Source organism: Canis aureus, chromosome X (genome assembly GCF_053574225.1).
Source record: "Canis aureus isolate CA01 chromosome X, VMU_Caureus_v.1.0, whole genome shotgun sequence".
NCBI lineage: Eukaryota > Metazoa > Chordata > Mammalia > Carnivora > Canidae > Canis > Canis aureus.
In genome coordinates, this window is record NC_135649.1 from 49,147,426 (window position 1) to 49,291,604 (window position 144,179).

At 40.7% G+C, this 144,179-nt stretch overlaps 3 protein-coding genes, 1 long non-coding RNA gene, 1 other non-coding gene and 1 pseudogene across 6 annotated transcripts in view; 3 read left to right on the forward strand and 3 right to left on the reverse strand.

The window, feature by feature from the left end:
• Window positions 1-1,323: 1,323 nt before the first annotated feature.
• LOC144307517 (uncharacterized) lies at window positions 1,324-117,278 on the forward strand. 2 transcript variants are annotated; one of them, XR_013374364.1, is made up of 4 exons: window positions 1,324-1,617; window positions 64,072-64,206; window positions 72,652-72,721; window positions 117,062-117,278. It is a non-coding gene; the product is annotated as an uncharacterized LOC144307517 (long non-coding RNA). The 2 variants fall into 2 exon arrangements; XR_013374363.1 differs by lacking the exon at window positions 1,324-1,617 and adding an exon at window positions 55,980-56,092.
• On the forward strand, window positions 1,729-53,193 carry TRMT2B (tRNA methyltransferase 2B). The gene is given in 16 exon segments (XM_077888569.1): window positions 1,729-1,795; window positions 10,624-10,882; window positions 11,605-11,659; window positions 13,928-14,061; window positions 14,862-14,966; window positions 16,724-16,790; window positions 40,709-40,855; window positions 40,919-40,999; window positions 41,059-41,135; window positions 43,407-43,496; window positions 43,824-43,988; window positions 43,990-44,033; window positions 44,167-44,268; window positions 45,257-45,384; window positions 45,800-45,891; window positions 53,016-53,193. Coding segments are annotated over 16 exon segments (1,791 nt in total).
• Window positions 25,693-25,796, reverse strand: LOC144309287 (U6 spliceosomal RNA). The gene has a single exon (XR_013375339.1). It is a non-coding gene; the product is annotated as a U6 spliceosomal RNA (small nuclear RNA).
• Window positions 76,073-88,627, reverse strand: ARL13A (ARF like GTPase 13A). Its single transcript, XM_077888570.1, is given in 10 exon segments — window positions 76,073-76,237; window positions 78,598-78,652; window positions 78,697-78,735; window positions 79,378-79,537; window positions 79,569-79,596; window positions 80,330-80,430; window positions 81,666-81,752; window positions 81,755-81,964; window positions 88,121-88,191; window positions 88,569-88,627. Coding segments are annotated over 10 exon segments (975 nt in total).
• Window positions 87,134-87,411, reverse strand: LOC144308494 (small nuclear ribonucleoprotein E pseudogene; annotated as a pseudogene).
• A 10,533-nt stretch (window positions 117,279-127,811) lies between the features above and the next one.
• Window positions 127,812-144,179, forward strand: part of XKRX (XK related X-linked) — an 18,169-nt gene continuing 1,801 nt past the window's right edge. The window contains exons 1-3 of the mRNA XM_077887650.1: window positions 127,812-129,090; window positions 133,217-133,485; window positions 140,555-144,179. The exon at window positions 140,555-144,179 is cut by the window's right edge and continues 1,801 nt beyond it. Of these exons, the coding sequence (XP_077743776.1) occupies window positions 128,756-129,090; window positions 133,217-133,485; window positions 140,555-141,300 (1,350 nt within the window). The 5' untranslated portion in view covers window positions 127,812-128,755 and the 3' untranslated portion in view covers window positions 141,301-144,179. The remainder of the gene's footprint in view (window positions 129,091-133,216; window positions 133,486-140,554) is intronic.

Below are 144,179 nucleotides of genomic sequence, written 5' to 3' on the forward strand. Positions count from 1 at the left end.
AACCTATGGTCTGGCTCTGCTGTTTTTTTTTTTTTTTTTTTAATCTCTCCGCCGTTCATTTTGGAAAAAACCTAACACTATGCAAGGAGCCCGATGTGGGACTTGATCCTGGAAATTCGGGATCTGGCCCTGAGTCCAAGGCAGACGCTCAACCGCTTTGCCACCCGGGCGTCCCTACTTCAACGTTCTCTTACTCATTTGGTTGGGTTCCTGAACCCTCTGAAAATTAAAGGAATCGCTGAATCTCTTCCAGGAGTTAGTAAATGAATTAATGGTATCTGATATATTTTTGGAGTAGTGTTGGTGTGTTCGTGGGGTCCGAAGTCCAGGGCCGAGAAAGAATTCTTGAGATGTCTTCAGTAGAAAAAGGTGATTTTATTAAAGCATGGGGACAGGACCGGTGGGCAGTAAGAGCTGCTGCCCCCACTGGGATTGTGAGGAGCAGCTAATTATATACTTTGGGACTGGGGGAAGTAAAAGATAAGAGAAGTTGCACAGGATTTTCATATGCTAAAGAAGACTCACAGGATACTGGAGGCCTTGCTACTGTCAAACTGAGGTTGTTTTTCCCTCTATCAAGGCATAACACAGTTGGGGGCTTCCTGGAGAAAGGTTATACTCTCTGCCTGCCTCAAGTATTTTTTTTTAAAGATTTTATTTATTTATTCGTGAGAGACACAGGGAGGGCATTGACACAGGCGACGGGGGAAGCAGGCTCCATGCAGGGAGCCCGATGTGGGACTCGATCCCAGGACTCCAGGATCATGCCCTGAGCCAAAGGCCGACGCTCAACCACTGAGCCACCCAGGCGTCCCCCTCAAGTATTTGTTAATGGACTGCAGGTTACAAGGACATTTAATTTTATGTACGTTTCATTCTGCCTTTGTTTCCCACATCAGTTATCTAGCCTCCTTCTGTCTTTTGAAGTTGAAAAACAATTCTTGCCCTGAGGACTTAGTAGCCCTGCGTGGGATCCACTTAAGGAACTAGCTTTACCTTGCAAGAACAGAACACTTTTTTGAAGCAATATAAAATAGAGGGGAGAACGAATGCCTGGAAAACCCTAGGGCCCCAAATAAGGCCGACTAAAAGGTTTGAAGAAACCACCCCACCCTTCACCTCCTAATCTTTCAACCCATCAGGGATCTGAGCTTATAGTTTTGGTTGAGTAGAATTGCAAGCCCCCCCACCCCCGCCCCGAGATGGGTAGCACTCTTAACCTGCGGTTCAAATTCCTTTGTGATGTTTGAGGCTTGTCCAGACCCACCAATGGGACGGGGAGAAGAGCAAGCGGTGGGCGGGGGCGCTGGCAGGGGAGGAGAGGGAGCCTTGGGGAGAAACCTGGGGGAGGCAGGGGTGAGGGCATAGGGCGTTGAGTGATTTTTGAGGAAAGGCTCTAGAGAAGCGCCGCGTTAAAGTAGGGAGGAGGGCCCCCCGAAACTGGCTGCCCCGGGGCAGGGCCGGTTGACCCGCGCCTGGGAGGAGCCCCGCGTCCCGTCGCGCCGACCCTGGGCTGGCTGCGTGTGCGTCGGGAGTCGAGCCGCCGTACGCACCAGGAAGTGACTCCCAGCGGCAGAGATCCAGGCTGTCCGCTGGCTTTTTCGTTTGCCGCCTCAGGTTTGTAGGAGGATTTGTTGGTTACAAAGGTATGGGGGTTACGTGGAGAGCCTGATGGAAAGCCTGATGGAACCCTAACTGTAGAAAAGCGCTTCGTGAGCCAATCTGCCCATGGGGCGGGGAATTGAGAGGCGGGCGGAGGTGGGGACGCAGACGGGACCTATGCTGGCTGTTCAAGGTTGCGGCCAGCCCCGCGGCCGCCTGTTCTGTGACCTTAGCCCTCCCTTGGCCCAAACTCCGTGATAGTCTTTCCTACAGACACGGTGGGTGGAACTTGCCCGAAGAAGAGGGGTGTGGAGGGGCTGGTGAAGGGGTCTGGTGGGGGAAGGACCGGATTGAACGTGCATTGCTGGAAGGACGCAGCAATACACCCCTATGTCCATCTCGTTTAGCTGAGAACCGTGTGTGGGGCCAGCCTAACTGAAGGAAATGTAAACAGAGTGTAAGCAGGACCCTTGTCTGTGGGTAAGTTTTTTCCTCCAAGAAGCTTCTTGGCCCCACCCGGATCAGACCTACCAAATAAGTCTGAGATTGGAACCTCTGAGCATTTCACGCAGGTTAGCTATTCCATCCTAGAGACTTAGTCTACCCTCCTATCTGGCAGCTCTGGACTCTTGAGTCCCCTTCTGATTAATTCCTGAGGCAAAAACTGAGCAGATGTCACACTTTTTTTTTTTATCCTGAGCATTTATTTAAAATAGGAACACCTGGGATCCCTGCCCTGGGTGGCTCAGCGGTTTAGCGCCCGCCTTTGGCCCAGGGCGCGATCCTGGAGACCCGGGATCGAATCCCACGTCGGGCTCCCGGTGCATGGAGCCTGCTTCTCCCTCTGCCTGTGTCTCTGTCTCTCTCTCTGTGACTATCATAAATAAAAAATAAAATAGGAACACCTTTGAAAAGAAACTAGTCTTTTCTGTGGGCAGATGCCCCCTCTGACATCAAGAAACAAACATAATTCACTTTGGTATTGTTATGCTGCCTTGAAAAATATATTTTACTACAGAAATTACTAAATATGATGAAAGAGTCTTTACCAGGAGAGATGACTGGTTGCAATAGTACAGTGCTACTTTATTTATTTTTAAATTTATTTTTTTAAAAATACATATATTTTTACTTATTCATGACAGACAGAGAGGCAGAGACACAGGCAGAGGGAGAAGCAGACTCCATGCAGGGAGCCCGACATGGGACTGGATCCCAGGTCTCCAGGATCACACCCCGGGGCAAAGGTGGCGCTAAACCGCTGAGCCACCCAGGCGTCCCCTTTTTAAAGATTTTATTCCTTCATGAGAGACACAGAGAGAGAGGCAGAGGGAGAAGCAGGCTGCCCATGGGGAGCCTGATGCAGGACTTGATCCCAGCACCTGAGCCAAAGGCAGACACTCAACCACTAAGCCACACAGGTGCCCAGTACAGCCCTATTTTAGATGATATCTGATAATTTAGAGGAAGAAACCTAGATGCACAAGAGCCCACTGCTGGGGTACAGGGCAAGTGGAGCATAGTCGTGGTGGTATTCATCAGTGAGAGGACCTACACACTCAAATCTGAATGTTATGGGGTATGGTTAGCTGTCTTCAATCCTCAGTTCCCCTGTCCCTCCTCTGCCACTCCTAATTGGGCCTGCAGCTTCCTTAATCCTCTGTCACCTGGAGGGACTGGGCTTTTCTGGACCAGAAGGACTCCCTCCCCCTGCAGCCTACCCCCACTCTACCCTTTCCTTATTCTTTGTCTCCTACCTCTTCACTCATTTCCTCTCTCTAGCTTTGGCTTTTCTTCATATCAAATACATACTTTTAATTCACTTTAGGAAAATGTTTATCACAGATCACACACTTTTTTAAAAAAATATTTTATTCATGAGAGACAGGCAGAGACACACGCAGAGGGAGAAGCAGGCTCCATGCACGGAGCCCGAGGCAGGACTTGATCCCGCGACTCCAGGATCACGACTCCAGGATCACGCCCCTGGCCGAAGGCAGGCGCTAAACTGCTGAGCCACCCAGGTATCCCCACACACTTTTAATAATATTAATAGGGTCCAGGCAGGCCTTAAGCTCACCGCAGCCTAGCAGGCACTAATGCAGAATGTTATGAAAGTTCTTTTGTTTGTATTTTTTTAAGTTTCCTTAAAAAATACTTGACAGCACATAATTTTACTTAACATCACTCACATGCTTTATTACATCCCACCAGTTTTGCAGGTCAGACATGTTGAGGCATGAAGAAATCAAGTATGGGGCAGCCCGGGTGACTCAGCGGTTTAGTGCCGCCTTTGGCCTGGGGTGTGATCCTGGAGACCTGGGATCGAGTCCCATGACCGGCTCCCTGCATGGAGCCTGCTTCTCCCTCTGCCTGTGTCTCTGCCTCTCTCTCTGTGTCTCTCATGAATAAATAAATAAAATATTAAAAAAAGAAATCAAGTGATATACTTTGAATTAGAGCCTAAGGCAGGGCAGTGAAACATGTCCATTGCCTGCTGTGTTAGGTACCATCCTGAGCACTTCGAATATATGAGCTTCTTTAATTCTTAGCACAACCCTGAAAGGTAGGTGTTCCTAGTCCTGATTTTATAGATGATGACACATTTGCTTAAGTAACTTGCTCACAGTCATAGCTAGTGAGCAGCAGAGCTGAGATCAAAATATGACTCCAAAGCCCATGTTCTTAATAATTTGCCTTTTCCTGGGAGTTGTGTGGAGGGTGCTATCAATATAAACACCTGAACTTTGGGACAGCTTAAATCTGTTTTGTTAGAAATTTGAAGTTCCCCTGAAATGCTTCCATGTTGTGACAGCTGCTTTCTTTGGTACTTTTTTTTTAAGATTTTATTTATTCCTTCATGAGAGACACAGAGAGAGAGAGGCAGAGACACAGGCAGAGGGAGAAGGAAGCTCCATGCAGGGAGCCTGATGCGGGACTCCAGCCTGGAACTCCAGGATCACGCCCTGGGCCAAAGGCAGATGCCTAACTGCTGAGCCACCCAGGTGTCCCTTCTTTGGTACTTTGTAAACACACAAAATGGTATGTGACATTACAGCACCCATGTCAGCATCCTTTAAGTTACCTAGTGGTCATAGCATACTAATTTCGCAGTAATAAGAGAAAGCCGGGGAGGAATCTTTGTTAACAAATCTGTTACATACATTGGAGACACGTGTGTATGTGTGTTTTGAATTAAGGTATGACTTAACATTGGAATGTAATCCAAGGTAGGGGACAAGGGTTAAAAGGTAATTTCACAGCTCATCATTAAGGTGTCCAGCCAAGTCCATTCACATGTCCTTGGTACTCAAACAAGTTACATAGCAATGATCAGGCACCGTGAAGTAAATAGACAACACTGAGTCCTGTGTTGGAGGCAAAGGGATTCCTTCCTTCTCCCAAAGTGAGCCCTTCACCTGTCCTAACTCTTGCAGCTTTTGCCTTATAGTTACTCCTACCTTTCCTTCCCCCTGCTCCCCTCCTTCAATATTGCCATCCCCTCCCAGTCCTGTACTGTCCTTAAACATCGCAGCAGTTAAAATGAACACATACTGAGTTTTTGCCTGGTACTGGGTGCTGTGCGCAGAGCTTTACAAACATCATCTCTACTTGATCTTCTGCTGAGTACTTTTTATTAATTATACTTTATTTGACTCTTAAAGCTGCTCTATGAGGTGGGTGCTATTGCTATCTCCATTTTATGAATGAAAAAAAAGGAAAGTCATGGGGAATGATTAACTTGCCAGAGGCCACTTAACTAATAAGTGGTGGAGCCAGGGGACCACCCAGGTCTGCCTGACTCTAGGGTCTACTCACCTATGATCTCGAACCTTCATTTGTCTCTCCTGTCTGCCACTTACTGCTGCCTTATTTCCCTTCTTTCTTTGGCCTTGGACTTACTGGATATATCAGTGCTTTACCTAAAGGCATCTTCCTTGGTCTCTAAGTTCCACGTTCTCCTGGGTCACCAGCATCTCTTCTTTTTCTCCAAGTAGCACCTTTTTCTCAGGTGAAGTCATTTGACCTTTTACTCTTTCCTGAAAGCTCTCTTTTTTTCTAAATCTTACACCTTGTACCTAGACACTTGACCAAATCTCTAACCCTGACTTCTCTTATGACTTGTAGTACTGCTTCTTTACTTACTTGTTAGACATTTCCATTTAGATATTTTCCTTACCATTGCAAACACAGGCCTCATACATGAATTTGCTTTTTTAAAAAAGATTTATTTGAGAGAGAGAGCGAGAGTACCTGTGAGCAGGAGAGGGGCAGAGAGACAGAATCTTCAAGCAGTCCCTCTGCTGAGCATGGAGCCCAACGCAGGACCTGACCCTATAACCCATGAGATCATGACCTGAGCCAAAACCAAGAGTCAGGTGCCTGACTGAGCAAGCAACCCAGGTATCCCTGAACTTGCTTTTATTCTCTATTTTTTAAATTAAATGCTTGATTTAGAGTTGATTTAGAATTAGATTAATTCTATTAATCTAATTAAATTCTTGATTTGAATTCTTTACATGTTCAAATTATTTAACATATATTATTAGTTTCAGGGGTAGAATTTAGTGTTCATCATTACCTATCATACCCAGTGCTTAATGCCAATCACCTAATTATCCCTTTTCCCCACCCACCTACCCTCCAGCCACCCTCTATTTATTTCCTAGAGTTAAGAGTCTCTAATGATTGGCCTTGCTCTCTATTTTTTTTTTTTGCTCTCTATTTTCATCTTATTTTTCCTCACCTTTCCCTATGTACTCTGTTTTTTTTTCTTTAAGATTCATTTATTTACTCAGGAGAGACAGAAAGAGGCAGAGACACAGGCAGAGGGAGAAGCAGGCTCCCTGCAGGGAGCCTGATGCGGGATTGGGTCCCAGGATACCTGAATCATTCCCTGAGCCAAAGGCAGACTGGGTGATGGGCACTGAGGGGAACACTTGACTGGGTGATGAACACTGGGTATTATGCTATATGTTGGCAAATCGAACTCCAATAAAAAAATATACGGAAAAAAAGGCAGGCCCTCAACCGCTGAGCCACTCAGGCATCTCTGTTTTGTTTCTTAAATTCCACATATGAGTGAAATCATACGGTATTTGTCTTTCTTTGACTTATTTCGCTTAGCAGAATACCCTCTAGTTCCATCCACATCGTTGCAAATGTCAGGATTTCATTCTTTTTGATGGCTAAGTGATATTCTTTTTTTAAAGATTTATTTATTTATTCATGAGAGAGACAGGCAGAGGGAGAGGCAGGCTCCTTGAGGGAAGCCAGATGTGGGACTTGATCCCAGGACTCTGGGACCACGCCTTGAGCCAAAGTCAGATGCTCAACCACTAAGCCATCCAGGAGTCCCCAAATTGCATTTCCACCAACAGTGGAAGAGGGTTCCCCTTTTTCCACATCCTCGCCAACATCTGTTGTTTTCTGACTTGTTAATTTTAGCCATTGTGACCCATGTGAGGTGGTATCTTGTGGCTTTGGTTTGTATTTCCCTCATCAAATGATGTGGATCATTTTTTCACATGTCTGTGGCCATTTGGATGTCTTTTTTGGAGAAATGTCCGTGTCTTCTGCCCATGCTTGACTAGATTTTTTGGGTGTTTTGGAGGTGTTTGAGTTTGATAAGTTCTTTGTAGGTTTTGGATACTAGCCCTTTATCTGGTAACACATTTGCAAATATCTTCCTATTCCATAAGTTGTCTTTTAGTTTTGTTGACTGTTTGCTGTACAAAAGCTTTTTATCTTGATGTAGTCCCAATAGTTCATTTTGCTTTTGTTTCTCTTGCCTTTGGAGACTTGTCTAGCAAGAAGTCACTGTGCTGAGGTCAAGGGGGTTGCTGCCTGTGTTCTCCTCTAGAATGTTTTTTTAAAGATTTTATTTATTTATTTGATGCAGAGAGGGAGCACAAAGGGCAGCCAGAGCAGGAGCAACAGGCTCCCTGCGGGGAGCCCAATGCTTGGGGGCCCAATCCCAGGATCCTGGGATCATGACCCAAGCCAAAGGCAGACTGAGCCACCCAGACGCCCCTCTTATAGGATTCTGATGGATTCCTGTCTCACATTTAGGTCTTTTTTTTAAGATTTTATTTTTTTATTCATGAGAGAAACACAGAGAGAGGCAGAGACATAGGCAGAGGGATAAGTAGGCTTTTCGCAGGGAGCCAGATGCAGGACTCATCCTAGGACCCTGGGATCACTCCCTGACCCAAAGGCAGAGGCTCAACCACAGAGCCACCCAGGTGGCCCCCACATTTAGGTCTTTAATCCATTTTGAGTCTGTTTGTGTGTATGGTATAAGAAGGTGGTCCAGTTTTCCCAATATCACTTGAAGAAAATGTCTTTTTTGTTTTATATATTTTATTTTTAAAATTTATTCATTTGAGAGAGAGAGTGCACGCTAGAGCATGAGCAAGTCAGAAGGTCAGAAGGAGAGGGAGAAGCAGACTCCCCATTGAGTAGGGAACAGGGAACGCTATGTGGGGCTCAATGCCAGGACTCCAGGATCACAACCTGAGCCAAAGATGGATGCTTAGCTAAGCCACCCAGGTGCCCCAAGACTCTTTTTTTTAAATTGAATATTCTTTCCTGCTTTGTCAGAGATTAGTTGACCCTAGAGTTGAGTTGAGGGTCCATTTCTGGATTCTCTATTCTGTTCCATTGACCTATGTGTCTGTTTGTTTTTTTTTAATTTTAATTTTAATTTTTTTATTTTTTATTTTATTTATTTTTTATTTATTTATTTTTTTATGTGTCTGTTTTTGTGCTAGTACCACACTGTCTTGATGACCACAGCTTTGTAATCTAGCTTGAAGCCTGGAATTGTGATGCCTCTAGCTTTGGTTTTCTTTTTCTTTTTCTTTAAGATTATTTATTTATTTATTTATAGAGACAGAGAGAGAGAGAGAGAGAGAGAGAGGGAGAGGGAGAGAGAGAGGAAGGCAGAGACATAGGCAGAGGGAGAAGCAGGCTCCATGCTGGGAGCCCGACCTGGGACTCCATCCCAGGTCTCTAGGATCACATCCCCAGCTGCAGGCAGCACTAAACCGCTGCGCCACGGGGGCTGCCCTGGTTTTCTTTTTCAACATTCCTTTGCCTGTTCAGGGTCTTTTCTGTTTCTATACAAATTTTAGGATTGTTTTTTCCAACTCTGAAAAGTGCTGATGGTATTATTGCATTGCATGTGCAGATTGCTTTAGGTAGCATAGACATTTTAACAATATTTATTCTTTCAATCCATAAGCATGGAGTGTTTTTCCATTGCTTTGTGTCTTCCTCAATTTCTTTCATGAGTGGTCTATAGTTTTCTGAGTACAAATCTTTTGCCTCTTTGGTTAGGTTTATTCCTAGGTATCTTGTGGTTTTGGTGCAATTGTAAGTGGGATCGATTACTTGATTTCTCTTTCTTCTGTCTCTTTGTTAGTATATAGAAATGCAACTGACTTCTGTGCATTGACCATTGATTTTATACCTTGCAAATTTGCTGGATTCCTGTATTGGTTCTTGCAATTTTTTTGTAGATTTTTTTGGGTTTTCTTCATAAAGTATCATGTTGTCTGTGAAGAGTGAGATTTTGACTTCTTTGCTGATTTGGATGCCTTTTATTTCTTTTTGTTGTCTGATTGCTGAGGGTAAGACTTCCAGTACTTTGTTGAATAACAGTGGACATCCCTGTCGTTGAAGCTTTTCATTATCTTCCCTGTTCCTTTTTAAAAATATTTTATTATTTATTTATTTATTTGAGAGAGGAGAGAGAGCCAGAGAACATGAGCAGAGGATAGGGGGCAGAGGGAGAAACAGACTCCCCACTGAGCAAGGAGCCCAGTGCAGGGCCCAATCCCTTGACCCAAGGATCATGACCCAAGCTAAAGGCAGACACTCAACACACTGAGTCACCCAGGCGCCCCAACCTCCCTATTTCATCTTTATTTCACTATGTAAAGCCACCATCAACCCATTGTTGCCTTCATAATAAAGTCCATATTTTAATCAGGCATTAAAGTTTTTCCAGATCTCACTTTGATGTAAATTTTCAACCTCATTTACACTGTTCCCTAAAATGAACTACTATTTTAGCCAGACTGACTTAGCCATTGCCCAGATGTTTATCTGATTCACCTCCCTGCCATCCTTTAAGACCTGGTGCAAGGCTTACCTGCTCTGGGAAGCTTTTCCTGAGCATTAGTCAGGACCTAAGCATATTGTGTTATTTATTACCATCTTTTCCTGCATCTGCACTTGATCTTCTTTATTAGATTTTTTAAAGGTTTTATTTATTTATTCATGAGAGACACACAGAGAGAGAAAGGCAGAGACACAGGCAGAGGGAGAAGCAGGCTCCATGCAGGGAGCCCGATGTGGGACTTGACCCCGGAAGTCCGGGATCATGCCCTGAGCCAAAGGCAGACGCTCAACTGCTGAACCACCCAGGTGTCCCCTTCTCAATTCGATTGTAACCTTTGTAACCCTTTCACTATGTTGTGTGGCACGGTGTCTTGCACATCATTAGCACTTTCTAAGTGTTAGTTGACGACTGATTGGTTTTTGAGTGGGAGGCTAGGATATAGAGAGGGACTAGCCATAGAAGTGTATCCAGGGAGTCAAACACATCTCTGGAGGACAAGAGTCTATTTCCCTCATCTTTTTATTTTGGGAACCTAAGCCAGTACTTGACATGCAGTACCATTCAGCAGGCCTGCTTTTACCAAGGGTTGACTCTGTGACAGGCACTGTGCTACATGCTGAGCTTCCATAAGGGTTTTTTCTTTAAAGATTTTACTTATTTCTTCATGAGAGACACAGAGAGAGAAGCAGAGACATAGGTAGAGGGAGAAGTAGGCTCCCACGGAACTCGATCCCAGGACCCTAGAATCACGACCTGAGCCAAAAGCAGACGCTCAACCACTGAGCTACTCAGTTGTCCCTCCATAAGGGTTTGTAATTGAATGAAGGGGTTTGTGAGTTGTGCTTCTGTTTCTCAACTTCTGTTTGTTCACCTTTCATGCAGGTGAATTTCAGTGTTTCTGTGGTTGGCAGGTATTATGAAAAGAGTCCTAATGCATAGCCCGAGGTGTTTCTTCTCCAGGGTGGGTCTTCTCTCCAAACCAAGATTACTCCCCTGGTGTGCCACAAAACCTCCAGGTTGGTCACAGCTCTTTAAGAGCTCAGCATGTAAGGGAAACTTCACTTACGTGATAGCCAAGAAGTGTCAAAGAGGGCAAAAAAGTTAGAAGAAATCAAACCATGTTGGACCACCTAATGGTTCCTGGCAGGAAAGGTAAGGCCCAGGCTGATATCCTTTCTCATTAGCAAGTTTGAATCCCTGGGCTTACTAAAATTCTGTATTCCTGATGTAACATGGCATTGCAAGGATTCAAGGGGGTACCTAAGGTAGGATACCAAGGGCAAATTTGAAGACATCTGAAGAATGTTGGTGGAAATGCTTTGTGATGGCAGAAAATACTCTCTTTGTCTTTAAGTGTGTTTTTTCACAGAAATGAGGTATTAAAGTAGGACCTTGTCTCTATAAAGGTCCAGGGCAGGTATGCTGAAAACCAGGAATCCAGAGACATCAGATGGCTTACAAATGAATAGTCCCCTTGCAGCCATGCAAACACAAATATACCTCATTTTATACAACGAATGTATTTTCTAAATCAAATTATATTTTAAAAGCATTAGGGAGGTGAGCTATTTAAAGGAAGCCAACAGTGAAGCCTTTTGTAATATGATTAATTACCTCCTGATAAATCTGGATTTTTTCTTATATTAAGTTTGCCCATCTGTTCTGCTTTGTTAAGTAGACAGCGCCAAAATGGGCTCTTCTCCCAGACTGTATCTCCCCAGGGGCATTAGAGTTAGGTTTCTGAATAAGTAAAATGCCAGAGAAAATGGTGGCAGGAAGTACTTATGCATAGTAGGTGCCCAGTATACACACACACACACACACACACACACACACACACACACACAATGAAGTGCCTGAATTTTTTTTTTAAGGCTGGCCTATGTTGTGACACCACTCTGGAGACTGAGCTGTGAGGAACAGATCAAGGTTGGTACCCAGCTTAAGTTTTCTTTTTTTTTTAAGATTTTATTTATTTGGGACGGAGAGAGAGAGAGCACACAAGCAATGGGGAGGAGCAGAGGGAGAGGGAGAAGCAGATTCCCTCCCTGAGACCAGAGAGCCTGATGAGGGGCTCGATTCCAGGACCCTGAGATCATGACCTGAGCTGAAGGCAGACACTTAACCCACTGAGCCACCCAGGTACTCTCCCAGCTTGAGTTTTCACTCCTTACTTCCATCAGGATGAATAGTGCCAGACATATAGGAAGCTTGACTGGACAGCTCTACCCAGATGCTGTAACTTAAAAATTAAGTGTGTGCTTAAAATCAACATGCTAAGGAATCTGAAAAGTTTTTTTTTTCAAATGTATTTATTTTTTATATTAACATATACTGTACTATTAGTTTCAGAGGTAGAATTTAGTGATTCATCAGTTGCATACAACACTTAGTGCTCATTATTTCAAGTGCCATCCTTAATGCCCATCACCCAGTTACCCCGTCCCTTCACCCACCTCCCCTCCAGCAACCTTCGGTTTGTATCCTAGAGTTGAGTCTCTTGTGGTTCGCCTCCCTGTCTGTTTTCATCTTATTTTTCCTTCCCTTCTCCTATGTTCATCTGTTTTGTTTCTTAAATTCCACATGAGTGAAATCATATGATATTTGTCTTTCTCTGGCTGACTTATTTCCCTTAGCATAATACTCTCTAGTTCCATCCACATCGTTGCAAGTGGCAAGATTTCATTCTTTTTGGTGGCTGAGTAATATGAATCCAAAATTTTAACTTTGCACCTGTTATGTCTTCCAAACTCTGGAGCCATATATCAAAATGCCTGTTTCCTTTCTCCCTTGCCTTTTTGTTATTCCTATAGCTCTGTATGTATGAGTGCTTTATATAGCTGCACTTTCCAGCCTGGTAGCCACTAGCTACAAGTGACTATTTGATTTTAAATACAGTCAATTCTGCTGTAATGCTTGTTTTAAAAACACAAATTTATTCCAAGGAATTGATAGATCAGGGAACAATTTGAACATAATGCAAATATCACGTTGACTTAGAAGTGATTTCGTCGGCGAGAAATACCAGATGAAAGAAGCAAACTGCACCCAGCAGAACTGAGCTGCATAAGCATACATAAAATGAACACGCACACACCCCTCAAACATCTACGGGTTCCCACAGTTCACTGAGCATGTTATGAGCCACACTCATCCACATCTGCTGCTAGGTCTTTCTGTGTGACACATAACCCTTCTTTCACCACTTCATGGTAACTTACAAGTGGACAGCCACTTCCTTTTTTTTTTTTTAATTTTTATTTATTTATGATAGGCACACAGAGAGAGAGAGGAGAGAGGCAGAGACACAGGCAGAGGGAGAAGCAGGCTCCACGCACCGGGAGCCTGACGTGGGATTCGATCCCGGGTCTCCAGGATCGCGCCCTGGGCCAAAGGCAGGCGCTAAACCGCTGCGCCACCCAGGGATCCCTGGACAGCCACTTCCATAAGCAAACTTAAGGTCTTTGTCAGGGCAAAGAGTCATTCTTCCTGTAGTATGTATCTATAAATTCCTTAACCATTTAACATGTAAAACTATATTACCTGTTATGTTAGGTTCCTTTCTCTTTTATGTGCATTACTGATAAAGTTTTGGAATGTGTGCCTAACCCCTTTTTTCTCATGAGCCCTGTGATTTCTTTTTTTTTTTTAATTTTAATTCCAGTATAGTTAAACAACAGTATTAAATTAGTTTCCAGCATACAGTATAGTGATTCAGCAATTCTGTGTATTAGTACTCTATTAATGTTCAATGATTTCTTTTGTGTGATTTTGCATAGCATAAAAATGCTTCTGTCCTCTTATAGCAGAGATGACTGTATAAGTTAACTAAAATTAAATGAGACTAAAAATTCAGTTCCTCGTCACATGAGCCTCATTTAAAGTGCTCATTAGCCACATGTGGCTAGTGGTTACCATAGTATATAGAACATAATACCAACATAAAACATTTCCATTATCCCAGCACTGACCTATAGCTTGAGTGTTCAAACTGAAAGATCAGATAAAATAAAGAGCTTACACAAGAGCTCACTCTTGACCTTTCTCCCAATACCTTCTTAGGTCTACTGCTGGCACATCATTATGGATTTCTTGTCTGCTAAGACCAAAACCCAGGAATCTGTGGGACAGCCTTTTCTTTTCCTCTTTGTTTTCCTTTCTTTGAGGTGATACTGCATAAGTCCTTTTCTTTTGCAGGTGAAATTTGAAGCTCAGAAGAAAATTTTACAGAGACTAGAGTCTTACTTCCAAAAGCTCAATGGAGTCAATGTGACAACATCTGTACCCAGAGCTGAGGGGCTCTGTTGTCTTTTCCATCCTATTATATCCTCTGTAAGCTCTCACTTCCCTTTCTTTATCTACTAAGTCCCCTTAATAACTAATAATATCAGCCAGTACCTACTGGGCACTTTCTGGGGACCAGGCCCTGTGCTAAGTGATTAACATGTGTCATTGTCTAGTTTACTGTTTATAGTCACCCTGAGGGGTCAGCATTATCATTTTACAGCTGAAGATGTTGGGATTCAGAGAAATTAAGTGATTTGCCCAAGGACACACATCTAGAAAGTGCCTGAGCTGAGGTTCACACTCAGGTCTAATTTGATGTAAAGCTCACTTTCTCAACCACTACAGTGTTAACCTCTAGAAAGATTTCAGACTTTGGAAACCTAATGAGGCCTCAGAGAGGTAGAACTTAATTTATGGCAGAGTTGGCAAACTATGGCCCTTAGGCCGTAACTGTCTTCCAGCCCTGCTTTATTTTGTAAAGTTTTATTTGAACACAGCTGAGCTCACTTGTTTATGGACTGTCCGTGGCTGCTTTTACACTACATGGCAGAATTAAGTAGTTGTGACAAGGACCATATGACTTGCAAAGCTTACAATAACTTGTTATCTGGCCCTTTCCTAGTAAAGTTTGCTAACCCCTGCTTCATGGCAAGATTGAAACTCCTTTTCACTATGGAGTGTCTGTGAAGTGTCTTGACCTCAGCTATGGACTCTCACATAGGCAATAACCTTCAAGCAAGCACATTTACTTGTCCTCATCTAGAGGACCTTCTTACATTCCTTTTATTGCTGTTCTCTTTGGTTTCATTTGTCCTGTTGTGCTTCTCCTGCCCTGCCTTCTGCAACCTGTCATCAATGGCTACCAAAATAAGTCCACCTTCTCTGTGAACTGAGGTCCAGATGGCAATACAAAGACCATGGGGGTACTACTTGGAACTTGGAGAATTCAGTTGAAGGCCATGACTAGTAGAAATAACAAACCAAGGGCTGAGAGGAGAGGGAAGGTGCAGGAACGGTGTTAGTGGGGGTGGAGAAGAATGGAAAATACGGCTGCCTTAAAGGAGAAGGATGAAGTGTTTGATGCGGAACGTGATCACAGAGTTGATTTTGGATGCTTTTGGGCAGGTAGTCATTGTCACATATTACTAGGAATCACAACCTTCACACTTTTTTCTAAAAGCCATATGTGGGGACACCTGGGTGGCTCAGCAGTTGAGCATCTGCTTTGGCTCAGGGTGTGATCCTGGGATCCAGGATTGAGTCCTGCCTCCGGCTCCCTGTGAAGGGTCTGCTTCTCCCTCTGCCTATGTCTCTGTCTCTGTGTGTCTCTCATGAATAAATAAATACACCTTAAAAAAATAAAAGTCATATATGCTTGAACTCCAGTTGACACTTAGTAAATGTTAATGTTGTTGCCACTGTCCACTTACCATTGTCATTATCATTTTATGCACCTTTCCATACTGGGAACAGTCTCCTCTTTATTAGAGAATTGCCTTTTTTTATTGTTGTTTTAGATTTTATTTATTCATTTGAGAGAGAGAAAGAGAGAGCGATAGCATGTGTGGGGAGGAGGGGCAGAGGGAGAGGGAAAAGCAGACTCCCCAGTGAGCAAGGAGCCTGATGCAGGGCTCGATCCCAGGACCGTGAGATTATGACCTGAGCTGAAGGCAGATGTTTAACCCACTGAGTCACCCAGGCAACCCGAGAGTCCGTCCGTCCTTCCTTCCTTCCTTCCTTCCTTCCTTCCTTCCTTCCTTCCTCCTTCCCTTCCCTTTCTTTCTTTCTTTCTTTCTTTCTTTCTTTCTTCTCTTTCTTCTCTTTCTTCTCTTTCTCTCTCTTTTCTTTTCTTTTCTTTTCTTTTCTTTTGTTTTCTTCCTTCCTTTCTTTTTTTAAAGAAGATTTTATTTATTTGTTTATGAGAGACACATAGAGAGACAGAGACATAGGGAGAGGGAGAAGGAGGCTCCCTGTGGGGAGCCTGATGTGGGACTCGATCCCAGGACCCTGGGATCACGACCTGAGCCAAAGGCAGACCCTCAACCACCAAGCTACCCAGGTGCCCCACCTTTTATATTTCATATCTCCAGATCTCTGAAAACTAGAGCTTTCTGTGATAAATATGTCTTAAAGTAATTGGTAGAGGAGGTGAGTGGTGGTCAGGGAAATCACAATGGTATGTTTCTGAGACTTAATCCCAGTACCCATTCCCAGATTCCATTCCTGAAGTTTCCATTTGCTGCTTTTCAATAAATCCACTTGAAACACCATCATTTTATATTAGTCACACTGTTTAATACCCATATGCCTTAAACTACAGTTCATTAGGGCAGGCACTTGGCTCTTCCTCGCCTGCCTGTGTGCTGAATTAAATGAGTCTATGACGTCAGTGTTCTATTATTCAGTAACAAAAACAAAACCAGTTACATTTTATTTCCCTCTTAAAATATGAACAGAAAGCAGACCTTGTCATATTGTGCATTTGTGGCATGAGAGAAAATATTGCAGACTTGTTCTATTAGGAATAAGTTTTGTAATGGCTAGGCCAGGAAACAGGTTTTTGAGAAGTGGCCTTGAGCTTGAATTAGGTATTCCTTTGCATATGCCTCTGAAAGGAGGGAGTTTAAATTGCCAGACATTATTTTCTAAATAATCTTTCATCAAGAAAACCATAGAAATCAAATCCTTTCTCTTTTCTTTAGACAGAAACATCGTTTGTGTACCCTCTAACCATCTGAAGAACATCCCTGAAAAATACAATCAAGTGGCCTAGGTAATGAAGAACAAAGGCTGGTTGAAGATGACCCTAGGCATTGCAGTCTAACCATAGTGTCTTTGACATTTTTTTGTTTTGTTTTGTTTTTTTTTTTGTTTTCCTGACGTTTTAATAATAGAGCAGCTTCTAGTGCCACAGGGGAGGAGGAGCTCTGTTCTGAAAGCATACCTTGTAACATGGAGAGAACATTGCCAATGTTTTATTTTAGGGAGGGTGGAAGGCAGGAGAGAGAACCTCATCCATTATCACTCATGTCAGACATCCAAGGAATTTAATAAGAAGGAAGTATTAGGAAAAAGAGGTACTGATGAGGGCAGCGTAACAAATGGCCAAGTGTCTGAAATATTTGGAAGGCTAGTGTTTTCTGCAGAACAGAACTGAGGGATATCATGAGAGATGTAAGTGGTATGGCATCTACATCATGAGGTTGGCCTCTAAGACATTTCTATTTCCTTCTTTTTCGTGCACCTACTATTTATTGAGTGCCTACTATGCGTTGGGCACTGTGCTAGGTGCTGGGGATCCAATGATGACACAAACAGGCATGGTACCTGCCCTTGTGGAACTTAAAAAAACAAGTCAAAAGCCTTGCTCATGAGGACTGAACAGGACTCCCAGCTGACACTCTTGTTCCCTGTTGGTCCTTACCAGCACCCACCCTCCTAAGGATTTAAGTTCCTGACACTTGGGCCATGCCTTCTAATAGAATACATCTTGACCTCCAAGATTTCCCTGCTAGGATGCATCTTCCTTTGTAGAATTGTTCTCCAGAAATCTTCCTTCATCAGCTTCTTCTCCCATTCTCTCAAGTGGTTTTTCTAAACTTTTACCTCTCAATTCCTTACCCCATCACTTCTACCCTTTCCCTAATTGTACCTAATTCTTCCCCGGAAAATTAAGGCCATCACATGAGAACTCCTTTAGCTTCTTCTCTTAACGTCTGCCATTTTCACTGAAATCTTATCCCTTCTTTCCTCCTATCTCAGTGAAAGAGGTGATTGGTCCTTCCCCTGTTTAAGGCTATCCTTCCTCCTTGAAACACCATCTTGGACTCCTCTCCTCCCTTCTTTAAATTCTTGCTCCTTCATTGCATACCCTCTTTCTTCTGTTTCTGTACCTCCTTGTCTATGACTTCTATTGGCTCTTTTTTTTAGTTCATAAACATATTAAATGTCTCCCATCTTTTAAAAAAATGTCATGGTTCTTCTGTCCTTAACATTTCATAGAAATTGATCTTGTCACAGTCATCAGTGACCACTACTGTGCCAAATCCAATGGAAACTTTCCCTAACTTCCTCAACTTTTCTCTGCCTTTGACACCACTTCTTTTTCTTTTTTTTTTTTACCACTTATTTTTCTTATTTCCTTCCTTGAAACGCTATCTTTGATTTCCATGATTCCTTTCTCTGATGGTTTTCCTCCTATCTTGCTGGCCACTTCTTAATCTTTCCCATGGGATCTTTTTCTTTCCTCCTTTGCTACTATAAGTATTGGTATCTCCCAGGACTCTGTCCTTGGCCTTCTTCTTTCAAATATATTTTCTTCTTTTCAAATATATTCATGGGAAATTGTACCCAAGTATAGTTGATGACTAGAATGACCACCTGCAAATTGATAACTCCTAAATTTATATTTGTATTCTGGCTCCCTCTTGAGCTTTAGGAGTTGCATTTCTAAAAGGCTACAAAACTTACTTAGCTGGCCTGCAGAGCTCTTCAAATCAGCATTGCTGATCAAGGTTTCTCAGCTTCTGCACTATTGACATTTTGAGTTGGATCATTTTTTGTGTTGTTGTGTGGAGCTGTTAGGTGCATTATAGGACTTTAGCAGTATCTTGTGGGCCTCTGCCTACAAGATACCATTAGTTGTTACAACCAAAATTGTCTCCAGATGTCTCATGGGGGGCACCGTTACCTCCAGATGAGAAACACTGCCTTAAACTATCATCTTCTCTTTCAGAATATGCTTCTTTTTTCTCACCTTAGTAAATGGTAGCACCATGTGCTACAAACATGTCATCCTACACTCCTGTGTCTTAATCCCCACCTTCCCCCTCAGCCACATCTGATCAGTCTCCAAGTCCTGTCAATTTTCCTTTCTAAAAATACCTTGAGTCCACCCTCTTCTATTTCTACCATTATACCACCACCACCACCACTCTATTCTAAGCTACCATCTTCTCTTGCCTAAACTTATATAGCAGCCTCCAAACTGGTCTCACTAGTTCCAGCCCCTACCTTGGCTTACTCTATACACTGCAGCCTGAGGCGTCCTTAAGATGCAAATAAAATCATACTGCAATCTTGCTTAAAATTCTTCCATAGTTATCCAATAGCTTTTAGAGTAAAGCTTAAATTTGTTACCTTTGCACTGGTGGATCTTCATAAGAAGTTCCTTGGCCTCTTCTGCCACATCCTCATGTGGTTTCCTCTTTCCATTCACATGGAACTAAAGTTATCCTGATGAGCTATCTCCCTTTTGCCTGAGACTGTCCTTTCTCCACAGTGCCCTCAGTCTTCTCTGGGCTTCTGCTTATTTTCAAAGATTCATTTCAAGCAGTAGATCCTATAGAAAACCATATCTTACTTCTCAGTCTGATCAGGGATTTCTCCTTTCTGTACTCTTATATCCCCCATTGCTTATTGTTACTCCCCTTGTTATACCATATTGTATTGTGCATCAATGCTTCCCGAACTAGACTGTGGAGTTAGCAGCTGTGTATTATTTAATTTTGTAGCCCAGCACTTGGCATGGATTCATACACCAAATGCTCACCAAATGTTTGAATGAATACCTCTTTTTTTAAAGATTTTATTTCTTTATTCATGGGAGACACAGAGAGAGAGAGAGAGAGAGGCAGAGACATAGGCAAAGGGAGAAGCAGGCTCCTTATAGGGAACCTGATGCAGGACTCGATCCCTGGACCCCAGGATCACGCCCTGAGCCAAAGGCAGACACTCAACCGCTGAACCACCCAGGTGTCCCAGAATGAACACCTCTTTGCAATATTTACTCAACTTTCTAGCCCTTCCAGCTTCCATTGGGCAAATTGTTTGCCCTACACATCTATTCAGAGGAATTCCTTTTCCCTGCAAAATCTGTATTGGGACCTATGGTCCAAGCCAGTAGGTACTCAAATACAGGCTAGATGCCCACTGGAATAAAAATAATACCATATGGACAGCCCTTGGTTGTTCTCACTTTTTATTTTTATTTATTTGTATTTTTATTTTTTTAAAGATTTATTTATTTATTCAGAGAGAGAGATATATAGAGAGAGGCAAAGATACAGGCAGAGGGAGAAGCAGGCTCCATGCAGGGAGCCTGATGTGGGACTCGATCCCCCGTCTCCAGGATCACACCCCAGGCTGCAGGTGGCGCTAAACTGCTGCGCCACTGGGGCTGCCCTTTATTTTTATTTTACCTTCATCTCTCTTACCCTGTTCCTGGTAGTGACATTCTACTCCATTAAGATGATGAGAGAACCCAGTGTGCCCCGATTTGAGATTTAAATGTTGGCTCTTGAGTCAAAATAAGAATTTTATGGGAGTTGACAGTCAGAGCACCAAGACCTACGAACCAGTCTATAAATAAAATACTGTCAAAGAAATACAAGGACATAGTTTTAAAAGTCAGCTAGTACTAATAGGTTAGTAAGGAAAAATGGCACTCCTCTGCCCTACCCTTCCTTACTCTTTTTTTTTCCTTGCTCTTTTTTTTTTTAAAAAGATTTTATTTATTTATTCATTAGAGAGAGAGAGAGAGAGAGAGGCAAAGACACAGGCGGAGGGAGAAGCAGGCTCCCCGCAGGGAGCCCAATGTGGGACTTGATCCCAGGACCCCGGGATCACGCCCTGAGTCGAAGGCAGACACTCCCTGAGCCACCCAGGCACCCCACCCTTCCTTGCTCTTGAGTCTTACTCCCCAGAAACCACAGCAATTATTTTAGCTATTTCTTCTGGTTTTCTGTATTTCTAAATAGTACATGGTTCTGATGGATTTTACTTTATCAAAATGACATATTATTTGTTGGCTTCCAGTTACAGCATCTAAGAATTTCTCTCCCTTACTTTGTCTCTCTTCCCAAACTACTCTTCTTTTTCTATTTTTATAGCACAGTTCTTGGTTAATATTTAGTGGTTATGTTGCTGTGACCACGTAGATATCCACTCCTGAGTCAAGAACATGTACTAAGATTTTATTTGCCCTTATTGTACAAATTTTTGTTTCATTTTATATTGTGAAGAATTGCAAACATAAAGGTGTACTTGAGAATGGTATAATGAATCCCATATACCATTCTCCAGCTTCAAGATTGGACAGTATGTGTCCAATCTTATTTTACCTATACTCTCACCCATCCCACATTCCACCAACCCATTTGGATTAGTTTGAGGCAAATTCCAGACATTATATCACATAAAATGTGAACTCAGCGTGAGTTCTAAAAGAAAGAACTTAATTTTTTAAAACATAACTTCATATCTTCATTAAATCCAGAAATAAACATTTATCCCATAATATCATCAAATATCCAGTAAATGTTCAGGTTTGACACTGGTGTATCACATAAGTGATTTGAGTTTTTTTAAAAAAATTTTTAAAGGATTTTATTTATTTATTCATGAGACACATACACACACACACACACACACACACACACACAGAGGCAGAGACACAGTCAGAGGGAGAAGCAGGCTCCATGCAGGGAGTCTGACGTGGGACTCGATCCCAAGGTCTCCAGGATCAGGCCCTGGGCCGAAGGTGGCGCTAAACCACTGAGCCACCGGGGCTGCCCCAAGTGATTTGAGTTTTATAGTTGGTTTGTTCAAATCAGTATTCAGACAAGGTCTGAATTTGATAACCTGTCTTTTCATTCTCTTCTAATTTATGAGTACCCTTCCTTCTTAATTTTTTTGTTCTTGCCGTTTATTTTTTGAAGAAACTGGTTTTCTGTGGAAACTCTTCTTCTGGATTTTGCTGATTATATTCTCATGATGGCATTTAATGTTATTCCTCTGTCCCCTGTATTCCCTATAAACTGGTAGATCTAGATGATTAGATTCAGATTTAACTTGAGGTGAGAATATTTTTAACGTGTATGTGTCTGATGGCCTCTCTTTCAGTGATGTTAAGATTGAACAGTAGATTCAGTGTCATCAGCCTGATCCACTTATTAAAACATTTCCTGTTGGGTTTCTTTTTTTCTTTTTTTTTCCTGTTGGGTTTTCACCTAATGGTTTTCACAGTCATTGGTGATCATTGCCTAGTCTATCATGTGTTCATTTATTAGTTGGAATTCTTCTAAAAATCTTCCTCCCTCCCTCCTTTATTCTTTCTTTCTTTTTTCTTTTCTCTTCTTTTCTTTCTTTATGAGAGACACACAGAGAGAGGGAGAGACATAGGCAGAGGGAGAAGCAGGCTCCCTGCAGGGAGCCCGATGTGGGACTCAATCCTGGAACTCTGGGATCACCCCCTGAGCGAAAGGCAGGCGACTAACTGCTGAGCCACTCAGGCATCCTTAAAAATAACTTCTTATCAGCTATTTGGTTACCCTGATGTACTGATACAATCAAGACAGGGTAAATACTTGGTTCACCTTCTTCAAAAGATGATCAGTTAACTTTGTTTCAGTATCATGAAATCATGGATTTTTAACATACTTGATATGTTTTAGTCCACCGAATTTACTATTATTTTGGTACTCAAATTGTTTTGTTTGTAGCCAGTTGGAACTGCTTTAAGTTGTTTCAGCCCTAGGATGGCCCTACTAGTTCTGTAATGATAAAATATTTCTAGCACATATACATCTTTTCTGCCTGATACTGTGAATCATCCATTTTTTCAAAGAATACTTGTCTCTTTTAGTGGGAAATGGTATTTGGAGGCATAGTATGGGTGCTAGGGTGGTTACTTATACTGGGCTGGTAATATTTGAAGGCCTTTCTAGTGTACAGAGCCAGGGAATATTTTTTTAAAGAGAAAATATCAGTTCATAGTGATATATTTAGATCAAATTTGGAATGACAGAACTTTTACTGTAATCCATTGGTTTTTATATTTTTATCTTTTGTCTTACAATGAAAATTATAGTCTGGACATTAACGTAATTATTTATTATATCCTACTGTGTGTGTGTGTGTGTGTGTGTATATGTGTGTGTGTGTGTAGTATATATATGTGTATATATATCTTTTATTCTATTTATATATTTATATTCTATTTATATCTTTATTCTAATTATTAACATAATTATTTATTCTATATATATTACTCTCTATATATAATTTCAGAACATGAATACTAATGTTATTACCAATAAATGATAACTGAAAAAAGAGCTGAAGATTTATATCTAGTTTGTCACATTACTGTGCGTCTTGACATACTACCTCTCTTTGTAGCTAAGCCACTAACTTGGGGTGCTTGGGTGGCTCAATTGGTTAAACATCTGACTGTTGATTTTGGCTCAGGTCATGATCTCAGGGCCCTGGGATCAAGCCGTGGTCCTTGGATCAAGCCCCGTGTTGGGCTCTGTGCTCAGTGCAGAGTCTACTTCAAATTCTCTCCCTCTCCCTCTCCCCTGCTCCTGTCCCCTCCTCCTGCTCACACACTCTCTTTCTGTCTCTAAATAAATAACATCTTTTCAAAAAAGACACTACCTTGATACACAGGTTCTTTTTTTTTTTTACTTTTTTCATTTTGCTTGCTTTTAAATTTTAGGAATTGAGGTTTTTTTTTATTTTTATGAAATTTTCTTTTACAATTTTGTAAAATATTTACATGGTTCCAAAATCAAATCTACAAAATAAAGGTACCTTTAGAGAGGTCTAGCTATCATCTTTGGCCTTTCTATCCAGTTCCCTCCCTCCTTTCAAAAGTAACAAGTTTTGCTTTTGCTTATTAAAAAAAACTTTTCTTAGCTAAAAGGTAGCTTAATATGGACACTATTCTGCACCTGCTTTTAAAAAAGAATTTTTAAAAATATTTTTAAAAAATATTTATTTATTATTTATGATAGACATAGAGAGGCAGAGACACAGGAGGAGGGAGAAGCAGGCTCCATGCCAGGAGCCTGACGCGGGACTCGATCCTGGGACTCCAGGATCGTGCCCTGGGCCAAAGGCAGGCGCTAAACCACTGAGCCACCCAGGGATCCTCTAAAAATATTTTTTAAAGGATTTTTAAAGATCTTATTTATTTATTTCACAGAGAGAGGGAGTAAGCACAAGCAGGGGCAGCAACAGAGGGATCCTCAGAAAGGAGCAGGGAGCAGGGAACAGGGAGCCTGACCTGATCTGTGGGGCTTGATCCTAGGACCTTGGGATGGGATCATGAACTGAGACAAAGGCAGAAGGCAGGTATTTAACTGATTGAACCATCTAGGTGCCCCTGACAAGATTAATTGATTGATTGGTAATAATTAGTGGTCTGAATTTTTTATTTATTCATGAGAGACACAGAGAGAGAGGCAGAGACATAGGCAGAGGGAGAAGCAGGCTCCCCACAAAGAGCCTGATGTGGCACTTGATTCCGGATTCTGGGATCAGACACTCAACTGCTGAGCCACCCAGGCATCCCTTGAAGATTTTATTTTTAAGTACTCTCTATACCCAGTGTGGGGCTTGAACTCAAGCCTGAGGTCAAGAATCACGCACTGTATTGACTGAGCCAGTCAGGCACCCCTGTGCCTTTTTTTTTTTCACATAATATTGCACTTCATTTTTTTTTAATAGCTGCATAGTCCTATTCGGTGTGATGGATTTTTATAACTTTTTATTGGCGTGAATAATTACCTCATTTTTCCATTGGTTTAGGTTTCTATGAACCTATAACTCATTTTTCCCCAAGAACTCTTAGGAGCTCTGTTAAACATTCATCTGCATTCACTATATGCTCAACAACTCAAGTTCGGTTTTTTCCTGAAGACTCTTTTCTTGGAATCTTCCATCCTCAGCTCCCAAGGCCTTCTGCATGGCTATTAACCTGGGACTTCTTTTGCTGCTCTGCTGTCTTCTTTTTCTGGTTTACAACCCCAGTTGGGGATGCCTGGGTGGCTCACGCCTTCAACTCAGGGCGTGGTCCTGGGTTCCTGGGATCAGTCCCATATTGGGCTCCCAGTAGGGAGCCTGCTCCTCCCTCTGCCTATGTCTCTGCCTCTCTATCTCTGTGTCTCTCATAAATAAATAAAATAAATCTTAAAAAAAACCCATTTGACTGGAGTACCACCTCCATTAGCTTCTTTTTATTTTATTTATTTATTCATGAGAGACAGAGAGAGAGAGAGACACAGAGACACAGGCAGAGGGAGAAGCAGGCTCCATGCAAGGAGCCCGACGTGGGACCCGATCCCAGGACTCCAGGATCTTGATCTTGGACTTCCCAGCCTCCAGAACTATTAGATGTAAATTTCTGTTGTTTAGGGGTACCTGGGTGGCTCAGTCAGTTAGGCATCTACTTTCAGCTCAGGTCATGATCCCAGGGTCCTGGAATTGGGCACCACATTGGGCTCCCTATTCAGTGGGGAGTCTGCTTCTCCCTCTATTCTCTGCCCTTCCCCCCAACTTGTGTGCACTCGTTCTCCCAATGAATAGGCTAAAATTAAAAAATTCTGTCGTTTACAAGCTACACAGTTTACCGTATTTTTGTTATAGGAGCCCAACCAGATTAAGACAATTGCCATGGGAAAAGTACAGCAGGATCAGGAGGATAAATTCTAGCGTTGGGAGAAGCATAGGTTGTGATTTTGTTGTTGTTATTCTAGAACTTAAAAATATAAGTTTATTTACAGAAGTAGAGAGTTAATGTATGTGCTGCGGAAGTGAGCACTCAGAAGTAGGGAGCTAAATCATGATTCTACAAGTAACACATTTTGTTAGTGTTTGTCTTTTGAGATTATAAAAATATGGAATGCTTCGTGAATTTGTGTGTTCTTCCAGCAAAGGGGCCATGCTAATCTTGGTATCATTACAATTTTAGTATATGTGCTCCTGAAGCGAGCATGGGTTGTAGTTTTATTTTTATTTTATTTTATTTTATTTTATTTTATTTTATTTTATTTTATTTTATTTATTTTTTTAAAGATTTTATTTATTTATTCATAGAGACACAGCTAGAGAGAGAGAGGCAGAGACACAGGCAGAGGTAGAAGCAGGCACCTTGCAGAGAGCCTGATGTGGGACTCGATCCCCCATCTCCAGGATCACACCCTGGGCTGCAGGTGGCGCTAAACCGCTGCGCCACTGGGGCTGCCCAGGTTGTAGTTTTAAATGGGGTCAAGGTAGGCTTCATGAAGAAGACAGTATTTGAATGAAGCAGTGGCTCTCAACTGGGGAGCAGTTTTGCCCTGCAGGGGACATTTGGCAATATCTGGAAACATTTTTCGTTGTCATTACTATAGGGGATGATTGGGTAGTGCTACTGGTGTCTAGTGGGTAGAGGCCAGGGATGCTGTTAAACATCCTGCGGTGCATGGGATAGCTCCCCATAACAAAGAATTAGTCCAAAATGTCAGTGGTGCTGAGGATGAGAAACCTTGCATTTAAAACTTATTGGCAGTGAGGGTATCGGCTCTGAAGAGGTCAGAGGGAGGAGCCTTCTAGGAAAAGAGAAAAGTCATGACAAAAGAGAAAACCCCTCCCAAGATGGGAACATGACAGGCTGAAAGTAGGCTTAGAAGTATAGGAGGACATCAGGTAAGATGGGTGAGGGCAAGATTATGTAGTGCCTTGGAGGTCATTGTAGGCACTTTGTTTTATTCTGAGCCATTGGAGGTTTTGATGGGGAGCTGGAGGACGTGTCATGATATGATTTAGGTTTCACAGAGTCACTCTGGCTGTTGTGCTGTATATGGATTATTAGAGGAAAGGATAGAAGCAAGGAGAGACCAGTTAGGAGGCTGTAGAAGTAATCCAAATGAGAGATGACACAGAGCAGTAATAGTAGCAGTGGAGATGGTTCTATGTTGAATTGCATAACAAGGAGGTCATTGGTGACTTTAACATGAACCATTTTGGTGGAGTGGTGGGGACCTGATTCTAGTGGGTGAATAGAGGAGAGGAGTGGGAGTCAATGAATATATATAGTTCTTTTGAGTTCTTCTACAAAAAGGAACAGCAAAATATAACTGGCTGGTAGGGACAGTGGGGTCAGGAAGTTCCCTTTCTTTGTTAAAGGGGGGAGAATAAGAGCAGTCTTATATGTTGATAGGAGTGTTCCAGTATAGAGACAGGAAAATGATGGTGCAGGAGAAAGAGAAAGGAGAATTGGTGGAGTAATGAGCTAAATAAGCTTGTGCCTTTTTTATTCCTTAATTTCATTTCAGTAGGATTTTTTGAGAGAAAGAGAGAACGCACGTATGCAGGGAGAGGGAGGGGCTGTGGGAGAGGGGGAATCTTTTTTTTTCATTTGTTTTTTTTGAAGCTCGATTTGTCAACATATAGTATGATACCCAGGGCTCATCCCATCAAGTACCCCCCTCAGTGCCTGTCCCCCAGTTACCCCAGCCCCCTGCCCACCTCCCCTTCCACAATTCTTTGTTCATTTCTCAGAGTTAGGAGTCTCTCATGGTTTGTCTTTCTAATTTTTCCCACTCAGTTCCTGTCCTATCCCTTATAATCCCTTTCACTGTTTCTTATATTCCACATATGGATGAAACCATATGATGATTTTCCTTCTCCAATTGACTTATGTCATTCAGCATAATACCCTCCAGTTCCATCAACCTCAATGCAAATGGTGGGTATTTGTTCTTTCTGACAACTGAGTAATATTCCATTGTGTATATAGACCACGTCTTCTTTCTCCATTCATCTGTCGAAGGACATTGTGGCTCCTTCCAAAATGTGACCATTGTGGACATTGCTGCTATGAACACTGGTGGCAGGTGTCCCGGAGTTTCACTGCATCTGTATTTTGGGGGCAAATCTCCAGTAGTGCAATCTCTGGGTCATAAGGTAGCTCTATTTTTAACTTTTTTTTTTTTATTTTTTTTTATTTTTTTTTATTTTTTTTTATTTTTAACTTTTTGAGGAACCTCCACACTGTTTTCCAGAGTGGCTGTATCAGTTTGCATTCCCACCAACAGTGCAAGGGGTTCCCCCTTCTGCACATCATCTCCAACATTTGTTCTTTCCTATCTTGTTAATTTTCACCATTCTCACTAGTGTGAGGTGGTATATCTCATTGTGGTTTTGATTTGTATTTCCCTGATGGCAAGTGATGCGGAGCATTTTCTCATATGCTTGTTGGCCATTTCTTCGTTGGTGAAATTTCTGTTCATGTTCATGTCTTTTGTCCATTTCATGATTGCATTGTTTGTTTCTTGGCTGTTGAGTTTAAATTTTTCTTTAAATTTATTTATGATAGTCAGAGAGAGAGAGAGAGAGAGAGAGGCAGAGACACAGGCAGAAGGAGAAGCAGGCTCCATGCACCGGGAGCCCGACGTGGGATTCGATCCCGGGTCTCCAGGATCGCGCCCTGGGCCAAAGGCGGGCGCCAAACCACTGCGCCACCCAGGGATCCCGGCTGTTGAGTTTAATAAGTTCTTTATAGATATTGGTTACTAGACCTTTATCTGATATGTCATTTGCAAATATCTTCTCCCATTCCATAGGCTGTCTTTTAGTTTTGCTGTTTCTTTTGCTGTGCAGAAGCTTTTTATCTTGATTAAGTCCCAATAGTTCATTTTTCCTTTTGTTTCTCTTGCCTTCATAGATGTATCTTGCAAGAAGTTGATGTGGCCAAGTTCAGAAAGGTTGTTGCCTGTGTTCTCCTCTAGAATTTTGATGGATTATTGTCTCACATTTAGAGCTTTCAACTATTTTATCTTTGTGTATGGTGTAAGAGAATGGTCTAGTTTCATTTTTTCTGCATGTACCTGTCCAATTTTCGAGATGGAGAATCTTAAGCAGGCTCCATGCCCAACACTGAGCTCATGACCTGAGCCAAAATCAGAAGTCAGACACTTAACCAACTGGGCCACCCAGACACTCCCATTTTATTTTTATTTATTTATTTATTTTTTATTTTTATTTTTTTTAATTTTTTTATTTATTTATGATAGTTACAGAGAGAGAGAGAGAGAGGCAGAGACACAGGCAGAGGGAGAAGCAGGCTCCATGCACCGCAGACACTCCCATTTTAGTAGGATTTTTATGAGGAAGGTTCTGTTATTTTAACCAGAAGGCCCATTTCACTCTTACTACTTAGGCATTGCCATGTAGGAATAGGAGTTTCAGTTTCTATTTTATAAATGAAGAAATCAGGGTCTTAGTTCATACAGTAGAGGAGCAGGAGCTGTATTTCATATTTATTTACCATTATCTTTCAGATCAGACTCAGTTTTTCAATTTCCTATCCTTCCAGGATGCCAGTGACTGTTGAACCTTGCTTCCAGAAAACATGGTTTTCCAACCAGCCAATATTTATTTTTATTTATTTATTTATTTTATAAATTTATTTTTTATTGGTGTTCAATTTACCAACATACAGAATAACACCCAGTGTTCATCCCGTAAAGTGCCCCCCTCAGTGCACGTCACACATTCACCCCCACCCCCCACCCTCCTCCCCTTCCACCACCCCTAGTTAGTTTCCCAGAGTTAGGAGTCCTTATGTTCTGTCTCCCTTTCTGATATTTCCCACATATTTGATTTTACCCTCTTAGGCAGCACTATTTTTTATTATAACTTCCCCTTCCATGCATAATTTGGGGTTTGTTTGAAAATACAGTGAAACTGGAACACATGTGTTATAAAAATGAAAGGACTTCGTAAATCAGATAGTGTGTCCTGTTGTGGTAGCAAGTGGCTTGTGTTTGAAAAGTTTATCTTTAAGGGTATTTGCTATCCCAACAACTAATCAGGATTGCATTTGAGAGAAAGTGGGCAAGATGGCAGAAGAGTAGGGTCCTCAACTCACCTGGTCCCACCAACTTACCTAGATAACTGTCAGATCATCCTGAACACTATGAATTCAACCTGAGATTTAAAGAAAGAACAGCCTGAATGCTACAGAGAGAAGGGTTTTCGCTTCTAGGGAGATAGGAAGGCGGAAAAAAATAAAATAAAAAAGAATCCAGTGGGGGAGGGGCCCGCTAGGAGCCGGGCTAAGGCTGGGAGGCGAAAACCTCCAGGACAGGAAAGCCCAGCCCCGGAGAAGCAGGAAGGTTAAAAATCTGCACCAGATTCTTCAGGGCTGGAAAGCCTCTCAGCAGGGAAATCCAGCAGAATCGCAAGAGGGGCGGGGAGCCTCTAGTCTCCCGGAGTCACTAATAGAGGAAGTGCACCTGGGGGAGAGCACAACACAAACTGGATGGATCTCGGTAAAGCGCTGGAGCGCGCACCCGGCCGGGGCCTCGGGGAGAAGCCAGTTGGTTAGTTGGGTGGCTCGGGACAGAGGGTCTGCACCCCGCTGCCTTTGGGAGCTGCGCCCCTGGGAGCATGATTCCAGCAGCACAGGCCCCAGAGCCCAGGGCGCTGGGGACACAGCCCAGGATCCTGCGCTCCTCCTGGGACACGTGGAGGCCGGGAGGGCACAGGACAGTGAGGACACCCCTGCCACCGGGTGTCCCCAAGCTGTGCGGATCAGCGCACCCGCACCAGCCCGGGAGCATCTAGGCCAGTGCGGACTGGGAGACTGCGTTAGATATTAGTTACTATCCGGGAGCTGACTTCAGGGCTGGAATTCTGGCCGACACCATTGTTGTTTTTCCTCCTTGTTTCACCCTGTGCCTGGGAGAAGCAGGGCCACCAGGGGAAAAAGGCCTCACAGGATAACCGGCTCCCGGCAGGGGGCGGGGCAGCTCCCCCAGGTGCACACACCTGAGAATCAGCACAGCGGGCCCCTCCCCCAGAAGACCAGCTGAAAGGACAGGGGAAGGGCAAATTCTTGACCTAGCAGCACTGGAAAGCTCCAGGGAAAGTCGAGGGATTTACAGTATATAGAACTAGACGGTACCCCTCCTCCCCCCTCTTTTCCAGTACAACTCGTTTTTATATCAAATTAAAAATTTCCAATATTTTTTCTCTTTTCCCACCTTAACTACAATATTTTAACACCTCTTCATTTTTAAGTTTCTTCCTTTTTGACTTTTAAATTTCTAAAATTACAGAGCTTAGATATATTTTCCAATTCTAGATTCCCTTCAACATACTCAATTTAATTTTGGAACTATATGAGATATGTTTTTCTGTTTTGTGTTTTTTGTTTTCTCTGCCTCATTTTGTTCTATGGCAGAAGTTAATACCTTCTGAAACATGACCAGCATGCACCCAGAACCAAGTAGAATACTGTGCTGATTCATTCTGTGATACTATATTCTCCATTCCCATTTTGCCCCTCTCTTTGACCTTGTTTATGATTTGGTGGTCAATGGTGGGGCTTTCTACAAATATTGCTGGTTTATATAAATTTGAGACTGAGCATCCTCTAACATACAGAACTTAATACCCTCAGAACCAAGAGGATCACCCTCTAGGACCCCTCAGGTAGACTACATTTTCCCTCCACCACTATCTCACAGGACCCCCTTTTTTTTCTTCTCTTTTTTTTTCTTTTTTCATTTTTTTCCTATTTACTTTTGCTTTTTTTTTCTCTTCTTTTTTTCTTCTTCTTTGGGATTCTTGGCCTTTTACTTTTTTAGTATTTGTTTTAAAATTTGTTTTTCACTTTAGTGGTCCTTTTCATTCTTCATGATCTTTGTTTTCATTTTCTGGCCTTTAACCTCATCAGAATTATCTAGGGTGAAATTTACATAGGTCATGGTTGATCTTCTTCTTCTGTTTCTTTTTCTTTTTTTAAAGATTTCATTTGGGCAGCCCTGGTGGCACAGTGATTTAGTGCCGCCTGTAACCCACGGCATGATCCTGGAGACCCAGGATCGAGTCCCACGTCGGGTTCCCTGCATGGAGCCTGCTTCTCCCTCTACCTGTGTCTCTGACTTTGTCTCACTCTCTCTTTCTCTGTGTCTCTCATGAATAAATAAACAAATATTTGGGATCCCTGGGTGGCGCAGTGGTTTGGCGCCTGCCTTTGGCCCAGGGCGCGATCCTGGAGACCCGGGATCGAATCCCACATCAGGCTCCTGGTGCATGGAGCCTGCTTCTCCCTCTGCCTATGTCTCTGCCTCTCTCTCTCTCTCTGTATGACTATCATAAATAAATAAATAAATAAATTAAAAAAAAAAACAAATATTTTATTAAGAATAATTAATGATGATTAATTATTATTAAACAAATTAATTATTAAAAGAATTAATCAAAGAATAAATTAGTTAAAAGAATAAATAATTATTAATAATTATTAATAAAAGAATAAAATCTTTATTCATGAGAGACACACACAGAAAGAGAGGCATAGATACAGGCAGAGGGAGAAGCAGGCTCCATGCAGGGAGCCCGACTTGGGACTTGATCCCGGGTCTCCAGGATCACACCCTGGGCTATAGGAGACGCTAAACCGCTGCACCACTGGGGCTGCCCAATGGTTGATCTTGACTCAGTGCACTCACACAGGTACTCTGCACTGAGCAAAATGACTAGAAGGAAGAACTCCTCACAAAAGAAAGAATCAGAAGCAGTACTCTCTGCCACAGAGTTATGGAAAATTGTTACAATTCGATGTCAGAAAGCCCATTCAGAAGCACAAATTATACAGCTGGTGGCTCTGGAAAAAAGCATAAAGGATTCAAGAGATGTCATGACTGTAGAATATAGATCTAATCAGGCCGAAATTAAAAATCAATTAAATGAGATGCTATCCAAACTGGAGGTCCTAATGACGAGGGCTAATGAGGTGGAAGAGAGTGAGCAACATAGAAGACAATTTGATGGCAAGGAAGGAAGCTGAGGAAAATAGAGAAAAACAATTCAAAGACCATGAGGGGAATCCCTGGGTGGCTCAGTGGTTTAGCGACTGCCTTTGGCCTCAGTGGTTTAGCGACTGCCTTCGGCCCAGGGTGTGATCCTGGAGTCCCAGGATAGACTCCCACATTGGGCTCCCTACATGGAGCCTGCTTCTCCCTCTGCCTGTATCTATGCCTCTCTCTCTCTCTCTGTCTCTCATGAAGAAATAAAATAAAATCTTAAAAAAAAAATACCATGAGGAAAGGTTAAGGGAAATAAATGATGGCCTCACAAGGAAGAATCTACCTATAATTGGGGTTCCAGAAAGCACAGAAAGGGCCAGAGAGCCAGAAAGCATATTTGAACAAATCATACCTGAGAACTTCCCTAATTTGGGGAGGGAAACAGGCATTCAGATCCAGGAGATAGAGAGGTTCCCCTCCTCAAGTCAATAAAAACCATTCAAAACCTTGACATTTAATAGTGAAACTTACAAATCCAAAGATAAAGAGAAAATCTTTAAAGCAGCAAGAGACAAGAGATCCCTAACTTACATGGGGAGAAATATTAGATTAACAACAGACCTCTCTATAGAGACCTGTCCGGCGAGAAAGGGCTGGCAAGATATACTCAGGGTATGAAATGAAAAGAACATGCAGCCAAAAATACTATATCTAGCAAGGCTCTCATTCAGAAGAGGAGACATAAAGAGCTTCCAAGATAGGCAGAAATGGAAAGAATATGTGACCACCAAACTGGCTTTGCATGAAATATTAAGGGGGACCCTTAAAAGAAAGAGGAAGCCCAAAGAAATAGTCCAGAAAAACGGGGACTGAATATGTATTATGAAGAAACTAAATTCATATCTTTCCATAGTTACTCTGAACGTGAATGGGCTAGATGATCCTATCAAAAGACGGGTTTTCAGACTGGATAAAAAAGCAAGACCCATCTCTTTGCTGTCAACAAGAGACTCACTTTAGACCTAAGGACACCTCCAGTCTGAAAATGAAGGGGTGGAGAACCATTGACCATTCAATGATCCTCAAAAGAAAGCTGGGGTAGCAATCTTCATATCAGATAAATTAAAGTTTATCCCAAAGACTGTAGTAAGAGATGAAGAGGGACACTGTATCATACTTAAAGGGTCTATCCAACAAGAAGACCTAACAATCATGAATATTTATGCCCCTAATTTGGGAGCTGCCAAGTATGTCAATCTATTAATAACCAAAGTAAAGACATACTTAGATAATACTGCACTAATAGTAAGAGACTTCCACATGGCACTTTCTGCAAATGACAGATCTTCTAAGCACAACATCACCAAAGAAATGAGGGCTTTAAGTGATACACTGGACCAGGTGTATTTTACTGATATTTACAGAACTTTGCATCTGAACACAACTGAATGCACATTCTTCTCAAGTGCACATGGAATTTTCTCCAGAATAGACCACATATTGCTTCACAAATCAAGTCTCAACTGATACCAAAAGATTGGGGTTGTCCCCTGCATATTTTCAGACCACAATGCTTTGAAATTAGAACTCAATCACAAGAAGAAATTTGGAAGAAACTCAATCACATGGACATTAAAAACATCCTACTAAAAGATGAATGGGTCAAACAGGATATTTATTTTTATTTTTTTTCAAACAGGAAATTTGAAAGATTCATGAAAACTAATGAAATTGAAGATACAACTGGTCAAAATATTTGGGGTGCAGCAAAAGCAGTCCAGAGAGGGAAATACATCGTAATACAACATCCCTCAAAAAATTGGAATAAAACTCAAATACACAAGCTAATCTTGTACCTAAAGGTACGGGAGAAAGAACAGCGAATAAAACCTACACCCAGCAGAAGAATAGAGGTATTAAAGATTCGAGCAGATCTCAATGAAATAGAGACCAGAAGAACTGTAGAACAGATCAACAAAACTAGTTGGTTCTTTGAAAAATTAATAAAATTGATAAACCATATGGCAGCCGTATTAAAAAGAAAAAAGACTCAATAAAATCATGAATGAAAGAGGAGAGATCACAACCAATACCACGGAAGTGCAAACAATTCTAAAAACATATTATGAGGGACGCCTGGGTGGCTCAGCGGTTGAGCACCTGCCCCTGGCTCTGGGTGTGATCTGTGGTCTCAGGGTCGAGTTCCACATCAGGCTCCCTGCCTGGAGTCTGCTTCTCCCTCTGCCTATGTCTCTGCCTTTCTCTCTCTGTGCCTTTCATGAATAAATAAATAAAATCTTTAAAAAATACATATTATGAGCAGCTATATGCCAATAAATTAGGCAGTTTAGAAGAAATAAATGAATTTCTGGGAAACCACAAACTACCAAAACTGTAACAGGCAGAAATAGAAAACCTGTAGAGGCCAATAACCAGGGAGGAAATTGAAGCAGTCTTCAAAAACCTCCCAGGACACAAAAGTCCAGGGCCAGAGGCTTACCAGGGGTAATTCTATCAAATGTTTAAAGAAAAAATAATACTTAGTCTACTAAAGCTTTCCAAATGATAGAAAGAGATGGAATGCTTCCAAACTCATTTTATGAGGCCAGCATCACCTTAATTCCAAAACCAGACCAAGACCCAATCAAAAAAGAAATTATAGACCAAGATCCCTGATGAACAGAGATGCAAAAATTCTCACCAAGATACTAGGCAGTAGGATCCAGCCGTACATTAAGAAAAGTATTCACCATGGCAGAGTGGGATTTATCCCCGGGATGCAAGGTTGGTTCAACACTTGTAAAGCAATAAATGTGATAGATCTCCTCAACAAGAGAAAAAACAAGAACCGAATGATCCTCTCAATAGATGCAGAGAAAGCATTTGACAAAATACTGCATCCATTCCTGATCAAAACTCTTCAGAGTGTAGGGATAGAGGGAACATTCCTCGACATCTTAAAAGCCATCTATGAAAAGCCCACAGCAAATATCATTCTCAATAGGAAAAAACTGGGAGCCTTTCCCCTAAGATCAGGAACAAGACAGGGATGTCCACTCTCACCACTGCTATTCAACATAGTATTAGAAGTTTTAGCCTCAGCGATCAGAAAACAAAAAATAAATAAATAAAATGCATTCAAATTGGCAAAAGTCAAACTCTCCGTCTTTGTAGGTGACATGATACTGTACATAGAAAACTCAAAAGACTCCCCCCCCCCCAAGATTGTTAGAACTCATACAGCAATTTGGCAGTGTGGCAGGATACAAAATCAATGCCCAGAAATCAGTGGCATTACTATACACTAACAATGAGACTGAAGAAAGAGAAATTAAGGAATTAATCACATTTACAATTATACCCAAAAGCATAAGATACCTAGGAATAAACCTAACCAAAGAGGTAAAGTATCTATACCCTAAAAACTACAGAACACTTCTGAAAGAAATTGAGGAAGAACCAAAGAGATGGGAAAATATTCCATGCTCGTGGATTGGCAGAATTAATATTGTGAAAATGTCAATGTTACTCATGGCAATTTACACGTTTAATGCAATCCCTATCAAAATACCATGGACTTTCTTCAGAGAGTTGGAACAAATAATCTTAAGATTTGTTTGGAATCAGAAAAGACCCCAAATAGCCAGGGGAATTTTGAAAAAGAAAACCAGAGCTGGGGCATCACAATGATGAATTTTAATTTGTTCTACAAAGCTGTAATCATCAAGACAGTTTGGGGAGCAGCACAAAAACAGATACATATATCAATGGAACAGAATAGAGAACCCAGAAATGGGTCCTCAACTCTGTGGTCAACTAATATTCGACAAAGCAGGAAAGACCACCCACTGGAAAAAGGACAGTCTCTTCAATAAATGGTGTTGGAAAAGTTAGCTGCATGCTGAACAATGAAACTGGACCATTCTCTTACACCATACACTAAGATCAACTGAAAATGTTTGAAATACCTAAATGTGAGACAAGAATCCATCAAAATCCTAGAGGAGAACACAGGCAACACCCGTTTTGAACTTGGCCTTCTTTCCAAGATAACATCTTGCAACTTCTTGCAAGGTAACTTCTTGCAAGATAACATCTGTGATGGCAAGGGAAACAGAAGCAAAAATGAACTATTGGGACTTAATCAGGATAAAAAGCTTCTGTATAGCAAGAGAAATAGTCAACAAAACTCAAAGACAACCTACAGAATGGGAGAAGATATTTGCAAATGACATATCAGATAAAGGGCTAGTATCGAAGATCTATAAAGAACTTATTAAACTCAATACCCATGAAACAAAAATATCCAAACATGAAATGGGTAGAAGACATGAACAGAAATTTCACAGAGGAAGACATACACATGGACAACAAGCACATGAAAAAATGCTCCGCATCACTTGCCATCAGGGAAATACAAATCAAAACCACAATGAGATACCACCTCACCCCAGTGACAATGGTGAAAATTAACAAGATAGGAAAGAACAAATTTTGGAGAGGATGCGGAAAAAGGGGAACCCTCTTGCACTGTTGGTGGGAATGCATACTGGTACAGCCACTCTGGACAACTGTGTAGAGGTTCCTCAGAGTTCAAAATAGTGCTATTTTATGACCCAGCAATTGCACTACTTGGGATTTACCCCAAAGATACAGATGCAGTGAAATGCTGGGATACCTACACCCCTGTGTTTATAGCTGGAATGTCTACCGTATCCAAACTGGAAGGAGCCTTGGTGTCCTTCAACAGAGGAATGGAGAAAGAAGTTTTGTAAATATATATGATGGAATATTATGCAGCCATTATAAAGGGCCAATACCCACCATTTGCTTTGATCTGGATGGAACTGGAGTGTATTATGCTGAGTGACGTAAGTCAATTGGAGAAGGACAATCGTCCTATGGTTTCACTCATTCAGGGAATAAAAAAGATAGTGAAAGGGATTATAGGGGAAAGGAGAGAAAATGAGTGAGAAAAATCAGGTTCACAAAACATGAGAGACTCCTAACTCTTGGAAATAAATAAGGGGTAGTGGAAAGGGGAGTTTGGCGGGGGCATGGGGCGACTGGGTGTCCGGCCCTGAGGTGGGCACTTGAGGGGATGAGCACTGGGTATTATAGTGTGTGTTGGCAAATCAAACTCCAATAAAAATATACAAAAAAAATTAAAAAGGATTACATTTGATTTGTATTCACAAGGAGGAAATAAAGCATCCAGCTAAGCCATGGTGTAGTTGGTATCTGGAAGAAATAGATAAATGATGCATTTATATCAGGAAGTTACAAGTAAATGTGGAATGATAGTAACCTAGTGCTCTATTAGGAATCATTTCCAGGAGCAATTCACAGAAATCCAAGATTCCTGTACTTTATACTGTATATTGAATACATTGAGACTCTACATAAAAACACTTTTCCTGTTCATCCATTCATACTTTCTTTCATTAACAATTATTGAGCACCTATTGTGTGCCAGACTAAGGATACAACTCCACGCCTTCATGGAGCATACTCTTTGGAATACAATGGATAATACTCCTTTGTAAGGTTGCAGAGGAAGGAAAACGTTTCTTAAATCACTGCTTTTGTTTGCTAGAGCTGCCATTACAAAATTCCACAGACTGGGTAGCTTTAACAACAGAAATTCATTTCCTCAAAGTATGGAGGTTAGATGAGGGTGTCATCAGGTTTTGTTTCTCTGGGCTTCTCACCTTGGCTTGCAGATGGCCAATTTCTCACTATATCTTTACATAGTCATTTCTCTGTGCACATCTGCAATCCCTGGTGTCTTTGTGTGTGTCCAAATTTCCTCTTACAAGAACAACAGATTGAATTAGGGTCCATACTAATTATCTCATTTAACTTCATCACCCCCCTTTAAAGGCCCTATTCCCAAATACAGTCACAGTCTGAGGTGTTGGAGTTTTAGAACTTCAACATATGAATTTTAGGGGGACACAATTCAGTTCATAATTCTGTATCCTTCGGACCCCAAAAGTCATGTTCTCCTTACATGCAAAATACATTCATCCCTTCCTAACAGCCCTCAAATTTTAAGGTCTATGCCGAACATGGGGCTTGAACTTGTGATCCCAAGATCGAGTCACACTCCAGCCAGTCTACCCCTAACAGCCTCAAATTTTTAACCCATTCCAGCATGCACCCTAAATTCTAAGCCTTATCTGAATATCTAAATCAAATGTGGATGAGACTCAAGGTATAATTCATCTTAAGGCAAAAATCTTGAGGGGTGCCTGGGTGGCTCAGTCGGGGTGGACATTATCATTCCAAAAGGGAGAAATTGGAAAGAATAGAGGTATCATAAGTTTCAGGCAAGTTTGAAACCTAGTAAGGCAAATTCCTTGAGGTTTTAAGGCTCAAGAATTATCCTGTTTGGGTTGATGCTCTGTCCTTTGGCCTACTGGTGTTACAGGGTCATACTTTAGGCTCTGGACATTTGTAGTCTGGCCCACTGTAACTGAGGCTACAGCCTTGACCTTTGGGGCCTGTCCCCTCTGGGTCTATCTTGGTGGCACCCACCCTGCTGATCTCTGAATTGCCTTGGGGTCATTCTTGAAGAGTAACACCTGTTGGCAGTCAGTTAGGTCCATTTTCCAATCCTGTGGAATCCCAGAAGTCTGATGGCCTGCCTTCATTATATCCTTGTCTCTGTGCCCTTCAGACTTAGCTGGCAGTGTTTCTGCTGATAAAAGTTCATCTCTGTTCCTGGGTTCTACTGAGATGACTGGTTGGATTCATGAGTCACACCTATAATTTCTTTATCAAAAAGACTGTCCAGCCATAACCTTGGTTTTGCCTCCTGAACATGCTTTGATATTTTGTTCTATGGATAGGCTGAGATTTTTCCAAGTCTTTAAGTTCTGGTTCCTTTTTGATCATCCATTCCTTCAATGTGTCTTTCTTCTCTCCATACATTTTAGTCTGAGCAGCAAGCAGAAACCAGGCCACACCTTCAACACAGCTTAGAAATCCCCTGAGCTAAATATCCAGGTTCAGCACTTAGAATTTTTTAAAAAAATTATTTATTTATTTATGATAGACAGACAGAGAGGCAGAGACAGGAGGAGGGAGAAGCAGGCTCCCTGCCGGCTAGCCTGACACGGGACTCGATCCCGGGACTCCAGGATCGTGCCCTGGGCCAAAGGCAGGCGCCAAACCACTGAGCCACCCAGGGATCCCCAGCACTTAGAATTGTTACCTTCCACCCAACACTAGGACACAATTCGTCTGAGTTCTTTTGTTACTTTAAAATGATCAAATTTTGTCCAGTTTCTAATAGCATGCTCCTCATTTCTGAGATCTCCCCAGAATCACCTTTATTTGTTTTTAAACATTTATTTATGAGAGACGCAGAGAGAGGCATAGAGAAGCAGGCTCCCCATGGGGAGTGTGATGGGGGGCTCAATCCCAGGACCCCAGAATCAAGACCTGATCCATAGGCAGATGCTTAACCACTGAGCTACCCAGGTGCCTCCTAGAATCACCTTTAACATCCGTATTCCTACCAATAGTCTCTTCAAAGCAGTCTAGGCTTTTTCTAGCATGCATCTGAAAATGCTTCCAGTTTTTACCCATTCCTAGTTTTAAAGCCACTTCCTTATTTTTAGGTATTTGTTATAGTTTCATGCCCCTTCTTGGAATCAAAATCTGTATCAGTCTGCTATGGCTGCCATACCAAAGTACCATAGACTGCATGGCTTAACAGAAATTTATTTTCTCACAGTTCTGAAGGCTTGAAGTCCTATAAGGGTGTTTGGCTTATTCTGAGGCTGGCCTCCTTGGCTTGTAGATGGCCGTCTTCTGTGTCTTCACATGATCTTTCCTTTGTTTGGGCATCCCTGGTGTCTCTTTATGTGTCCCAATTTTCTCTTTCTTATGAGGACACCAGTCAGTTGTATTAGGGCCTCATTTTAATTTAATCACCTCTTTAAAGACCTTATCTCCAAATATGGTCACATTCTGAGGTACTGGGGGCTTCAACAGAATGCCTGGGGCTGGGTGCAATTAAGCCCATAACATTCAGTGTGACTAGTCAGCTGTGGAACTTGTTATATTTGTCTACATAACAGTTCTGTTTTCTCCTTAGTACTATGAAGTATTTCTTTGACAGTCTGCAATGGAGTCCTGCTTTTTGTTTCATGAAGGTGGGTACTGGTGTGAGCTCATATTCTGCACCGATAGCCGAGGGCACACAATGGCCATCATCACTTTCCATCCCCAGGAATTAAGACAGGTGATAGTCACAGGACAATTAGGGGCAGTTTTTGTAGCAACCCTTATTTTCGCTGTCCTGCAGTTGGTTTTGGAAGTGTCAGGGCAGGTAGCAGAAATTACACATCCACAGAATATTTATGTGGGTTGGGAAGAGGGGTTAGGGGTAAGGAGGAAGAAGCAAGGATACTCTTTAAACATGCTGTTGGCATGATCAAACCACAGACTGAGGTGAAGTTCCATGTTAATGATGATGTGAGGACTCCCAAGTATTTTCACAAGAACTTTGCCCATGGAAGTTGGTAGGTATTCTACTGACTTTAGAAGCCAATTCAATAGAAAGTAGAATACAGTCAGAATTTCATAACTCAAATAAGACTTTACATTTGTAATTCACTTAGGGCTTTCAAACATTCCCATGTTAAAATATTCCTATATTTAATGTGATCATCTCAACCAACTTGTATAGTAGGTGAGAGAAGGAAAAGTATTGTCATCCTCATTTCAGATGAGCAAATGGAGGCATAGAGTACCCAAGGTTGAACTGCCAGTAAATAGCCAAGCTAGGGCTTGAACCCACATCATTGATTCCTGACCTTTTTTTGTAATTAAAAAAAATTGGCATAGTTGACACACAAATCCTGGCCTTTTATATTTTTATATATGTATGTATGTAGTTAAACAGATATAACTATTAACATCAAAGTAGATTCCAAGGCAGCAGGTATTACTAGAGATAAAAAAGAAGATTTAATAAAGGTAGAAGGTTCAACCTAAAAGAAAAATAAAATTTAAAGTTACATATACCTAATAACTGACAGATCTACAGGAAAATACACAATGCTACTTTAACGGAAGATGCAGTAAATAATGGTGAGCACAATGACAAAATATATTAGTTTAATTTTCTACATATGTAAGAAAAACTATTTATTTATATCAGAATTCCAGTGTAGTTAACATACAGTGTTTTTTTTAAAGATTTTATTTATTTATTCATGAGAGACATAGAGAGAGAGGCACAGACACAGGCAGAGGGAGAAGCAGGCTCCATGTAGGGAGCCTGACATGGGACTCGATACTGGGTCTCCAGGATCACAACCCGGGCGGAAGGCGGCGCTAAACTGCTGAGCCACCCGGGCTGCCCAACATATAGTTTATATTAGGTTTAGGTATACAATATAGTGATTCAAAATTCTATACATCAACTAGTGCTCATCACAGCAGGTGCACTCCTTAATCCCCATCACCTATTTCACCCATTTCCCCACCCACCTCTCCCCTGGTAACCATCAGATTGTCCTTTATAGTTAAGAGTGTTTTCTTGGTTTGTCTTTCTCTCTTCCCATTGCTCATTTGTTTTGTTTCTTAAATGCCACATATGAGTAAAATCATATGGTATTTGTCTTTCTCTGACTTATTTTCACTTAGCATTTATAGTCTAGCTCCATCCGTGTTGCAAATGGCAAGATTTCATTCTTTTTTATGGCGGAATAGTATGCCATTGCCTGTATATACACCCTATTCTCTATCCATCTATTGATGGACACTTGGACTGCTTCCATAATTTGGCTATTATAAATAACACTGCTATAAACATCAAGGTGCATATATCCCTTTGAATTAGTGTTCTTGTATTAAAAAAATGGGCAGAAGACATGAACAGACATATCTCCAACAAAGACATACAGATGGCCAGGAGACACATGAAAAAGTGCTTAATATCACTCATCATCAGGGAAATGCACATGAAAACCACAATGAGGTATCCCCTCATATGTGTCAGAATGGCTAAAATAAAAAGTACAAGAAACAACAAGTGTTGGCAAGGATATGGAGAAAAGGGAACCCTTTTGTACGGTTGGTAGGAATGTAAACTGGTATGGCTACTGTGGAAAACAGTATGGAGGGTCTTCAAAGAGTTAAAAATAGAACTACCCTATGATCCAGTAATCACACTACTGGGTATTTACCCCCAAAATACAATTCTTGGCCTTTTAACTCTAGAGCTCCAACATAGTTTATTGTGATATATCCTGTGTCAAGCTAATATTTAGGCTCTCTGCAGTCATGTAAGAATTTTAAACTGTTCTGAATTCAAAGAAAGAATTTAGTTACCGTGATGATTCCCTTCTATGCCCTCTTTCTTTTCTTTAAGGACTCACATCTTCGAGGCGTTTGGGTGGGTGATTGGGATATTTGAAGCAGAGAAGTATAAAGGGTTATTGCGTCTTCATAATAGGGCAAAAGCTTAGTTTAGCTCCTTGTTTATAATATGGATAACTCTCACACTTTCTTTAGAAAACTATTAAGAAGGCTCAAACTGGAGAAAGTACCATGTCTATTGTATAGGATTTGTCAAAAGCTGATAAGCAAAGCAGTGCTTCTGAGATGTGAAAATGGTGTATTTTTTGTCACATAGAACATTGCTTTATGTTAAGTGTCATTTATAATAGGATTTGAGAAATGTGCTTTCTTGTCTGACTACTGCAGGGCTGAGTTTTATAGAGCTTGGAGAGAAAATTTGTCAGAGATGAGTCTTTGCTTGGCTACTGATTTTGTGATCTGGGCAGGAGGAGCTCAGTATTCAGAGAGACTCTAAAGTTTTTCACCACTGGGCCAGGAGCAGTCTGTGATTTGACATCCCTTTACTTTCAGGAAAGGTAAACCTGGGGTAGCCAAACAGAGCAAGAAGCCAATGGCTTGCTATATTCTGAGTTGTTGCTTGCTGAGGCAGGGCTGCTGATTGTGGAGAACTGGGGTAAGTGGTAGCAGTCCTTGTACAGCAGCCAGGTCTGGGAACCCAGGCCAAATTTAGATGAGAGAGTGTGTGCATATATCTCCATCCCCTGAGAGGTAATTCCTACAGACCTCTCAGGGCCATGCCATGGAGGCTGTGTCTCTTGGCTGAGATGCTGCCCGCCCCTCCAAAGCACTAGAGATAGAATGGTCTACTATTCTAAAATGCTTTTTTAAAAGTTGTTTTCCAGCACCATGATGCATTGCAGCCATCAGCAGTCCCCCTATCAGCTCCTATTTGGGGAACCCCATCTCTTTGAAGATCTCTTGGGCTTGAAGATCTGTATCTCTCCAGAAGCCTTTTTCCAGATTAATAATGCTGGTGCAGAGGTGCTATATCGGACAGTGAGGGAGCTGAGTGAACTCTAACACCATCCTCCTCGATATCTGCTGTGGAACTAGCGAGTGGCAGCCCAGGGCAGAATCTACATGCTGCTTACCTTCCATTCCCCCCACACCCAGGGCCCAGATGGGGAAGTAATAGTAGTTGTGCAGGCATAACATCACTGGCTTAAAATCCTCTTATTTCCTTAGGTGTGATTGGTCTCTCTCTGGTTCAGTATATCTCCCAGGTCCTTGGTATTAACTTGGTGGAACAGGCAGTAGAGGATGCCAGGTGGACTGCAGCCTTCAATGGTATACTGTTCACATTATGGAGAGAAATTAAGAGCTGCAGTTGTTTCTGTGCTGTGTAAAGTGTTGTGTGGGAAAGGGCATTTACTATATCCATGACCTATGCAGAGGGCGGGAGAGAATCCTATAGTGCTTGGAGTTGGGTCCTGATGGTTTTCTGACAGAGGTCCTGATAGCTAATCTCCCTATTTTTTCTATCCAGAAGAAGAGCCTGAGGCAATGAACAGGCCTAGACTAGATGATAGGAAGATAACCTGGCAAAACTTTTGATAATGTAGAAGAGGAGCCTTCTTGACATTAGACTCATGAGGCATTATAGCATGATACAATAGGTTTCAAACAGCTGTTAGCAGCAGAACCTTTTCTTTGAACAAAATCCTATGCCAAACTGCAATATAGAAAACAGATCCCCGGGATCCCTGGGTGGCGCAGCGGTTTGGCGCCTGCCTTTGGCCCAGGGCACGATCCTGGAGACCCGGGATCGAATCCCACATCGGGCTCCTGGTGCATGGAGCCTGCTTCTCCCTCTGCCTATGTCTCTGCCTCTCCCTCTCCCTCTCTCTCTCTCTGCGACTATCGTAAATAAAAAAAAAAAAAAAAAGAAAACAGATCCCCTTGTTCCCTCTACCCTACCTCCAGAGAACTCTTGAGGCTCTGAAAATCTCTAAGATAGCAGACAGAGCACTTGAGTAAAAGTTAAGGTTTTCTTTTTGGTAGGTACTTATGTACTATGTGTCACTAAGTTTTAAAATAACATGGTCTAGTATCTAAAGCTGAAAGACCTACTGAGATATTGCAAAGGAAAGTGTGCTGGCAACAATGAGGCAGATCCAACAGCATTTCTTTTATTGTTAGTCAGAGGTATGCTACGTCCAAAGGGAAGACGGCAGAGCCTGGGCTCCTGTACATTTCTGTAAAGCCTCCCTCTACTACCTTCCCTCACTGCTGGGCTTGAGTTTTAAATTCTGTCATGTGGTCCTCTCTTTTGCAGGTATCACCAACTGTGAATTCCACACAGGTCGAGCAGAGAAGATTTTACCACAGCTGCTACAGTCAAAGGAAAATTGGCAGTTCATTGTTGCTGTGGTGAGCCCAGCCCAGGCAGGACTGCATAGGAATGCATAGCTTTTCTGTTACAGAACTCATTGGGTATTCTCATGATGTCCACTATCTTTTTTTTTTTTAAGATTTTATTATTTATTTATTCATAAGAGACAGAGAGAGAGGTAGAGTCATAGGGAGAAGCAGGCTCCATGGGGGGGAGGCCAATGTAGGACTTAATCCCAGGACCCTGGAATCACACCCTGAACTGAAGGCAGATGCTCAACCACTGAGCCACCCAGGCGTCCTGATGTCCACCATCTTTAGTCCATTACTCCCATACAATCCTAAGGGAGCTCCCAGTGAGCTGGCTCTGAACCTACTTCTCCTCTTTTCCTAACCAATCCTAGGTGCTAGCCAGTTGGTAGTTTCTGCTAACCCACGATGGTTTAATTATATTAATAGCAATGTGTTTCTTCCTTCAGACTATCAGGTGGTTCAAGCCATTCAAAACTGCAGGGCTATCCGCACGCAGATTTTTGTTTCCTGCAAGCCCCATGGTGAAACCACAAGGAACATCATTGAGTGAGTCATGACTTCTTTTTCTAAATTATTTTTTCCTGATTATCAAAGTAATCCATATTTACTGTACAGATTTAGAAAACACAGAGTGATGTAAGGAGACAGAAAAAAGGCATTATTATACCATCAATAGTCAGTTATAGGGCCAGGTCTCAGGTAAGGCAAGTAAAGCAACTCACTTTGGGTGTAAAATTTAATAAGATGGTACACAAAATATCAGTAATTAAGATACATTTATAATACATCATTTTCAAAAATCAAAATTAGTCCAAGAAATCCATGATGAAAAACACATTAAGATTAAAAAGAAAAAAGCAAGATTCACGCCTGTGCTTGCTAAACCCTGCCTCACTCATCTTATTCTAATCTTGGTTCCAATAAAACTTTATTTATAAAAGCAGGGAACCAGCCTGCAGATTGTTTCCAATTTGATTTTCCAAAATACTGTATTAAACTATTATTTGTCTTGGGGGATCCCTGGGTGTCTCAGCGGTTTGGCACCTGCCTTTGGCTCAGGGCATGATCCTGGAGTTCTGGGATCAAGTCCTGCATTGGGCTTCCTGCATGGAGCCTGCTTCTCCTCTGTCTGTGTCTCTGCCTCTCTCTATATATCTGTGTCTCTCATGAATAAATAAATAAAATCTTTAAAAGAATATTATTTGTCTTGATTACTGAGTTTTTTAGCACCCTTTTAAGTTTTGTACCCAAGATGAATGCCTCTTGCTTCCCTCCAGGTCTGGCCCTGGTCAGTTCTTTTTTTTTTTTTTTTTAAGATTTTATTTACTTATTCATAAGAGACATGCAGAGAGAGGCAGAGGGAGAAACAGGTTCCCTGCAGTGAGCCCAGTGTGGAACTCGATCCCAGAACCCCGGGATCATGCCCTGAGTCAAAGGCAGACTATCAACCACTGAGTCACCCCAGCGTCCCTCAGAATGGCTAAAATAAACAACACAGGAAAACAGCAAGTGTTGGCAAGGATGTGGAGAAAGGGAAACCCTCTTACACTGTTGGTAGGAATGCAAACTAATGCAACTACTCTGGAAAACAGTATGGAGGATCCTCAAAAAGTTAAAAATAGAACTACCTCCCTGTGATCCAGTACTCATGCTACTCAAAGGATATAAAAGTGTTTTGAAGGTTAAAATCTTAAAAAAAAAAAAAAGGCGGGGGGTGGGGATCCCTGGTGGCTTAGTGGTTTAGTGCCTCCCTTTGGCCCAGGGCATGATCCTAGAGACCCGGGATCGAGTCCCACGTCGGGTTCCCTGCATGGAGCCTGCTTCTCCCTCTGCCTTTGTCTCTGCCTCTCTCTCTCTCTGTGTCTCTCATGAATAAATAAATAAAATCTTAAAAAAAAAGCAATTCGAAGGGATACATGCACTCTGATGTTTATAGCAGTGTTATCAACATAGGCAAATTATGGAAAGAGCCCAAATGTCCATTGATGTGATACCATGAATGGATACACACACACATGTATATATATACACACACACACACGAGGGAATATCACTCAGCCATCAAAATGAATGAAATCTTGCCATTTGCAATGACATGGATGGAGCTAGAGTGTATTATGCTAAGCGAGATTAGTCCATTAGAAAGAGACAAATACCATATGATTTCACTCATATGTGGAATTTTAGAAATGAAACAAGTTGGGCATAGAGGGGGGAGAATGAGGCAAACCATAAAACAGACCCTGTTTTTTTTTTTAAAGATTTTATTTATTTATTCATGAGAGACACAGAGAGAAGAGGCAGAGATACAGGCAGAGGAAGAAGCAGGCTCCATGCAAGGAGCCCGACGTGGGACTTGATCCGGGGACTCCAGGATCATGCTCTGAGCTGAAGGCAGATGCTCAACTGCTGAGCCACTCAGGCGTCCCAAAACAGACTCTTAGCTATAGAGAACAAACTGAGGGTTGCTGGGGGGAGGTGGACAGGGAAGATGGGTTAAATGGGTGATGGGCTTTAAGGAAGGCACTTGTGATGAGCACTGAGTATTGAGTGTAAGTGATGAATAACTAAATCCTACTCCTGAAACTAATATTACACTGTGTGTTAACTAACTGGAATTTGAATAAAAGCCTGAAATAAAAGAAAAAGAAAGAAGCACCAAAGGAAAATTAACAGAAGAAAGAAAATATCAATGTGTTTAAGAACCATGAAAGGATGCTCCGTCTCTTCAATTATAATGAAAATGCAAATTAAATGTACCCTGAGATGTCTCTTTTTACATTTCAGATTGGCAAAGTTTCCAAAGTTTGGTAATACACTGTTGGCAATGCTATGAGGAAACATGAATTCTAAAAAATTACTAGTTAGATTGTAAATTGGTACCATCCCTGTGGAGGGAAATTTAGCAATACAGGTTATAAATGCATAAATACCCCTTAAACCAGTAATTCCATTCCTGAGGCTTTATCTTACAAATATACTGACACACAGTAAAATGACATAGACACAAAGTTACTTACTGCAATATTGTAACAATAAGCAGTGAAATATCCTAAAACTGCCAGTGGGGAACTGGTTAAACCATCAATGCTAAATCCATACAATGGAATACTGTGCTGCTACACTGTGCTGCTATAAAAAGGAATACAGATATTCTCTATGTACATATAGAGAAAGATCTCTAAGGTATGTTGTTGTTAAATAGCTTTATTGAGATATAATTCATATATAAAATTCATCTATGGGGATCCCTGGGTGGCGCAGCGGTTTGGCGCCTGCCTTTGGCCCAGGGCGCGATCCTGGAGACCCGGGATCGAGTCCCACGTCGGGCTCCCGGTGCATGGAGCCTGCTTCTCCCTCTGCCTGTGTCTCTGCCTCTCTCTCTCTCTCTGTGTGTGACTATCATAAATAAATAAAAATTTAAAAAAATAAAATAAAATTCATCTATTTAAGTGTACAATTCTGTGGTTTTTTAGTATGTTCTCAGACTTACGTGGCCATTACCCCTATCTCCAGAACATTGTTATCACTTCAAATGGAAACCCTGAACCTCTCACCTGTTACTCCCCATTTTTTCCCAACCCGTTGGCCTTAGGCAACCACTAATCTATTTGCTGTTTTTATGGATTTGCCTATTCTGTACACCTCATACAAATGAAGTCATACAATATATGGTTCTTTGCATCTGGCCTCTTTTGCTTATCATGATGTTTGCAAGGTTCATGCATGGGGTAACATGTATCAGTATTTCACTCCTTTATGGCTGAATAATATTTCATTTCATGGATATATCTCATTTTATATATTCTCGTGTCAGTTGACAGACATTTAAGTTGTTTCTGCCATTTGTGAATAGTGCTCCTGTGAACATTCAGGTGCAAATTTTTGTGTGAACATATACTTTCATTTCTCTTGGGTAGATACCTAGGAGTGGAATTGGCTGGGTCATGTGGTAACCCTGTGTTAAACAGCCAGACTGTTTTCTAAATAGCTACCCTATTTTACATTTCCACCAGCAGCATGTGAAGAGTTCCAATTTGTTGAAATTCTTACCAACTCTTGTTACTGTCTGTTTTATTCTATTTATCCTAACAGGTGAAAAGTGATATGTCCTTGGGGTTTTGATTTGCATTTCCCCAGTGGCTAATGATGTTGAGAATTTTTGCATGTATTTATTGTCCATTTGTATATCTTTTCTTGGAGAAATGTCTATTCAGATCCTTTGTCAATTTTTTAATTGGTATGCCTTTTTATTGAATTTTAAGATTTCTTTATATATTTTAGATACAAGCCCCTTATCAGATACATGATTTGCCAAAATTGTCTCCCATTCTGTGGGTTCTCTGTTCCTTTTCTCTATGGTGTCCTTTTAAGTAAGAGTATCAGTAAGAGTATCAATTTTGAATATGTCCAGACTATTTTATTTTTTAAAGATTTTACTTATTTGATCATGAAAAAGACAGAAAAAGAGAGAGGCAGGAACATAGGCAGAGGGAGAAGCAGGCTCCCTGTGGGGAGCCTGATGTGGGACTTGATCCCAGGACCCCAGTATCATGACCTAAGCCAAAGGCAGACACTCAACCACTGAGCCACCCAGTTGCCCCGGACTATTTTCTTTTGTGGCTTGTGATATTGGTTCTATGGTCTGTTGCTAAGTGGAAATAGTAAGGTATACAGAATTGTTTATTTTTTTTCAGAATTGTTTATATAATAGGAAACTGTCTTTGTACAAAAGGACAAAAGATTAGAAGAATATGGATTTATATTCATTTGTATAGGCATAGAGAAACTGGTAAGTCATATTAGAAAATGATAATAGCTGTCTATGGTCAGAGAGAACTATGGAGATGAGTATCACAGTTGGGAAGGAGACTTCACTGAATACCTTTTTATGTTATTTCATTTTTGAATATAATGAAAATACTTATTATGCAAGACAATAAATTTAAAAATGCAACGATTAAGAGTAAACCTAGGATTCTGCTCACACTTAACAGTGAGTAAAACAATAAACATGGCCTCAAAAAGGTAAGAAAAATTTGTTTTGAAAAGACAATACGTGCATATGGCAGAAAAATTCAAACAATACAGGAGTATGCAGTGAATAGTTTTTCTTACTCCTGACCCCTGGTCCTTCAGATGTCTCTACTCTTACCAGTTTCTTGTGTAGCCTATCAGAGATATTCTGTGACTATAAAAGTGTGTGTGTGTGTGTGTGTGTGTGTGTGTACAGATACGTGTATGTATACATACCATCCCTTTTTTCTTAACAGATTAAACACTGTTCTGCAACATGCTTTTCACTTAACATTAGATTTTGGAGATTGTTCTACAATGATACAGAATCTCCATCAATACTTACAAGTCTACTTAATTTTTTAAATAGACTATACAGTTTTACTTACATAAATATGTCATTTAGTCTCTTGCTCATGAATTTTAAGGTTGTTTCTACTCTTGTAAGCACAATGTTGCAATGAATATCCTTGTACATAAATCTTTGCACATATGTACAGTGTATAGATAGGTATATGTGATGAATAAGTGTATGTGATAGTATATATAGTAGATAAATTCCTGTTGTGGAGTTGCTGAGTTAGAGGATATATACTTTTAACATTTTCAGCTATTTTCTAACAGAGCTCTAGAATCAACTTATCAAAAATATCCTTTTGGGATTGTGATTGGAAATGCATTGAATTTACTTTAGGGAGAATTGAAATCTTTACAGTATTTTTTATGTTTAAGTATGTGATATATCTCTTCAGTTACTCTAGTCTTATATAATTCTCTAAAGCTAAATATACATATAATTCTTTCCAATACAGGTCTTCTTAGGGTTAAAGTTTTTATTGCTATTATGAATGCGACCTTTTCATTACTTTTTCTGAGCAGTTATTGCCAACCTTGTGTCCAGCTTCCTTATTCTTTTATTAGTTTTATTTTCTGGTTGATTCTCTTGCTTGGTAGCTGGCCATTTTTCTTGTCAGCTGACCATGTGACCACCATATCAAAAGAGTCTGTCTTTCTCCTTCCAGTACTTTTTCTTTCTTATTATTATTCTGGCTAAGAAAATGTTCCATTGTAGAAGCAATAGTGAATATCTTGTCTTGTTCTGATTTCACTGGGACAGTGCTATTTAAACTATTGAGAATCAGCGAGGGAAACAAGAACTCTTCTGTTTTGTTGGTTTGAGAGTAAATTGTACAACAATTTTAGAACAGTTTAGTGGTACATATCTTAGGGCCTTACAAACATGTCAGTCCTTCAACTCAGCAGTTCTACCAAGTAACTAAAAATGTATGCAATGATATAACTATTAAAGATATTCATGGAGGGACTTTTTGAAATAGTAAAGTGTTAGAAAACAGCCTAAATTTCCAATAGCAAGGGATTAGATAAATAAACTATGTACACACATTTAATGAAATACCATAGAGCCAGTAAAATGAGAGGTAGCCTTACATATGGTGGAGAGATGTATATGATCTATGATTACCTGAAGAAACTGGTTGTAAAGCAGTATGTACAATATGTAAAGTGGGATTCCATTTTAAGAAACCAAATTAAATATACATATTTGGAAAGATATATCCTGAAAAGTCCACAGTGGTCCTTGGGTTTATAGGTAAGTTTTTTTTTTTTAAAGATCTTATTTATTTATTCAAGAGAGGCAGAGAGAAAGGCAGAGACACAGGCAGAGGGAGAAGCAGGCTCCTCATAGGGAGTCCCATGTGGGACTCGATCCCAGAACCCTGGGATCATGCCCTGAGCCAAAGGCAGCTGCTCAACCACTGAGCCACCCAGGCGTCCCAATAGGTGAGTTTTTTTTTTTTTTTTTTTTTTTAATTTTTATTTATTTATGATAGTCATCACAGAGAGAGAGAGAGAGAGAGAGAGAGGCAGAGACACAGGCAGAGAGAGAAGCAGGCTCCATGCACCGGGAGCCCGACGTGGGATTCGATCCCGGGTCTCCAGGATCGCGCCCTGGGCCAAAGGCAGGCGCCAAACCGCTGCGCCACCCAGGGATCCCAATAGGTGAGTTTTTATGCTTATTTTTGATCAACTGTCTTTGAAATAAGGGGGAAAAGTAACCTGCTTAAATTTCAACAGAATAATTTAAGTCAGTAATATTTATTAATTACCTTTCTTTTTAAAAAAAAATATTTAATTATTCATGAGAGACACAGAGAGGGAGGCAGAGACATAGGCAGAGGGGGAAGCAGGCTCCCTGCAGGAGCCTAATGCAGGACTTGATCCCAGGACCCTGGGATCACAACCTGAGCCAAAGGCAGACTCTCAATCACTGAGCCACCCAGGTGCCCCAATTAATTACCTTTCATGTACAAATCATACAGAAAAGTATATGACTTAGGCAACTTGCTCTATTCACTATTGAACCCCTACTCTGTGTCACAAACTGGGAACACAGAGATGGATAATAAGCAGTTTTTGCCTTGTTTCCACCCTTGAAAAGATTATACTCCACTGAGGAAGATGGTTAAGAAAAAAAACAACCCAGGTAGTTACATTAAATATGATAAATGCTGTCATAGGGAGAAACATAGGGGGCTATCAGAACACAGGAAAGGGCTTACATTTTAAGAAATGGTGCTACTATAGGTTCTCCTTGGTTTCTAGAAACTGATATTACTATCTGTTTCTATAGGACTATGCTGTCCTCCGGACTCAGCTAAGAAGCTCTTTGGTGAGTCTTTTGTTCTGAGAAAAGCTGTGCCTGTTGATCTGTTCTCCCACACCATGCACTGCAAGCTGGTGCTCCTCCTCACTTGCGAATCAGCCTCCTATGATACTGCAGGCTCTTTATTAAGGCTGAAGTTTCAGTAACTTCCCAGATTTGGCATATTGCTACATTACAGATCCTGACTGCGTTATTGGAGAAACCAGTCTTTGGATCATGAGCAGGAAGAATTATACAGGTGACCCTTGAACAACATGGGTTAGGGCCGCTGACACAGTTGAAAATTTGCATATACCTTATTTTATTTTATTTTTAATTCAAAATATTTTTTAAAAATTTAATTTATACATATAACTTTTGACTCCTCAAGAACTTAACTGCTAATAGCCTACTGTTGACTGGAAGCCTTACTGATAACAGAACCAGTGAACTAATACATATTTTTTTATAAATTTATTTTTTATTGGTGTTCAATTTGCCAACATATAGAATAACACCCAGTGCTCATCCCATCAAGTGCCCACCTCAGTGCCTGTCACCCCCACCCCCAACCAACCTCCCCTTCCACCACCCCTTGTTCATTTCCCAGAGTTAGGAGTCTTTCATATTCTGTCTCCCTTTCTGATATTTCCACTCATTTCATCTCCTTTCCCCTTTATTCCCTTTCACTATTTTTTATATTCCCCAAATGAATGAGACCATATAATGTTTGTCCTTCTCCGATTGACTTATTTCACTCAGCATAATACCCTCCAGTTCCATCCATATCGAAGCAAATGGGGAGTATTTGTCGTTTCTAATGGCTGAGTAATATTCCATTGTATACATAGACCACATCTTCTTTATCCATTCATCTTTTGATGGACACTGAGGCTCCTTCCACAGTTTGGCTATTGTGGACATTGCTGCTAGAAACATCGGGGTGCAGGTGTCCCAGCGTTTCATTGCATCTGTATCTTTGGGGTAAATCCCCAGCAGTGCAATTGCTGGGTCGTAGGGCAGGTCTATTTTTAACTCTTTGAGGAACCTCCACACAGTTTTCCAGAGTGGCTGCACCAGTTCATTTTCCCACCAACAGTGCAGGAGGGTTCCCTTTTCTCCGCATCCTCTCCAACATTTGTGGTTTCCTGCCTTGTTAATTTTCCCCATTCTCAGTGGTGTGAGGTGGTATCTCATGGTGGTTTTGATTTGTATTTCCCTGATGGCCAGTGATGCAGAGCATTTCCTCATGTGCTTTTTGGCCATGTCTATGTCTTCCTCTGTGAGATTTCTGTTCATGTCTTTTGTCCATTTCATGATTGGATTGTTTGTTTCTTTGGTGTTGAGTTTTATAAGTTCTTTATAGATCTTGGAAACTAGCCCTTTATCTGATAGGTCATTTGCAAATATCTTCTCCCATTCTGTAGGTTGTCTTTGAGTTTTGTTGACTGTATCCTTTGCTGTGCAAAAGCTTCTTATCTGGATGAAGTCCCAATAGTTCATTTTTGCTTTTGTTTCTCTTGCCTTCATGGATGAATCTTGCAAGAAGTTACTGTGGCCAAGTTCAAAAAAGGTGTTGCCTGTGTTCTCCTCCAGGATTTTGATGGAATCTTGTCTCACATTAAGATCTTTTATCCATTTTGAGTTGATCTTTGTGTATGGTGCAAGAGAGTGGTCTAGTTTCATTCTTCTGCATGTGGATGTCCAATTTTCCCAGCACCATTTATTGAAGAGACTGTCTTTCTTCCAGTGGATAGTCTTTCCTCCTTTGTCGAATATTAGTTGACCGTAAAGTTGAGGGTCCACTTCTGGATTCTCTCTTCTGTTCCGTTGATCTATGTGTCTGTTTTTGTGCCAGTACCACACTGTCTTGATGACCACAGCTTTGTAGTACAACCTGAAATCTGGCATTATGATGCCCCCGGCTCTGGTTTTCTTTTTTAAAATTCCCCTTGCTATTCAGGGTCTTTTCTGATTCCACACAAATCTTAAAATAATTTGTTCTAACTCTCTGAAGAAAGTCCATGGTATTTTGATAGGGATTGCATTAAATATGTAAATTGCCCTGGGTAACATTGACATTTTCACAATATTAATTCTTCTAACCCATGAGCATGGAATATTTTTCCATCTCTTTGTGTCTTCCTCAATTTCTTTCAGAAGTGTTCTGTAGTTTTTAGGGTATAGATCCTTTACCTCTTTGGTTAGGTTTATTCCTAGGTATCTTATGCTTTTGGGTGCAATTGACTAATACATATTTTATATGTTATATGTATTATATACTATATTCTTATAATAAAGTAGGCTAGAGAAAATAAAATGTTATTAAAAAATACATTTACTATATGGTGTTTATTGAAAAAAATCAATGGATAAGTTCTTCTGCATAGTTCAAACCAGTGTTGTTCAAGGGTCAGCCATAGCAGGCCTTCTATCTGATGAAGATTTATAACCTTAGTTTTCAGGTTCCCTTGCTTTCATGGATGTTGGCCTGGTTGTGGCTACTCCTTGGCCCAAGATCTAGACTGTTCTTTGCTGTCATCCTGTCATGGCTCCCTTGGTCCTAGTTCAGTCTTATCTCCTCTGTCTGACTCTGTGGTATGGTGATAGCACAACTGAGCTTTGCCCTGCTGCTGGTAATAATATCACATTGACTTGGGTCTCTGTATTTGCCAAGAGATTTTCGTAGATATGTCCTGCATTTATTAAGTAACCAAGGATTAGAACTAGAAACAAATCTAGCTTTTCTTAAAAAAGCAGAGTAAGCTATAATGTGATTATAGGGTGACTGTGTGATCACAGTGCTTCATTCCTTTGGGTTTTCTAGGCTTTGAAGTTCTAGAATACCCTTTAAAAAATGGTAGGAGCAATAGCACCAATCAGCTCTCACTTATGGAAGGAGAATTGGTTATAGTAGAGACTTTATGGGAAAGAAGATCTTATTTTTTTTTAAGATTTTATTTATTTATGAGAGAGAGAGAGAGAGAGAGAGAGAAGCAGGCTCCATGCAGGGAGCCCGACGTGGGACTCGATCCCGGTTCTCCAGGATCAGGCCCTGGGCTGAAGGTAAGGCGCTAAACCGCTGAGCCACCTGGGCTGCCTGGGAAAGAAGATCTTTAAAGAAGAGACTGAATACCTATAACTGTGCTATGTAGTATGCAGAAAGCTCCAGAATCCTCCAATGATCCTGTATATGGTATAATAAGCTGGATATCAAAACTGATATTCTCTAGTGCATGATTTCTTCAGGTCTTGAGTTCTCCCTGGTTATTTGTTGAACAATTTAGATTATGTTTTGAATCTTTTAAGAGCCTAAGGACATGTAAAAAAATCTGATTTACAAAATGATTTTGGGTCAACTAGTATTTTTCTCAATCCTAAATACTTCTTTTTTTTTAATTTTTTATTTATTTATGATAGTCACACACACAGAGAGAGAGAGGCAGAGACACAGGCAGAGGGAGGAGCAGGCTCCATGCACTGGGAGCCCGATGTGGGATTCGATCCCCGGTCTCCAGGATCGCGCCCTGGGCCAAAGGCAGGCACCAAACCGCTGCGCCACCCAGGGATCCCTCAATCCTAAATACTTATAGAGAAGCTTCCTTCTCAGAAATATGTGGCTATTAGAGCTACTTTATACATATTCATTTAAAAAATGCTAGAAGGAGGGCACCTGGTTGGTTCCAATCCCAAACAACCTCTGATCGGTCCCGCATTGGGCTCCCCATGGGGAGCCTGCTTCTCCCTCTGCCTGTGTCTCTGCCTCTCTCTCTGTCTCTCAAGAGTAAATAAATAAAATCTTTAAAAAGAATAACAAATGCTAGAAGGAGATTTTATTTATTTTATTTTTTTAAAATGTCTTTAACGATTTATTTTTGTTTATTTATGATAGAGAGAGAGAGAGAGAGAGAGAGGCAGAGACAGAGGCAGAGGGAGAAGCAGACTCCATGCAAGGAGCCTGACGCGGACTCGATCCCGGGACTCCAGGATCATGCCCTGAGCCAAAGGCAGGCGCGAAACCTCTGAGCCACCCAGGGATCACCTAGAAGGAGATATTAATATAAAGTGATAAAAAAGGGCAGCCCTGGTGGCTCAATGGTTTAAGGCCGCCTTCAGCCGAGGGCGTGATCCTGGAGCCCCGGGATCGAGTCCCATGTCAGGCTCCCTGCGTGGAGCCTGCTTCTCCCTCTGCCTGTGTCTCTGCCTCTCTCACTCTCTCTGTGTTTCTCAAGAATAAATAAATAAAAATATCTAAAAAAATAAAGTGATAAAAAAGTGTTGACTTATGGCAATCAGATAAGTTTTATTTTCATTTCCCTATTTTTCATTTTATGTCATGGGAAAGTGATTTTTATTTTCTCCTCTTTTGTTCCCCATATCTGTAAATGGTAATACTATCTATTAGTTATCTAAGCCAGAAATCAGAGCTATCTCTCTCAGTCTCATACCCAACTGCCTACAAGGGGGATTCTACCTGGATATCTTCTAGGTACTCCAAAATCAATGTATCTAATGTGGTATGCTTCACATCTGTCTCCCAAACTTGTTCTTGCTCCAATATTCCAAGTCTTGATGAATATACCAGCCTACTCATTCACTCAATCCAAAAAGATTGGGAATTATATCTGAGTAATCCTTCTCTTCTACCTCCTGCCCCCATCCAGCATATCACCAAGTCTCTATCCCAGTAGATTGCCATCGTTTCTTACCACATTATTGCTCAAAAGGCCATCTTCACTTAAGCTGCTATATCCACTCTTTCCCTCATCCATTCCATTCTCTACAGCCATAATGAGTTTTCTAAAATGCCAATGTCATTGTGTTTCTCCAGTGCTTAAAATCTGTTATTGGCTTCTTACTGCTTTTAAAATGTCCAAGATTTTTTTAAAGATTTTATTCATTTGGAAAGAGGGAGAGAGAGTGAGAAAGAGAGAGAGCATGAACAGAGGATAGGGGCTGACAGGGAGGGAGAAGCCGACTCCCTGCTGAGCAAGGAGCCTGATAAGGGACTTGATCCCAGGACCCTGAGATCTCGACCTGAGCCTAAGGCAGACACCCAACCGACTGAGCTACCCAAGCACCCCAAGAAGTCCAAAATTCTTTTTTCTTTTTTAGAAGTCCAAAATTCTTGATGTAGCCTCAACACCCCTTTATAATCTGGATAGCCTCATTTCTCTATATGCATTGAATTACTTTCCCTGAAAAATACAAATTTCTTCATACTTTTCGTACTCTATTTCCTCACCTTGGAATGCACTTTTCATTACCTCTTTTGGCTAATTTTACTTGCCTTTCTGTTTTTAACTTAGCTATTCCCCAAGGAATATAGAATTGGCTGTGGATAATCAACTTCCTGATAATTTTGTTAGTTATTTATAGTTAGTTAATTTGTTAGTTATTTTGATAGTTTTGTTATTTTATTATTTTATAAGATGATTTTAGAGTCATGCTTCTTTCATCTTTATTATGAAGACTTTCAAATATACAAGAAAGTTGAAAAAATAGTGCAATAAACACCAATATATTCACCAATATTCAACACATGCTAACGTTTCGCCATGTATTTGCTTTACCTGTGTGTCTGTTCTTTAGTAAACTACTTGAAAGTAAGTTGTAGACATCAGGACATTTCACCTTTAATCCCTCAGCATAGGGCAGCCTGGGTGTCTAAGCGGTTTAGTGCCTGCCTTCAGCCCATGGCGTGACCCTGGGGTCCCGGGATCAAGTCCAATGTCAGGCTCCCTGCATGGAGCCTGCTTCTCCCTCTGCCTGTGTCTCTGCCTCTCTCTCTCTGTGTCTCTCATGAATAAAAAAATAAAATACTTGAAAAAAGAAAAAAAAATCCCTCAGCATACACCTAAGATGTTTTTCTCTATAATTGTATGGTACATCATACCATAAGCACAGCTCAAAGAAATTAATAGTACCTCACCAATCTTCACAAATATTATCTAATATCTAATCCAGTGCTTCCTGAAGTATGGTTTGCAGACTGCTTGATGGCTCACAGGGAGATAAGGAGCTTGCACCATAGTGTATCAGTGTACCACATACTTCACTGAGAAAGCTTTGTGATAAAAAAAAAAAAAGCTGAATAAAACAATGTGTTTAGTAACATAGTTCATTTACATCTATGGGCTGGTTGAGGAGCACTGGGCTGTATTTACATTTCCCCAGCTGTCTCCTAAATGTCTTTTATAGCCAGTTCATATATTGCATTTGAGTGTGGTGTTGCTTTTAATTTAAATAACTTTTTTTTTAATGGTACTGACTTTTAGAAGCTAGCTCTGTCCCACATTAGGAATCTGGCTGATTGTAGTGTCACCAGCCATCCTGGTTTGCCTGGGACTCTCCTGCTTGAAACACTGATCCTGTATTTAGGGATAGGATGGTTTGTTTCCTTATAATTGTGTTTAGCTCTTCCTTCCAGCCTCTGAATTTCCTGTAAATGAGAAGCGCTTGGGATTAGAGGCCTAATTTGATTCAGATGAAACCATTTTTTAAAAGATTGTTTTAAAAAAATAAATAAAAATAAAAGATTATTCATTCATTCATTCATTCATTCATTCATTCGAGACAGAGAGAGGCAGAGACATACACAGAGGGAGAAGCAGGCTCGGGGAGCCTGATGTGGGACTTGATCCCAGGACCCTAGGATCATGACCTGAGCCGAACTCAGCCACGTAGGCATCCTTAAACCATTTTTTGATAAGAATGCTTCATAAGTAATGTCTGCTTTGTGTCACATCTTATCAGGAGGCATGTAATGTCAGTTGTCTGTTCTTAGTAAAGGTAATGATTTAGGTGGTGGCCCTCAGAATTTTCCATGTGACTTTATAATTAGCAAGACATCTATGGAGTATTACTTTGGTACCATATGATTGTCCTGTTCCCTAGTGACATCTCACCTAAAGATTTTAGCATCCATTGGTTATTGTTTCCTGACTCAGTAATTTGGTTTTCTAATTTTTAAAAAAAAAGATGTTATTTATTTATTTGAAAGAGTGGGAACACGAGTGGCAGGAAGGGTCAGAGAGAGAGGAAGAAGCAGACTCCCCGCTGAGCAGGGAGCGAGAGGTGGAGCTCCATCCCAGGACCCTGAGATCATGACCTGAGTGGAGGGCAGACACTCAACTCACTGAGCCATGCAGGCAACCCTGGTTTTCTAATTTTTAAAATGTATTCCCTGGCTTGGTGATTTAATTGGGGGTTGGAAAATATTGATTTCTTATTTGTCAGCCAGTCTATATTTCTTAGGTGGCTTTCTTGTGTTTTTTTTTTAAGATTTTATTTATTTATTCATGAGAGACACAGAGAGAGAGGCAGAGAGAGAAGCAGGCTCCATGCAGGGAGCCCGATGTGAGACTCAATCCCGGGACTCCAGGATCACGCCCTGGGCTGAAGGCAGACCCTCAACCACTGAGCCACCGAGGTGTCCCCGATTTCATTCTTTTTATAGCTGAATAATATTCCATTGTGTGTGTGTGTGTGTGTGTGTGTGTGTGTATGAAACCTCTTTATCCATTCATCATTCAGTGGGTAATTGGGCTGTTTCCATAGTTTGGCTATTGTAGACAATGCTACTGTAAATAAACATTGGGGTGCATGTATCCTTTTGAATTAGTATTTTTGTATTCTTTGGGTAAATGCCTAGTAATGCAGCTACTAGATCATAGGGTAGTTCTATTTTTAACTTTTTGAGGAACCTTCAAACTGTTTTCCAGAGTGGGTGCACCAGTTTGCCTTTCCACCAACAGTGCAAGAGGGTTCCCCTTTCTCCATATCCTCACCAACACCTGTTCTTTCTTGTGTTGTTGAGTGTAGCCACCCAAGAAATGAATAATCCAATTAAAATATGGGCAGAAGACACAAATAGACATTTTTCCAAAGAAGATCTACAGATGGCCAACAGATACATGAAAAGATGTTCAATATCACTCATCATCAGGGAAATGCAAATGAAAACCACAATGAGATATCACCTCACACCTATTGGAATGGCTAAACTCCAATGTCCTTTTGACATTCCTCCATGTGTCTTCTAACACTTACTTAGATTCTGCTACAAGATTCCTAGGCTCACCATATGTTTCCCTGCCCCAGTCCTGGAAACAGCCATTTCCAAGGAACCCTGGTTCCTTTTAATGGAGAATGGTATTTAGAAACCAAGATCTGGGGCAACCTGGGTGGCTCAGCAGTTTAGCGCCACCTTCAGCCCAGGGCGTGATCCTGAAGACCTGGGATTGAGTCCCAAGTCAGGCTCCCTGCATGGGGCCTGCTTCTCCCTCTGCCTATGTCTCTGCCTCTCTCTCTGTGTCTCCCATGAATAAACAAAATCTTTAAAAAACAAAACAAAAAAACCCCAAGATCTGGATGTTGAATGTTAGAAGCAAAATCTAAAATACTGTATTCTGTCTGTGAGCTGTAAAACATTCATACAGTGACCAGCTATCCTGATTTACTCTGAACCTGGGACTTTTCAGTGTTAAAACCAGAAGCATCCTATGCAAACTGGTAGAATAAGTAGGTGACCCTAAATTGGTCACATTGTTAATAGTAATGATTGAGAAAGAACAATGGAAATTGGGGTTGGGATATGTATACTGGTAGTAGCTAAAGTAGCTGTAAAATTACCAGGAGATGTAAGGGTTTGTACTAAATCTCTTTCAACTGTAAAATATCTAGGTCTAGAGCAGTGGATCACAAACTTCACTGCACATTATTATTGCCTGGAGAGCAATTTAAAGCATGGATCCCTGGGCCCAGGACATTCCAATTTATTTTGTTTAGGGAGGGGCTCAGGCATCAGTATGTATGTATGTATTTATTTATTTACTTAAAGATTTTATTATTTATTCAAGAGAGAATGGCAGAGACATAGGTGGAGAGAGAAGCAGGCTCCCCATAGGGAGCCCAATGTGGGACTCGATCCCAGGGACCTTTCAAAACAGAGGTTTCTGGGTGTCAACGCCTCAGAAATTCAGATTTATCTTGGGTGTGGCCCTAGCAGTATTATTTTAAAAACTTCCTAGATGACTGATGTGCAGGTAAGGCTGAAAACCATGGTCCAGGGTTTTTGTCTCCAAGTCTAGTGTTTGACTTGATGAGTGAAAGTGCACATCAAATTACAGATAAAAAAAACTAGCTAGATATGTAATGCATAGGTCAAATAGCTTGCTTTTTTTTCCTTCTTCCTTGTCTAGACCCACCAAGGGTCTCTAAGCACTGGTTTGCAGTCCTTTGAAAAGATTTTCATCTCTTGAAAGCATTCTCTTTCCTGTTCTTTCAGCAGTTATTTTGGTGGATATGGTAGAGTGGGGCTTGATATGCCCGTCAGTTGCTAGTAATTCTAGCAAAGCCTTAAAGTAACCTTTATACGTGGCAAGAGAAAAGTGAGCTCATTTTAACATTAAAGTGGGACAGTTGTTTTAAGGATTTCTCCTCAGCCTGCTTTTTACAGGTTTTCCAGAACTAGCTTCTCATTAGGCTCAACCTAGAGTTGCTGAACCTTTAAGTGCAATTTTGCCATTTCCCTGAGAGTAGGTTTGGAGTTTTACCTATGGCAGTAGTTCCCAGTCTTAGCTGCACAATGGACTTGTTTGGGAGCTTTAAAAAAAGCTCTTGGGGGCATCTGGGTGGCTCAGTTAAGCGTCTGCCTTCGGCTCAGATCATGATCCCTGAGTCCTGGGATCGGTCCCAGTTGGGCTCCCTGCTCAGCAGGCAGCCTGCTTCTCCCTCTCCTCCCCACTCATACTCTCTCTCAAATAAAAAAAAAGTCAAAAATAAAATAAAATAAAATAAAAAAGTCTTTAAAATTAAATTAAATTTAAAAAACTCCTGGTTCCTGGGGCTTGGTCCCTAAACCCAGATATTCTGACTTAATTGATCTGGGGTGTGGTTTTAAAAGATCACCCAAGGTGATTGTAATGTGCAGTTGGGGTTATGATCCTCCAATTAGGGGTGTGGTTCACAAGCTTGTCTGCATAATAAAATTCCCCAGGGATCTTTTAAATAAGCTTCCAAAATCCAGGCCACACCCTCCACCAATTAAATAATCACAACCTCTGGGGTGGGACATAGGCGATGGTAATTTTGAAGTTTCCACAGTGATTCCAATGTGCAGCCAGTTTTGGTTATTTGATTGTTTGGGGGTTGGAAGGGAGAAGAGAATGATTATTATTTGCTGAGATATAAGTCTTCCAACCCTTCACCTTCAAAATTACATTGCCAATTTATAATTTACAGGGTCACCATTGTCATTTTTCTAAGAGATGTATTTCAAAATGACATGGCCATAAAATGCAGTCATGAACCAATTGAAGCTCCCTCAGAGATTACCAATTAATTCAAGTGCAAAAGGACAATTGAAATGGAATATAATTATGTCCCAGATTTAAAAATTTTCCATCAGTTGATTTGGTTCTATCATTATATGTATTTCCACATTATATTTCCCATTGTTTCTTCTCAAAGGAGATTAAGTGGGATTGCAATGCTGACATCTAACCCAGATTCATATAGTGGAGGAACATGTCAATATCAAGTCCATTCCTAACTTGTTAGGGATCCTCAGAGTACATGGAGGGAGAGGGGTCATTGCTCTGAGGATCTAAAAGAAAGGAATTTATTTATTTATTTAAAATATTTTATTTATTTATTCATGAGAGACACAGAGAGAGGCAGAGAGACACAGGCAGAGGGAGAGAGAGAAGTAGGCTCCCTGTGGAGAGCCTAATGTGGAACTCGATCCCAGGACCCCAGGATCGCAACCTGAGTCAAAGGCAGACACTCAAACACCGAGCCACCCAGGCGCCCCTAAAAAAGGAATTTAGATATGTAAAAGTCTTGGGATTTACTGCTTGCATTTTCCTGATCACCTGTATTTATAACCAATCCAAGGAATACCTAAGAAGAAAGGGCTTTATTCTATATATTTAGCTATTTAATAGTTTTCCTCCTCCAACTAGGAGGAGGAATGATAAACTAGACCATAAGGTTTGAAAGCATAAGGGCTATATCCTATTTACTGTTTTATCTTTGTTTAGCACCCAGTCCAGTGTCTGGAATGTGCAGGTGCTCAGAGAGGCAATATAGCCTACTGGCCAAGAGGACTGGCTTTGAAATCTGTCTGACCTGGCCTTGAATCCTGGTTCCATCACTTACATGCTGTGTGACCTTGGGTGAGTTACTTAACCTCTCCAGCCCTCTGTTCCCTGCCCCACTCCCTGGAAAAGAAGGGTAATAGTAGTACTTAGATGATGGGATTGTTGTGACCCATTCAGCAAAACATTATTTGTAAAGCACCTTGCAAATTACCTGGTACATAGTTTGTGTGCACGAAGGTGGGAGTTAATAATCCAATTATTTGTTGAAGGAATAAATGGATGTCATAGCCTACTTTCCCTTCCCTCTCTTGAGAGTACCAAGCAAAAATAACCTAATCAATTTGGTTTCTGTAAGACTTCAATACTTAATTTCAGGCAAATAAAACCAACCACACATTGGAAAAAGTCTCTTCCATGTTGGTGTTTCTCAGCATTTATGTTATAGTCAAATATTGCAACTTCTAGTAAAAAGTTTAAATACAGTTTGGAGAAAAAAATGAAGCACAGAAACAGATAAGGCCATCCCTCTCATTTTGTCACCCTCAAAATATTGGTTGCTAAAATAACCCACTTGTCAAATCCTTTGTACTGCTGTGAGAAGTGCTAATGTAAGGCATGTTTTCTGAAAATAACCGTGATGAGGTGTCATGAATTAAGGGCTTTGGTACAGAAATGATAAAGTTCCCTTCTGGATACAATAGCTCAGGATCATAAATTGCACATAACCTCTACTGGCTTACCCTTTCCACCTCCTAAAAGGAAACTTGTTTCTAGGGGTGTTTTTTTTTTTTTTTAAACTAAACATACTATAAATGCTGCATAGGATCCTAAATTGGATCCTGAACAGAAAAAGGACATTAATAGAAAAACCGGTGAAGTCTAAATAAAGTCTGTAGTTTAGTAAATAGTATTGTACTATATAGTTAGTGTCATAGTTTTGATCAATGTACAGAGTTATATTGGGTGTTCATGTTGGAAACTGAGGGAAGTGTATATGGGAGTTCTACTACGTTTACAGTTCTTTTGCACATCTGAAATTATTTCAAAACAGTTTTAAAAAATGAACCCTTAACATAGTCTTTTAAAAACTAAATATCCTAAAAAAAAAAAAAAACAAAAAAAAACTAAATATCCTGATTGAAAGCTAATTCTAATAAAACCAAGTGTGTTCAGGCCAGGGCTTCAGGGATAGAATAGTGAGTGCTCACCTAGATACTCAGTTATGTGCATAAGCATTACCTGTGACAAGGTGACAAGGGACAGGAGTAGCATGTAGCAATTATTTTACAATAAGGTGTTTCTGGTAGCCTATCAAAAATAGTTCCTTTCTTTCAGTATAAGTTAGCCTGGTTCAAAACACAGCAGACTGACCTAAAAGAGGTCCAAATATAAATGCTTCAGTCAAAGACATATAGGGTGTCAGAATGGATTAAAAAAAAAAGACCTATCTACATGTTGCCTACAAGAGACTCATTTTACACCTAAAAATACTGCAGAGTTGAAATGAGGGTATGGAGAAATATTTATCATGCAAATGGATGTCAAAAGAAAGCTGGAGTAGCAATACTTATATTGGACAAACTAGACTTTTTTTGAAGATTTATTTATTTACTTGAGAGTGCGGAATGGAGGGAAAGGCAGAGGGAAAGAATCTCAAGCAGACTCCCTGCTGAGTATAGAGCCAGACACTGGCTCAGTCTCACATACCTGAGATCACAACCTGAGCTCAAACCAAGAGTCAGACACTCAACTGACTGAGCCACCCAGGTGCCCCTTGACAAACTAGACTTTATTTTTTTTCTCTCTCTTTCTTTAAGATTTATTTATTTATTTATTCAGATAGATAGATAGATATAGAGAGAGGCAGAGACACAGGAGGAGGGAGAAGCAGGCTCCATGCTGGGAGCCCAACATGGGACTCGATCCCGGGACCCCAGGATTGCGCCCTGAGCCAAAGGCAGGCGCCAAACTGCTGAGCCACCCAGGGATCCCCCAAACTAGACTTTAAAACAAAGGTAACAAGAGGTAAAGGGGGCACAATATAATAAAGGGGACAATCCAACAAGAAGATATAACAGTTATAAGTAGTTATGCACCCAACATGGGAGCACTCAAATACACGAAACAATTATTAACAGACATAAAGAAACTAATTGATTATAATACAATAATAGGAGGGGACTTTAACACCCCCACTTATATCAGTGGACAGATCATCTAAACAGAAAATCAACAAGGAAACAATGGCTTTGAATGACACCCTGGACCAGATGGACTTAACAGATAAAATCGGAATATTCCATCCTATGGGACACCTGGGTGGCTCAGTGGTTGAGCATCTGCCTTCAGCTCAGGGCGTGATCCTGGAGTCCCGGGACTGCGTCCCACATTGGGCTCCCTGCATGGAGCCTGCTTCTCCCTCTGCCTATGTCTCCTCTTCTCTTTCCCTGTGTCTCTCATGAGTAAATAAATAAAATCTTTAAAAGAAAAAAACATTCCATCCTAAAACAGCAGAATACACATTCTCTTCAAGTGTATGTGGGACATTTTCCAGAACACATCACATATTAGGTCACAAATCAGGCCTCAACAAATATAAAAAGATTGAACTCATACTGTGCACCTTTTCTGACCACAATGCTATGAAACTAGAAGTCACCCATAAGAAAACATTTTGAAAGACTACAAATACATGGAGGTTAAACAACATGCTACTAAAAATGAAGGGATGAACCAAGAAATCAAAGATTAAAAAAAAACATGGAAACAAGTGAGAATGAAAATACAACCATTCAAAACCTTTGGGATGCAGCAAATATGGTCCTAAGAGGGAAGTATATGGCATTACAGGCCTATCTTAAGAAGCAAGAAAAATCTCAAACAACCTTACACCTAAAGGAGCTAGAAAAAGAATAACAAATAAAGCCTAAAGCTAGCAGAAGGAAGAAAATAATAAAGATTAGAACAGAAATAAATGATATAAAACTAAAAAAAAAAAAACCAATAAAACAGATCAATGAAACCAGGAGCTGGTTCTTTGAAACAATTAATAAAAGTGATAAACCACTAGCCAGACTTATCAAAAAAAGAGAAAACACTTGAATAAATAAAATCAGAAATGAGAGAGAGAAATAACAACCAACATCACAGAAATGCAATTCTAAGAGAATATATGAAAAACTATATGCCAACAAATTAGACAACCTGGGAGAAATGGATAGATTCCTAGAAACAAACTACCAAAACTGAAACTGAAGAAATAGAAAACTTGAACAGACTGATAACCTGGAAAGAAATTGAATCAGTAGTCAAAAATCTCCCAACAAACAAAAGTCCAGGGCCAGGGATGCGTGGGTGGCTCAGTGGTTTAGCGCCTCCCTTCAGCTCAGGGTGTGATCTGGGGTCCTGGGATGGAGTCCCGCATCGGGCTCCCTGCATGGAGCCTGCTTCTCCCTCTGCCTATGTCTTTGCCTCTCTCTGTGTCTCTCATGAATAAATAAATAAAATCTTTAAAAAAAAAGTCCAGGGCCAAATGGCTTCACAGGTGAATTCTACTGAACATATAAAGAAGAATTAATACCTATTCCTCTCAAACTATTCCAAGAAGTAGAAAAGGAAGGAAAACTTCAGACTCATTCTATGAGGCCAGCATTACCCTGATATCAAAACCAGATAAAGACTCCACTGACAAAAGAGAACTACAGGCCAGTATCCCTGAGGAACATGGATACAGATACTCTCAATAAAATACCAGCAAACTAAATCCACCAATACATTAAAAGAATCCTTTACCATGATCAGGTGAGATTTATTCCTCGGTTGCAAGAGTGGTTCAGTATTTGCAAATCAGTCATAGTGATATACCGCATTAAGAAAAGAAAGGATAGGGGATCCCTGGGTGGCTCAGCAGTTTAGCGTTTGACCCAGGGCCTGATCCTGGAGTCCCGGGATCGAGTCCCACATTGGGCTCCCTGCATGGAGCCTGCTTCTCCCTCTGCTTGTGTCTCTGTCTGTCTTTCATGAATAAATAAATAAAATCTTTTAAAAAAAGAACCATATGATCATTTCAATAGATGCAGAAAGAGCATTTGACAAGGTACAGCGTCCATTTGTGATAAAAACTCTCAACAAAGGTATAGAGGGAACATACCTCAGTGTAATAAAGGTCATATATAAAAAACTCACAGCTATTATCCTCCTCACTAGGGAAAAACTGAGAGGTTTTCCTCTACAGGCAGGAACAAGACAGGATGTCCACTCTCACCACTGCTATTTAACATAGTACTGGAAGTCCTGGCCACAGCAGTTAGACAACAAAAAGAAATAAAAAGCACCCTAAATCACCAAGAAGTAGTTAAACTTTCACTATTGGCAGATGACATTATACTCTATATAGAAAACCCTAAAGAACACCAAAAAATGTGCTAAAACTGATACATGCTTTTAGTAAAGTTGCAGGATACAAATTTAACATACAGAAATCTGTTGCATTTCTTTTTTTTTAAAAGTAGGCTCCACATATAAGTGAGATCATATAATTGTCTTTCTCTGAATGACTTATTTCACTTAGCATAATATCCTCTAGTTCACTCATATGTGGAATTTAAGAAACAAAACAGAGGATCATAGGGAAAGAGAGGGAAAAAATGATGAAATCAGAGGAGACCAACTGTAAGAGACTCTTAATCATAAGAAATAGAGGGTTGCTGAAGGGGAAGTAGGTGAGGGGACTGGGTAACTGGATGATGAACATTAAGGAGGGCACATGACATAATGAGCACTGGGTATTATAATAAGACTGATGAATCACTAATCTCTACCTCTGAAACCAATAATACATTATATGTTAATAATTGAATTTAAATAATATTTAAAAAATAAAGTAGGCTCCATGTCCAATGCAGGGCTTGAACTCACAACTCTGAGATCAAGACGTGAGATCAAGAGCGAGATGCTCTACCAACTAAGCCACCCAGGTGCCCCTGTGGCATTTCTATACACCAATAATGAAGCAGTAGAAAGAGAAATCAAGGAATCAATCCCATTTTTACAATTGTATCAAAAACAATGAAATATCTAGGAATAAACCTAACCAAGGAGGTGAACGACTTGTAATCTTAGAATTGTGAAACACTGATGAAGGAAATTGAAGATGACAGAAAGAAATGAAAAACCTTCCATGTTCATGGATCAGAAGAACAAATATTGCTAAAATGCCTATACTATCCAAAGCAATCTACACATTAATGTGATCCCTATCAAAATGCAACAGTATTTTTCATAGAGCTAGAACAAATATTCCTAAAATTTGTATGGAATCACAGAAGACCCTGAATATTCAGCTAAAGCCACCTTGAGAAAGAAAAGCAAAGGAGGAGGCATCACAATTCTGGACTTCAAACTATATTACAAAGCTGTGGTTACTGAAACAGTATGGTACTGTCACAAAAAATGGACACATAGGTCAATGGAACAGAATAGAAAACCTGGAAATGAACTCACAACTATATGGTCAATTAATCTTTGGCAAAGCAGGAAGGAATATCCAATGGGAAGAAGTCTTTTCAACAAATAGTGTTGGGAACTGGACTACTTTCTTACACCATACACAAAAATAAACTCAAAATGGATGAAAGACCTAAATGTGAAACAGGAAACCCATCAAAATCCTAGAGAATACAGGCAGTAACCTCTTTGACATTGGCCATAGGAGCTTCTTTCTAAATATATCTCTAGAGGCAAGGGAAACAAAAGCAAAAATAAACTGTTAAGAGAAAGGGGAACCCTCTTGTACTGCTGTTGGGAATGCAAACTGATGCAGCCACTGTGCAAAACAGTATGGAGGGTCCTCAAAAAGTTAAAAATAGAACTACCCTATGATCCAGCAATTGCACTACTAGGCATTTGTCCAAAGAATACAAAAATACTAATTCAAAAGATACATGCTCCCCAATGTTTATAGCAGTGTTGTGTACAATAGCCAAACTATGGAAACAGCCAGTGTCCATTGACTGATGAATGGATAAAGAGGTGGTATGAATATATATAAAATGGATTATTACTTAGCCCAAAAAAGAATGAAATCTTGCCATTTGCAGTGATAAATATAGTATTAGAGAGTAAGTCAGAGAAAGACAAATATCATGTAATTTCACTCATGTGGAATTTAAGAAACAAATGAGCAAAGGGAAGAGAAACAAACCAAGAAAGACTCTCTCTCTTTTTAAAGATTTTGTTTATTTGAGAGAGAGAGAGAGAGAGAGAGAGAACAAGGTGGAGGGGACAGGGGCAGAGGGAGAGAGAGAAGCAGACTCCCTGTTGAGCAGGGAGCCTGACACGGGGCTTGATCCTAGGACCAGGAGATCATGAACTGAGCCGAAGGCAGACACTTAACCAAGTAAACCCAGGTGCCCCAAGAAATATACTTTTTGAAAAAAGATTTTATTTATTTATTCATGAGGGACAGAGAGAGAGGCAGAGACACAGACAGAGGGAGAAGCAGGTTCCTTGCAGGGAGCCTGATGTGGGACTCAATTCCCAGACTGGGATCACATCCTGAGTCAAAGGCAGATGCTTAACTGCTGAGCCCCCCAGGAGTCCCAAGAAATAGACTCTTAAGTATAGAGAACAAACTAATGGTTTCCAGAGGGGAGGTGGGTGGGAGAATGAGTGAAGTAGGTGATAAGGATTAAGGAGTACACTTGTGATGTGCACAGGGCAATTTGTAGACATGTTAAGTTACTATATTGTACATGTGAAATTAACACTATGTTTACTGGAATTAAAAACTTAAAAAATAAAAACGTTAAAAAAAGGAGGTCCAAATATATATGTTGTCTTAAACTACCATTTTATTTTATTTTATTTTATTTTATTTTATTTTATTTTATTTTATTTTATTTTATTTTATTTTATTTTATTTTATTTTATTTTATTTTATTTTATTTAAACTCCCATTTTAGAGTTTGGTCAGCTAGGTATTGGGAAGGAGTTTCTCACTGTAGTGCTAAGCCTGAAATGGTAATTGTGCCCTGAACATGAGAGGAGTGGGAAGAGTAAGGGTCCAGCCCATTTTTTTAAAAAGATTTTATTTATTTATGACAGAGAGAGAGAGGCAGGCTCCATGCAGGGAACCCGACGTGGGACTCTATCCCGGGTCTCCAGGATCACACCCCAAGCTGAAGGTGGCGCTAAACCGCTGAGCCACTGGGGCTGCCTTGGGTCCAGCCCATTTTAAAGCATCAGCTCCCTTAGCATTCCGTTCCTTTTCTCTTCCCTGGATCCAAAAAACTGTGGCATTAATTCCTGTATCAGCCAAAAGGCAGGTGTTTCTGTAACCTAGTTTGACCACCATGACAATTTTAAAAAGTTTTGGTGGAGGGGGAGTGGAATTTAAAAGAACTATGACACTCTTCGTTCTCTTACGTTCTTGAGGGATGAATCCTTCTGTGTATGTTTGTCATAGTTGCAATCAGCATGTGTATGTGCTATTTTCACTTAACATTATTTTACATTCTGCTTCCCACTTGTGCTGTGTACATAATTGTCATCTTTAATGGCTAGGTAACGTTCCATTGTATTGAATAGCATGATAGTTCTTAGGACTGCGCTCATTTTTCTAAGCAGATATAAAAGGCTTGCCGTCTCTTAGCACCAGAGGTCTATTTTAGTTCCTGGAAGTGGAGACTAGCATGAGCGTGGGATTGCGTGGGATTCATGAGTCATCATCACACAGCACAGTTTGAGTGCTTTGTTAACATCACTCTGCCCACCAGTCGACAGCAGAGCCTCTGGGTTCCCTGGACCTGGGCCGCGCACTTCATAGGCATAGCGATGAAGAGCCTTGACTCCCACGACCCCCAGCTGATACTATTTCTGTGCCAACAGCAAGAAGTTCTTGCTGCTTTCTCACTCACCTGGGATAACTCCACCTGTGTGTCTCATAGAGATTGATATAAGAGAAAAGGCAGGGAGAGTGGGAGGATGGATTATTCTAGCTAAAGAAGTAAGGTACAGGTAAGGGTGCCATGGCTACAGTTCATCTCGGCACACCTGTGAAAATGAAGTAGGATGTGGGGATGGTTTCCAGTCCTGGAAAGCTAGGCAATAGCTCTCATTCTCTACCCCCTTCCTCTCAGAAATCTCAGTTTTGGTCATCCAGTAAAGGGTTAAAGGAGGTTAGAGACAAAGCAGGGAGTCCAGGTGTGACCTCTGCCCCTCAGGTGGCTAATGGCATTTTATGCTTGAGAATGCTAATTGGTGAGGTTCTCCTGAGAAGAGTTCTATTAAGTGCATTTGGTTAAGTCTCACTAGTAGCAACTGCCTTGAAAATGAGTGATTCTGATTGGTTACTGGGAGGGAAGAGATATCCAGAACACATGGCCCAAGCACCAAACACTCAGATATTCAAGGGAGGTACAGCTATGTTAGCTACTATTGGTTTCCATGCTCTGATCCTAATTGATGACTGTTCTTTCTTAACTCTTACTGTGTACTCACTATATGATCTGTGTTCTGCAGATCACACTGGATACCAGTACTGCTGACAGGGTACTCCTGGCATGTAGAAACAACATACAAATGAAGAGTGGTGAGTAGATGTCAGGAGTTGAAAATCATTGCAAACAGAGGCACCCCCACCACCACCTCTGCATACTGAATTCTCTAGTTAGAAAACCCAGGCTTGTCTTATAATACAAACAGACAAGTACTCAGAGCCATATGGGGTTTGTTGAATGATGGACCAGGGCCTTTTGCTTACACAGAGATTCTGACAAGGAGCTAAGCCTTAAAAGTCCTGGAGGAGGGAGGCCAAGACCTTGACAATGAAAGGAACGAAACTTCCAAGGCAACCACTTGCTTGAAAGAAAATTTGGGGCAGCCCCGGTGGCTCAGCGGTTTAGCGCCACCTTCAGGTGTGATCCTGGAGACTGGGGATCGAGTCCCACGTCGGGATCCCTGCATGGGGCCTGCTTCTCCCTCTGCCTGTGTCTCTGCCTCTCTGTCTCTGTGTCTCTCATGAATAGATAAATAAAATCTTAAAAAAAAAAGAAAATTTGCCCTCTAGGGTTGAGGGGCTATCCCTATTCTAGGTCTTGGGCTGCCATGTTGACACATGGATTCGTAAGACCTCTTTGGCAGATTTAGGATTTTCAAAGGCAAGGATATGGGAGGCAGTGATTAGCAGTGGTTGTAGTTACCCTAAATTCTCAATGCTATTTTTACATTAGAATCCAAGGCATCTCTCTTTGGGTTGTCCTTTACAGAAAAGAGGATCTCTTTCCCAGAAGGGAGGTGTAGCTCTCTAATGATCTAAGCTTCTCCCCTAATCATAATAATAGTAGCTAACATTTAATGAGCTACTTATTATGTGCCAGGCACGATGCTAAGCATTTTTATATGGATTTTCCCCTTTGATCCTGACAACTCTGTGAGGTAGGTACTCTTATTTCTGTCTTCACTGGGGGAAATTGCCAGAGTTACCCAGCAATTTGGGATTTGAGATTTGGAAAGTACTGTAACAGACTGCAGCAACAAAATAAGATTCACTCAAAAAATAAATAGAGGTATGCAGGCTGTATTTGGGGGATTTTCTTTAAATAACTTTGTGATTGATGGAGTCTATGTACAAAAATTTGGTTAACATTCAGGAACACGTACACTGTACAGAGGGAAGTGTGCCAATATACTGAAATGCAGTTTTATCAAGTTGCTTCAGCTTAAATTCTCCAACTTGCCCACATTTATAGGTAGCACTCCCACCCCTTTTAAACCACACTTCCCTCTTGGCTGAGAAAGTATGCCTGCCTCATAAACATACATGCCATAAAGACAAATGTGGATGATACAGTTTTCTTAAGAACACTAGTTTGTTCAATTACATTTCCTGTTTGATAAAACTCTTCTTCAGTAGAGAGATTTACTGAATCCCTGGGTGAGAATGATTGTTAACAGAATTCTCCAGTGACATTTATTAGGCAATTTGGAGGATAGTAGGTGGGTCAGCAGTGGCCAGGGGAGACCCACAGAGGAAGCAGTATTTTTGAACAGGAAAAATAGAGTACTGGCTCAGGCACACAGGAGATAGGGATCTTAAGAGCAGCTCTGAAAAAAAAAAAAAAAAAGCAGCTCTGTCAGTGATCAGCTGTGCAATCTTGGGCAAGTCACTTAACCTCTCTGTACCCCAATCTTCTCATCTGTTAGGCAACTGAGGTTGGACTAGAGACTCTGTAAGGTAACTTCCAGCTCCATGATTAATAGTCTGAGCCTCAATCAGAATCCTATCAAAGATCCACAAGGGGGGGGCACCTGGTTGGCTCAGTCAGTTGGGTGTCTGCCTTTAGCTCAGGTTATGATCTCAGCGTCCTGGGATCTAGCCCTGGGTTGTCATCAGGCTCCCTGTTCAGCAGGGAGTCTGCTTGTCCATTTCCCTCTGCATCTCTCCACCCCCTCCTGATCTCTCTCTCTGTGTGTGTCTCTCATGAATAAATAAATCTTTAATCGAGATTAAAGCCGAAGGCAGTCGCCCAACCACTGAGCCACCCAGGCATCCCTCATATAAATAAAATCTTAAAAAAGATCCACAAGGTGCCTCGGGTGGGTTTTTTGGAGATAAGGCCATGTGTAATGCGTAATAGCAAGTGTTGTAGACTTAGTGTTCAACCCTCTAGATGGGTTTATAAGACTGATGCAAGGTTTTTATCCTCCAGAAACAATTATGGGCTAGTTGGCTTATCTTGCCAGGTGAAGCTGTATAAGGTAGAATTTAAGAGTATGAGTTATGGGGGTGCCTGGGTGGCTCAGTCCGTTAGGCATCTGCCTTTTGCTTGGGTCATGCTGCCAGGATTCTGGAATCGAGTCCCACATCAGGCTCCTTGCTAAGGGAGGGAGTCTGCTTCTCCCTCTGCCCCTCCCCACTGCTCGTGCTCTCTCTTACTTTCTTTCTCTCAAATAAATAAAATCTTAAAAAAAAAGAGAGAGAGCTTGAGTTATGGAGTTGGACCTTAGTCCGAAAACCAGTTCTGCCACTTCTTAATGGGTGCCCTGGGCCAAATGATTTGACCTGTCAGTTTCTGCTTCTAAAAGATGATGATAATAGTACTGACCTCATAGGCTTGTGAAGGTGAAAGGCAATAGTATGTAAAGCACTTAGCCCAGCACCTGGCAAAATAGAAAGTCAGTCATCTGTATCTGCTACAACTAGTGGTGTGCTTATTTCTATCAGCGTAATTCTCCTGACTTGGCCATGGCTTCACTTCAGCACTTTTCCTGGATGTAGCTTTTCCTTTCAGCATGGAGTTAGAGAACAGCATAAACAGATATTCCTGGCCTTATGCCAGCTCTAGAGTCAGATCTGGATTCAAATCCCTGCTCTGCTTCTTACAGGGTGTGGGACCTTGGGGCAAGTTGTTGAACTCATCTGTTCCTTAGTTCCCTCATTTGGAAAATGCAGGCAGGGATACTGCCTACCCTTAAGGGTTGTTGTGAATAACATAATGAATGTGAGGAACTGAGGCCTGTGCCTCAGGCTTGACATCCAGAAGGCACTCAAATGGTGGCTGTGGTACTGATGATGCAAGTAATAGTTGTAGTAATAGTAAATACTACCACTACCCTCCATGGGATGGAGGGCTGAATGTGTTCAAGCTCCTACAGTTTTTGCCTACCTAACCGAAGGGTTGGGAGAGGCAGCAATTGCTGTTTCTTGGAGCGAGAGCAAGGGAATTGTTGCCAGGCTTCACAGACCATGGCTGGGAATTTAAAACTGAGTTTTGTTTTGTTGTTTTTTTTTTCCCCCGGAGGCGTGACTGAAAATGATTCATTAGGGCATAATTCTCAGCCGAAAAGTTCTATTTATTTCTGCCAATCCCCTTACACTGAAGAACCTTGGGGTGGGGGAAAACCTAACTCTAAACTGACCCTCTACTTCTAAGGCTCGATTTCAGTTGGTCACCCAACGCCCATGTTGTTCATAGGCTTCATGAGAAGCAGCTGGGTGCAGATACTTAACATCTCTAGTCTTCTTTGCCAAGGTCATCTTTCTTCTCAAATGGATGCCACCTAACTTTTCTTGAGCCCCTCGACAAGTATAAGCTTCATTTGACGGCTAGAATGTAGATGTATAGGGACAATGGGAGTCCTTAGGATTGTGATGTTAGAGTAGGTGGACTTGTAGGGGGACTTTAGAGGTGTTAGCAAATAGAAGTAAAACACTGAGAAGTCCTGATGGTCCTAAAGATGAACCCATTTACTGAGGGAGGGATATGAGTGGTTTTTTTTTTTTTTTTTGGACTTCCCTCCATGTTTCTCTTTAGTACTCTGTTGTTAAAAGTCTAATAAGAGAAAGAAAACAGCCAGTCACTGCAAGTGAAGCTAAGCACCGGGTTTCCTGTCCTTCCCAGATGTTGGTCCCTACACCCAAGGGGGTGTAGACTGCACCCCTCCAGGCACCTGCCCTCTGCCTTGGCCTCGTGCTTTCTCTCAGTCTTGCTCTCTTTCCTCTCCTCTTTAAGTAATACTGACCACAGGATCCAAAGGCTTCTTCGCAAGGGTTTTCCAGTAACATCTCTGTGTCCCAGGTCTCCGTTTTTTGTTTTTTTGGTTTTTTTTGCCCTCGATTCTGAGGTTATAGAAATGAAAAATGGATTTCAATTCTGGACAGAGATTTAGGGGTAGTTTCTGGCATCTAGAAAAACACTTCCTCTGCTCTTCTACCAGATTTCTTCCATTCAGCTCTCATCCTTACCCCTTATCCACAGAGCAGTGCCTCTCTCCTCCTCCTCCATGACCCTGGCCAATTCTGGGCCCCTCTGTATAGGTATAACAACCCAAATGTCTGGGGCAGCCTGAAGGGCTAGATCCCTTGGAGAGCAGAGGTCATGTAATATTGACAGTTGGGGGGTTCCAAGGAATGTTGAGGAGTGGCCATTAACAATGGGACTTCAAGGGATCCCTGGGTGGCGCAGCGGTTTGGCGCCTGCCTTTGGCCCAGGGCGCGATCCTGGAGACCCAGGATCGAATCCCACGTCGGGCTCCCGGTGCATGGAGCCTGCTTCTCCCTCTGCCAGTGTCTCTGCACCTCTCTCTCTCTCTCTCTCTGTGACTATCATAAATAAATAAAAATTAAAAAAAAATTTAAAAAAAAAAAACAATGGGACTTCAAGGTCTTGCTTTTTTTTTCTTTTAATGCCTTTATTGCATTGGGAGAGATTGTATATGCTTAATGTAAAAACTAAGAATTTCCAAAAAAAAACAAAAATCCAAAGAAAGTCACCTAGGCCTTTTACTTCTCGAAATCACATAGTATCTCACCTTTAGAGAAAAACCACTGCTGATGTTTTGGTGATTTCTCTTTGGATTATTCTGTGCATGTATATGCATCACGCTGAACATGCTAGACTCTTATCTACCATTTTTTTCTCACAAAAGATCAGGCCGTGAAAAACTTTCCACATCAGTAAATGTAAGTCAGCATTATCTCTTTTCATGTCTGCATAGTATTCTGTTGTATGAATGCACCATAATTTATTTCGCCATACCCCGTTATTAGTCCTTCAGCTTTTTTCCAACTTTTAGCTGTTGTATACAATATTGGGTTTCCACATTTTTAAAGTTCTTCATTCACATACCCACACCCCCCCACCCCCCCACACACACATTGAGAGAGGGAGACAGACACCCAAACTACTCACCATGAAGGTTGTACCAATTAGAAGGTTGTACTTCCACCACTGGAAATCATAACCTTTAAGATAATCTGATAGCCGTGCTAACAAAGATTTTGTGTCAGCCAGTGCCGGAGTGCTGGGGCATCATACTGGGCTACCAGATGGTAGTCCCCAAGCACTCTCCCTGTACTTCATCCGCTGCTTCTAACCACCAACCATAGCATGAGAAAAGAGTTTCAGACTTACAATAGGAATACCCTTTTATAAATTGTGAGAGAAGGGCTGTGTATCTTTTCTGACTAATCACTGGTCCAGCATTACCTTCAAAAAGATCTGGGATGAACACTGGGGGTTATGCTATATGTTGGCAAATTGAACACCAATAAAAAATAAATTTATACATAAAAAAAGATAATCATCATCGGTGTTTGGAGCTGGGGGCTGCGAGTCATCACTTTGATCATAGCAAAGCTCAGTAGTGTTCTGAGTTCTGTTTCCCCCAGAACATTCACCTTCCTCCATAGGTTCATCTAAAGCAAATGTTACTGATATATTCTTTTTAGGCCTTATTTTTTTTTTAAGATTTATTTATTTATGATCCCGGGACTCCAGTATTGCGCCCTGGGCCAAAGGCAGGCACTAAACTGTTGAGCCACCCAGGGATCCCCTAGGCCTTATTCTTAAACCTTCTTTCTGGACAGCAAGAAGATGGAGGGGAAAAACAAAAAGTCAGTTGGTGCTTTGACAGTTCAGGCAGGGATTGGTCCCTGGGGACAGTAACATTTAAAGAGCCACTTACCTGTAGAATTGGCTTTAGGGGCCTAGCTTCCATTTAGCATTGTCCTAGGTGCTGTCTTTTTTTTTTTTTTTTCTTTTTTTTTCTTTTTTTTTTTGGTGCTGTCTTTTTTCTTTGGACATTCCCATCCTGGTAGCAAAGCTGAGGAAGAGAGGAAAGAAGCAGCAATAGTGAAAATAGACACACTTGAGATTCTTTAATTGAATGTAGCTATTACCCCATCCCTGCCATATGCTTTTGGACATTGAAAAGGACAACAGAGCAAGAGGACATTTAGGTCTTTTATTCCTCAAAATCTTAACTCCTGTTTTCTTTTTTTTCCTATTTCTTCTTCTTTTCCATATTTGTGTTTTCGTTCATCTTTCCTTATTATTAGGAGGATCAGAGAACTGTAAGCAGAGAATGTAGGGTAGCTTTAAGACTTTTGGCCACGGAATGTTTTCAGTAAGCTTCTTAAGGGGCTCATGTTCCTTTTCTCCTCTGTGTGGCAAACCAGGCAACAGAAGCCCTGTTTTGGAGAAGCTCTAATACTGATAGGTTGGCTTTGCCTTTATACAATTCACCTCACTAACAGGGCCACTCAAGTTGTGCTGAGGGGAGAGTATAGTTAACAATGTTGGAATGTTCGTGGTCATCGCCTTAGCCTCATTTGGACCAACTGATCTTGAGACACTTGCTCAGCACTGCGCAAAATTGATATGCCACCCAGACCTCCCTGCATATGCTGAAGATTGACTCCTGCATCTCTTCTTATCAGCACACCTAACAGAGGCAGCTCAGTACCTGTCTGATGAGCATCTTTCCCCAGAGCCTCTGGTGCCCTTGGAGGTTGGAATGCTTGAGGTGAGTGGCTGTTGGCAAATACACAGCTCTTCATATTTATCCTCAATGGCGGCTAATAGCCAGCGCAGCCCTTCAATTATGGGCTGATGGTTCCTTCTTTTTTTTTTTTTTTTTTTGATGGTTCCTTCTTTGGAGGTTTTTGATGGCTGAACAGGGTTCCTATGACAAAAAGGACAAAAATAGCTTCTTTTTTTTTAAAGATTTTACCTATTTATTCATAAGAGAGAGAGAGAGAGAGAGGCAGAGACACGGGCAGAGGGAGAAGCAGGCTCCATGCAGGGAGCCCGACATGGGACTTGATCCCGGGTCTCCAGGATCACACCCTGGACCGAAGGCAGCGCTAAGCCACTGAGCCACCCGGGCTGCCCAGAAGAATAGCTTCTAACCCAAGGGTCTGGGACCCCTGAGTCCCAAAGTCCCAATTATTCTCAGCCAAGAGCAGAGGTACACTTAAACTCTGCTATGCCCAGAGAGGCTCTAAGACTTCCTAGGAGACACTCAGCACTCATTCCTGAGAAGGTACATGAAAGACAGAAGTTAAGGTCCTTTAATAAAGTGATTGTGGTGTAATGTCCTGGATGTGTGACCTTGGGCAAGTCACCCATAGTCTCTGAGCCATAGCTTTCTTATCCATAAAATGAAGATATGAGACTTCTAACTGTACAGAGCTATTTTGAAGGCCTAATAAGAAAGAAGATGTGAAAGTGTTATAAAAATGTTTTATTTATTGTCAGTGTTGAGTCAGAAATCATCACTGTAGATATTGCCATGGGGGAGAGGCTTTGCCTGAGACTCAGCAGATGGGGCTGATTATGGAATAGGCCAAGGGATGCATCAGCTGAGCTCGAGAGGGTGAGGGTGAGGCAGGGAAGGAAGGGGGGTTGATACTTACCACTTGGCACAGGGACTTGTTCTCATTCACTAGCCTTTTTAGGAGTAGATACTCAATAGTATCACAAGGTAGGAGGGCGTCCTTCTTGTTTGTTTGCCAGGCTAGAGCAAGGCATTGGAGAGAGGGAGGGAAGAGAAGAGGAAGAGTGTAACAGAAATAGAGACCAAGGGTAAGCAAAGAAGGGAAAGAGGAGAAGAACCAATTCTAGTACAACTACTACATATCCAGGAACTAGCTTTAAAAACATAAGCAATGGGATGAGGCAGAGATTCTTCTGGCTAACTCTCAGTGGAGGAAAGAAGAGCACAGATAAATTGAATTCAAGATAATCCCAAGGCCTTGTTTCTCATTTCCTCTACACTATGCCACCAAACCTGAATTAGAATTGCTAACCAAGGGTTTAGCTAAGCCTGGGTGGCTCAGTTGGTTAAGCATCTGCCTTCAGTCTTGGGTCCTGATCCCAGGACCTGATCCCAGTCCAAGCCCTGTGTGTTGGGCTTCCTGCTCAGTGGCAAGTCTGCTTCTCCTTCTGCTCCCCCTGCTTGTGCTCTCTCTCTCTCTCTCTGTTAAATAAATAAATAAACTATCTTTTTTAAAAAAAGAAAGAATTGCTAACCAGGATATGAACAGATTTGAAGGTTTTACACATTCTCTGAACCTCTCTGTTCATGCACGAGTTGGATGTACTAATGAAGAATGAAAAAAAGCAAAAAGGGAGTGGGGGAAGGGTGAGGGTTGATGGGCCTCCAGAACTATCACCAGAACTATTACCCTGGAATGAATGCTAGTTACATAACTCTGGGGTAGTTGGCCAAAGGAGGAGTCCATTAACATCAATTATACAAAATAGGGGTTGTTTTCTGCCACTTTTTCAGGATCAGAGACTGAAGGCAGAAAAGAAGGAAATTCAGGAAGGCAGTTTTCAGGAAGAGTTGAGGGAAGGGGGTTAAAGATCCAGATATTACTCTCCATTTCCCTTTGATGCTTGCCTTCAGAAATACCTTTCTTATATATGTATGTATGTATGTATGTATTCATGCGAGACACGGAGAGAGAGGCAGTGTCATAGGCAGAGGGAGAAGAAGGCTCCCTGTGGGGACCTTGATACGGGACTTGATCCCAGGACCCCAAAGGCAGACGCTCAACCACTGAGCCACCCAGGTGCTCCCAGAATTACCTTCCTACAGTTAGGTAACATATTCTCCCATGACAGTATGTGGTAGAAAGTGGCTTTTGAAAACTTCCCCCAGAGGACTGGCCCCCTTTCCCTCACTGAGCTGAAGGGAAGAGGAGGTCAAGCAGGGTGTGACAAAGGGACCACCCTTCCTCTGCCTACTTCTCAGGGTACATGGGAAGGGGAAATTGGGCACAAAAGCAGAGTCTGACAATAGGATAGGTTTCCCCACCACCCTTGTATCAGAAGTAGATGTGTCAAGATGATCTTCACTTCCTGCATGCATCCTAAGTCACTGGAATCCAGGACAAAAATAAGTCCGTGTGCCTGCGCCTAGTAGTTTGGCCAGATTTTTCAGCCCTTCATGTCTCCGTTCAGGTCATAGATGGAAACTTCATACTCATCCAGCAGGAGTTTAGTCAATTCAGATTTCATACAATTGTCCATCCTACTGGGAAGTACTACACAGAGAAGAAAGGAGAAGCAACCACAAAGCAGAGAAATAGAGTTAGACATCATAATTTGTTAAACAGAGGATCCCGGGGTGGCTCAGCAGTTTAGCGCCTGCCTTCGGCCCCAGGGCCTGATCCTGGAGACCTGGGATGGAGTCCCTCATTGGGCTCCCTGCATGGAGCCTGCTTCTCTCTCTGCCTGTGTCTCTGCCTCTCTCTCTCTCTCTCTCTCTCTGTCTTTCATGAATGAATAAATAAATAAAATCTTTTAAAAAGAAAAAGAATTTGTTAAACAATAACTTTAGATTAAACAATAGTTAGATGTAAGAATTTGTTAAACAATTTGTTTAACATTTCAAGGCTTGACCAGAGCTTGCCCTGAGGATACCAAATGAGGCATCTTGCCATCATGCTCATAGTCACAGATTCATCTTCCTAAACCAGCACTTTGTCATGCTACCTTTTCCTGGCTCAGTAACCTTCAGTGAGTGCCCACTGCTCCCAGGATAGAATACTGATGCCTTTGCCTTCTAACCTGCCAGACCTGACTGGTGTCTACAGTGCTTCTGGTACACACCCAGTTTCTTCCTCCCTCTGCTCCTTGGCTCATGGTCCTCCCACTCCACAAGAATGCCATGCTCTGTCTTGCCCTAGGCCTTCACAAGATGCTATTCCCACTGCTTAGGACACTCTTCCACCACTCTTTGGTGGAAACTTTTGGCTTTTAAAAAATAGATCAATTTAGAACTTGTTTCCACTAGAAAGCTTACCACTCACAGCACATATAAGTGCTATGAAATCTATGATTTTGTTATCTGAACTAGAAACTACAACAGGACAGGAACCCTTTCAGTTTTATTCACCATAATATTCATGATGCTGAGCACAGAAAGTGGTACATAGCTGGCACAACAGATGAATATTTGTTGAATGAATTCTGATGAATGAATGAATGAATGAATGAATGAACAAGAGGCCCTTCTCTCCCACCCATTCTTCAAGGCCCAGCTCAAATAGCAGTTTCTTTAGGAAGCCTGTCTGACCTGTCCGGTTCTCATTTCTCTCTTTTTGAGCACATGGTTATTGAACTGGTTCTTAACCTCATTTTGTGCGTGTCCTGTCTTTCCAACTAAAATATAAGTTGTCAGGGAGGGGCTCTGCATTACCTTACATATAGTAGGTGTTCAAAAAATGTTTGTGGTACATATTATTGTAGACGAAAATATGAAGTCCTCTTCCTCATATCTCCAAGAAACCATTAGAAACTCAGATATATTTACTGTTTCAAGGCTATGGCCAGAGCATAGAATCCCATAGGGCATTCCATACCTCTTTCAGCTCCCATAGAAATGCAGTTCAAAATGACAGTTTTTTTTTTAATTTTTATTTATTTATGATAGTCACACACACACAGAGAGGGGGGGGCGCAGAGACATAGGCAGAGGGAGAAGCAGGCTCCATGCACCGGGAGCCTGACGTGGGATTCGATCCCGGGTCTCCAGGATCGCATCCTAGGCCAAAGGCAGGTGCTAAACTGCTGCGCCACCCAGGGATCCCCAAAATGACAGTCTTACACACATTTTAGTCTTTTGAACTAATAGTCCTGGCCTGGGTCTCTCCTCATATAAGGAGTAAAATGATTTTATAGATTCTCTACACTCATACCTGGGAGTTTTAACACCAGAATCAGTAGCTTCTTATTTATATATAGTCTTAGATCTACCTATGACATTTTCCATGGGATTGCCAGAATGAGTCATTTAGCTGAGAAGTTAGTAAGAAACTTGAAAGCTTTACATGTATGTATGTGTGTGTATATATGCATATGTGTGTATCTTATTACACTCTAATGTGATCTTATAACTTGTGTTTTCATGTTACTCAGTGATCTTAATTATAGTTTTCAGATTGCATAGTTTTCAGTCACAACTTTGGTATGATATTTGCTATGTCTATTAGACGACTTAAAAATAGTGAGTGAATAGGTTGAAACTCTAAAGGTAATTTTTAAATCTTGTTTCCTGCATCCAGGCAAGCTTTATATCATCTTTTCCCTGTCAGAGCAAAACATTTTCCCTAGTTTTTTTGTTCTTTCTACTTGAAACCTTAGCAGTTCTTTCAATAGTGCAATCTAATGTTGGTGAACCATAGAAGCCATGAGAAGTTGTTTCCTGATTATTTACATTTCTTTTATTTCTGCTATTAATTTATAAACTCCCTGAGGACAGGTACTGAGTCCAATTTATCTCTCTATCCCTAGCAGAGTGTTTCATAAAGCACAGTCTGGGGACTCTCTGCTTCAGAGGTACAAGGAGGTGATTGTTAAGTTCTACTTTATACCAAGTGAATAAGAACCTCTAAGTTTGGGACCCAAGCATTCATATGTTTAACAAACCCCTATAATTAAGAAAATCCCCAGTTAATTTTCCTGCACTTTAAAGCTTGAGACCATTGCCTTAGAGAGCAGTGAAACTCAAGCCTATTGTGTCTCAGCATCATCTGGTGCACTTGTTAAGATTTTGAATCTGTGGGGCACCCAGACCATAGTATCTGAACCTCCAGGCACCTGCGTTAGTAGGCATGAAATCTCCTCAGCTGATTCTGAGTTTTGGCTCTCAGTATTCATGATGCTCCTGGATCATTGTGGAGCATTTAAAACCTATGATGCTAGGCCTCATTCTTTGAAGGTTTGATGCCATACATCTGGGGTGGGACTTAAGCATTTTTTTAAAGCTCTCCAGGTAACTGAAATGTATAGCCAGATTTGAGAAGCACTGCTCTAAATGCCCTGCTTGTGTTCATGCTTGGGTTTCTTGCCCCCATGTGACCATGCCAGACAAAACAGAGTGAATGGTGTCATTGATAATAATGGTTTATTTTAAATGTCCCAAAATATTTTATAGTTGGCATCTTCAAATGTTCACACAAGTTATAACTTGTAGATTGGAATTTCCTTCCTAGGCTATTATCTGTTCTTGGTAATCATAAACATTTGCAAGAGCAGGGGAGGCAAGCTATTGCATTTTGGGTACAGAGCAACCTACTAGATTGATTCTGGTTGTCCTGCATGGATAAAGATGGCCTGAGACATTCTTTAGAAAGTGACATCAAGGGTGCCTGGGTAGCTAAGTCAGATAAGTAATTGCCTTCGGCTCAGGTCATGATCCCAGGGTCTTGGGATCAAGTCCCACATCAGACTGCCTGCTCAGCAGGGAGTCAGATTCTCCCTCTGCCCTTCCCCCTGCTCATGATCTCTCTCTCTCTCTCTCTCTCTCTCTCTCTCTAAGTAAATAAATTAATTTTTTTAAAAAAAGAATGTGATATCAGTGGCACTTTGCTTCTTGACCATTAAAAACTGGAATATTACTCAGCCATTAGAAACGACAAATACCCACCATTTGCTTCAACGTGGATGGAACTGGAGGGTATTATGCTGAGTGAAATGAGTCAATCAGAGAAGGACAAACATTATATGTTCTCATTCATTTGGGGAATATAAATAATAGTGAAAGGGAATAGAAGGGAAGGGAGAAGAAATGGGTAGGAAATATCAGAAAGGGAGACAGAACATAAAGACTCCTAACTTTGGGAAACGAACTAGGGGTGGTGGAAGGGGAGGAGGGGGGTGGTGAATGGGTGATGGGCACTGAGCGGGGCACTTGGCGGGATGAGCACTGGGTGTTATTCTGTATGTTGGCAAATTGAACACCAATAAAAAATAAATTTATTATTAAAAAATAAAAATAATAAAAGTGAAAAGCTAAAAAAACCAAAAACTATTCTTTGAATAAAGTCACAATTATAAACCTATTGGTTTATGGATCAGCTCCAAGTTAGTCACCAAGCACAAGGCAAGTTATACAGTAACACATTAAATAGAGTACAGGTTCTTTCCTCTAGGAATTAGAATGAAAAGCAGGCATTGTTCTCACAGACAGAATAGCACATGGCTAATTGCAAATGAATGCTTCCCAAAGCTGGCTGGCCATCAGAAACACCTGGGGAGTTTTTAAAAGCTAGATTCCCAGGCCCCACCAGAGTGGATGAGAATCTAGGGGAGGGGCTGAGTTGGGGCTCTAATAATTATCCTCACTTTTATCAGTAATCTTGTGATTTATCTCAGCTCCTTGATTTTTCCTGCTCCTCCTTACCTTTTTACCGTTTCTGCCTATCAGAGAACTGAGAGAGGCAGGGAGTCAAGTTTGCTGCCTATAAAGGGAAAGGACAGGGGATGGAGCACTTGTAAAACGGTAGTATGTTGTCAGAGGAGAATGGGGAAGAACCTTCATCCCACAAATATTTATTGAGTACCTGCCTGAGGGTACTAGAAGTACAGAGACTAAAGATACAGAGCTGAAAAGATCTATTACTTCTCAAGGGGCTCACAGTCTAGGGGATGGACTTGCTATTGTACAGTGATGTTGTGATAAGTGCAAGGTAGAGGGAGGCAGAGAATTGAGTGGGAGCTGACGAAGGAGGTTCTGGGCATTAGGGGTGGCCCGGGTAGAGCTGGGGTCAAGCTTAGGCTTGTGTCTCAGGGCGTTTGATTAAGCAATTAGGTAATGAAGTGGATGAAATGCTAGGCAGTGAGATAGCATGTACAGAGTGTGGGCATGTGAACCAGAATGTATGATCACAGAGAAATGGCAAATAATTAGTTTTGGCTTTAATCAGGGGGCATATGCAGAGAGCATGGGCAAAGGAAGCTGGAGGCGAAGTCAAGGACCAAATTGTAGAGGACCTTGTATGCTGCTAAGGAATTTAAATTTTGTTTTGATGATAATGAGGAGCCTTTGGTGTTGAGCAGGGAAGCTCCATGATCAGATTTTTGGATTAGATCCTTCAGACAACTGTGTGGATTGAATACAGGATGGGGTGTGTGGGGCGGGGGGTGGACAACTAGAGATCCCAAGATCAGCCAGCAGGCAGTCACTGTAGTTCAAGGAAATTGATACAGGTTTCAGGTAAACAACTAGCCTAGGAGTCAGGTTAGCCCTTTCCTGTACTTTTCTTTTCTTTTCTTTTTTCTAAATAAAAGCAATCCCCCAGCATTTATTGTCCTCTGGTAATAACATAAAAGTAATCAAAACAATACAAACAAGGGTTTTAGAACTATATTCCCAAACAAAGGACATCTAAAAAAACAAACCACATAGCCTTCTCAAGAACTTCTCACTTCTAGTTGGAGACACTTTGGAGCAGGGTAATATTATCTCCTTTTAGCATGATTCGACCCAGTTGTTTTTTTGACTTTGTTTTAGAATGAATCTCTTCGGTATCATCTAATTCAAGGTTCATGTACTCATCAAAACCAATGACACAGCCCTCTATCCGCATGTTTACTTGCTCATAAAGCCACACCTGAGTCCGAGATCTATTTTGCAAGTATCTGAAGATGAGGTTGATGGGCGAACCATCACCTTCTGCACTTTTTGGCCCTGACCACAGTATGCCATGGTGGAAGCTGACATGGACCACGCTTCCTGTACTTTTCTGAGGCCCTAGGTTATGTAAAGCTCAGCCACATTATCATACCCCTTCTTTTATTTTATAAATGTCAATGGCATCGTATGCTGGGCTCCCCGATTGGCTGGCCAGCAGTCAAATGGGTTTTCACAACTAGAATAGTAGCTCCCTGAGATTCTGCGTGACTTGAAATGTCAAGGTATTAAACTGGAGATCTGGTATTAGGCTTGCATGTCTCTGAACTGACAACATTTCTCAAGCTCCAACCCTCTATATTAACTGTCACAAAGAGTTTCATGTTATTAAACTTCTTCATTATCCCATACTTGTCTCTCTTATCTAGACCAAATTCCACTTTGAGTTCTGAAACCAGACACTGTTCAAACATGCTATCCTTTATAATTGACTGCAGTACTTTACATAGTTTGAGCTTATTCATACTGACACTATGAGAGGACCTTCAATTGGGATAACTTGTAAAGGGAGAGGTGACAACCATTACATAAACAGGCTGCTAATGCCCAAGGAGAGGTGTGTGTGTGTGTGTGTGTGTGTGTGTGTGTGTGTGTGTGTTAGGAAATGTTTATCCTCAAAAGAGGGAACCTGCGGGCCATGAAGTAGGCTAGGAAGGAATGATTATTTCATTGGTCCCTGGGGCCCATAGGAGACCTAGCCCTAATGTTCTTAATAATCCCTTACATCTTTGGAAAGCCTCCACAAGAACTGTTTTGCCTGAGTTGTCCAATCCAATGATGATGATGGTCACATTCCTGGAAATAGAAAAGAAAAATGAGCTGAAGCCTTAAAAAGCACTGCTAGTTCTGAGGATAAAGAATTCTACTCTTTGTTCATGTTGAGGCTCTGCATGCAGTAGTCCCAATGCATATACCATAAAAAGCATAGCCAAGGTGGTAGAAAGCGGTATGGGAACCCCCTCCTAAAGCCTGCAAGAATGCATTTTTTCCCCTCATTTACTTGCCTTGGAGAATTGGCCCTCCTCTCCCAACCTCGCCTCCAATCTTGGCAGATATTGCTTAATCACTTTCCCTCACAATGTAGATCATGAAGATTCCTCCTTTCAAGGACTTTGGGTGGATACATCAGAGGAAATGGTGGAATAGGTCTAGGGAAATAACTGCAATATTACCTTCGTGTCTCTTCAGTTGTCTTTACCCGAGACCAGCTGGAAGTCAGCAGCTGGAACATTTTTCAGCTTGGTTCTTTAATATTAGGGGAAACAGATACATGAAAACTCAGCCCCATTGTTAACACTGAACCTAAGTCACCTTAGGACTACACAGGTGGTGATAAACAAGGTCTGAAGTCAGAAGTCCATAACTTCATTGTATCCAATCTTGTCTATAAATATTACAGATGGAAAGACTGGTTATTCTTAACCCCACTGGAAGGTACCTGCAAAGTAGGGGGATTTCTTATTAAAGCAACCCACCATGGGCATAACATCAGGTGTGGCCTGTCCCTTCAGCCATAGCTCATCCCATCATAGGAATATCTTCATTCACTCCTGGGTGTGAGTGGGGTGTGCAGCAATGCCTTGGAGAAGAACCAGATTAGATTTCAAGAAGAACCTATTGGGGGACCTATTGTAAGTAACAGCTGTCCATTAGGCTTGGTTCTCATTGCTTCTGCTTCAAAAATGTGAGAATTGGTGACCCAATGGCTTAGATTTTCATACAATTTCTAGAGCTGTAAGGGACCTTAGAGATCACCCAGTCTAATAGAGTTCAAACATCAATCCAGGTGCCCCACTCTCAAAGACTGTAGGGAGCTGCATAAGCTCCCTGGGTGATTTCAAAGTGTGGCTGTGTTTGGAAGTGATCACCTAAGTAAAAAGGGCAATTTAGACAATCACTTCAAGGTTTATCCATGTTGGAGCATATATTTGTATTTTGTTCCTTTTTCTGGTTGGATAATATTCCGTTGTGTGGATATACCAACATTTGTTTATCCATTCATCAGTTGATGGACACTTCGATTGTTTCTACTTTTTGGTTCATATGAATAATGCTGTTATAAACATTTGCATCCAAGTTTCTAGACATGTGTTTTCAGTTTTCTTGGATATATACCTAGGAGTGTAATTGCTGGGTCACATGATAACTATGTTTAACCTTTTGAGGAAGTGCCAGATTGTTTTCCATAGTGGCTACAACATTTTACACTCCTACCAGCAGTACGGGAGGGTTCTTCCAATTTCTCCGCATCCTCACCAACACTTGTTGTCTTTTTGTTTATAGCTGTCCTAGTGGTTGGGAAGTGGTATCTAATTGTGGTTTTAATTTACATTTTCCTAATGACTAATTCTATTGGAGCCTGGAGCTGGGGGAAGTTCTGATTGGGTTAGCAAAGTACTGCAGCTGATACTTCAGATGGACTTTGCCTAGCTACCTAATGAACACAGTGCATGTCCAGCTTATCAAATAGAGACAGTTCATAGCATTACTTAGAGTTCAGTTTATTCCCTAGGAAAATCATTTGGCTCTCCATGAGGACCTCCTGGAGAATGGCTATGACTTTTGCTCAATGAAAGGGAAAACTTACATATGGACAGTGATCAAATCCAGCCTTATTCCTGCTTTGCTCCTGAAGCTGATAAGACCTGGAGCCTGAAACACCAGAGCCCAATTGTCTGGGTTTTATGATAGCCATCTCCCTTTGAGATGAGGCCAGTAACAGCTTCATGTCCATTTCCTGATAATTGGCAGAGCTTCCTAGCTTGATATCAGGCTCTCTGTATTTGTTAGTGCCACCAAGAAGAATCAAACTGACATCACACAAGTTTTTCCTCAAGAACTCACTCTAAAGATGGATAAATAGGTTAACTGAGGAGGAAAACAATTTGACTAGGGGTTACTGGTCCCTTCTTTCGTATCCAGTGTCTCTCATAGGTATCCTGGTATGAAATCACCTAAATTAGACCTTCAGATCTCTTTTCTATAAAATGGAGATAATGATATATTTTGCTTACCTTGAGGTGGTTAATCATTTATCTGATTGGAAGTTGGTTCTTTTTGGATGAAAGACATAAGATGTGTAGAGTAATAGGAAGGTGTATTGAGCTTTCTAGCCTTCTTGCCAGATTAGTACAGATCAGTTGCCTACTTGTGAAGGGTATGGTAGTGGCCTAACAATGGCTTCAAGGTTCTGCCATATTTATGGCAACTACTGCCTGGTTCATAGCAACCAAACCCACATCTTCCTACCTTGTATCATTACAACTAATTATTAAATTTTAGTCATCATAGTTTTTTTTTAGTTTACAAAGTATTTATATATGTTATACAAAGTACTAATTGTTTTATACAAAGTATATATTTATTTATATAGAACTTAGTATGTACCAGCACTCATTTAAGCACATTATACATATTAACTAATTTAATCCCTGTTACAACATTGACAGAAAGCAAGGGCTGTCATTCCTACTTTTTGGAGAGGAGGTTCACAGAGAGGTTAAGTAATTTTCCAGGGTTACCCAGCTAGGAAATGATGAAGCCAGAATTCAAACCCAAGTGTTCTAGCTTCAGAGCCTGTACAGAAGGTTAAGATTCTCACAGGTGGTTTGAATGGGGATCTCAGGTACCAAAGAAACTGCCTCTGCTCTGGGTCTCTCTCTCTCTTCTGGCCAAACTGTATTTTACTTAATCTTTTTTTAGTGAACTTTTTAAAAATAAACTTCATTTTTTAAGGATGGTTTTATTTTTTTTTTGGATGGTTTTAGTTAAGCAGAAAAATCACAAAGATACTACAGAGATTTCTCAAATACTCTACACCCAGTTTCCCCTAGTCTGAGCATCTTGTGCTAGTATGGTGTACTTTTTTTTACAATTAGTGAACCAATATTCTTTAATGTCCTTTTTCTATTTCAAGATCCCATCTAGAATACCACAGTACATTTAGTTGTTAAGTCTTAGGCTCCTCTTGGCTGTGATAGTTGTTCAGATTTTGTTTTTGATGACCAAAACAGGAGTATTGGTCAGGTTTTTTGTTGAATGCTCTTCACTTGGTGTTCGTCTGATATTTTTCTCATGAGTAAACTAGAGTTATGAATTCTTGGGAGGAAAACCACACAGGCAAAGGCCTTTCTCATCACATCATATCATGAGCCCATGCTGTCAACATGCTAATTGTTGATGATGTTGACTTTGATCACCTAGCTGAGGTGGTGTTTGTCCAGTCTCTACACTGTGAAGTAACTCTATTCTTCCCTTTCTATACTTGATTCTTTGGAAGAAAGTCACTATGTGCAGCCCACACTTAGGGAATGGGGAGCTATAATCTACTTCCTTGAAAGTGGAGTATCTGCATAAATTATTTGGGATTCTTCTGTATGGGAAGTTTGTCTATTTTCACCTATTTGTTTATTAAGTCATTTATTAATGCAGTATGGACTCATGGGTATTATTTTATACTTTGAATTATAATCCAATACTACTTTTTTTTTGCTCAAATTGTTCCAATTTTGGCACTGGGAATTCTTTCAATACACTCCCATATCCTTCTGACACACCTCCATCATTGTGTTTTTGTTTATTTGTTTCTTTCTTTCTTTTTGAGCACTTCTTTACTTTCTGGCACTATAAGATGCTTTCAGGCTCCTCTGTATTCCTTGCCCTACACATAGAATCAGGACTCTTCAAGGAGTCCTGGATCCTTTCATTAGAGAATGGTCTTAGAAATCCAGATCTGGGTAGTAGATGTGCTCATTGCTACTGAAGTGTCATTGCTTCTAGGCCCTCTCAGATGACAGAGCAAGGAAATGTATACTAACTTGTGTATATACCTATAAATATTTATGTGATAGTGTTTATGTAAATTGAACTAAATGTGAGATCATACTGATGTTTTCAACTCTAACCCATCACCATGTAGATCACTCCAGCCTTCTCCCTCCCCAGCTTCTATCATACATGATCTATTTACTTGATTGTTCAATTCCAGTATACATATATAGCAGTATTAGAATCATTAACTCATATCCATGGGGAACAACTTGATCAGCTAGACTATAGTGCTGTGTGCACTTCCTTTTGCTTTTGCTGTTACAGATTCCACTTATTCCACCAACTAACAAAGTTACTTGGGTCAGTACTTATCCTACTTCCTTTAGTGAAGTTGTTTCATACATTTGAAATACATATACTGTGATAAGTTATTTTATGTATCAACTTGACTGGGCCATGGAGTGCCCAGACATTTGGCCAAACATTATTCTGGGTGTATCTGAGACAGTGTTTTTGGATGAGATTAACATTTAAATGAGTAAAGCAAATTGTGTTCCTTAATATGTAGACCTCACCCAATCAGTTGAAAGCCTAAATAGAACAAAAAAGTAACCACTATCATGACTTTTAGGAGTCACATCCTTGTGTTTCTTTATGGTTTCTGTCACCTAAGTGTGTATCCCTAGACACAATAGTTTATTTTTTTGAGATTTTTTTTAGTGGTTTCCAGGAACACCCTAAATTTATGACAGTCAAGTTTAATAAAGATTTATTTATTTATTTTTAGAGAAAGATATAGAGAGGGCGTGAGCAGGGGCGGGGGCAGAGGAAGAAGGAGAGAATCCACAAGCAGACTCCTTGCGGAGCCTGGAACCCAATTTAGGCCCATCCCAGGACCCTGAGATTATGACCTGAGCTGAAACCAAGACACTTAACTGACTCAGCCATCCAGGCACCCCTGACAATCTAGTTTAAATTGATGACCAGGATGCCTGGGTGGCTTAGTGGTTGAGCGTCTGCCTTCGGCTCAGGGCATGATCCCAGGTCCAGAGATTGAGTCTCGCATCGGGCTCCCTGTGAGGAACCTGCTTCTCCCTCTATGTCTCTGCCTCTTTCTCTGTGTCTCTCATGAATAAATAAATAAAGTTTAAAAAACTTGTTAAATTGATAACCAACTTAGCTTCAATAGCATCCAATCATTCTGCTCCTTTGCAACTCCACCCAGCTTTGTTGTTACAACTTAAATTTTATATATTATGTGCCCAATAATACAAATTTAAAATTGTTATTATTTTTAAGATTTTATTTATTTTATTGTGCTCCCAGAATAAGCAGGGGGAGCAGCAGGCAGAAGGAGAGGGAGAAGCAGACTCCCCATTGAGCAAGGAGACTGATGAGGGACTTGATATCATGACCTGAGCTGAAGATAGATACTTAACTGATGGAGCCACTCAGATGCCCCTAAATTTAAAATTATTTTTATGCATTTATCTTTTTTTTAAAGATTGTGTTTATTTATTCATGAGAGACATAGAGAGAGAGAGGCAGAGACATAGGCAGAGGGAGAAGTAGGATCCCTGTGGGGAACCCAATGTGGGACTCGATCTTAGGCCCCTGGGACCATGACCTGACCCAAAGGCAGATGCTCAGCCACTGAGCCACCTAGGTGCCCTATCTGGGAATGTCTTAATTATTCCAATTTTGAAGGACAGCTATGTCAGTTACAGAATTCTTGGTTAACGGTTTTTTTCTTTCAGCACTTTATTAATTATTATTATTTTTTTTTAGAGAGCAAGCAAGCATGGAGGTAGGAGGTGAAGGGGGCAGAGGGAGAGTAAGAGAAAGAATCCCAACCAGGCTCCATTCCATGGAGTCCAACACAGGGCTTGATCTCACCACCCTGAGATCATGACCAGATACTTAATTGACTAAGTCATCCAGGTGCCCCTCTTTCAGCACTTTAAATATATCATTTCACTGACTTCTGCTCTGCAATATCTCCAGTGATAAATTAGCTAATAATCTTATTGAGGATCCTTTGTATGTGTGTGTCACTGCTTTCTTGCTGCTTTTAAGATTCTCTCTTTGCCTTTGGATTTCAACAGTTTGACACATTATGGGACTCATTATGTCTCAGTGTGGATCTTTTTTTTTTTTTAAGAAATCTTTATTTTTTTAAAGATTTTATTTATTTATTCATGAGAGAGAGAGAGAGAGAGAGAGAGAGAGAGAGGTAGAGACACAGGCAGAGGGAGAAGCAGGCTTCATTCAGGGAGCCTGATGTGGGACTCGATCCCAGGTCTCCAGGATCATGCCCTAGGCTGAAGGCAGCACTAAACTGCTGAGCCACCCAGGTTGCCCTCTCATGTGGATCTTTTTGAGTATCATATTTGGAGCTCATTGGGATTCTTGAATGTGTAGATTTGTGTCTTTTCATCAAATTTGGGAAATTTAAGCCACTATTCCCTCAAATTCTTTCTCTCTCTTCTCCTTCTGGGACTTCTATAATGTGTATGTTGGTCCAGTTGATGGTGTCCCACAGATCTCTTAAGCTCTGTTCACCATTCTTCATTCCTTTTTTCTACTCCTCAGACTTCATAATTTTGCTGGTTGTGTTTTCAAGTTCATTGATTCTGTCTCCTGCTTCCTCAAATTGGCTATTGAATCCTTCTAGTAAATTTTTATTTTAGTTATTGTGCTTTTCAGCTGTAGAATTTCTACGGTTCTATTTAGAATTTGTCTTTTTATTAATATTCTCATTCTGTTCACATATCATTTTCCAGATGTCCTTCAGTTCTTTGTCCATGATTTGTTTTCTCTCTCTGAGCATATTTAAGATAGTTAATTTAAGGGGCACCTGGGTAGCTCAGTGGTTGAGCCTGTGGCTTTGGCTCAGGTTGTGATCCTGGGGTCCTGAGATAGAGTTCCCTGCAGGGAGCCTGCTTCTCCCTCTGCCTATGTCTCTGCCTCTCTCTCTGTGTCTCTCATGAAAAAATAAATACAATCTTTTTTAAAAAAAGATAGCTAATTTAAAATCTTTGTCTAATGAGTCTCATATCTGGGTTTTCTCAGGGATGGTTTCTATCAGTTCACTTTTTTTTTCTGTGAATGAATTATACTTTCCTGTTTGTTTGTATGCCTTGTGGTTTTTAAATTGAAAACTAGACATTTAAATATAATGTGATAACTCTGGAAACCAGATTTCCCCTTCCCCCAGAGTTCTGTTTTTTATTGTTGAGGGCTATGTTCATCTGTTTGTCTAATGATATTTCCAAACCATTTTTGCAAAAACTATATTATGTGTTATTTGTTGTCATGGAAGTCTTGGTTTTTTAGCTTGTATTCACCTAGTTTTGAAGACATTTCTTTGAATATCAAGAACTAAAACAAAAGAAAAAACTCCCCACGTCTTCTAGTCTTTGCAGATTAGCTCTGTGTTGGGGGACTCCTTCAATTTGTATCTGGGCTGTTTACACCCTCTACCTTAGCCTTCACTTCCTATTTGTACTGAATCTAGATATCAGTCAGGGGAGCAAGCCTAGGGTCTTCTCAGGTCTTTTCTAAGTATATGTATTGCCCTGGGTATGCATGTAGCTTTGTAAATTCCCCAATATACACAGGCACTTTTGAATGCTCTAATTTCCAAAAGGAACTTTCTTCCTGGCTTTTCCTCCCAGGATTTAGGTCATATATTGATGGTATGGCTTAAGATAATCTTTACCCCAGGCAGCTGCAGGATTCTGTTTGTCTTAGAATATTTTTGAGCAGTACCGTCACTTTTCTGCCCTGAATGAATTCTGATTTAGGGGAAACAAAGACTAGAACATAGTGTCACTCCTTCAGGTATCCTCCAGATGAGTTAGAACAGATCCACAGAATCATTTGTGAGTGAGGTCTGCTCCACCATCTCTGGAACCAAGGACCAGGGTCCTACACTGGGAATGTAGGCTACCATTTTCAGGACCACCACTGAGCTGCACAGGGGTGAGGCAAGGGTAGGTAAAAACACCACAAAGCTTTCTTGCCATTTTTAAGTTTTCTTTAAAAAAAAAAAAAAAAGAAATTCAGGGTTCACTTGGTTGCTTCTAAACCTTTGATTGTTTTTCAGAGTTCTGACAACACTGGTTCTGACAGTTTCTGCTTGTTTTTCTGTGTTTCTGTGGAGGGATGGGAGTTTGGAGCTGCCTACTCTGCCATTAGCTGATGTCATCCCCTTACACACTGTAGTATTGTCCATTTTAGAAAACTTGATATTTTAACATCTCATTTAATCTACAGATTTACTCTTCATTCCTTTCTTTTATCATTTGTTTTCTTTTAAAATTATTATATTTTAAAATAGGCTTTTGAAAAACACATCTAGGGCACCTGCGTGGCTCAGTTGGTTAAGCATCTGCCTTCAGGTCATGGTCCCAGATCCTGGAATCGAGTCTCGCATCAGGCTCCCTGCTCAGCAGGGAGTCAGCATCTCCCTTTCCCTCCACCCCTCCTCCCAGCTCGTGCTCTCTCTCTTACTCACTTACTCTCTCTTTCAAATAAATAAGCAAAATCTTTAATATTTTTAAAAAGATATTATTCATTTATTTGACAGACAGAGACCACAAGTAGGGGGAGTGACAGGAGAGGGAGAAGGAGAAGCAGGCTTCCTGCTGAGTAGAGAGCCCGACTCGGGGTTCAATCCCAGGACCCTGGGATCATGACCCCAGCTGAAAGCAGATGCTTAACTGACTGAGCCCCAGATAAATTGGTGGTGCCCCAGATAAATTGATAAATTTTTTTAAAAAATTAAAAAACACATCTATCCATAGAGTTTTAACACACATAGATTCATGTATCCACTACCATAATCTATATATAAAATGATTGCATCACCCCCACAATAACAATTTCCTCTTGTTATTTCTTGGCACTTACACCTCTCCCTCAACCTCTCCCCCTACACACTCTTAACTTTTCGCAACCAATAATCTATTCTCTATTATGACAATTTTGTCATTTTGAGAATGTTACATAAATTGAATCGTACAGCATATGCCCTTTTAGTATATGTGCTGCCAAAGCGAGCACTAGTATATGACCTTTTGAAACTAGTTTTTTTTAAAGATTGTATTTATTCATTCATGAGAGACACAGAGAGCCAGAGACATAGGTAGAGGGAGAAGTAGGCTCCCCACGGTGAGCCTGATGTGGGACTTGATCCCAGGACCCCAGGATCATGACCTGAGCTGAAGGCAGACACTCAACCACTGAGTCGCCAGGTGTCCCAAACTAGTTTTTTAACTTAAGCCTAATGGCTTTGAAATTCATCTAAGTTTTTGAGTGTATAAATAGTTGGTTTATTTTTACTGCTGAGTAATATTCCATTGTATGGATGTACTAACAAGTGTATTTATTTAATCCTTTGAAGGCTGTTTGGATTATTTCCAATTTTTGACAATTATGAATAGAGCTAGAATAAGTATCTATAATCAAGATTTTTTGTTTTTGCCTTTTTAACTTTTTATTTTGAAATAATTATAGTTTTACAGAAGGCGGACACTCAACCACTGAGCCACCTAGGTGCCCCAAATAATAGCCTTATTGAGAAATAATTCACAAACCAATTTTCACATATAAAATCTGCAGTTCAGTGGTTATTATGTTCAAAGAATTGTGTATCCATTACTACAATCAATTTTAGAAAATTTTTGCTGCAGCCTATAAGTTTTGGCAGGTTGTATTTCCACTTGTATTTGCCTCAAGGTATCTTTTGATTTCTCCTTTGACCCATTTGTTGTTCAGTAGCATGATGTTTAATCTGCATCTATTTGTGAATTTTCCCATTTTTTCTGGTAATTGATTTCTAGTTTTATACCATTCTGTTTAGAAAGTTGTGTGATATGATTTCAATTTTCATAAATTTATTAAAACTTGTTTTGTAACCTGACATATGATACATACTGGAGAATGTTCTGTGTGCACTTGAGAAGAATCTTTATTCTGTTGCTTTTGGATGGAATGTTCTGTATGTCTGTTGAGTCCATCTGGTCTAAAGTGTTTGGACGATCTATCCATGAGTGAAACTGAGATATTAATGCCCCTATTATTGTATTGCTGTCTCTTTCTCACTTCAGGTCTGGTAATATTTGCTTTATATATTTAGCTATTCTGATGTTGGGTGCATAAATGGATTACAAAAGTTATATCCTCTTGTTGGATTGATACCCTTATCATTATGTCATGACCTTTTTGGTCTCTTATTACAGTCTTTGTCTTAAAGTCTTATTGTGTGATAAAAGTATAGCTACTCCAACTTTCTTTTGGTTCCCATTTGCATGGAACATCTTTTTCCATCCCTTCACTTTCTATGTCTGTGTGTCATCACATCTGAAATGAGTCTCTTGTAGGTAGCATATAGACTTTTTTCCATCCAGCCTATGTCTTTTGAGCATTTTGTCAATCTATATTTAAAGACATTATTGCCATTTTGTTCATTGTTTTCTGGTTGATTTATAGTTCCTCTATTATTTTCTTCTCTTGCTCTTTTCTTTTGTGATTTGATGGTTCTCTGTAGTGATATGCTTAGATTTCTTTCTGTTTCTCTTATATATCTTCTATAGGTTTTCATTTTGTGGTTACAATGAAGCTTATTTAAAATAACTTAGATTCATAACAATCCGTTTTAAGTTGAAAGTAACTTAAATTTGAACACATTCTAAAGCCCTACAGTTTTACTCCCCTGCAATATGTTTTTGATGTCACAATTTACATCTTTTTATCTTGTGTAACCATTAACAAGTTATTGTCATTATTTTTACTACTTTTGTCTTTTAACCTTCACATTAGCTTTATAAGTGATTAACTCTCCACTTTTTCAACACTAGATTATCCTAAATTTCACTATGTATTTACCTTTACCAGTGAGATTTGTACTTTCATATGTTTTCCTATTAGTAATGAGCACCCTTTTGTTTCAGCTTAAAGAAATCCGTTTAACATTTCTTGTAAGGCTGGTCTAGTGGTGATGAACTGCTTTAGCTCTTGCTTGCCTGGAGATCTCTTCTTCAATTCTGAATAATAACTTTGCCGGGTAGAGTATTCTTGGATGAAAGTCACTTGTCTTTTCTTACCACCCCTGGCCTTTGGTGGCCACTAATTTCCTTTCTGTCTCTATTGATTGCTATCCTAGACATTTCATATAAGTGGAACATAATCTTTTGTGATTGGCTTCTTAGTATATGTGCTGCCGAAGCGAGCACATGTGATTGGCTTCTTCGCATAATATTTTGAAGATTCATCCATGTTGTAGCATGTATGAGGACTTCATTTTTTATTGCTAAATAATATTCCAATTTCCTAAATATACCACATTTTATTTATCCTTTCATCAATTGATGGACATTTGGATTGTTTTTATTTTATTTTATTTTTATTTTTTTAAAGATTTTATTTATTTATTCATGAGAGACACACACAGAGAGAGAGGCAGAGACACAGGCAGAGGGAGAAGCAGGCTCCCTGCGGGGAGCCGGACGCGGGACTCGATCCTGGGTCTCCAGGATCACACCCTGGTCTGCAGGCGGCACTAAACTGCTGCGCCACCAGGGCTGCCCTATTTTTTGAATATTAGAAATAATGCTGTGATGGACATTTATGTACAAAATTGTATGGGGGGGCTTATCTTTTTATTTCTCTTGACCATATACTTAGGTAGGGATCATATGATAACTGGGTTATATGGTAACTCCATGTTCAATTTTTTGAGGAACTGCCAGATTACTTTTTAAAGCAGCTACACTGCTTTACAATCCCACCATCAATGGATGAAGGTTCCAGTTCTGCCACATCCTTGCCAACACTTTTTTATGTGCTTCTGATGATAGCCATCCTAGTGGGTGTGAAAAGGTATCTCATTGCAGTTTTGATTTGGATTTCCCTAATGTCTAATGATGTGCATCTTTTCATGTGCTTATTGGCCATTTGTATATCTTCTTTGGAGAGTATCTATTTATATCTTTTGTCCATTAAAGAAAATTCGTTGTCTTTTTATTATTGAGTTGTAAGAGTTATTTATATATTCTGGATTCAAGTCCTTTATTAGATAAATAATGAGCAAAATTTTCTTCTGTCATGTGGGTTGCATTTTCACTTTGTTTTTTTATGTTTTTTTGTTTTTGATTTTTGTATTTTTCACTTTCTTTTTTAAGTCTTTATTTAAATTCCAGTTAACATACAGAGTAGTACTAGTTTCAGGTGTACAACACAGTCACCCAACACTTCCATACATCACCCAGTGCTCATCATCGAAGGTGTACTCCTTTTTCTTTTTCTTTTTTAAGATTTTATTTATTTATTCATGAGAGACACAGAGAGGAAAAGAGGCAGAGACACAGGCAGAGGGAGAAGCAGGCTCCATACAGGGAGCCTGATGCGGGACCCAATCCTGGGACCCCAGGATCGTGCCCTGGGCCAAAGGCAGGTGCTAAACCACTGAGCCACCCAGGGAACCCTGTACTCCTTTTTCTTAAAAGACTTTCTTTTCTTTTCTTTTCTTTTCTTTTCTTTTCTTTTCTTTTCTTTTCTTTTCTTTTCTTTTCTCTTTTCTTTTCTTTTCTTTTCTTTTCTTCTTTTCTTTTTTTCCTTTCTTTCTTCTTTCAGAGAGAAAGCATGAGCAGGGGGAGGGGCAGAAGGAGAAGCAGACTACCTGCCAAGCAGAGAGCCCAATGTGGGCTTCATCCTGGGACTTTGGAATCATGACCTGAGCCAAAGGCAGATGCTTAACCAACTGAACCATGCAGGTGCCCCCCAAAGTACAGTCCTTAATCCCCATCACTTATTTCATTCATCCTTCCACCCACCTCCTCTCTGGTAACCATCAGTTTGTTCTCTATATTAAGAGTCTGTTTCTTGGTTTGCGTCTCTCTTTTTTTCCTCTACTCATTTGTTTTGTTTCTTAAATTCCATATATGAGTAAATTCATATGGTATTTGTCTTTCTGTGAACTGACTTATTTCGCTTAGCATAAAACTCTCTACTTCCATCCACATTGCTGGAAATGGCAAGATTTCATTGTTTATTATGGCTGACTAATAATTTTTGTGCTTTCTTAATGGTATCCTTTGTAGCGCAAATTTTTAAATTTGTCGAAGTCCAGTTTATCTGTTTTTCCTTTTGTTGTGTGCTATCACATTGAAGATACCATTGCTTAATCCAAGTTTGTGAAGATTTATGCTTGTTTTCTTTTAAGAATTTTAAATTTTTATCCCTTACATGTAGGTCTTTCATCCATTTTAAATTAATCTTTTTGTTTTGTTTTTATTTAAGTAAACTCTGTCCAATGTGGGCCTTGAACTCACAACCCCAAGAGTTGCATGCTTTACCAACTGAGCCAGCCAGGTCCCCCTAAATTAATTTTTATATATGGTATAAGATAGGGTCCCAACTGTATTTGTTTGCAGGTGGATATATAGTTGTCCCAAAATTCTGAATAGTTTTAACACATGCATAGATTCATGTAACCACCATCATAATAAAGACCTAGAACTGTTTTTTTTTTATTTATTTATTTTATTATTATTTATTTTATTTTATTTTATTTTATTTATTTATTTTATTTATTTATTTTATTATTTATTTTATTATTATTTATTTTTTATTTATTTATTCATGGGAGAAAGAGAGAGAGAGAGAGGCAGAGACATCGGCAGAGGGAGAAGCAGGCTCCCCACAGGGAGCCTGATGCAGGACTCGATCCCAGGACCCTGGGATCACAACCTGAACCAGAGGCAGACAATCAACCACTGAGCCACTCAGGTGTCCCTAAAACTGTTCTGTAACCACAAAGATCCCTGCTACCCTTTTATTGTAAGTCATCTCTCTTCCCATGTTTCTAAATCTTGGCAACCACTTATCTGTTCTCCATCTCTATAATTTTATCATTTAGAATGTTATATAAATGGAAGCATACAGTATGTAACATTTTGAGAATGGCTTTTTCACTCAACATAATTCCCTTTAGATCAATCCAACTTCTTGTGTGTAGTATTAATAGTTTTATTGTGTGCTTGGATTCCTTGAGGGTTTCTACATAATCTTGTCATCTATAAATAGGGAGAATTTTATTTTGTCCTTTCCAATCTTTATTTATTTGATTTCATTTTTCTTGCCTTATCAAGCTGTTTAGAATGTCTAGTACTATGTTGAATAGCAGCGGTGAGAGCAGACACCTTTGCCTTGTTTCTGAAATTATTCATTCTTTTAATCTTAAGTATGATATTAGCTCTAGTTTTTTTTTGAGAATTTTCTTTACTAGGTTAATGAAGTTATCTTGTATCCTAGTTTTTCTGAGAGTTTTTATAATTAATGGATGTCAAATGCTTTTTTTTTTACATCCTTTGATATGATCATGTGGTTTTTCCTTTTAGCCTGTTGATAGTTGAATGACATTAATTTTTAAATATTGAACTAGCCTTAGATTTCTGGAATAAACCCCACCTAGTTGTGGTGTATAATTATTTTTATACATTGCTGGATTATATTTGTTTATATCTTTTGGAGGATTTTTATATCTGAGGGATATAAATACCATGAGGGATATTGGACTGTAAGCTTTTTTTTACTGGCTTTGTTTGATTTGGTGTCAAGATAATATTGCCCTCATAAATGTAAGCTGGACTTACCTTATCTTTTTTTTTTACCTTATCTTTTCTGAAAGAGATTGTGCAGAATTGTTAATAATTCTTTAAATGGTTTGGTAGAATTCTCTAGTGAAACCTTATGGGCCTGGAGATTTCTCTTTCAGCAGTTTTTGAACTATGAGCTCAATTTCCTAAATAATTATAGATTCAAATTATTTCATATTGGAAGAGTTGTGGTAATTTGTGCTTTTTGAGGAATTGTGGTCCATTTCATCCAAGTTGTCTAATCTATCTCTGCAGAGGTATTCATAATATTCTCTTATCCTTTTGATGTATGAAAGTTTTGTGGCCATATCTCCTTTTCATTCATGATACTGGTAAATTGTACCTTCTCTCTTTTTTGTTATTCTTTCTAGAGGTTTATCGGTTTTAATTTTTTTCCCCAAAGAACCCAGCTTTTTGTTTCATTTTTATATGGTTTTTCTGTCTTTCAATTTCACTGATTCCTGCTCTTATCATTATATTCTTTCATTCTGTTTGCTTTGAGTATATGTTGCTGTTGTTTTTCTAGTTTCTTAGGGTAGGAGCTTAGATTATGTGAGTGAGTTTTTTTCTTTTCTAATATAAGTATTTAGTGCCATAAATTTACTTCTCTTCGCTGCTTTTAGCTGCATCCCACAAATTTTGATATATTGTGCTTTCATTTTCATTCAGTTCAATGTATTTTTTAAAATTTCTGTTGAGACTTCTTTGACTCATGACATATTTATACATGAGTTGTTTAATTTCTAAATGTTTGGAGATTTCCCTGTTGTTTTCTGGTACTGATTCCTAGTTTGATTTCACTGTGGTCAGAGAACACAGTTTGTATGGTTGTAGTTTTTAAAAATTTGTTCAGAAAAGAAAATTGGTTCAAGTTTAGTTTATAATCCAGGAGATAGTCTGTCTTGGTGAATGTCCCAGAGGCTCTTGAAAAGAATGTATGTTCTGCTATTGGTGGGTGGAATGTCTTGCAAATGCTAGTTGATAGTACTGTTCAGTTCTTCTGTATCCTTGATGATTTTCTTTTTTTTTTCCTTCCTTGATGATTTTCTAATAGTTCCAGCAGTTGTTGAGAAAGGGGTATTGAAGTTTTCTAAGTATAATTGTGGATTTGTTTGTCTTTACATTTCTATTAGTTTTAGCTTAATATATTTTGTGGCTGTGTCGTTTGGTGCCTACACATTTAGATTTGCTCTGTCTTGTAGAATTGACCCTTTCATCATTATGTAATGTCTCCTCTGTCTCTGGTAATGTTCTTTGTTCTAAAGTCTACCTTATCTTTTTACTCTTTTTGTATGATATATCTTTTATTTTCAACCTACCTATATCATTATGTTTGAAGTGGATTTCTTGTAGACAGCATGTTTGGGTCATGTTTTTTTAACCATTCTTTCAATCTCATTTTTTATTTTATTACTTTTTAAAAAGATTTTATCTATTTCTTTGAGAGAGAGTGAGCAAGTATGTGCACAAGTGGGGCAGAGGGGCAGAGGAAGAGGGAGAAGCAGACTCCCTGTTGAGCAGGGAGCCTGACTTCAGGCTCTATCCCAGGAGCCTGAGATCATGACCCCAGCCAAAAGCAGATGCTTAACCAACTGAGCTACGTAGGTGCCTGTCAGTCTCATTTTCTAATTGGTTTACTTAGGCCTTTTATATTTCACATAATTGCTGATATATTAAAGCTTAAGTTTGTTGTTTTATTTTTTGTTTGTTTCCTGTTTGTTCTCTCTGTTTATTGTTCCTCTTCATTTTTCCTGCTTTGCTATGTGTTACTTGAATCTTTTTTAATAATTCCATTTTGGGGGATGCCTGGGTGGCTCAGCAGTTGAGTGTCTGCCTTTGGCCCAGGGCGTGATCAAGTCCCACATTGGGCTCCCGGCCTGGAGCCTGCTTCTCTCTCTGCCTGTGTCTCTGCCTCTCTATCTCTGGTCTCATTAATAAATGAATAAAATCTTTAAAAAATAAATAGTTGTAAAGGATGTAATGGCCTGCATATTGTAAATATTAGCGCTTAAAAATAAAAACTGTGACATCACTCTTTAAAAAAACAATAATAATTCCATTTTGGTTAATCTGTACAGGTCTTGATTATATTTTTTTGCATAGATTTTTTTTTTAGTAGTTGCTCTAATTATTGCATTATATCTTAGTAACTTATCACAGTCCACTAATGTCAACATCTTAGCCTTTGGAAAGCTTTCAGCCATTATTTCTTCAAATATTCTTTCAGCTCCATAGTCTTTTCTTCTCTTTTTCTATGACTCCCATAATATGAATGTTCTGTCCTTTTTTTATTTTCCTGCAAGTCCTAATGCTTACTTGGTTCACTTATCTCTAATTACTGCTGGGAGGCAGTGGGAGTTCAGCTCCCTGCTGGTGCCTTCCACATCAGGTGGAAAAATGGGCAATGGATTGACTCTTACCACCTCATTGCTGCCAGGTAAGGAAGTCCCTACTGATATTACCACAGTGAGGAAGATGGAGTGCTAACTAGCACCACCTAGTATTGCCTCATTCCATCTCTTTGCTACTGGGGAGGTGGGGTGGATGTTCAGTTCCCTGTTTGGTCATGTTGGCACCTCCCCTGTGGAGGAAACAGAGAGCTAACTCACCCTGCCTAACTGCTGCCACGTAGGACCAGACATGGGTGACTCTATGTGATACCACTGATACTACAGGGAAGGGGCAGTTTTTCCTTTGATGTTTGGCTAGAGTGGGGTGGGTATTATCAAAAAGGTGCTAGGTCACCCTTTCCCTGATTATTTAACTAAAGGAAACAAGCTTATCTTTGGCCCTTTTTTGGTCTGGGTTTATTGGCAGTTTCAGGTTGCAGGCTTCTCTAGCACCCCATCTGCAATATAGGAGGCAAAAAGATGCACCAGACAACTTTTTTTAAAAAGATTTTATTTATTTGACAGAGAGAGTTAGAGCACAAGCAGGGGAAGCAGCAGACTGAGGGAGAGGGAGAAGCAGGCTTCCTGTTGAGCAGGGAGCCCAATGCAGGGACTTAGTCCCAGGACCCTGGGATCATGACCTAAGTTGAAGGCAGGCGCCCAGCCAATGGAGCCACCCAGGGTCCCCAAGAGCACCCGGACAACTTACCATTGTAGTGTTTCTTATATCCTAAAGTCCCTAGAAAGTCCACTTACTCCTTTCTACTTTTCAGGTTCTTCTATGCTTGATTGTTATTTCATCCAGGGTTTTTTTGTTGTAAGAGGGAGGATTGGTAAGAAATGAGCCATTAATTTTGAAAAAAAAATTTATTCTTTCCGTCTGCCTTCCTTGGGTGTATTTAGTTGTTAGTTATCTGTATTCTTGAGTTGACCATTTAGTTCACTTATTGTCAGCCAAAATAGTTCATATTGCCAGCTGAAATATATTTGAGTATATTAGAATAAATAAATGAATTTGGTGCTAGAACTTTCTTATGAGTACCACTTTAGCTGCATATCGTGGGTTTTGATGGGTGTTGATTTCCCTGTAAATCATTTCTGAACAGTTGTAATTTCTGTTTTGATTCTCTATTTAACCCAAGGGTTATTTAGAAGAGTGTTTTTAAAATGCTAAGTGAGTAGATGGGAGACAGAGCTGTCCTTTATGCCTGCATATTTCTACACAAGGCCAGCTAAGTCCTCAGAAGCTCTAATAGAAAAATGAAATTTGAAATTTGGTCCCCTGCTATTTTTTCTGAATTCTTCATCCTTCCAGTGCTTATTGTATACTTACATTCAATAAATCTCAAGATGCTTGGTCTTGACAAACAGGAAAAAAGAAAATTAGGACATAGTTCCTTCCTTCAAGAAGTATAGTATTTACCTGGGATGATGGTATATCTACCGAAACCAGTTTGTTTGTTTGTTTGTTTATTCGAGAGAGAGAGAGAGATTGGCAGAGACACAGGCAGAGGGAGAAGCAGACTCCATACAGCCTGACGTGGGACTGGATCCCGGGGTCTCCAGGATCAGGCCCTGGGCTGAAGGTGGTGCTAAACCGCTGAGCCATTCAGGCTGCCCCTGAAACCAGTTAAATACAGCACCTGACAATAGTGATTGAATTACTGGTGATGGGGCTTCAGTGTAGGCTAAACTAGTTGGGGGAGGACCTCTTAGAGGAGGGAGTAACTTTTTTTTTTTATTGGTGTTCAATTTACTAACATACAGAATAACCCCCAGTGCCCGTCACCCACTCACCCCCACCCGCCGCCCTCCTCCCCTTCCAACACCCCTAGTTCGTTTCCCAGAGTTAGCAGTCTTTACGTTCTGTCTCCCTTTCTGATATTTCCCACACATTTCTTCCCCCTTCCCTTATATTCCCTTTCACTATTATTTATATTCCCCAAATGAATGAGAACATATAATGTTTGTCCTTCTCCGACTGGCTTACTTCACTCAGCATAATACCCTCCAGTTCCATCCACGTTGAAGCAAATGGTGGGTATTTGTCATTTCTAATGGCTGAGTAATATTCCATTGTATACATAAACCACATCTTCTTTATCCATTCATCTTTCGTTGGACACCGAGGCTCCTTCCACAGTTTGGCTATCGTGGCCATTGCTGCTATAAACATCGGGGTGCAGGTGTCCCGGCGTTTCATTGCATCTGTATCTTTGGTGTAAATCCCCAGCAGTGCAATTGCTGGGTCGTAGGGCAGGTATATTTTTAACTGTTTGAGGAACCTCCACACAGTTTTCCAGAGGGGCTACACCAGTTCACATTCCCACCAACAGTGTATGAGGGTTCCCTTTTCTCCACATCCTCTCCAACATTTGTTGTTTCCTGCCTTGTTAATTTTCCCCATTCTCACTGGTGTGAGGTGGTATCTCATTGTGGTTTTGATTTGTATTTCCCTGATGGCAAGTGATGCAGAGCATTTTCTCATGTGCATGTTGGCCATGTCTATGTCTTCCTCTGTGAGATTTCTGTTCATGTCTTTTGCCCATTTCATGATTGGATTGTTTGTTTCTTTGGTGTTGAGTTTAAGAAGTTCTTTATAGATCTTGGAAACTAGCCCTTTATCTGATATGTCATTTGCAAATATCTTCTCCCATTCTGTAGGTTGTCTTTGAGTTTTGTTGACTGTATCCTTTGCTGTGCAAAAGCTTCTTATCTTGATGAAGTCCCAATAGTTCATTTTTGCTTTTGTTTCTTTTGCCTTCGTGGATGTATCTTGCAAGAAGTTACTATGGCCGAGTTCAAAAAGGGTGTTGCCTGTGTTCTTCTCTAGGATTTTGATGGAATCTTGTCTCACATTTAGATCTTTCATCCATTTTGAGTTTATCTTTGTGTATGGTGAAAGAGAGTGGTCTAGTTTCATTCTTCTGCATGTGGATGTCCAATTTTCCCAGCACCATTTTTTGAAGAGACTGTCTTTCTTCCAATGGATAGTCTTTCCTCCTTTATCGAATATTAGTTGCCAATAGGATCCAACAGTACATTAAAAAAATTATTCACCATGACCAAGTAGGATTTATCCCTGGGACACAAGGCTGGTTCAACACCCGTAAAACAATCAATGTGATTCATCATATCAGCAAGAGAAAAACCAAGAACCATATGATCCTCTCATTGGATGCAGAGAAAGCATTTGACAAAATACAGCATCCATTCCTGATCAAAACTCTTCAGAGTGTAGGGATAGAGGGAACATTCCTCGACATCTTAAAAGCCATCTATGAAAAGCCCACAGCAAATATCATTCTCAATGGGGAAGCACTGGGAGCCTTTCCCCTAAGATCAGGAACAAGACAGGGATGTCCACTCTCACCACTGCTATTCAACATAGTACTGGAAGTCCTAGCCTCAGCAATCAGACAACAAAAAGACATTAAAGGCATTCAAATTGGCAAAGAAGAAGTCAAACTCTCCCTCTTCGCCGATGACATGATACTCTACATAGAAAACCCAAAAGTCTCCACCCCAAGATTGCTAGAACTCATACAGCAATTCGATAGCGTGGCAGGATACAAAATCAATGCCCAGAAGTCAGTGGCATTTCTATACACTAACAATGAGACTGAAGAAAGAGAAATTAAGGAGTCAATCCCATTTACAATTGCACCCAAAAGCATAAGATACCTAGGAATAAACCTAACCAAAGATGTAAAGGATCTATACCCTCAAAACTATAGAACACTTCTGAAAGAAATTGAGGAAGACACAAAGAGATGGAAAAATATTCCATGCTCATGGATTGGCAGAATTAATATTGTGAAAATGTCAATGTTACCCAGGGCAATATACACGTTTAATGCAATCCCTATCAAAATACCATGGGAGTAACTTTTTAAAGAAATATTTTATTTAAATTCAGTTTGCCAACATATAGTGAAACACCCATTGCTCATCTGAGGAGGGAATATTTGAAGTAGACCCTAAAGAATAGGCACGATTTATATGTGCAGAGAGGAAATGGAAAAATGTTTCAGGCTGAGAGACTGGTATATCAAAGGCTGCCATTCACAAAAATGGGAAAGTTATGTTGTGGTGGTACAGGAAGATGAAGTCAGTTTTATTTATTTATTTATTTTTAAAGATTTTATTTATTCATGAGAGACACAGAGAGGCAGAGACACAGGCAGAGGGAGAAGCAGGCTCCATGCAGGGAGCCCGATGTGGGACTTGACTCCGGGACTCCAGGATCACGCCCTGGGCCGAAGGCAGACACTCCACTGCTGAGTCACCCAGGTGTCCCATGAATTCAGTTTTAGACGTGTTGAGTTTTGGATTATTATAGGACATCCAAAAGGGAAATACCCTGGAAGTCATTGACCCTCATTCAGTGATAAACTAATGGAGTTTAGCTTTGTCCAAACAGTAGTCTGTTTTCCTGGCTTGGTCAAGGTTCTGGTTTGGATAGTATTTTGGTTGAATATATGTGTCAGAGATGGTATACCAGATATCTTCTGATTACCCCTCCAGATCCACTCTCCACCTACTGTCTGCCCCGGGAGAGACTAATCTACATGGATTATATCAGTGCGTTTCCATCCCTTCTTGGCTTCTGGTAGGGTTTAGGTGGTAGAGATACCTGGCCTGACATCAAAGGGAGGGAAGAAACCAAGGTTAGGGTTTTATTCCTGGCTTCTGCCTTGGAAGATTGCTGTAGGCTGAATGCTCTCTTAACCAAAGCTCACAGTTTCTCTCAAGAGGACCCCTTCTGTGCCGCATTCTTCTTTTTCCTGCTATCTGTCCCTTCCCTTCATCATTTTGGGTGTATCGGTGGTAAAACAGCCCCAAGTTACTGTGCTCTGTATCCCTGTTGGTTTTCCTACACTCTGCCCATACCTTTGTAGACAGTCCTTTTGTTAAAATTTCCACTAATTTTACTAATTTGAGCATGCCATCTGTTTCCTGCTAGGACCCTGACTGATACAGATGAAGTCTCAACTTTCAAAGCCTTAGAATACAATAAAATAAGCCTAACATAAAATATTACTAAATATGATTCAGTCTGTCTTTCTCTGATTAATCTAGGCTCTTGTAGTGCTTCCAGATAATCATTCTGAACCCCAGTCCGCAGAGTATCATAGATGTGTAGAAGTGCCAGTTCATGGAATATTAACAATAGCTAGCACATATTAGTTACTTATTCTTTCCATGCACTGTGCTAAACATGTATTACATGTATTATTTTATTTAACCTACTCAGCAACCCTATGAAGTAGGTAATGATTTTTTTAAAAAAGTCTTTTTATAGGCGAGGAAACAAAAGCTCAGAGAGATTAAATAGCCTGTCAAAGATTTCACAGCTAAGAACACCACAGCCCAGAGAGCTGGGCTGTAAACTCAGGTCTGTGTGACTCCATGGCTCATGTTCTAAACTCAGAGTGTGATCCTTAGATCAGCAGCATCTGAGAGCTTGTTAGAAAAGCAGAATCTCAGGTTTTACCTCACAACTCTTGGATCAGAGTCTATTTTAACAAGATCCCCAGAGGATTCACATGCACATGAAAGTTTGAGAAAGCAGCACTCTAAACCATGTTCCTCTGCAGCCTGACTACTGTAGAAAGTCATATTTTACTTGTGCTGAGCAGAAAGAATATTTACTCCAAAAAAGTGTGTGGGATACCTGGGTGGCTCAGTGACTGAGCGTTTGCCTTTGGCTCAGGGCGTGATCCCGGGGTCCAGGGATTGAGTCCCACATCGGGATCCCCATGGGGAGCCTGCTTGTCTGTCTGCCTGTGTCTCTGCCTCTCTGTGTGTGTCTCTCATGAATAAATACAATCTTTAAAAAAAAGAAACCAAAAAGGTAACTGTGTGAGGTGACAGATATGTTAATTATCTTAGTCGTAGTCATCATTTCACAATGTGTGTGTGTATATATATATATATATATCTCAAAACATCATGATATACACCTTAAATATATATATATATATATATATATATATATATATATATATATAAAACTTTATTTTGTCAATCATACTTCAATAAAGCTGGAAACAAAAGAATATTTCCTATTCTGCGCTCTTTAATACTGCTTTCCTGGGATGCCTGAGTGGCTCAGTGATTGAGCGTCTGCTTTTGGCTCAGGACGTGATGAGGGGTATAGGGTTTGAGTCTCGCATCAGGCTCCTTGCAGGGAGCCTGCTTCTCCCTCTGCCTATGTCTCTGCCTCTCTCTCTTCTGTGTCTCTCATGAATAAATAAATAAAATATTTTTTAAGATTTATTCATTCATTCATTCATTCATTCATGATAGAGAGAGAGAGAGGCAGAGACACAGGCAGAGGGAGAGAAGCAGGCTCCATGTTGGGAGCCCGACGTGGGATTCGATCCCAGGGCTCCAGGATCGCGCCCTGGGCCAAAGGCAGGCGCTAAACAGCTGAGCCACCCAGGAACCCCCAAATAAATAAAATCTTAAAAAAAATAATACTAATATCCTATTGTCTTCTAGCCAGAGTCTGCAAAGCCATTGCTATCATTTTGATGGGTGGCATTGAGATCCAGTCGGAACCTAACCTGGTGAGAGATGGCAAGAAGCAGCTGGAACTGCTGCTGTTGTAGAAACGAGTGTTTGGACATAGGTTGCTGCCAGGATTCTTTTATAGTTGGACTTCAAACATGTTTTACATATACTTTTATGTGTGCCTTTACAGCATCTGTGGCTGCTGTTCTGAAGAGACTCCTGAATCTGTATATTCTTGGCTGGTCCTCAGAAAAACTAGTCTGCTCAGAAAGTCTGATTTAATGCCCTTAGGTTCTCCTTTCTACAGTGTTTGCTTCCCACCCCCATCCCTTAGTCACCACCCAATGTCTTTCTTCTTATCCCTTTCTTGTCCCTGTCAATATCTGCTTTAAGAAAGCCTATCAGATCATAAACCCATGAGATGTGCTCTATCTCATTGATTATCAAGGAAATTCAAATTAAAACCACAAGATGGTGCACCTGGGTGGCCCAGTCAATTAAGCATCTGCCTTTAGCTCAGGTCATGATCTCAGGGTCCTGGGATGGAGCCCATGCTAAGCAGAGAGGCTGCTTCTCCCTCTCTCTCTGTGCTTGCTCTCCTTCTATGTACTCTGTCAAGTAAAAAAAAATAAAAATCTTTAAAAAAAACCCCACAAGATATGACTACACATCCATCAGAGTGGCTAAAATGAGGAAAGACTAATAGTACCATGAATTAATGAAGATTTAGATCGATTGGAACTTTTGTCCACTATTGGTGGTAATGAAAATTGGTGGGGCGCCTGGGTGGCTCAATCAATTAAGTGTCTGCCTTCAGCTCAGGTCATGATCTCTAGATCCTGGGATCAAGCCCCACGTCAGGCTCCCAGATCAGCAGAGAGCCTGCTTCTCCCTCTCCCTCTACCCCTCCCCCCACTCATGCTCTTTCTCTCTCTCTCTCTCTCAAATAAATAAAATCTTAACAGAAAAGAGAATTGGTACAACTACTTTGGAAAACTATTTGGCAATATCTACTAAAGTTGAACTTATGAATGAATGCCCTATGACCAAGTAATTCCACTTGTGGATTATTTATTTATTTTTAAAATTTCAAATATGTTATTTAAAAAATCTTTACCATCATTTACAAAACCCTAGATACATTTCAAAACATCTTTTAGGGACACCTGGGTGGCTCAGCGGTTGAGCATCTACCTTTGGCTCAGGACGTTATCCCTGGATCTGGGATTGAGTCCTGCATGGGGCTCCCCACGGGGCAGGGGGGCTGCTTCCCCCTCTGCCTGTGTCTCTGTCTCACTTTCATGAATGAATAAGTAAAATCTTTTAAAAAATCTTTTAATTGCAGTACCTAGAGAAAGGATTTTACCATCTTGCCTTACTAGTGATACAGACTGTCATCAACAAAGGTCTCATGGTTCACTCACGGATTTTTTAAAAAGATTTTTTATTTATTGTTTTGAGAGAGAGATAGAGACAGAGAGAGCACAAGTAGGGGGAGTGGCAGAGGGAGAGGGAGAAGCAGACTCCCTGCTGATCTGGGAGCCTGACGTGGGGCTTGATCCCAGGACCTAAGGATCATGACCTGAGCTGAAGGCAGACACCTAACCATCTGAGGCACCCACGTGCTGCCCACTCATGGATTTTTAATCGAGAGAAACTCTCCCACATGTGCCCATGCATATACAGATGTCCACTGAAGAATTTTATTTGTAATAGTAAAAAAAAGGAAAACAAACTAAATGACCATCAACGGAATGAATATATAAATTATGGTGTATTCATCTGATAGATTTCCACAAAGCAGTTAAAATGAATTATAACTACATGTAGAACGTAGAACTCCAGCAAAATTTTATCAAAAGCATACTGTTGAGGAAAAATTAGCATAAAACTCCATATTATTATATTTATGTCAAATATAAGAACACAAAACAATATCCTAGAATGTTTATGGTATATGCAATAATAAAAAGAGAAAAGTCCTCACTAAATATTTGCATGTACACCCCCTACCTACCGCCAGAGCCATTTACTTGTATAACTAGGATGAGAAGCCAGTATTCCTTCTGCTTTTTCCTTTTTTTCTCTTTATTTAAAACTTTATTTGTAAAAAAAAATTAAAAAAACCTTTATTTGTAAAGCAACTTAATGTTCACAGTAAAATTGAGGGGAAGGTACAGAGATTTCCCATATTCCTTATTCTTCTTTAAGTTAAGTAATGGAGGCCTCAAACTCCAAAGGATCTATAGTTAATAACATAAGCTCCCTGTCTCCAATAGCTAGGCCTTGTGTTGCTGACACTACATTATGGGAGCCTAGTGAGTTTGAGAGATCTATAGGGTTGACTATCTCTTAATCCATGAAGGCAGGGAACAAAGTTGCAATAGGTTTTTTCTTCTGCATCCTCACCCTCTGTCTACTGGCCACAAGTGCTGAGTTTGACCTGCTTAAGGGTATCAGTAAACAGCGTAATGTGAAACACTAATAAGTAGGTGACTGTTCCAACCTCAAGCCGAACTCCTCCAGCATTTCACTTGCTTTATTTGACTAGCTCTGGCAGTAGCTACTGTACACAAAGCCCAATCCAGAGAGCAGAAAAGCTATAAATACTCTCCAGTGTAATTAAAATGAACTATTGACAGAGTACTTGAATCAAAATCGTAAGGCCTGAACAACACAGGTTTTAATAGTAAGAGCTTACAGGGTATTTAGGAGAAACAGAATTCATGAAAATGGAAGGCAGTACCTGGTCCCTGTTCTCCCTGACCTACTGTGGTTACTTTTTTTCTCAATTACTTAGTAATTGGCTTTAAATTCCCCAGGCTATTAAGACCTTGAAAATCTACCAGAGGGGTATATGAGATAGAATAAGATAGAGTTTTAGAAGGGCAGGGAAAAAAGAAAAGAGGAGACTCTTGAGTAGGTTAATTTCCATTCTTTCATGTTGGAATTGACAGTCTGCCCTGCCTCTTTTGGGTATTTGATCTAGTAATCTTAAGAAGAGCCTTAAAAGATGTGGTTGGGTTCTAGTCCCATCACCACCAGTTACTAGCCTTGTATCCTTGAGCAAATTAATTTCCTTTGAACTTCAAGTACCTCATCTATAAAATACTACTGTTTACTTAATATGGTCATTGAGGTATGTAAAGTGCTTAGCTTGGCCCATGGTAAGAGCTCAATAAATTAATGATGACCATTCTTGTTCTGACAGCGTCATGGAAGCAAAGGAGGAGAGCATTTCTTGTAGGAGAGGGAGATCTGCCCTATATAATGCCAAATGCAACAGAGAGGTCAAGGAGAATGAGAATTGAGAAAAGCCAAGGATTTTGACTATTAGAAATGCAGAATTAGGGACACCTGGGTGGCTCAGCGGTTGGGCATCTGCCTTCTACTCAGGGTGTGATCCCGGAGTGCTGGGATTGAGTCCCACATTGGGCTCCCTGCATGGTGCTTGCTTCTCCCTCTGCCTATGTCTCTGCCTCTCTCTGTATCTCTCATGAATAAATAAATAAAATCTTTAAAAAAAAGAAATGCAGAATGACATGTACACTTATCTTCTGAACTCCTTTTACTCAAAATGGGAATTAGTTTAAAAAGGAAATCTATCACTTTTTGCAGTCTGGATACATATTTACTTTAACTTTAGAGCAAACATTGCTTATAGGGAGAATATATAAGAAGGCAGCTGTGACAGCCATAAGCAGACTCTTGCCATGCTGTCCATTAGAGTTTTCTGTGATGTGGAAATGTTCTCTGTGGCTGCTGAACACTTGAAATGTGGCTAGTGTAACTGAGGAACTGAAATTTTAACTTTATTTAATCTTAATTCGTTCCAACTTAAATAGTCACATGTGGACAGTGGCTGCTGTCAGTCTAATTGAGGAAGGAAGGCATATACTCTTGAAACCATTAAATACCAAAAGGATTGTGGCCAGACAGTAGAGACTTAATTATTCAACAAGAGATTGATACCTTTCTGGGATGGAGAATTTAAGGAGAGTCTTATAGAGTAGGTGAAACTTGGGCTTGACCTTGAAGGATATATAGTATTTGGATAGTAGCAGGAAAGAAGGCAGGAGGTCACTCCAGATGGGTTGGAGGGGGTAGGCAGAAATTTAGAGTTAGAAATGCCTCCTATTTGAGAAGTTGGAGGACAGTGGCTATTCTACAATAGAGCTTTTATATTAGGAGTTAGGTGGGTTTGGGCCAGGTCATGGACAGCCTTGAATCCTATAATAAGGTATGTGGGCTTTGTCCACATAGGCCAGTGTTTTTACAAAGCTTGCTTAAAACATGGATTCCCAGGCCCCACCCTGACCTACTAAATCAAATTTTCAGGGTTTCAGCTTAGGAAATCAGTATTTTAAGCAAGCTCCTCAGGTGTGTATGCTGCACATTCAAGTTTAAGATCTATTAGGTAAAAAAACAATAAAAAAAATAAGATCTATTAGGTAGGCAGAAGGGAGCCCTTGGGAACTTTTGGTCAAAGGAGTGATGTGATGACAGAGGTATCACAGGAAGCTTGATAAGGTGGGAAAGTGTAGGATATAGAAACTAAGTAAGGAAATCAGTTAGGTGACTGTTAAAATAGTTCAGATATGAATTTCACAAATGCAGACTTCTTTCTGGCTTGTATCTTTGGAACTGTGAAATTGATCCCTAATATTTCCTATATTTGAATTTTCCACACAATTTGTTTGCTGTTTGAAATGACTACGGCCCAGGCATCAGAGCCTGACTTCCTGGGTTCAAATCCCAGCCCTAAAACCTAAGCTGTTTTAGCTTAGAGACACTCCTTAATTTCTCTGTGCTTCAATGTCCTTATTCATAAGCTGGAGATGATCTTAGTGCCTATATCATAAGTACATTGTGAGTATTAAATGAGATCATAAATAGCTTACAACAGTACCTGGCATATAGTAAGCACTCAAAGTTGGTGTTAATATTATTTAAACTAAAAATTAGCTCTTTTAGTTTATTATGATTTGTGTAATAGTTAAAGCCAAACAGATGCATCTCACAAAAAAGTGTCAAATTTGCCCACTTACAATATTAAAACCAAGCCCTACACTTTTTGATTATTGAGTTGTATTTCAAAGCTTCATTCTTCACTTAATTTAACATATGGTCATCCTTCATAAAATAAATCTAAATAGATGACAAATTGTTCTTCTCACTGAATGTGTTAATCTATGGTTAGTTCCTGGCTATGAATTATATATATCTTTTTAATCTTTGTACTTTTTTAAGTCGTTGCTAGCTTTCAATGAATGCTGTTTATAATATTTATTTGAGAAAAAGAATGACCTCTATTTGTTCTTCTAGGGGGCTGATGATTAAAATAAAATTTGGTTTCTTGGGCAGCCCAGGTGGCTCAGCAGTTTAGCACCGCATTTGGCCCAGGGTGTGATCCTGAAGACCTGGGATCGAGTTCTGCATCGGGGTCCCTGCATGGAGCCTGCTTCTCCTTCTGCCTGTGTCTCTGCCTCTCTCTGTGTGTCTCTCATGAATAAATAAATAAAATATTTTTTTTAAAAATTGGTTTCTTGTCTGGGTATATGGCCTAGTATTAGTGACCCTATGATGTACTGTGACATGCAGCAACAGCTTTTTGAAGGAATGAGAAACTCTTATGTGCCTTACTTGGTAGTTTGTGAACTCCTGGCTACTGTGAACTTCTGGCTTCACTTTTCTTTCAGGCCTCACCTGAACAGAAGCTTCTCCTAGGCTCTCCAGTTTCCTTTGACAGTTAGCTGCTTGAAGCAACTCTCAAGATACACCTTCAAGTCTTGAGGGCAGAGAGGGAAGCAAACAGTAAAGACCCGTGATAACCACCTAAACACTTCTGAGACAGACTGAGCAAAAAAATTGCCTTCGACTCTTCTTTTTTCTTTCAGAAACAAAGTCACTCCTAACTTTGTTCACTTAAATTCTGTTAGATGGTTGAAAAAGATAGGTCTGGGCACATGGGTGGCTCAATCGGTTAAATGTCTGCCTTCAGGGATCCCTGGGTGGCGCAGCGGTCTGGCGCCTGCCTTTGGCCCAGGGCGCGATCCTGGAGACCCGGGATCGAATCCCACATCGGGCTCCCGGTGCATGGAGCCTGCTTCTCCCTCTGCCTGTGTCTCTGCCTCTCTCTCTCTCTCTCTGTGACTATCATGAATAAATAAATAAAATCTAAAAAAAAAAAAAAATGTCTGCCTTCAGCTCAGGTCACGATCCCAGGGTCCCGGCATCAAGTCCTGCATCGGGCTTCATGCTCAGCAGGGAGTCTGTTTTTCCCTCTCCACCTACCCCCTGCTTGTGCTCTCTCTCAAACAAATAAATAAAAATCTTAAAAGAAATAAAAATAAATTTAAAAAAAAGAAAAAGATGGGTCTGGGACATGATGGGCTAAGGTTCTTTTTGTGTTTTGAACAGATAAATACATTTTTTTCTCTATCTCCCTAGTTGTACATTTCCCTTTCCTTGAGTCAGTCAATGCTACCAGTTTTCTTGTGTATCCTCCCAGAGATACTCTATGTATATTTGTTTACATACACCCTTAATGTTTATACAAATCATACCATACCATAAATACTATTCTGCACCTTGCTTTTTTTCACTTAACCTATAGAATACTGTTTCATAACAGTACTTAAAGAGCTTCCTATGGCTGCATGACTGCACAGTATTCCATACTTACTGTAGATATAGCAGAATGTATTTAAGCAGTCCTTTGTTGGTAGATGTTTAGGTTTCACTCAGTCTGTGGCTATTATAAACATGCTTATATATATTATATTTCACATGTGAGAGTACATCTCTAGGACTCTAGGAGAAATTGGTCAGAGCACTTTGGTCATTCATTGGCTTGTTCAGTTGCTTGATAGCTACAAAACCACAGTACTGTGTGTGGAATCAGAGATTCTAGGAGGCCTAGCCATGCCTAACTACACCAGTGTCACAGGATGGTAAGCTAGAAGGGATCTTAGAGATCCTAGAGAGCGCCAAGATCACACAGAGATTTAGAAGCAGATCCAGAATTAAAACCACAGTTTTTGACTCTAGTCCATAATGTAACTCTTTTTTTACTACACACTGCTGTCAGCTTTGGCATGGCCTGATTCCTGTCCTAACAGGCAGGACTGTGCATTATCTGGCCCTCTGTGATTTCACTAGCCTGTCTTTACCTGACTTCTCTTTCCAGGGTCTGACATTGCCAGCCTAATTTACCCTACTTTTCCTGCTGCTGTGACTTCTTCCACTAATAATAATTCCATCTTATAAAAATTTTTAATTAGAACTAAAGTTTTTTTTATGGTTTGGGGACTCTTTAGAAGTAAAGCCAAGTAGGAGAAGCAAGAGTGCTGGGAAGGTAATCTGGCAGTGGCACTAAAGATTCATGATCATAACTGTTGCTTTCTGCTCTTAGCTTGTCCATTGACTCATCATATAGTCTGAGGTGGGGGGCTCTTTCTCCTCTTGGCCCTGTTGGAATATCTCCTTTCCTTGGCCATAAGGTTGAACCCTTCAAGGTCCAACAAGTGCATAATGTGCCCAGTAAGAAAGAAAATGAAAGTGTATGCAGATAGTTTAATTTTTATTGAATTGTACTAAGGAGCAAACTACAGGTGAGATTTTTGTTTACATGTAAGTACCATATGATACAGCATTTTACTTACATATATGTACCCTATGTGAATTAAAAACACAGGTTTATGCAAAAATGTGTATATGAATATTCCTAGCTGTACTATTCATACTAGCCAAAAAGTGAAAATAATCCTATGATGGTTAATTTCACGTGTCAGCTTGGCTAGGCTATGGTGCCCAGTTGTTTGGTCAGAGAGCAATCTAGATGTACTGTGAAGGTATTTTTTTTATATGTGATTAACATCTAAACCAGTAGACCTTGACTAAAACAGATTATCCTCCATAAGGTGCATGGGCCTCATCCAATCATCTGAAGGCCTTATGAGTCTGCCTTCAGATTGCAACATAGGAATTCTGCCTGTTTCTTTGAATGACACACTGCCAGATATATTTAACAGATATATTCAGAACATTCCATCTTAATACAGCAGAATACATATTTTTCAAGTGCACATAGAGCATTCTCCAGAATGTTCACATATTAGACTACAAAATAAGCTTCAACAAATTTAAAAATATTGAAGTCATACCGTGTATCTTTACTGACCACAATGCTATAAAATTAGAAATCAAGCACAAGAAAAAATCTGGAAAGACCACAAATACATGGAGGTTAAATAACATGCCACTAAACAATGAAGGGGTCAACCAAGAAATCAAAGAAGAAATAAAAAATTACATGCAAACAAATGAAAATGAAAACACAATGATCCAAAATCTTTGGGATGGAGCAAAAGCAGTTCTAAGAGGGAAGTTTATAGCAATACAGGTCTACCTCAAGAAGCAAAGAAAATCTCAAATAACCTAACCTTACACCTAAAGGAGCTAGAAGAAGAAGAATAAACAAAACCCAAATCCAGCAGAAGGAAGAAAATAATAAAGATTAGGGCAGAAATAAATAATATAGAAACTTAAAAAACAATAGAACAGATCAGTGAAACCAGGAGATGGTTCTTTGAAAAAGATCAACAGAATTGATAAACCTCTAGTCAGACTCATGTAAAAAGAGAGAAAATCATCAATGAAAGAGGAGAAATAACCAATACTACAGAAATACAAATAATTATAAGAGAAAATTATGAAAAACTATATGCCTGGGCATATAGTTGGGCAACATAGAAGAAAGGGATGAATTCCTAGAAACATACAATCTACTAAAGCAGAAGCAGGAAGAAGTAAAAAAAAAATTGAAAAGACCAATATCCAGCAATGAAATTGAATACATAATTTAAAAACTTCCAACAAATAAAAGTCCAGGAGGAGACCGCTTCACAGGTGAATTTTACCAGACATTTAAAAAAGAGTTAAAAAAAATAAAAAATAAAAAAGAGTTAATACCGGGATGCCTGGGTGGCTCAGCGGTTGAGCATCTGCCTTTGGTTCAGGGGGTGATCCCGGAGTCCCGGGATCGAGTCCCACATCGGGCTTCCTGCATGGAGCCTGCTTCTCCCTCTGCCTGTGTCTCTGCCCCCTCCCCTGTCTCTCATGAATATAAACAAACAAACAGTTAATACCTATTCTCAAGCTATTCCAAAAAATAGAAGAGGAAGGAAAACTTCCAAATTCATTCGATGAGGCCAGAATTAACCTGATTCCAAAACCAGATAAAGACCCCACAGAAAAAGAACTACAGGCCAATATCTCTGATGAACATGGATACAAAAATTCTCAACAAAATACTAGCAAATTGAGTCCAAAAATACATATAAAAGAATCATTCACCACAATCAAGTGGAGTTTATTCCTGGGATACAAGATTGCTTCAATATTTGCAAATAAATCAATGTGACACATAATAAGAGAAAGGATTAAAAATGATCATTTTAATAGATGCAGAAAAAGCGTTTGATAAAGTACAACATTGATTCATGATAAAAAAAAAACTTTCAACAAAGTAGGTTTAGGGGAATATACCTCAACATAATAAAAGCCTTATGTGAAAAACCCAAAGCCAACATCATCCTCAATGGGGAAAAACTGAGAGCTTTTCCCCTAAGGTTAGGAACAAGACAAGAATATCCGTTCTCACCACTTTAATTCAATATAGTGCTGGAAGTCCTGGCCACAGCAATCAGACAAGAAAAGAAATAAAAGGCATCCAAATTGGTAAGGGAGAAGTCACACTTTCACTATTTGCAGATGACATGATACTACATATAGAAAACCCAAAAGACTCCACCAAAAACTGCTAGAACTAGTAAATGAATTCAGTTAAGTGGTAGAACACAAAATCAATGTACAGAAATCTGTTGCGTTCCTATACACCAACAATAAAGCAGCAGAAAGATAAATTAAGAAAACAATCCCATTTACAATTGTACCAAAAATAAGATACCTAGCCAAAGTGTAGGTGTACAGTGTAACTGTACTCTGAAAACTACAAAACACTGATGAAAAGAATTAAGATGACACAAAGAAATGGAAAGACATTCCATGGTCATGGATTGGAAGGACAAATATTGTTATAATGTCTACACTACTCAAGTAATCTACAGGTTTAATGCAACCCCTGTCAGAATACCAACAACATTTTCCACATAAGTAGAACAAATAATCCTAAAATTTGTTTGGAACCACAAAAGATCCTGAATAGCCAAAGCAACCTTGAAAAAGAAAAGCAAAACTGGAGGCATCACAGTTCCAGACTTCAAGTTATATTACAAGGCTGTGGTAATCAAAACAGTATGGTACTAGTACAAAAATAGACCCATAGATGAATAGAACAGAATGGAAAACCCAGAAAGAAACCCATGCTTAAATGGTCAATCTATTACAAAGGATGCAAGAATATTTAATGGGAAAAAGTCTCTTCAACAAATGGTGTTGCAAAAACTGAACAGCTACATGCAAAAGAATGAAATGGGACCACTTTCTTATACTACACAAAAATAAACCCAAAATGGATTAAAGACCTAAATGTTGAGATCTGAAACCATAAAAATCCTAGAAGAGAACACAGGCACAGGCAGTAATTTCTCTGACATCAGTTATAGCAACATTTCTCTAGATATGTCTTCTGAAGCAGGAGAAATAAAAGCAAAAATAAACTAATGGGACTACATCAAAATAAAAAGCTTCTGGTCAGTGATGGAAACAACAAAATTGAAAGGCAACCTACTGAATGGGAGAAGATATTTGCAAGTGACAGATCCAATGAAGGGTTAATATCCAAAATATATAAAGAACTGATAACAACTCAACACCCAAAAGCAATCCAATTAAAAATGGGTAGAAGACATGAACAGACATTTCTCCAAAGAAGACACCTAGATGGCCAACAGACACATGAAAAGATGCTCAGCATCACTTATCATCAGGGAAATACAAATCAAAACTACAATGAGATAGCACTTCAAAGTGCATTTGTCAGAATGGCTAAAATAAAAAACACAAGAAATGACAAGTGTTTGCAAGGATGTGGAAAAATAGGAAAACTTGTGGGATGGTGGGAATGCAAACTGGTATAGCCACTGTGGAAAACAGTGTGGAGGTTCCTAAAAATGTTAAAAATAGAAGTACCCTATGATTCAGTAATCACACTACTGGGTATTTACCCCCCCAAAACAAAACAAAGACACTAATTCAAAGGGATACATCCACCCCAATGTTTATTGCAGCATTATTTACAATAACCAAATTATGATAGCAACCCAAATCTCCATCATAGATGAGTGGATAAACACACACACACACACACACACACACACACACACACACTGGAATATTACTCAGCCATAAAAAAGAATGAAATCTTGCTATTTGCATCAACATGGATGGAACTCAAGAGTATAATGCTAAGCAAAATAAGTTAGAGAAATACGCGATTTCACTCATATGTGGTATTTTAAAAACAAAACAAATAAGCAACAGAAAAAAGAGAGACAAGCCAAGAAGCAGACTTAACTATAGAGAACAAACTGATGGTTACCAGAGGGGAGGTGGATGGGGGGATAGGTGAAGTAGGTGATGAGGATTAAGGAGTACATTTCTGATGATGAGCACTGAGTAATGTATAGAATTGTTGAATCAGTATATTGCACACCTGAAAGTAATATAACACTAGGTTAACAATACTGGAATTAAAATTAAAAACTTAAAAAAAAGGTCTGCCTGTTTGCAGCCTTTGTACTCAAGACTGCAACATCAACTCTTTCCTGAATTTTGCATCATGCTGGCTTGCCCTGCAAACCAGCCCTTATAATTGTGTGAGCCAATTCCTTAAACTATCTCCCTTCCCTGTCCTCCCCTCCCTGTTCTGTTTCTCTGGAGGACCCTGACTAATACAAACCCTGATGTCCATAAACTGATGAGTGGATAGACAAAATGTGATATATCCACAAAAAGGAATATTATTCACCATAAAAAGAAATGAAGTGATAATATATGCTACAAGGTGGATGAATTTTAATAAAATTATGCTAAGTGAAAGAAGCCAGATACACAAAAGGCCATTATATGATTCCATTCACATTAAATGTCCAGAATAGACAAATCCAGAGAGATGGCAAGTAGATTAGTGGTTGACTAGGGTTGGCGGTGGGGAGGGGGAATGGGTAGTGAGAGCTTAATGATTATGTGGTTTCTTTTGGGGGTGATGGAGATGTTCTAGAATTAGGCAATGGTAATCTCTGCACAACTTTGTGCATTCTCCCATGCTAGGGTAACCAACTTATCCTAGCTCAGCAAACCTAGCTCCTACACTGAACTGTACCCTTTAAGTGAGTGAATTGTATGGTATGTGAATTATATCTCAATTTAGCCATTATTTAAAAAAACAAGACTTAAAGCAAAAAATATATACTATCCATCACAGTCCTATCTCCTGTCTCTCCTCTCTACAAGGCAATGTATTTTTTTTATTTTTATTTATTTATGATAGGCACACAGTGAGAGTGAGAGAGAGGCAGAGACACAGGCAGAGGGAGAAGCAGGCTCCATGCACCGGGAGCCCGACGTGGGATTCGATCCCGGATCTCCAGGATCGCGCCCTGGGCCAAAGGCAGGCGCTAAACCGCTGCGCCACCCAGGGATCCCTACAAGGCAATGTATATAGAGCTTTGCCATCTGCCTGGCAATACTCATCATCCCCAAATTCCATGCTGCACTTTGCAATAGCCCTTCTTTTCCTTCAATGCTAATTTAGATGATCATTTCAACCAGATTTTTAAAAACAAAGATGCTAGGGATAAGGGCTGCAGGGAACTCACTTGTGTTTTGACTCCAGGCCCATATCCCTCCTATGGATATTACTGATGAGGGAGTGGTTCAGAACAGGATAGGAAAAATTATTCGTCCTCAGGTTGCTTTGCAGTGAAAGGAGAAGGCCAAGAGACTGCATAACTGATTTTGCATTCAATATCTTTTAAAGATTCTAACAGTTCAAATTGAGCATTCTATAGAAGGAAGCCATTCTTTCATCCTAGCTATTGATTCTCTGGGCCTTGCCTATCATCTCCTACCAGCTAGTGTTCTGTGACTACTTTCAGCCACTTGATGCACATTTCACTCGTTCCTCTCCTCTTCCTTCATGCAGGCCAGTACCTGTTACAAGTCAGCTCTGGCTTCAATCCCTTGAAAACTTAAACCTATCTTGGGAGCTGTATAGAGTTCAGAGGTGTTCTGAATGCTAATAAAGATGTCAAGTGCTTTTAGATTCATTCTCTATTCTGCTGAGTATGGGGTTGGAGGTGTTGCAAGAGAGAGTCAAATCTTGGGTCTCCCTCTCCTGCAGAACTTTGGTTCTGCAAGAAGAAGAAATTGAACCTGACACTATCTAGTATTCAGGGGGTAGCCTAGATATATCACCTCAGTTGACTAGTCTTTGAGAGATAAGTGGTCTTTAAAAAAAAAGATTTTATTTAAAGAGAAAGAGGGGGCAAGTGGGGCAGGGAGAGAGAAGGTCAGAGGGAGAGAGAGAACTCGAGCAGAGCCCAACTCAGGACTTGATCTCAAGACCCTGAGATCATGACCTGAGCCGATTTCAAGAGTCAGACACTTAACCGACTGACCCACCCTGGCACCCTGGGAGCTGAGTGGTCTTAATGAGGAAAGGGTTCCTAGAGCTTCAGTGGTCTCACAACTGTCAACATTTCCAGTGTCTCTACTGAGACGAGTCAAGGGCTGAATGAAGCCTCAAGATTGCCTGAAAGAGGAAAGAGAGTTGGACAGAAACAAGGCAAATTCTTCGTTTCTCCCAGCAGGGCAAAAGGAACAGGGAAATAAGAGACCACAGGATTTAGTGACCTAAAGCGCCAGAGAGTCCTAGGGCTGAAAACAGAGAAGCTGGTAGGTGAGGGGGATCAGATGGCAGGAAAGTTACAGGTATGTATCAGCCATGGGGGAGTTCAAAAAAAGTGTTAACGGTAGGGGATCTGCCTTTAAGGAGCTCGTGGTAGGTAATGTAGCTGTGGAAGAAAAGGTAATACACTTGAGAGAGTTTGTAATTTGGTGCTAAATTATGGTATTGACAAAAAAAATAAACACGTGCCGTAGGAGCTCTGAGAAGGGACATACCATGTGGGCTGGCATCCTCTGTGAGCTGGATGATTGACTGAGGAGGTGGGTGTCCCAAAGGACTTTATGCCCCAGCTACAGTGGCTATAGCTTTTCTAGAGATGAGTGTGCCTGAGTCTTGCATAGCTTCCTGGAGGAAGTGTGGGGGAGGAAGCTTCATCACTGTCACCATTTTTTAATCATTACTGTCATCAACAAGAACCACAGTAAACATTAATTGAACATCCCTCCCTGAGTCTACACTTCTGTGAGAGCGTGTACCAGTAGCACAAAGACAAGGGTTGGGGAGGTGAAAGAAGGGTTCTTGGAATAGGTAGTGCTTGAGCTGACCCTTGAAGGAAGGTTAGGGTTTGGACTAATGGAAAAAGAGTGAAGGACACTGTAAATGACCTCCACAAGGCACAGAGGTGGAAGTGCACAAGGCCAGTATAACTAATGAGAAAGTTTGCTGGACTGGAGCAAAGGGTGCGTGGTGGGCTAATGCGGATGATGAAGTTAGAGAGGGAAGTAGTGTGGTGATCATAGAAAGCCTTTAATGAATGGCATCCAGAGGGAGCCGTTTAGGAACAAAGTAGGAAGGCCTTGTAGATAGATTTGTGTATCTGGGGAGTGCCGAGGGCAGAAAGGGAAGGGAAGAAAGGCTAAAAGAATTGGGATTCTACGTTCTTCTTAGCTTCATTCTCCCATGCTAGGGTAACCAACTTATCCTAGCTCAGCAAACCGAGTCGGCTACTTGAGATCCATCTTGAGAACAGGTTCCTAAGAAGCCCTGAGAAGTTCTCCACTGTTGGTGGAGAACCCTGTGCTAGCTGAAAGCCCCAACCAATTAACACCATTGTGTGAAGTGTTCTCAGACAGTGTTGACCTGCCTTGTGAAAAGGAAAGGAAGGATAAGCCTGCTAATGCAGCTACCAGCCCGGGTGCAGATTGAGATAGTGTGCCTGCTTTAAAGGCAAGAATGTTTGGAAGTTGATTTGTCACTGCATCAGCCATGGGGAAAGGAGGCAGCAATTGCTGGAATCCGAAAAATCAACACAACAGCAAGCCTAAGTCTTTCTCCAGGCCGTCATTTTGCAGGCTGCTGGTTGGCCACTCATCACATAGATTCTTTTTACTGACTTCCTGCAGCAAAAGGAGATTGGCACAAGCTCTGCTACATTTATATTATTACCAGGAGGCAGATGTTTTCTCTTTTTCTCTGGGGGTTAGAATTATGCAAATGAAGGCATGAAAACAAAAGCTCAGTGAGGTGGGGGAGGATTGATCTTAAGAATCCTGGCAATTTTCTGAGCTCTTTAAGTTATCCCTCTCAGTTTTTACTAACAGCTCTCTTGGCTTCTCTCCAGGCTATTTAGAATTTGGCACCTCTTCTGAACCTTCCAGCCAAAGACCTGGAAGTTCACTCTAAAGTTCCTATCCTGGCCTCATTTTGCAAGTGGGGAAATCAAGGTATATAATAAGAGCCTTCAGTGCTGACCTTGAATCTTGACACTCCGTGCCCCGCATCCTTTTCTATCTTACCTCTGCTGAATACAGTCTTGTTTGGAAAGGAAACTATGGCCCAATTGCCTCTCAGGTCTCCTCCCCGCCCCCCCCCCCCCCCCGCCCTGGTAATTATCTGGAGGGCAATAGGACCTAGGTAAGTTCAACCCTGAGGCCGAGGGAGACATACCTGCCTAACCGCGTGGGTTGAGCAAGGGTGCCAGCTAGCTCGCTCAGGAGGGCGGGGTACAAGTGGGCGTCTGCTTCTTTGGGGGAAGAGGAAAGCTGTGGCTTCCTCCGGGATCCTGGGGTCGTGGTGAGAAGCCATTCCGGAGGCTAGCCCAAGCTTCTTTGTGTGGCGCCCCCCCCCCGCCCCCACGGAGCATCTTGGGGCTGCCAGCCTTGGAACCCGCAGGCTGGGTTTGTTTGGCCCCAGCCGTCCCTCCCCTCTCGCCCGCCCCGGTCATCAGTGCCTTAGTTCCTGAGGCCGCCCGACCTCTCTCGCAGCTGGAACTGCAGGCCGGGGAGGACCCCAGCAGCAGACGACGTCTGCCTTTGCCCTCCCGGGCTGGCGCCCCACACGTCGTGCTTCTCGCTAGCAAAGTTTCTCTGTGGAAAACAAGCCCCTCTGGCTTTCTCTGGCTCCGTAACGCGCGGGCGCGCGCTCCCGGCCGGGGCTGTGCCTTGGCTCCTGCCCCCGGCCGGCGGCTGCGGTGCGGGCGGAGCTTGGGGAATCCAAGCCGCCGGCTCGAGAACCCGCGCCTCTGCGTGGGCGCGGAGGGAGCAGCGGCGAGCCGGCGAGCTCGCAGCCACAGCCTAACGACAGCTAGGGGACCTAGGCACCGGAATGAGCCCCCGAAGGGACGCTCAGGCTCCACCCCCTCTTCTGCCCTAGTTCAGTTTTCGGCAGGGGTGAGAGGGCATCGTGGTCAGGACTCCTCGGAAGGTGCTGCTGAGTGTTGGTGCCCGGGTAGAGGGGCTAACCCCCTTCTTGCGGCGGGGGGGTGGGCATCCTGCGAAAGGGGAAGCGGCCAAGGAAACAGCTGTGTCCAACCTTTCTCGTGCCTGAAACTGGACTCCAGACCGAGCGCTAAAATGCTTGCTTTGGCCCTGTCCAGGTTTCACAGCACGTATATTGACGATTGGAATCCTGGGCCAATGAAGAGTCAAGTTCAAAGTGGTACTCCTGGGCTCCCCATCCCATACTCCAACAAGTGTAACTGGAAACTAGAAAGAGGGCGTCTCCTGCTCTAACTAGCAGATCTCCGTTCTGGAATTGTACTTGACAGCTGTCTTCACCAATACTTGGACTGCAGTGGCTATAGGGTTCTCTTGGGGGTGGGTGGGGGTTGCCCTGAAGACCAGACTCAAGCACTCAGAACCTCGACAATGGACCGAGTTTATGAAATTCCGGAGGAGCCTAACGTGGATCCAATTTCATCTCTGGAGGAAGATGTCATCCGTGGGGCCAACCCCCGATTTACCTTTCCATTTGGCATCCTCTTCTCCACCTTTTTGTACTGTGGGGAGGCTGCATCTGCCTTGTACATGGTTAGAGTCTATCGAAAGAATAGTGAAACCTACTGGATGACATACACCTTATCCTTCTTTATGTTTTCATCCATTATGGTCCAGTTGACCCTGATTTTTGTTCACAGAGATCTGGCCAAAGACAAGCCGCTTTCATTGTTTATGCATCTAATCCTCTTGGGACCTGTTATCAGGTGAGCAATTTTTAATTTCTACTTCACCCCCCCCACGGTTTGTGCAGAGAAAGATGAAGCTAATATTTACAAGACTGATAATGTGTCTCTAATCAATTCTCCCATTCCCTCCCACTCTTGGGCTTACTTGCCTACCATCCAAAAAAATCTTATCTTAAATATTTATTGCCACCAGAGTGAACATGTGGCATGTACTTGTGTTCTAAAACCATATATGGTACCATTGATATGCCTTCATTACTCAATGTTTGCTATTTGGATTCGAGTTGTGATAATTGCTATAGGACCAGCTTATGTGGTAAACTTGTGTAAACAGGACATAACTTCAGAGTGTGTTATTTTGATCCTGTCTTTTGGACACTCTATTAATTGGATCTCACATTCGGTTTCTTTACACTGAGCTGCTTGGGCTGGTGGTGGTGCCATTTTCAAATTTTCCAGAGTTCTTTGACATCTGGAAAGTATTTTAAGCTATTTGTGGTCATTCAGTACCTCAATCCATCGTAGTTCATTTTCTTCTTTTGGTTCATCAGTCTCCTGTTTATCTCTTTGTATCTTTCTGCAATAAAGGTACAAGGTTAGAGGGGGCAAAGGAAGATAGTCCATCTCTCCATCTGGATGCTGTAGCACACTGTAATTAAATATCAGTTCTTTCCATTCAGATTGCCTTGAAAGGATGAGAATGTGCCTTATCTTAGGGAGACAGGCATCTGTGTCAGCGGTCTTATCTGGACACTGTGGGATTTTCAAGTTAGGAGATGTTGCAAAACTTACAAAGTCAGGAGGAAGGAATGGACCAAGTTTGTCTTCATTGCAAGAGAGGCAGATGCACCTGCAGTCAGCTGAAGAATATGTGTCAGAGTGTTGATGTTGTAATTGCAATGGGGTAATATTTATTCCTTAGAGAAATAACCACAGTCTGAAACTGGTTATTTGAGGACAGAACTCCCCTGCCTTAAAATTTTTTAAATCAATAAGTGTTCAAACAAGGAGGGATTGAGTAGGCTCCATTGGAGAAAATATGGGATATCAGCAAAAACAGCCTGGAATTCCAGTGGCCTGGAGTCTAGTCCTCCCTCTGTCATTGACTAGTTGCTGGGCTTTGGTGAAATCTATGAAGATGTCTTGGGCCCTAGTTTCTTCATCTGTATGATAAGTGGGTTGGGCCAGCTCATGGGTCTCAACTCAAACGCAAACGCTTACAGCGGCCAGGCAGGTCTCATAAATGAGTGAAGCGGGCCAAGTATGAGAAAACCAGTAGCTTCATGTGTGATGATAAATGAAAATTAAGTCTCAGTGTTAGAGAAATGATGGAGAGTAGTGAACAGTGTGGTAAGCTAGAGTCTGCATGATTTGCCTAAAGGAGGCAACTACTCTACAGTTCCAGCCCATTGTGTCACTCTTGGAACTCAGACCCAGTATTGCCAGATTCCCCAACTTTTCAACAGAAGCTTCCAAGACAAGATTTGATATGATATATCATTTAAAATTTTGGCAACTTGACTAATTAAATAACACAACTTGGACCAAACAAACCACAGCTGTTGGTCAGATGTGACTCAGCTGTTGGTCAGATGTGACTCAGCTGGCCTATATGCAACATTTGGACCAAGTAATCTAAAAGTTCTTTCCAATTCTAAATCTTTGAAGTTAAGCTGTAAAAGAAAGACCTCAAAAAAAAAAAAAAAAAAAAGAAAAAAAAAAAAGAAAGACCTCATCTTGAACTTGGAACCAAGAAATTTAGAAACATTAGTGTTCCTGGGTGGCTCAGTTGGTTAAGTGTCCAACTCATGATTTCAGCTCAGGTCAGAGTCCTGAGATGGAACCCGAGTGGGTTTCTGTGCTGGGTGTGGAGCCTGCTCAAGATTCTCCCTCTCTCACCCTTTCCCTCTTTACCCCTCCCCACTGAGTGCATGTGCATGCTTCTGCTCTGTCTCTGGAAAAAAACAAAAAACAAATTTAGAGATGGCATCAGAGGAACAAGGAAACCATTCTTCTCTCCTTTTTCAAAGGTGGTCTGTTGAGTTAACAGATCAAACACTCTCAAGATGCAAATTTCAGCATGTACTGCCCCAATCCAGAGTTTAGACTTCCTTTGCTTTGTGGCCTCTCGAGCCATCTTTGATTTGGACCCATCATATGGAATAATGAGAACTATATTTCATTTTTGTTGTTTAGCTTCCACTAGAAATGATTGGAAAGCATTTATAATAGCTAACCTGACAGCAGGGAAGAAATAATTAAAAGCTCATAAATTATATCCTTGATATGCTTATGTTCAAGGCAAATTACTTTTTAGAGAGGAAGGAACTTAATCAGTACTATTAGCTACATGAAGATGTTTGGAGGGCCTGGCTCCCTGATATGAGATACAAAGACACTTCCGAAAATGAAAATGTACCCTAACTTTTTTTTTAAGATTTATTTATTTATTTATTTATTCATTCATTCGTTCATTCATTCATTCATGATAGACATAGAGAGAGAGAGAGGCAGAGACACAGGCAGAGGGAGAAGCAGGCTCCATGCCGGGAGCCCGACGCGGGACTCGATCCCAGGACTCCAGGATCACCCCTGGGCCAAAGGCAGGTGCTAAACCGCTGAGCCACCCAGGGATCCCCAAAATGTACCCTAACTTACTAAAGCTTATAACCAAGTCAAACACTCTTACTTAAATCACTAAATAGCCTTTAGAAGCATAAACAGAATTCTTCCTGCCACTACCTCCCCCAGTATTTTATTTAGCAATAGCACTGATGGGCCCAGGTTAAAATCTAAAATATTTTGTTGGAAATGCACTTAGCTTTTTTCTTCTGTGTTCTCTCCTCCTTCCACCTTTTCCTCTCCCAGGTTTTAGAGTTTGAAACATCCACTTTCTAGGAGGAAGCTGCATGCTTTAGACTGGCACATATGCCCCACTCTCAAAGGGATCCTGTGGAGAATAGCAGGCAGCACATGTTCCAAACCTCAGAACCAAAGGCCTAGGAAGCATATAAATCTCTGAGCTTGTCTTTAGCCTATTTTTCCATTAAATTACATTGCCATTATTATTATCCTCTCCTCCCATCATTTCTCACCCTGTATTCTTCCTTTTTACTCTTTCATTTACTCAGAAAATATTTATCAAATACTCACCATATGATAAGGATGGTGGGCAAGATAAATACAACCCATACCCTCAGTCAGGAAAGATGGCTTAATTTTCACCACAACTGTTTTTACTTATTATAATAGTCCACAGTTTCCATTCATGTCAGGGTGAGTGGAGGAAGTGGTAACTCAGGTGTTCCAAAACAAGATGTTCTAGTTGCTTCTCTTCTATTCACCACATCAGAACTGCTTAAAGACTTCTGATTTATATGGGAGAGATGGGAAGGATACAGCAAGAAATGTGGTCTTATCACTATTTCAAGGTTGGTAAAGATGTTTTCCTCTTTGTAAAGAAAGAAGTTTAAAAGGCTGTTGGCCCCAAATAGGTCAAGAGGTCTCCAAAACAACTTTTAGAGAGATCTTTTGATATTCCCTAGGTATGTAGCACATTCAGTTCTGAGTTGTCAAGTCTTTAAGTACCTTTGTTATTGAATGGCATTACTGTATAGATGTGAGGTTTTTTCTAGATCCCGTCCAAGACTTTTTGGCAAGACAATTATAGTTGTGGGCTTTGTCCTGAAAAAAGCAGAACTCAAAAGCCCCAAGTATAGAGCTAAATGCTTTGCATACAGATTGCTTTACCTCAGGAACTTGAGGTGTTATGAAAACCAGGGCCTTTAAGAGCCTTCATCATTTTCTCTCAACACATTATTTAATGTCTTTGTGTTCAAGGTGCTTTTCTACCATAGGCTTATTCTTAAGGAGACCAAGCAAATTCCTTAAATCCTCCAAGTAACACTATGAAATGGTGTTCTCAGGTCAGTAGATGACCGACCAAACAAAAAAGGATTTAGACTCAAGTAACTTATAGCAGACATAACTATCTCTTTGACTTACAAGAAATGAGTAGAATGGGAATTAAGGAATGGCAAAAAGTAGCACAAACTCCCTGAATTGTATTATTAACCCCCCCCTTCCCCAACCTTCTTTCCCAGGACAGCTTTAGTTAAGTACCCATGATGCTTTATTTCTGCAGATGTTTGGAGGCCATGATTAAGTACCTCACACTGTGGAAGAAAGAGGGGCAGGAGGAGCCCTATGTCAGCCTCACCCGAAAGAAGATGCTAATAAATGGCGAGGAGGTGCTGATAGAATGGGAGGTGGGCCACTCCATCCGGACCCTGGCCATGCACCGCAATGCCTACAAGCGTATGTCACAGATCCAAGCCTTCCTGGGCTCAGTGCCCCAGCTGACCTATCAGCTCTATGTGACTCTGATCTCTGCAGAGGTCCCCCTGGGTAGAGGTGAGTGGGTCAGGAGAGGGGAGGGCTCCATTTAAATCAAGGGTCTTAGAAATCCAGACCTGAGCTGTCCAATACACTGGTCACCAGCTTCATGTGGCTATTTAAATTAAAATGAAACATGAAATAAAAAATTTACTTCTAGGGTCCCTGGGTGGCTCAGTCGGTTAAGTGTCTGCCTTCGGCTCAGGTCATGATCTCAGGGTCCTGCGATCAAGCTCAATGTTGGGCTCCCTGCTCACCAAGGAGCTTGCTTCTCCCTCTCCCTCTGCTGCTCCCCCCACCTTGTGCTCTATCTCTCGCAAATAAATAAAATCTTTAAAATATTTACTTCCTTAGTCATACAAGCCACATTTCAAGAGTTCAATAGCTGTGTGTGGTGAGTGGTTACTGTACTGGGCAGCGTGGTATTACAGAACCTTTGGACAGTGCTGGTAGATAAAGAACTAGGGGAGCCAGACATCTTAGGCCTGCCACATTTCTTAACTGGGGTAAGCTATTTAAGACCAAAACTGCCACAGATGAGCCTTTCTGGGCCCAGAGAAGATGGTAATACCTTCAGTCAGTAGGACATTTTCCCTAGACCAGAGTGTTTAAATTATCCTGAGGACTTTCCATTTGTTTTGGTGTAAGGATGGTCATCTTTTAATAAGAGGTTCCCAAATATTACTGATCATGAGAAAACCTATTACTGGGTGAAAGCTCCTTTTTAAAAACTTACATCTCCTACTCAGACCTCACTCAGTCTGAGTGTGGGGAGGCCAGGAATCTGTATTTTTATTATTATTTTAAAATACCCCCAGTTGATTCTGATCAGCCACGTTTGGGAACCACTGGTTTAATCACTTCTCTCCAGGGGGGAGAAAGAAATAGGGTGAATAGGGAATGAATACCAATGAGAATGAGGTTTGGTCCCAATTCTGATCTTTTTTTTTTTAAAGATTTATTTATTTATGACAGTCAGAGAGAGAGGCAGAGACACAGGAGGAGGGAGAAGCAGGCTCCATGCAGGGAGCCGGACGCGGGACTCGATCCTGGGACTCCAGGATCGCGCGCCCTGGGCCAAAGGCAGGCGCTAAACCGCTGAGCCACCCAGGGATCCCCCCAATTCTGATCTTCTGTGTGATTGTTGAGGGAAGTTACCCAAGAGGTCACAGTCTTAAGTTCCCACTTGTAAAAGACGGATCCTTGGATGAGTAAGACCTCTAAGAGAGGAGAAAATGTGAGTCATGTTTTCAAAGTCAAGATAAAGTACGGTTAATGAGTTTTAACAGCTCAAGATTAGCCTCATCTGCTTGGGCTGGAGCTGATACAGCTGTGGGTACACAGCTGCTTGCAAAGCCCCATGTTGCAAATGAATATAAGGAGGGAATTTGTGCCCTTTGCTCTTTTCCTCCGCTAAGAATTGTTCATGACATTCTGTTGGTCTTAAAGCTTTTTTACCTACCTAGAATTGACAGTGATGTGAAGAGAAAGGGAAATGTTGATGCTTTTCCTCCTGAGAATTTTGAAGGTCATCAAAGTATCTAATTAAAATATGTATACTTTACAAAAGTAATGCATGCACAAGCCATTTGGCCTACGAGGAATTGTATTCGTATCGAAAATTTCTGGAAAGATATATCAGAAACTATTTACCTCTGGGGAGTGAAGATGAGAAGTCTGTAGACTTTTGCCTTTTACCTTATACCCTTCTGTATGGTTCGAACTTTCTATGGTTTAAAATGTTTGTTATGATCACGTATTTCTATTTTTGGCCATTATTTTTTTAATTTTAAAAATCAGACATGGTTATGGCAAAGATTCAAAACCACACAGAATGTATATTAAATAGGAGATGTAATTTTACTCCCCAAAAGTAATCTCTATTAACTATTCAGTGTATATCCTTCCAGACTTTTTTGACTATGTAAACATACATACAATATATATTTATTATGTATTATGTATTTTTGTAAGAAAGGGCTGTATTAAACATTGTGTTCGGGCAGCCCGGGTGGCTCAGTGGTTTGGCGTCTGCCTTCAGCCCAGGGTGTGATCCTGGGGACCCGGGATCGAGTCCCGCATCGGGCTCCCTGCGTGGGGACTGCTTCTCCCTCTGCCTGTGTCTCTGCCTCTCTCTGTGTGTGTGTCTCTCATGAATAAATGAATAAAATCTTTAAAAAAAACATTGTATTCAACATGTCTTTTTCAAAAGTATGCCAATATATCTTTATTCAATGGTTATTTATATATGCATACTTCATAATAATAAATGATAAATATATAATATATATTTTCCTTATATGAACTGGACCATTCTTTCTTATTTCTCCAATCTTCTATTGGTAGGATTAAAATTTGTTTCTGATTTTCCCCTTCAAAAAAGTTTTTTCTAATTACAAACTATGCTCCAGTGAACATCTTTCTAAGTATCTGTGTACTAGAATGAGACTTTGTAGCTAAATTCTTAGCAATAGAAGTGCTGGGTGAAAGGATATGCATGTTTGGAATTTTATCAGTACTGCAAATAGCCCTCCCAAAAGGTTGTATGAATTTATATTCCTAAGGGTATGAATATCCTTTTTCTTTGTATATTAAGCTAAATATTATTTAGTTGTATAATTATAACTGATTACTTAAATAATTTGTTTTTAATTGTGAAGACAGCTGAACATCTTTTCATGTTTAGATATTTTGTTCTTTAAAGTGCTTATTTGTAGTGGGTTGTCTTTTATTAATTTATAAGAGCTATTTTCTTCTGGTATTAATCCTTTCTCTGCTGTAGATAAGTGTGTATGTATACATTTGTATGTTTTGTATGTGTATACATTTTAAATGTGCATGAACACATGTGGAACATACCATATATAAGATACACAAGATAATTTTATCTTCTGGCTTTCTGAAGTATTAAATTTTTATGTGCTTAAGTTCTTTATTGCTTTTAGATCTTGTGAACTTCTTACAAAGGCCTTTCACAGCTCCTATCTGATAGGGCAGTTTAGGTTCATCTTCCAAATAGATGCATTTCCACAATCAGTTTGTCAATTCCCCTGCCAAAATACAAAACAAGGCAAAAGGGTAACAACAAAAAAAGAAAAAAAAACCACTGAGATTGTGTATTGGTAATGCATTAAATTACTTAGGTTATTTCGGAGGGAATGTGTATCTTTGTAGGACCAATCAGCTTCATATTACAAGATGACATCTCTCTCCGTTTCTTTAAATATTTTTACATCATTTTATTGAAGTATAATTGACAAAAACCTCTACCTATTTAACATATCCAGCTTGATGAGTCTGGAGATAAGTCTACATCCATGAACTATCCCCATAATTTATGTCATAAATGTGCAAGGCCTGGAACAAGAAAACTATACAACTTTATTGAAGTACATAAATATTTCATGAAATGTACTTCAGTAAAGTCGTATAGTTTTCTTGCTAAAGGTCTTGCACATTTTTGTAAGGCTTATTTCTAGGTATTCTATTAGTTTTTATTTTATTTTTTAAAGAATTTATTTATTCATGAGAGACACAGGGGCAAAGACATAGGCAGAGGGAGAGGCAGGCTCCCTGTGGGGAACTTGATGTGGGGCTCGATCCCAGGACCCCAGGATCACAACCTGAGCCAAAGGCAGATGCTCAACCACTGAGCCACCCCGGCATCCCTGTTCTATTAGTTTTTAAATCACCTGACTTCCTAAGTGTCAGGGTAGTGTCTAAGTAGGAGGAATGCATGTACTACACTTTTGGAAATAGTGAATGATGATGATGATAGGAGCTAGCAGATAGCATTTGCTATGTTCTGAACATTTCTCTAAGTCCCTTGCATGTAATTATTTCACTTAATCTTTACAAGAACCCTGTGATGTAATTATTATCCCCTTTTTAGCAAATGAGGAAATAGAGGCACTGAGAAGTAATAGATGGCAAGATTGGATTGGCATCCAAGAGGTCTGCCTGCAGAGCCCATGTTTCTAACTATATCACCATACAAAGGATGTAAGGGAAACCTTTTCCAAGGCCTTGTTTTAAGTTCTTTGGCAATTTCTCCTATTAAAAACTTCCTGAGAGTACCATCTCAAAGTCTTGTAAGTGATTTTCTGGGTTAGGTTTCTTCATTTTCATCCACTCTTCTTTCTCCTTGCTACCTCTTTTCTAATCGCTTTTTCTCTTGGAGACCATCTGGATCAGTCTAGATGAGCAAATTCACTAACAGCATTATGATCTCTTATGACATGAATCTATTTGTAGGGAGACAGATGGAAGGTGTTTTTACATTTATTGCATCAGGCTTTCTTTTATTACACTACTATCAATAAATAAGTTCTTTTTTTTAAAGGAAATTTTTTTTAAGATTTTATTTATTTATTCATGAGAGACACAGAGAGAGAGAGAGAGGCAGAGACACAGGCAGAGGGAGAAGCAGGCTCCATGCAAGGAACCCGAAGTGGGACTCGATCCTGGATCTCCAGGATCACACCCCAGGCTGCAGGCGGCGCTAAACTGCTGCGCCACCAGGGCTGCCCAATAAATAAGTTCTAATTCAAGGGAAAGCATCACCACATGTGGCTAGATGTATATACCCTCTGATGTTCCCAACTACAAGCGTCAGCACTTAAGGATGGGACTAACAGTGGTTTATAAAGCTAAGAGTGTATCAAATCATTAAGTTGTACACCTTAAACTAATACAACATTATACATCAATTATATCTCAATAAACATGGAAAAATAATAAATAAACATCAGGCTAAGAGTAAACAGTTCAAGAGAGTCTCTCATTCCAGTCTTTGAGATTCCAAGACTCTACTTAGAGCTGAAAAGGATATTGGAAGCAAAGCTGTGCTGCTTTTTGGGTTTCCATGGGGAAGTCTTCACTTTCCTTGCAGATTAAGTTGACATCTCTATGGCTCCAGTTCCCTGGAGCTAGTATTTTTATGGGAACACAAAGTTCCAGCTTTTTTTTTTTTTTTTGGATGATTTACCCCTTAGGCCTCTCTCACTTTTTTAGTGATTGGTATTCTTTGATACAAAGGAATAAAAGGAAAGGGACACTGTGTGATCTATAGTTGAGATTCAATGTAGCAAGTTATAGAGCACACTGACCCTCCAGGGACCAAACTCTATACAGTGGTATGGATGTTATGGGCTATGAAGTAGGGTGTAAAATTTTTGTAAATTAATATTAATTTGTTTTATTATTTCTTAAAACTTTATTTGTATTTATTTATTCATGAGAGACACAGAGGCAGAGACATAGGCAAAGGGAGAAGCAGGCTCCCTGTAGGGATCCTGATGTGGGACTCGATCCCAGTACCCTGGGATCACAACCTGAGCCAAGGGCAGATGTTCAATCATTGAGCCACCCAGGTACCCCTAAACATTTTTTTAAAACAACTCTGGTAGAAGTTTGGAGATTCCTAAAATATACCAAAGCAGCTGGGTGATAAATTGATATTGCTGATGATTAATGCAAGCAATTCTAGAGATCTCAGTGAATTGGGGAATTAAAGCACATAGATATTCAGTGACTTTCACACAGCTTTCACAGAGCTGAACTGAGGGCTTTTAATTGTAGATATTTTATGCTGCCTCTGTAAACTCAGAATTCCTCATTAATTCCACAAACATTTATGGATCACCTATTATATTCCAGGCAGTGTGTTTGGCTCTGGGGATACAGCAGTGAACAAAATAGACATGGTCCTTTCTGCCTTCATGGAATTTTCAGTATACATTCTGACACATTCCTGACATACATACAAGATTAGTTTCTTAAAGAAGATACATGTCAAAGGAGGGACTTTTTTAAGATTTTATTTATTTATTTATGAAAGACACACAGAGAGAGAGAGAGGTAGAGACACAGGCAGAGGGAGAAGCAGGCTCCCTGCAGGAAGCCCGATGTGGGACTCAATCCCAGCACTCCAGGATCACGACCTGAGCCGAAGGCTGACGCTCAAGCACTGAGCCACCCAGGTGTCCCAAAAGAAGGGATTTCTTTATCTATCTATCTATCTATCTATCTATCTATCTATCTATCTATCTATCATCATCTATCTATTTTATTGGTGTTCAATTTGCCAACATATAGAATAACACCCAGTGCTCATCCCATCAAGTGCCCCCCCTCAGTGCCCGTCACCCAGTCACCCCCACCCCCCACCCACCTCCCTTTCTACCACCCCTTGTTCGTTTCCCAGAGTTAGGAGTCTCTCATGTTCTATCTCCCTCTCTGATATTTCCCACTCATTTTTTCTCCTTTCCCCTTTATTCCCTTTCACTATTTTTTATATTCCCCAAATGAATGAGACCATATAATGTTTGTCAAGAAGGACTTCTGTAACCAAAGGCGTTACCTATGAATTTCCTAGGACTGGATTTTTTCAGAATTCCTTCTGCCTCCTTCATTGTTTGCTCAGAAGCCTATTTCATCAAGTGGGTGCTGCCTTATCTCTTTATATGTGTTCTTTCTGTGTTAGTGACCTCTCAACATTAGTTCTGAGATCCACTCTTCTTAAAATAGTGGAAAGGAATAAAGGGGAAAGGAGAGAAAAATGAGTGGGAAATATTGGTGAGGGTGACAGAACATGAGAGACACCTAACTCTGGGAAACGAACAAGGGGTAGTGGAAAGGAAGGTGGGCGGGGGGTTGGGGTGACTGGGTGATGGGCACTGAGGGGGGCACCTGATGGGATGAGCACTGGGTGTTAGGCTATATGTTGGCAAATTGAACTCCAATAAAAAATATACAAAAAAGGTTCATTTTGGATGCTTATATGATTATTAAAGTTAAAATGTGTGTTAATTGTGGGAAATTTAGAAAACAGAAACATAGAAAATAAGCTTTAAAAAAAACTGGTATAATCCCTATCACAAATATATATATTTTTAGTTTATCTAATTCCATTTTTTTCTGTGCATGCTGTTTTCTGTGCTAACACAGCTGTGTTCATACATGAATTTTCTCTTCACTGGGCCCCGCAGGTCTCACCTATCATCTCTCTGGACCTCTGGGTCAGAGTTCAAGCTTTGCTAACATAGTCTGATTATCTGTTTTTTTTCTGTTATTTTTTTTCTTACAGCTGTGCTAATGGTCTTTTCCCTGATATCTGTCACCTATGGGGCTACCCTCTGCAATATGTTGGCTATCCAGATCAAGTATGATGAATACAAGATTCGCCTTGGGCCGTTAGAAGTCCTCTGCATCACCATCTGGCGGACATTGGAGATCACTTCCCGCCTAGTGATTCTGGTGCTCTTCTCAGCCACCTTGAAATTGAAAGCTGTGCCCTTCTTATTGCTCAACTTCCTGATCATCCTCTTTGAGCCCTGGGTTAAGTTCTGGAGGAGTGGTGCCCAGATGCCTAATAACATTGAGAAAAATTTCAGCCGGGTCGGCACCCTGGTGGTGCTGATTTCCATTACTGTCCTCTATGCAGGCATCAACTTCTCTTGCTGGTCAGCTTTGCAGTTGAAATTGGCAGACAGGGACCTTGTTGACAAAGGTCAGAACTGGGGACATATGGGCCTGCACTATAGCTTAAGATTGGTAGAGAATGTGATCATGGTTTTGGTTTTCAAGTTCTGTGGAGTGAAAGTGTTATTGAATTACTGTCATTCCTTGATTGCTTTGCAGCTAATCATTGCTTACCTGATTTCCATTGGCTTCATGCTCCTTTTCTTCCAGTACTTGCACCCATTGCGCTCACTCTTTACCCACAACGTAGTGGACTACCTCCATTGTGTCTGCTGCCACCAGCACCCTCGGGGCAGGATTGAGAACTCAGAGCCATCCTGTGATGCTGAAGCAAGGCCAAGCATTGTCTGATTCTATCTTCTGGGTATTTGGGGATAGGTTGGGGTTTGCCAAGAGCAACTTTGAAATTGAAGGAGAGGATGAGGCTCTTAGGTGAGTACTCACTAGGATATTTTCTTGAATTTTCTGGTAAGCCTATAAGAAGAAAGAACAGCTCCCAAATAGGTTTTATGTCCTTAAGATTGACTGGTCTGTTTGGAAAAGGGGGTAGCTACTGTATACCAAGAAGGATCAGAGATATGGTGAACACCCCCTCCCACCCAGGGAAGCTGTGGCTGCCCGAGGGGATAATTTACCTCCAAGCACCTTAAGCTCTCTGGGTGTGATCTTGTAGCTCTGCTCATTTGCTTGAGGCATTACTGAGTTTTCCTAGGGCTGAGATGAAGGCCCAGAATTCCACCAGAACATATCTGGACTGATTAGAGAGTATGACAACTTGCTAGTTATGGGTACCTCCCAGGAACCTGGCTGGTTAATGTGGAATTGTAACTGTAAGCATGGCTGGTTGTTTTTTGTTTTTGTTTTTGTTTTTTTGTTTTGTTTTTTTTTTTAATTCCAATGAGAAACTCTGGTTTAAGAAGAAAACCCCCACTATTAAAAGAGCTGCTCCCCAAACAAGTTAGCTTTCCATTAGGGTTTTACTAGTGATCTTTCATCAAAGACCTCTCTTTTCAAGCAGCCCTTCATAGGCACACTCTGAGGAGGGAGTGGTGACTAGGATTCCTTCAGGGCATAAGCCAGAATGACTCTTTCTCAGGGACCTGCATGGGCACCAGCTTGTGGAATGGAGTGGTTGAGGAAAATCTCTCACTTCATGCCTCATTATCAGGAATTCCCTCCAACCTGGTTTTTCTGTGCTCTTGGCATTTGACTACTTGATATAGATTGCAGAGAGGCTGAACTGTAATTGAAAATGTTTTTAATGTAAGGAAGAAATGAAGATTGCTTTGCATCTCCTACTATTCTGAGTATTTTGCTGGGGTTTTTTTTAGGGGATGGAGAAGGTAATAATAGCTGGAATATTACCTTCATGCTGTTTGGGGTTTAGATGGCAGCTACTACTACTACTACTACTACTACTACTACTAGGGAAACGAGATCACATTAACTCATCATTGGTACTGGTTTTTGCCTACAGGATTTTATTTTGCAATAAGGAATGTTTATCAACCTTCTGCTCATTCTCATACCCCCAGTGGATGAATACATATCTCCTTTTTTCATGTATCTCATATCAGTTGGGTATTTTGATGGGAATGTCAGCTAGATGCCTCTAAGGTAACCAAGAAATTGAGGTTAGGAGGGCCACTGCCACCTGGGACCCAGTATCTCAGTATTTGAGAATTCCTAGTAGCATGTACCAACTGTTGCTACTGCAAGGTTTTGAGAAATTGTGAACAATCTGACCTAAAGCTTCTCATTCCCATGTGATGCCTAACCTAAAGATCACATTACTCTTGAGATCACATTAAGAATTTTAGCCATTTCCCTTCCTCTTATCCAGTGTCATGACTTTATGGTAGAGGTATTCCCTCTTTTTAAGTAGCGGGGCTCTTAGCCAGAATGGTCCTATTTCCTGGTATGTCTAGTGTGGGTTTTCCCATCTTCAACCGCTGTTTGGAGCTAAAAGGATTGGATAATTGATTTGGGGAAGAGTAAAGTGACTCGCTTTGGAGCAGTGAATATTTTCTTTTCCAGTCCAACTCCCTCATTTTATCTTTGATGATGAGACTTAGGTTGATGTCATAAAAACTCATACTCTTGTCTTCTGACTATGTAATTTAAGGTGAATTTGAATGAATCTATTAGGCCTCCAGAAGAACACACTGTCTCTTGGAATTCAAGCAATAATTTCTCCCTAGTGGTTAATATGCCCTTCTATTAAAATCAGAAGCAGCGTGGAACTGTAATTTAGTCCATAAAAGGCATGTGAATCAGCTTACTTAAGGTACAGGTGTGATGAGAACACAGTGACACACACCAAGCCAAGCAGGCCAATTAGAGCTAGAGTGGAGATACACAGGGCAGAAACCATGTGCCTTGGCACTAGACCGGGTGTATTTTTCCCCCCACATAGCCTCCCCAGCCTCCATGACTTAATATCTCTGGAATGCAAGGAGTTCAGGGTGAGGGGTATGGAGCACCTTGAGACCTGAAAAACCTGCTGCCCTTTCCCTAGGAGAAGAGAGTCTAGCCATACCTTATGCAAATGAACTCTCAAAACCTCCTCTAGGTGGTGGCCTTCCTGTTGCACAGCAGTATTCTAGTTACACAGGAAAAGGAGAAATTTCAAAATACGATGGTAGGGCAAGGGAAGTGCTCCTATCTGCATACACCTCTTTAACTGCTCTCTTTTTTGCACTTTGAAATCTTAAAGCGACACAGGGTACTTGTGTAGGGGCAAGTCTTAGTGGGAGAGGAGGCAGAGATGGGGCCAGCAAATGGGTCTTGGAAATGGAAGGCAGAACCATGAAGTTTGGGGGAAAGAGAGGCTGATGTAGCAACAGCTTTTTTTCATATTATTGGAAATTCGGTAGGCTAAGTACGGGCAAATGGACCTGTTAAGGAAATGTATTAAATAAACTAATAGTTGTCAGTTTCATTTGTTCCACAAATACTTTGAAGGCTATGGGGCATAGAACTGTGAGGCACTGTAGGAGAATTAAATAATATCTAATATTTATAAGCATTTACTGTATATCTGGCATGGGTGCTTTATATGCACTATTTCTTTCATTCAGTCCTCAAAACAACCCTCATGAGGTTGGTACTATTAATCCTTCATTTTACAGATGAAGATTCTAAGGCCTAGAAAAGGGAAGTGACCTGCCCAAAGCCACAGGTCATATCAGAGCCAGGATTCAGTTTTAGGCACTCAGGCTCCAGAGCTT